General features: G+C 37.8%; 4 protein-coding genes and 1 long non-coding RNA gene across 5 annotated transcripts; 4 read left to right on the forward strand and 1 right to left on the reverse strand.

Moving 5' to 3' along the window:
* Positions 1–9,119: 9,119 nt before the first annotated feature.
* On the forward strand, positions 9,120–12,958 carry LOC115927231. The gene is made up of 3 exons (XR_004065510.1): positions 9,120–9,246; positions 9,796–9,986; positions 12,923–12,958. It is a non-coding gene; the product is annotated as an uncharacterized LOC115927231 (long non-coding RNA).
* Positions 12,956–23,322, forward strand: LOC115927230 (zinc transporter ZIP10-like). The gene is made up of 8 exons (XM_030992773.1): positions 12,956–13,088; positions 14,006–14,175; positions 15,063–15,209; positions 17,344–17,487; positions 18,462–18,534; positions 21,270–21,422; positions 21,922–22,109; positions 23,116–23,322. Coding segments are annotated over exons 1-8 (1,014 nt in total). The 5' UTR covers positions 12,956–13,087; the 3' UTR covers positions 23,254–23,322.
* Positions 23,323–31,250: 7,928 nt separating this feature from the next.
* On the forward strand, positions 31,251–68,901 carry LOC588639 (zinc transporter ZIP8). Its single transcript, XM_030992774.1, has 12 exons — positions 31,251–31,598; positions 52,138–52,428; positions 53,520–53,727; positions 54,400–54,590; positions 56,917–57,082; positions 57,998–58,167; positions 58,839–58,985; positions 63,792–63,935; positions 64,911–64,983; positions 66,398–66,550; positions 67,051–67,238; positions 68,146–68,901. The coding sequence occupies exons 1-12, from the start codon at positions 31,299–31,301 to the stop codon at positions 68,281–68,283; spliced, it is 2,169 nt and encodes a 722-aa protein (XP_030848634.1). The 5' UTR covers positions 31,251–31,298; the 3' UTR covers positions 68,284–68,901.
* A 5,408-nt stretch (positions 68,902–74,309) lies between these two features.
* On the reverse strand, positions 74,310–96,195 carry LOC588553 (zinc finger protein ZXDC). Its single transcript, XM_030992776.1, has 13 exons — positions 94,729–96,195; positions 93,790–93,854; positions 91,512–91,619; positions 90,377–90,466; positions 88,459–88,637; positions 87,420–87,615; positions 85,457–85,637; positions 84,337–84,525; positions 80,406–80,483; positions 79,702–79,832; positions 78,756–79,287; positions 78,151–78,311; positions 74,310–77,248 (listed from the first exon to the last, which is right to left on the reverse strand). Exons 1-13 carry the CDS (start codon positions 96,155–96,157, stop codon positions 77,027–77,029), a joined length of 3,561 nt encoding a protein of 1,186 aa, XP_030848636.1. The 5' UTR covers positions 96,158–96,195; the 3' UTR covers positions 74,310–77,026.
* Positions 96,196–132,342: 36,147 nt separating this feature from the next.
* Positions 132,343–141,480, forward strand: LOC580837 (alpha-(1,6)-fucosyltransferase-like). Its single transcript, XM_030992777.1, has 7 exons — positions 132,343–132,523; positions 133,133–133,247; positions 134,136–134,382; positions 136,216–136,471; positions 137,462–137,638; positions 139,726–139,876; positions 141,182–141,480. The coding sequence occupies exons 1-7, from the start codon at positions 132,363–132,365 to the stop codon at positions 141,347–141,349; spliced, it is 1,275 nt and encodes a 424-aa protein (XP_030848637.1). The 5' UTR covers positions 132,343–132,362; the 3' UTR covers positions 141,350–141,480.
* Positions 141,481–144,179: the final 2,699 nt, after the last annotated feature.

Raw genomic sequence — 144,179 nt, forward strand, 5'->3', positions numbered from 1 at the left:
TTAATGGATACCTCGTTACTAGGTCCCCAAAAGAGAAACATCTATAAATTAGAATATGTTCAGGAACCGGTCTATTTAGAAATTAATTACATCAAGAAAGTTATCTGCGGTAAGTATAGGCCAACTCATGCTCACAACACTTGATTTCATATTTTCTATGAACTGCTCTTGGCCAAATTCTTGGTGAAGGGAAAATGAATACAAAACTGTTTTTTATTTTAACTGATCATGTTTGTTTATTCTTAACAAATCGATACTTAATATGTAAACAACTATTTTGTTATCACAACCTTTAGTTTTTTGATTGAATAATCATTTGCCCCTTTATAATTACACCGCAGCTACAATGCAAACAACACTCTATCGCGATACACAGCATCATATCAGTCGAAACGTTTGTAGCTGAGCCGCCCTGATAAGGCGCTAAAGCAATTTAAAAAAAAATTGATGTCTAATAGGGCGTTGCAATAAAGTTGCGCTTGATTGTAAGCTGCAAAATTGGCATCTGATATTTGCAATCAATTGCAACTCAACTTTCTTGCAACGCCTCAATAGTGTCCTTAATTTCTTAGGATTTTTTCAGGATTAAACCTTTAACAATTAAATTCAGTTCAAAAGATCTAGCTTTACTCCCCCCCCCCCCTCTCTCTCTCTCTCTCTCTCTCTCCTACTAATGGGGCGTTGCAAGAAAACTGAGTGGCGACCAATTGCAAATTTGCAATAAATCGTAAGACTTACGCTTGATTTTGGGGATTTGCCATTGATTGCACCTTTCTTGCAACGCCCCATAAGTATATTAAAGGAAATTTTACCTTAAAGAATACGTGTAGGTATTCTGAAAAATGGGATGTATTCCTCTCTTTTACAATATTATTTATAAAAGTGTACAAGAAATAATATAGTGAAGTTATTCTTAGCACGATTTGATGCCTTTTACCATGACATGGGTGCAGCTAAATGTGACGTATGAGGTAAAGTGGTACATGTATTAGCACCAAGCACCAAGCTTTAAATGGAAAGACTTTTCAAATCGATATCGACAGCGACTTTCCAACCTTTTTCTTGTCGCGGCATCCTTTAGAGATATAAATGATTTCGCGTCATTCTAATCCCAAGTCATTATAGGAGTTTCATTAGGGACTTTTAGACTTACACGACGGAGAACGTGGACTGTACTTTTAAGGCAATGTGACGTTACTGCCAGTGCCTTAAAAGGACGTCACATTGCCTTAAAAGGGCAGTCACTTTCTCCGTCGTGCAAATCTATAAGTCCCTATTTTTAATCACGCTGGTACACGTCAAGTGCCTGTACACACGGACTCATATTGCCCTAAACTTTGAGATTGAGCGGAGCGAGCCAAAACAAACAATGACATTTCTTATATAGTAAACTGCTATTTTGTAAACATAATACACTAGATAAATATGATGTTATGTATACGGAAGACATTCTGGAACCTCACCGACCTCTAAATTGGGTACTCAGCACTTTATTTGCCCGAAAACATGCATTTTCTAAAGGCGGTGTCACACAGAGCCCCAAAATCTTTTTTTATCCTCTTAATTGTCGCCTGTCATCATTATCCCATTGAAAATCTCTAACGAAGCACGAAGATTTTTCAAGGGAATTTTTGAAGGAATTTTTCTGTGTGACACCGCCTTAAATAATGCCAAATAATGAAAAAAATAGGCACTTAATTGTCTTTAAAATGTTATTTCTTCATGACAATACTTAGCAGTCTGATATATTTTTTTTTCCACAAGATTGACGTTCATTTCAAAATGGATCCAAAAAAAAATTGAAATTGATGTATCGGTGGGCGTGGCAGACTTAGTCAATAAAAGGCTGTTTGCAGTTTGCTTTATTGACATGTATTATAGATATGTCTTGGGTCGTCTTCACGCTGCCTGCACACGGCACGTAGGCAATTTGCACACGGTACTACACGAAACAGTTGCATGTAACACACCAATAGGCGTACAGTACAGGAAAAGTTCTTCATTCAAAATGGCGTACCTACGTACCGTGTGCACCGGAATTCTCTTTTTCGCCATCCTGACAAACTTTCTTGCGATCACGGTCGCGAGATTGACCAGGGAATCGAGGGAAATACACGATCACGGCAATGATGACGACTACGTGGAAATTGGAAATTATCTTTTGGAGGTTGAGCTGGCAGGCATGAGAGAGGAATTCGATTTTTTGAACAACCCGGAACAGAATGTAACGTTTGATCAAGTTGTTAGTTTGGTCGAAATAGTTTTCGGACGAATCGATTGTGAGCAACGGGTCGATAACTGTTCTAAGGTAAAACAAAAACAATTTAGTTTTCATAGTCATTAGGTTTTTTACTCATTATTCACATTCTTAATTTTTATTTCAGTTTACGAAAACGGGGTTTCTCGTCAGTCAATCAACTGCTGTAAAAGAAAAATACAAAATATATATAACAGATAATCTTAAAGTTCAGCAAGACGAATCAAATATTTAACAATGAAATCAAGGCAAATCAATATTCTGGTGAGTTATATTCGAATGACTTTTACTAGAGAAGTGAAATGGGGAGAGATATTGACAGACAGATAGATAGAGGATAGGATATTCATTGAGATAAAAATGAATACGATTGAAGGAAAGGTAAATGTAAAAGAATGTAGTTAAATAAAAGAAAGAAAGATAGAGAGAACAAAACGAAGTAAAGAGATTGAGGGATAGAGAACAAATGAAAAAAGAAATAACAATATGAGGAAATAGAGAAATAGAGAACATTGACAAAAGAAAGAAACTAACTTATGAACACTAAAATGAAGGTAAAACACTACATGAACCTACACTGCAAAAACAAGGGTGTCGCTTTTAACACCATCCTGTTATCTATATCGGAAAACACCAGCTGGTGTTATTCAACACAATGGTTTGGAATTAAACAATTCAATTCCACTCTTGGTGTTGAAGAAATTCCGCCTTTGGTGTTAAAATCAAACACCATTATTTCAACTTGGTGTTAAGTTCAATTCTTGTTTTGGTTTTAACACCAGTGGTGTGTAGAATTTAATCCTGATTTTTTTTTTTTAATCAATACCAATGATTTAACACTCAATTCAAAGAATCCTGCGATGTCTGTTGGAGTTAGTGGTAACAATTTTCTAATTTTCTGGCTGCAGAACAAATGTTCACACTTAACAGTATGACTGCGCTGATGAAATAGGATATTCAGACCTTGACAAAAAAAAAAATCCATAACTACGATATCCCGAAGAGATTCTTGGCAGCTAGCTCGCGCATGCGCATGCACGATAGGACGTCATATCATATGACAACTGTCGTCCGATGATTTTGCTCGAATCCACTAACTTAAGCGCATGCGCAAGTTCAACAGCATAACACCAAGACTCGGAACATCAACCTGTAATTAAATATTTCGACACTCTGTTGGTGTTGAACGGACGTGAACGGACGTGAAATTAACACCAAGGGTGTTGTTTTTTTCTATTCCGCGCTGGTGTTAGAAATTTAACACCCTCGTTTTTGCAGTGTATGATACAATACGATGAATACTAACATAAAACAGGCTGTACATGTATTTATACAAGTGAAATCCCGATGGATCTAATTCTCAGGGACACCTTGATCTAGCTTTAAAATAAGGCCAAGAAAGAGTTACATAACATTGCCTGTCATTGATTTGAGTCTAAGATTAATTGTTTTATACTGTTGCACAAAAATTGTGTACTGAAATGACCGCTTATCACTACTATTGACCGAAAAGCCTTGGCTTCTTCTGGCGTCGCAATAGGACATTGACCTTCTTCCTATAAGTACAAATCGTTCACACAGCTAATGAGAAAAAATATTATTGACGCATTAAAGGCTACAGTAAAAAGAAGAGAGATAATTATTCCCATTAAAAGGGCAATCCATCTTTTTAGTTCATTTTGTATGAAAGTAAATCAATAAAAAGAAACAGAATGGCGAAATTTTGAAATAATTCGGACAAATAATGAGAACATTATTATCTTCTGAAATTAGAGATCACTATCTATGCGAATCTCGACTAGGCGAATTGGGCAGTGGGTCGAACAACCCTCCAATTTGTCGTGTACGAAAAATGTTATAAATGTCCGTTTATCTCCTAAAAGTTTTCTCCTCAGGGCCAGTACTCGAAATATGTTATTAAAGGTCTCCAACATAGAAATGGCCTTCCTGAGTGATACATTTTGAAAAAACCTACTTTTTAGTCATTTTCTTTTCTGTTGGAAATTATGTGAAAGTTGTCCGGCACTATACGTCGGAATCAAGTGAACTAATAAATTGCGAATTTGAGATTCGCGTAGTTGAGGTGCTCTTATATTTTCAAACACATTCGTAACTTTCTTGTAATAGGTTGGATTTATTTCAAACTTCCACCTTGTTGTTTCCTTTGAGTTTCTCCTTTTATACAACTTGATCTATTGCAAAGGTTGGATTTCTGTTTAAAGGTAGAGAATAGGCCTAAAAGTACTAGAGTGAGTCCCCAGACGAATTTTTTCCTACTTTTTATGTAATTTCATCATTTATTTCTACAAGATATCAGAGTGCTCGAGAACATTATTTGACCGAACTACATCGCAATAGTCAAGCTGAGAGAAAAAGCAAAAGAGAGAGCGACGGTTCGGGGGGGGGGGGGGGGGAAGAAATCGACGAGCTTGAATATTAAGACATTGTGACTCTCTTAAACTATCCTTCCTCTGCTTAATCTTCTTCTCCTACTTCTCCTTCTCCTCCTTCTCCTCCTACTTCTCCTTCTCCTCCATCTTATTCTTTTCCCTCTCCTTTGTCTATCTTCTGTTCATTATTTTTTTTCATTCTATACTTCTTACTTTCTTTATTTCTTTTTCTTCTTTTTTGCTTTCTTACTTTTCCTACATACCGAAGTCACCAACATTGAATTATAAAATTTCCTCTTTTCAAATAAAATGTGATGATATCAGTCTCTATAATATAATTAAAAATCGCTATACCAATACTTATCCTTCATAGTTACGTAGATATTTTTATTTTATTTTGTTTACAAGGACTATTGAGTTTTCTCTCCAGACAACATCTGTGTTCATTTGATTAAGGGAAACCCAACCTTTTTAATATGATTAATTGTATGAAAGCAGAAAATAAAGAGAAAGAGAATGAAAATCAAACGAAGAAAATCTCACTAGCTAACACACAATGCGATGAGAACACCCGCAATTGCGCGTTCTAGAATATAGACCCAGCAAGTCATAAAACCACGCCTTTATTTAGAGTGCGAGCATTCAAGCGTAGTGCATCATGGGATACAAACTAAATAAAGTTAATCCAATATCTACGGACATTTTTAGCGGTGCATGAACTAAGCCCATGCGCATGAAAGAGTTATTCAAACTACATGTTAAATCGCAATATTGTTCCCACGCACAGCACGCACACAAAACGTGGTGAAAACAAACAGATAATAAATCATGATACGGATGTATTGTATCACTATGAGGAAGTACATGCATCTAACTTTTTTTTTCAATTATTTTATGGCAAGTTCCCTTTGTGTATTGATTTTGAGATTGAAGATCAACAATTGAGAATGTGGCCCGCAACACATAGCCGGATTTAAAAGGGCACAGCCGCCATTGCACTTTTAAAACCTCTGAAAAATATGGCCCTCTTGTCATGGATGCTGATTTTTTGTGTATTTACGCCCCCCCCCCCCCCTTGATGCTCTTCCGCAAGGCTAGACCCCAAAATGCAGAAGCAAATAATAATATTAACTTTTTCCTTTCCATTTGTTAGGTTTTGTATTTTTCTTCTTCTGCTATATGCATTTCTTTTCGATTCACTTGTTTTTTTATTTTTTTTTTATTTCTGTTCCCAACAAAATATAACAAATTAATTACAATCATTTACTTTATTTGACTGGTTTACTATTATTACAAGTGTATACATACTGTTTAAAAAAAGGTTGTTCTCGTCCTAGGATTGCCCGACATGGCAAAAAGTAATGCATGTAATCTGGATTCCAAGTATTGTAGTTCATTCATTAATAACATATTAATGGAAACCTCGTTACTAGGTCCCAAAGAGAGAAACATCTATAAATTTGAATATGTTCAGAAACCGGTCTATTTAGAAATTAATTACATCAAGAAAGTTATCTGCGGTAAGTCTAGGCCAACTCATGCTCACAACACTTGATTTCATATTTTCTATGAACTGCTCTTGGTCAAACTGTTGGCGAAAGGGACATGAATACAAAACCCTTTTTTTAAAACTGATCATGTTTGTTTATTCTTAACAAATCGATACTTAATATGTAAACAACTATTTTGTTATCACAACCTTTTTTTTATTTTTTTTTATTGAATAATCATTTGCCCCTTCGTAATTATAACGCAGCTATAATGCAAATAACACTCTACCGCGATACACAGCATCATATCAGTCAAAACGTTTGTAGCTGAGCCGCCCTGATAAGGCGCTAAAGCAATTAAAAAAAAATGATGTCTAATTCGGCGTTGCAATAAAGTTGCGATTGATTGTAAATTGGCATCTGATATTTGCAATCAATTGCAACTCAACTTTCTTGCAACGCCTCAATAGTGTCCTTAATTTCCTAGGATTTTTTCAGGATTAAAGCTTTAACAATTAAATTAAGTTTAATAACTAGATCTAGCTTTGCTTGGGATCTGCTTGGGAAGATGGGTTGCGTGCTATTGGCTCGGGTGTGCGCTCGTGCGAGGGTCGTTGTGTGTTTACAGAGGATTTCTCATTCCCTTTCTGGCGGGAATACAACAATAGGACAAGTACAAAACCTTTAAGACTTATACGACGGAGAACGTGGACTGTATTTTTAAGGCAATGTGACGTCACTGCCAGTGCCTTAAAAGGACGTCACATTGCCTTTAAAGGTGAGTCTACGTTCTCCGTTGTGCAAATCTATAAGTCTCTATGTTTAATCACGCTGGTACACGTCAAGTGCCATGAACACACGAACGGACTCATATTGCCCCTAAACTTTGAGATTGAGCGAAGCGAGCCAAAACAAACAATGACATTTCTTGTATAGTTAACCGCTATTTTGTAAACATAATACACTAGATAAGTAATGATGTTATGTATGCGAAAGACATTCTGGAACCTCGTTGACTTCTAATTTGGGTATTTAGCACTTTATTGCCTGAAATCACATCGTTTCTAAATGAAATTGCGAAGGAGCGAGAAAAAAAAGGGACACTTAGTTGTCTTTAGAGTGTTATTTCTTTAATGGATTAAAAAAAGAATGATCTTTAGTTCATTTCTCTTACGAAAGACATTCTGGAACCTCGTTGACTTCTAATTTGGGTATTTAGCACTTTATTGCCTGAAATCACATCGTTTCTAAATGAAATTGCGAAGGAGCGAGAAAAAAAAGGGACACTTAGTTGTCTTTAGAGTGTTATTTCTTTAATGGATTAAAAAAAGAATGATCTTTAGTTCATTTCTCTTACGGTACACCTAAAGACGTCTTGTGGCACCCAAGAGGTGAAATAACGCTGATAATTTAAAGGCAATAAAACACGAGATTAATTGCCCTGAGTTAATTTTTAGAAGGTCTAAACTACATCCTCACTCTCTATCTCCTCCGTCTGTTCTAGTGCCAACATGACTTCACATCTGACGTCTTTTCCAGCCTCGATATCGACGTTGCCGACGGACTCGATGACGCCGCGTTTCTCCGTGCTAGTCCCTTATTCCTCTTCGGAGCGTACGAGATGGTGGCGGTATGCCAGGCCGGTCGTGGCGGCACAGATCTCACTGAAAGTGTGGTGATGGCGTCACTCAAGATGGCGGCACCTGATTCGTCTAACTTGACCTTGACTGAGAATGACCTGGAAGTAATCTTGGAATCGATCCATGACAGCTATGCCGAGTCAACGAACGCGAAGGTGAGGGACATTTAATGTTGGCATAGGTTCTTATAATACAAATATTGACTGGTGGACTTTGTGATATAACGTTATTTGGGGTGTTTAAAGGTGGTGTGTGTCTGTTTAACTATATGTGCGTATACATGAGGAATAGAAGGACCGAATGTAATTTGTTTTGTGAGTGTGTTTTGAGTTTGGTATTGTTTTTTTTATATATGTTTTTAAAAAGTTAAATCTCTATATTCAGGGCTAAAACTATGCTTTACTTTCGTTCGTTCGTGTCTCCTTAGATCAAGATTAAAAGATTATTAACATGTTCTGAACAAAGCATTGTTTTATGTTGTGTTACGTAAACATGTGTTTAAACGAGTATTTCAAATATTCTCCCTCTGTATACTGTATTGGGTGCAAAAGAAAATGTATACATTTAGTTTGACTTGTAATTTATTTAATTTCTGAATGATGTCATTTGTATTAACTTTGTTTTGGTTTGTAGTAATTCTATTTGGAGAATAAAAACATTTCGGATTAAAAAGGAAAAATACGGCTAGGAGTGAAAGACGCTAATTAATTACGTCATCAAAAATCTATTTTTAGCTGAGATATGACCATCTGAATGAATATATGTCCAATGGGAGCTCAGTGTTATATGCTCTGGCTTCTAACCATTAGGAGCCAGAGCATATAACACTGAGTTCCTATGGGGAGTATATTTATTCAGATGTTCATATCTCAGCCAATATTTAACATATTCAATTGGTTTTCGACATTTGGACATTATTTTTGATGTTCTTTCGGAAAATGAAGAAAAAAATTGAGAAATTCTAAAAATAGATTGTTATGACTTCACAGCTTCGGTACTCTATGTCCCATAGAAATCCTATTTGGATTAACTAATATGCCATTGCCATCTTTTTAGGTGACCCACAAAATATATTAAGATTGCGTTTGGTTGATATATCGAAAGTAGTTGCTATCTTGTTTTAAATATAACTTTAACGTAATAAATTCTTAAATAAGTAGGTGTTGAGATCGATCATGAGCATTCCATCCATGGACTATCAGATGGTGATTAGAAAAATCAAATTAATGCGAACTCTCTCGTTTTATCGTAAATTTAATAGTGCTTTAGCGTTGAATCTGTCTTCGACGAAACCGTGAATAACCACGAAGCAGGGGCTGACGATGACGAGCTCCAATATGCGGCGCAGGCCGTGGTCGCCGGTCTACTACAAGGGTACTGCATAGGAGAACCCATTCTGCCCTCGACCACGGACTTCACCGAGGCAATTTTCGACACGTTTGCGACGTTGGGCGTCATTACCGAGGAAGGTGAGCATAAGAGAATACGACGATCGTAGAGACTGCCTAGAAATCAACCCACTGGGATCTTCTAAACCCTATCATGTTTCCTATGTAAAATCATTCTGGGACGATGTAATTGTTTTGTTCGTACATTTCCAAATTCGATGCTCGATGTTATTGAATTTGCTTGTAATTATAAGGTCGATGTCTCGGACAAAGAACATTTTTACAGGACAACAGATGTTCTGCATTAATATTTCATGTTTCTTGGGCATTTGCATCTAATTTTAAATAAAAAGGGGGGGGGGGGTAGGTTAAATCAGTCAGGTAAATTTCCATTTGGGTGTTTGTGCAGTGGAGCAGCGAACTTTAAATGTAAAAGTAAGGAAAATCCATTGACGATCGAATTTGCAGAGAATAATTTTTAAAGACTTTTGTGAAATTCCTCGGTTGTTATGATAAAACATTATGATAACCCCTCCCCCCCCCCCCCCCCCCCGCCGCCTCTCCCCGGCTTTCCCTCTATATAGTCTAACTCAAACTCTCTTTAAACTCTCTCTTTACAACGCAACGCAGAGTTCGCGCACATGCTGATACACCTCGGAATCGGTGGGGACGATGGCCACGACCATGAACACGCCCGTAGGAGGAGGGACGTCATAGCAACACGCTCGAAGGGGCGGAGCATAGAGAAGCGAGCTACGGTATTGGCTGATGATCACGACCACGCCAATCATAGCCATTCACACGTTGCGAACGTTACAACGGTAAGATGGATTGAAATTAATGTGTTATGGAAATTGCTCACGATGCGTCAATAATTTGACACAGGACTGCGTCAACGAACTGCCCGGTTTTTTTTTGACGCACAACACGAGGGTGAAATGATAGTGAAGAGTGACATGTTCTACGTTATATGTTATTTCATATCAATCGTATGTAAGATATATTCCATGTTTTGATTCACTTATGGAAACATATATTTTAATTTAACACAAACAAACTTACACACTTGTCAAAAGATGAATTACGATAATGCTCGTTGTACTCAAAGCGTATTTCGATAGCCAAACTGCTTACGCTAATTATGCCTATGACGCAATCAGTACATGCGCCATTCTATAGCAATATGTTTTCACTGTTCATTTCCCAATCATTCCTTGAACAATCTTACTCTCTCATGATTCATCAAAGACCATGCCAAACACAAACACAGTCCTATGTGTTTAATAGCAAAACATATATTTAAATGTGTTATTGATCATTCATAAACAAAACGCTAACTGTGTATGGTCCGCTTAGGTACTTGAACAACATCACTGCCTATTTGACAGAAGAAACTTTCAAACAGAAACTCAAAACCAAACTCTTCCCTTAAGTCACGTCCGTATTGCTGCTGTGAGTCAGAGAGGTGATGATTAGGTGATAATTAGGTATTTCTTCATTAGCTCGAGATTGCCAAATAGCCCGCTGTTTCTGATAAGCAAATAAGCCCGAAGTTTTACAAATCGCGTTTTCATCAGCTCGACGCTCGAGATATTTTTCTCAGCGTTCGCGCAGGAGTGCTAGTCTTCTGGCTGGTAAAAACGAACTGGACAAATAGCGGGATATTTTGCAAACTAGCCCAAGATATCTCAGAATGATCATCTCGACCGATTATCCCACTAATTGCAACTGCAGGCTAAATGAAGATGCAAATTACCTTGATAACTTGCGATCGGGATAGTTAAAATAGCGGGTTATTTGGCAATCTCGAGCTGATGAAAACAGGCCTTTTATATTATCAACACGTCTCTGGCCCTCAACAGGGCATGTGATAAACATGTATGATGCCATTACTATTATCGTCGCTGATTTCACGAAGTGACGGTAGTGAAGAAAAAAAATGCATTCACTTTGCGTTACGATTTTCCTCACTTCGTGAAAACAAGGACGTTATTATGTCCTTATCTGTTATAATATTATGCACATCGTGCCCAATCTTTGAAAATAGATAACTATTATGTAAACTGATAAGTGATATATGTATATATGTTAATGTTCCAAATACATTTTGTTGATTTTCGTTTGGTATCCGCGCTCTGATCAGGATTATGTTAATAAATTGATAACAGAATAATGTACGTTGTATTTTGTTCATGACAATGTACTTAATTCATGAAACACGCAATTAAAATGGTAACCAACTGTTTATTAAATCTGACATTTAACATTAATATAATCAGAGAAGGCAGGGATTATATAAAAGCAACTTGATTGTGTTCAGTTCGGTTGTGAAATTCATCCTGAGGATTGAGTTTGAAACTCCGAAACATGTCCCATTAATTTAAATGCTATCTATGTTTTTCGATGTATTTATGTTGAGAGCTTTTCACCCTTTTGGTAAAGGCAAATATTGTGTCGACTGCAAGGGCTCTGTTTCTTAAAACTTGTCATGAATAACAAATGTTGAATTTCTATGACAAAGTTGCTCTCAGCGGATCAGAAGCCACGATTTCAGTAGCTTGTGATTTGAACTTGTTATTGGTAACAAGTTTTATGAAACAGGGCCTTGGTGCTTAAACCAATTGCGTCCATGGGACTAATTCGAGAGTGAAAAGGGGGGAATCAGGGTTGTATGCTCGTATATCATTTGTTGATCAGCTGGTGCTCTTTTCTCAAGAGTTGGACTGTCCGGTTTAAGGTGTCAATAGGTTAACATTCCATGTATCTCAGTGAAGAAAAAAAAAATCAAGTCTATAAATGTTGTTATAATCTCGCACCCGGTTATTTGAAATATGTATTTTTCTTTCCGATCAGGCCTATTCATTTTGTCGGCAAAAAAAAAAGCGGGATTAATGGTTCGCTAAATAATACAATAAGATTACTTAACAATGCTGTAAAAAAGCCTTTAAAAGACATTTGATATATAGGGTGAAACAGTCTTAGTGTGAATGAAATAAATAGTTTCTCATGACATGCCTTTAAAATGTCACTGAATAATCCAATTTTATATCTGACATATTATGTACATAGCCTATCAACGACAAAACGTTGAGGTATAATCAAATCCTCAGATAGGTTGTGACTTTTGCAATCAATCCCCCCTCCCTTTACATCACTATTTACACCCTAATGATTATAGTTTTTAAAAGTATGGTAAAGTTTAGTTATTCTTCATTTTTGTCTTTTTGTCTTTTGGTTTTGGTTTGGTTGTATTTTCATTTTTCATTTTTCATTCTTTGAGTCAACGAAAGTCTTTGAATTCGCCTTCAATATCAGCCAAAGTTCAATAAACTCTACGTACAAGTATGGCGAATAGACTACTATATACTCTAAATCCCATCGTACAACATAGGATCCGACTACGATCTGATTTTGGAAGACATTCTATTAGCATTTGACACGAACATTCAAACATATGAAAACTTAATGACCAAAGATCTCAACAGTCATTATGATGACGAAAAATGAAGATTTCAAGGGTTTTAAGCTGGATTTAAATACTTCGTTAGAAGAGGAATAGCTAAATTGGCTCAATATCGTAGTAGAATGCCCTGTATTCTTAATAATGTACCATGTAGGGACATGTTGAAAACAGCTATGTCAAGCTGAAAGCATGTATTTTAATCACTGTATTTAAATAAATAGATCAGATTGATAAAGGATTTCCCCCTGTTACTTTATACCACTCTCTCTCTCTCTCTCTCTCTCTTGTCTATAGACATGCTTTTCGAGCGAAGAACTACTTGACATATACGGTATTGACCATGAAGCTGGAATTACCGAAGAACAGTTCAACGAACTTTCTCCGTCACTGGTGCAACAAATCTTGAGTGGAGCATGCGAAATTACAACCACTGAGCCATCGGAAATCTCCAAAGCAAAAAGTGAGTAAAAATATTGTGATTTAGTGTAAATGTTTAGATAGATATCACCAGCCTTGTTTTTCATAATAAATGTAATTAACTTCTTTCACTTTCTTGTTTGTTATCACTAATGCCTCCCATTTTGGGGGTTCATTGACTCAGAGGTAGTAATAATATTTTGATTTTGTGTAACTGATTAGTGATTTTGTTGATATATCACCAGCTATTTTTTTCTTAATGAATGTAATAAACTTATTTCAGTTTTTTTCCTATTGTGACTCCCGCCTTCCGTTTTGGGGTGCGTCATTGAAAGATCCCTCTCTTGTGCACTTTCGCTGAGGAATTGTTTCTCCAAACAAATGTCCAAAAACTCGACATGGACTTTGTTTCATAAAGCTTGTTATAATTATCAAGATAAAAAACCGTTTATAAACTATTAAAATTGTGGCGTTTTAGTATAATTATATTTGGGTGAGAGCAAATTTGTATGAAGATAAAAACACGTTTTTATGAAATAGGGCCCTGATCTCCTCTGTATGAAGACATACAAATTTAAGTTAATTTATGAATGAATAATTGCATTGTATTTATCTATTTACGGTGAAAACTCACGTAATTGATAATCAAAACTCAAAATCAGACTACTTAAATATATTTGATGGAATCCGTCGTTTGATAAATAGATAGATTTTATCATTGATGGTCACTTTGCCATCAATGGTAACTTCAATAAAATACTTGATTTTGATTGGCTGTTGAGCAATGTTACCATGGAAGTTACCAATGATGGCAGATCGATATACCATTAATGATAATTTTATTCAGCAGGACCCTAATACATGTATTTGATAAACTTGATCTGTTGTTTGATAAATAAATATATTTTATTATTTTAATAATCGATTTTGTATTCTATTCTATTGTATCCTCTTAATCAGTGTGGGGATATGGCACTCTAGCAGTTTTCATCATCAGCCTGTTTGCGGTGCTCGGCGGGTTGTTCGTCCCGTGTATGTCAGAGGGTTTTTATGACAAGACCATACAAACAATGATAGCTTTAGCCGTGGCTACTCTGACTGGTGATGCTGTCTTACATCTTTTACCACAGGTAAGCAATGGGCAGTTTATCCCTAAAAGGGATTCATCACTCTTTCTTCTTTTTCTTTTTGTCTTCACTTGTGCCCTTTTGTATGCTGACTGGTGATGCTCTCTAATACATATGTTACCTTAAGGCCCGGTCCCACTGCACTCACGGATGCAAAGAGGATGTAAAACGTAAACAAAATCTTGCCATCCGTTGGAAAACGCTATGCACCCGTTGTGTACTCATTGCATACGTGTTTCATACGCTCTATCCAGCGAGCATCCGTCCACTGTGATTTCATCCGCGCAAAAAGTTTTGAGCTGCACAAAACTTTTAGAACGGATGAACTTCCGCCGTGTACAATGTAAATCCGCGAAAATACAAGCAACAAACGTTCTATGTCCGTTATCATCCGTTAAACGTCCGCTGTATCCTCTCTGCATCCTCGGGGCATCCTCGCAACTCACATCCGCTGTAGAGAAGAGATGTCGAGAAGGGAATCATACCATTCTTTTTTTCTTGAACCCTTTTGTATGCTGACTGGTAATGCTTTAAATGGAAGTGATTGTAAAAACACCAAGTTTTGTCATTATTTTAGCGTGTGTAAACAATTGTTGTCCTGAAATATGTTTCTTGAGATGTGACATATCAAAGCTAACATCTGAAAGTATTCATTAAAGGCCCTCATATAACCAGTCCATCTTTCGTTCTTGGAATACGAAGGGGGGGGGGTCAAATTTACATGGGGTAGGCATATGAATAATTTAGTTGTTAACCTATTGTAATTTGTCTCATTATATGCATTATATTATATTACTTCTATCACGCAGTGGAAATCGAATTTCCTGATATGGTCAATACATCATGTACTTATTCATACTTATAAACGTTTCTTTCTCAATCTCGTGCAGGCTGTGGGTCTCCACACCCACGACAGCAGCGATCACAGCGCTCATACGCCTACGAGCCCGGAGATGGCGTATATCTGGAAGTGTCTTGTCGTCGAGATGGCCATCTACGTCTTTTTCGTCTTCGAGCAGCTGACGAGTTTCACGAAGGTAGGCCACCATTTTAAATCATGTGAATTCCAGAAGGCGCGATAGATCAGTTGGTAGAGCAGTGTTCTCGTAATTCGGCGACCCGGGTTCGAAACCAAGGCGCTAGTGCCCTTCGGTAAGGCATTACTCCTCATTACCAGGTCTCTCAGTGAGGTCCTATGGTTGCCTACTAACAAGCATTTATGCTTTCCTAGCAGTCAGGTAAAATAACCACCACTACAAGAATCAATTGGAACAGTCTTTTAATAGCTATATTATTTATAATGAAAGCATAAAAAAACAATAGTTATAACTTGCTTTGTCGCAATGAAAGCAGATTAAAAATTTTAAAAAAACATAATGTGTCTTCTTCTTCGAACAGATAAAGAGTTTCATGAAAGTAGGCCGCCATTTTAAACTAAATTGATGTGTTCTAAACTGTATTTCGATAGTTCTAAATTGCTTGGTCGGAATAAGCAGATATACAAAAAAAAAAAAATGGGGAAATATATATGTGCGTTCTTCGTCTTGGAGCAAATTAAGAGCTTCATAAAGGTAGTAATATTACTAATAAGATCGATAACGCAGCTACTATATTCTATTGTGATATTTTCATTTTGTTTACTTGAACTTTTTGTGATATTTTGAATTCGGTTCATGAACTATACAAGAAATGTCAGACTCACATAAGAAGAAAATATTAATCAAACAGTTAACAAATATAGGCTTTCATGTTAAAAAAAACACGGACCCCTTCGTCCTCCTCTTCAACAAATCCGGAAAAGAAACTAGGAATCTATTTTAATAACTAATAAATCTACATTTGACGAACATTTATAACGCGAATTTGTTGACCAAAAAAAGAAAGGAAAACAAAAATATTATAAAGCATGACTGCTTTGTTCGATGGTATAATGAACGAAAACCGAAGACATTCAACCAGAAAATGAATATAAAACAGACTAATAACGAGTAAGAAACAGGCAACAAACAAATACAAACATAAAAAAGCAGAGAACACCATGAACATTGAATTCTAGATTTATGAAGAAAATTACATTACGTAACAGTTAATTTGCGACCATATTGCGGTAATGTGCTTCATAGAAGGTTGAAAATCGCTGAGGAAAACCGTTATCGACCTTTGACGAAAATTGATAATACTGCCTTTATTGGTTTTGATCAAATACTAGAATGGCTGTAAGCCCCATTTATCAAAGCAAAATAACAAACACATGAGTAAGCAAATACATGCAAGCATGAAAACAATCTGAAAGTCGACGTTTCACATCGAATTTTGTGCGAATGTATTGTCTTTGCGTTCATAACCCTGTTATGATCGTTTGTGATTATTTCATTTTTAATACGACTTCCCAGTAACTTTTTTAATAACATCCCCCGTCACACAGCAACATTTCCCTCTTTAATCTAGATCTACGGCCTTACTAATTATGAACGTGGAAAACAAAATATCGAATAATACAAAAATGTACGTAACTTTGTTACGTTTTCCTACCTTATGTGAATTCCTCCAATATAATCATGAATAAAATAAATCAATTTCACATAATCCATTTGTATATATAATCCAAGAGCTGTAATGAGAAATGGTTGGTACAATACTTAAGTTTACTATAATGATGTGTGTGAGAGCAACGTGCATTTAACTACACGTACTCAGTTTGTGTGTGTTTATATTTCCATAGTAGCGAAAGTTACGCTATGTAGCGCGCTGCTGTGCCTATGTAGGTTTTCTTATGTGACGCAACAATGCACTGTCTCCAGTGCGCGTAATGAAGGTTAACACGTATGGCGGGTGTTATGCTAAGGTTTTTAGGTAAGGGGGGGGGGGGGGCGTTGGCTTAACTCGGTAAATAAAATGGGAATAAACGAATCCAAATAATTAATTGAAGGGTGCCTCGTACCTTCTTCAAATCTCGTCATTCTCCCTTCCCCTTCTCTCTCTCCCTCTCTCTCCTCCCTCCTACCCACCCTCTCTATATCTCTCTCTCTCCCTCTCTCCCAATCTCTCTCCCTCTCCCTCTCTATTCTTTCGATACTAAAACATAATAATGTGATATTTCATCGTCATTATCTTCTATATTATCAAATGATTACATTTTTTTCTTCAAATAATTTGATTAACATTGGACAGTGTGGTCACTCCCATCTCAGCCATACACAATCCGCGGATGTGGAGATGGCAGCTAAGGGCCAACGAGGGCGTGCTTTGTCGGGACAAGGATCATTTGCTACTGGCAAAAATGGAGTATCTCACTCAGAATCGAAGATGGAACTAGTAAGGTTCACTTTACCTCTTCTCTTTGCTTCTTGAATATACACGTTTGCAAGTGCATTAGTGGATGTGCACTGCACGCAGGGTAAGTCACAGTAGGATAATGAACAAGACTTGCCGAGTTCATTGTTCGTCTCATTGTGACTTAACCAAGTGCAGTGCATACTACTAATGCACAAGCTAAAGACATGTACTATTTTTTTCATAATATGAGTATAAAGTCGAAAAGTTGATGGTTATTAAAGCCCATTGTCCTACTTGCAGCTATACTTGCTCCCTCTTTATAGAAAACTTCCCAAATCGGCGCCTGTTGTTCCCCCATGATCCTCTTGTTCTTATGTTAGTTGAGAGCTGAGTTTAATGAGAAAGCCACCTGTCAGTGACCTCGCTGCGGGGTCTAATCCCTTCTGGCCCAGTAGTATTGACGGTCTTTAAGATCGTTAGAAATTATTCTAAACTTGTCTCATTAACGGAGGACATCTATTATCCTCCAAAGTCGACCGTCTTCCGAATACTTCTGCAGTCACACCGAAAAAATACCCTGACTCCAGTCCGATTCTCAACCAAACTGACTGTCTATTTGCCATTCATTCTAATGACATGTGTACATCGGTATGTTGTCGGTCCCGAGAAGGGCCATGTTTCACAGAACTTGTCATCAGTGACAAATGACAGTTTTTGTTATAAGCTACTGAAATCCTTGCTTCTGATTGGTTATCAGCAGATTTGTCACTCAAATTTTGTCCTTTGTCATTGAAAAAAAGGCTTTGTAAAACGGTTCCTGGTTTGCCTGAATTACCTTATCACAATCATGCTTCGGTCATACCGCCAAATCGACGACAAACCGACCGATTTTCAGGGGGGTGATTGTCCAGTGGGTAATTGTCCTGATATGGTATTTAGCAGCTCCACATAGTAACGGTGCGGTTTTTCGTTAGATACCAAAGTTTATCGTATCATTTTCTTCTCATTCATAGACAGCTAATGAGGCAAAGGCATTTGAAACTGAAACACCTCTCCCGACCGAAGATACTGATTGCTGTGTAAGGGGTAAGTTTTGAATTGCGTCACGCAAAGCCTGAAGCCACTAATGGTGGTGGTGGTGGTGGTGGTTGTAGTAGTAGTAGTAGTAGTAGGAGTAGTAGGAGTAGTAGTGGTAGTAGTAGTAGTAGTAGTAGTAGTAATAGTAGTAGTAATAGCAGTACAGTATAATAATAATAATAATTATTATTATTAGTAGTAGTAGTGTTTAGTAGTAGTAGTAGTAGGAGTAGTATTAATACACCCACAACAAAAAGAGAGTCACCCTTACTCAAATTGATGAGTCACTGGTTTGTCCGTACAGTGAAACACTTGAAGGATCGTGTGAGTCACTATGACTCGAGTCATTTGTATCGAGTCATAGTGACTCACACGATCCTTCAAGTGTTTCGCTGTACGGACAAACCAGTGACTCATCAATTTGAGTAAGTGTGACTCACTTTTTGTTGTGGGTGCATCATGACATAGACCCCCCTACTCCCTAGGCCTATCACACACATACCATACCATGCCAGAGTCACTGTCCAAATTTGCAATGGAAAATATATCCTAAAATATCACATTTTAGCGATGTAATCGGTGGTCCCGCTACCCGAATCTGAAAAATCTACTTTGTACGCACTAAATTAAGCCTTAACTTGAGATTTATTTGTCACCCATACTGTCACGAAACAATCTTGAATTGATTCGTTTTACATCAAATAACAAGGATCTAGGAGTTTCGTTGTATAAAACAATGATGCAAGATCATGCATGTTTTCATTCGACACGGCTTCGTGCGATACAGTAGAATCTATACACTATGAACATGACTGACAATGAGAGCGGACAAAATATACAGTTCCTCAGGTAGACAAAGGAACATCCCTTCACAGCTATTATGTAAAAAGGTGAATATGCATGTGACACCTGTTCTACACATTTTTACATAATAGCAGTGAAGGGATGTTCCTTTGTCTACCTGAGGAACTGTATATTTTGTCCGCTCTCATTGTCAGTCATTTTCTTAGTGATAGTTAAGTTACACACAGCCTCATCAACTCGAGTGCGGATATCGTAAAATGAACGCATGCATCATTTGTATAATAAGCCCACGAATCCAGTCATAAAAAGCATCGTTTAAAACCATATGAATAATTATGCGTACCAATTTTTAACTAGCTGCAGTCAAAACTCTTCTGAATCCAAGATATAAGATGGCGACGTCGCGTCGTCGATCGGGAATTCAAATATGGCTCGAGAATGCGCATTTTGGATGACGTAACGAAAGCATGCGCGCGCATGCATACAGCCTCACTTTCAAGTTGACTCACTTTTTTCTTCTAAAATGCTCTTATGTCGATCTTGACTCATTTTTTACGACCATGTGAGTCAGTCGAAGCATTTTGCAAATGCGTCAGCTCATGATTGACACACTGGTGAAATATAAATGAGTCAATAGAGACTCATTGGTTGTTACTAATGAGTCAATTTACACCTGACTCACGAAAATTATGCTTAAATGTGTCAAATGACTCACTTTTTGTTGTGGGTGTAGTACAGTCTAGTAGTAGTAGTACTATCAGTAGTAGTAGTAGTCGTAGTCGTAGTCGTAGTCGTAGTAGTTGTAGTAGCAGACGTAGTAGTAGTAGTAGTACATATAGCTCCGTTTAGTCTCATTTCACAACGCCCCCTATCGTCAGAGTCAGCAGCCATACATGTTAGCCTATGGAATTGTATCCCCAAAAAATCGTTAAAAATTCATTTTTTGTTTAAACGAAAAGCACATCCACCCCGACTTACGTTATCACTAGCTCTTTCATTGGAACCCTCATGTCCCATTGACTTTGGAAGTTCACCCACCGTAATTTGATCAAAATAGGTTGCAAGCTCGTCATTGCCTATAATACACATGTGAAACAAGTCGAACTTTGGACTCAGTTTGCCAAGCGATTTTAAGATTATAAGTCAAGCACACGAAGGATAAGAAGCATGATTTATCATAGATCACTTCTGCTTGGTTCATTATGTCCATTTCATCCAACCCCCACCGTAATTTGTCCATTTAGTAAAAGCAAAAATTTTGCCGAGGTAAGCAAAAACATCAATATTCATGAACGGTCAGGCAATACAGCCTTTTAGTACGTAACGTATAGTGAATGGGAATGGGCGATGATCCGTCCAGGAGGTAGAGTTCAGTGGTTTGCGCTGGCAATGTTCCTGCGAGCGAAAATGAGACAATCGGAGCAATATGGTAGTAGTTGTAGTAGTAGTAGTAGTAGTAATAGTAGTAGAAGTAGTAGTTGTAGTAGTAGCAGCAGCAGCAGCAGTAGTAGTAGTAGTAGTAGTAGTAGTAGTAGAAGTTTATGAACATCATGAAGGGACTCTTTAATACTAAACAAAAACTCCCAGGTTATCATTTGATCATATTTTAGTTCGAATGTATAATAAGTATTTGTATTTCTCATCTCTCCATAATCTTGGCCAGAATTATATTCACACTATGAAACCTAAGATGCTATTTTAGTACTGATATTATTTGTATTTCGACTGTTCAATGACACTATTAGGTATTTTAAGTATCCTTTGTATAATAGAAGGGTACATTTGTTTTGTATCATTCATCTCTCCATACCTTTGGTTTCAATCGAATATTATTGAATTTTATTACTACGAGCCTACCATTATTTTTAGTCCTTGTCTATTTTTTTATTTTATTTCTTTGACTGTTTATGATTCTGTTTTCTTCTTCTTCTTCTTTCAAGGTTGCAATCCGGTAGCAATGATGATACTCCTGGGCGACTCGTTGCATAACTTCGGTGACGGTCTAGCGATAGGGGCAGCATTCTCCCTGAGCATCGCTGCCGGACTCTCAACTAGTATAGCTGTCCTCTGCCACGAGATCCCGCACGAACTAGGTAACGAACCTCGTCTACCACCGATGATAGTGATGATGGTGGTGATGATGGTGGTGATGGTTACGGTGATGATGAAGATTATAATGATGATAAATAGTGCTAAAAATGGTTTCGATGATGATGGTTGTGGTGACGATGAAAATGTTTGTGATGTGGTTGATGTTAGGGATGACGATAATAATAAAGACCTACCAATAACTGATCCTAAATACCATGCAAGTAAAATAGCTTTCGAAATTGATGTCCAGTTACATTTTTGCGTACAGTGAATTTAAAGCCCCACTGTACTACTTGTAGCTACTTGCTCCTCTATATAGAAAACAATGCCTAAGCGGTGCCCGATGGTCCCCCACGATCCTCTTTTTTCATATGTTGAGAGCTGATTTGATGAGAAGCCACCTGTCACCGACCACGCTGGGTGGTCTAATCCCTCCTGGCCAAACTAGACGGACGGGCTTTAAATTAATTGTTCGACGCTATTCTAATTTGTTCTCTCTAGGTGATCTGGCCGTACTCATGAAGCAGGGCATGCGACTCCGAACGGCACTCCTGTTGAATATGATTTGCGCTTGTTCGGCATTCATCGGCTTGTGGATCGGGATCCCGCTGGGACAGACCGAGACCGCTCGGGAATGGATCTTCGCTGCTGTTGCTGGCATGTTCTTCTACGTTGGACTCGTTGACATGGTAAGCGGCAGCTGCACGATCTTCCCCGAAGTTTTCCGATAAACTTACCGAATCGTTCCGAAGATATGTTTTTAATTTCCGCAAGTGTACCCGAGACTTTCTATAAACGATTTTATCCGAATTCGGATCTTCACGAATCTAGGCCAAGCTAGATACCTTAACAATATGTATATGAAATGTGTATGCCTTGTGGTAATCAATTTAGATAGCAATAGAGATAACAACTCAGGATCTAAATAAAACCTATAATTTATGTTTTCATTAATTTCCTTTCTCAGTAATAACGTCAGAAATTGTTCTCTCTTTACCCTGCAAAGTAGACATATAAGTATCATTTGATCAGAAATGTTTAGAAACATGAAGGGAATCTCATGTTAATGTATATCTTTTACATTCCATACTTCTAAACTTACAGAGGCCACTGTTTCGTAAAAAATTATCCCTGGTTCTAATGGGCCCAGTGATACGATTTTTAGATATTTTTGGGCAATTAGTTTTAATAGCTACGTACATAATGTTTGGCCTTCTACGTGTACATAATCAACATCTGTTTTGCAAAATGAACATATAGCATAACAAAATTCGTCCTTGTTTTCACGAAGTGACGGTAGAGGAAAATCGTAACGCAAAGTGAATGCAATTTTTTTTCACTACCGTCACTTCGTGAAAACAGCGACGAATTATAATTAAGTTCCCTAGCGTGAAGGCTCCTGTTGCCTCTTCAAAAAGGCTTTCATAATTTAAACGGAAGTATAATCCTCGCTAATGTTATTATGAAAGGAAGTACAGTTCCAATCTGTTATAACGAGGTCCTTGAGACCATGGAAATTACCTAAATTGTTATATCAGGTTAAAAACAAATATATATATATATAGAGAGAGAGATCGAGAGAGATTGGACCAGCATTAATCACCTTTTTATAACAGATACCTTGTTTCATCAGAGCGCCTTATATCGAGGTTCCACTGTATAAAAGAAGGTAATCATTTTCCTTATCCTTTTCAGCTTCCGATGTTACACCAATACGACGGGAAAAGCAACAAGGTCACCGTGGCTATTCTGCAGAATATTGGATTCTTGGCGGGAATTGGGATTATTCTGTTAATAGCGCTGTATGAGGACGCTATTACAGTATCTATATAGGGAAATGTGAGGGTGAAGAGATACAAATGGGACATATAACATAATGCAGAGGCGGCCCTCCCGGGGGGCAGGGGGGGCTAAGTGCCCCCCCCCCCCACCTTTTCAAGCACCCGTAAAGTGCCCCTTTTACTTTGACAAGTGCCCCTATTAAAGTGCCCTTCCCTTTTTTTAACTCTGAGAATTGCTCCTTTTACTTGGGCACGTACCTCTTTTCATTCGAGAAGTTCCCATTTTCCTTTGCAAGAAGTGTCCATTTTCTATCCTCATAATGCACATGTTCCTTCATTATAAGTGCCCCTTTTTATATCTGGTCATTGCCCCTTTTCAGGTGCGATAAGTGCCCCTTCTCACCTCTGATAATTTCCCTTTTAACAATGATACGTGCCCTTTTCCTTTCTAATAAGGGACCTATATTCCCTTTTCATAAATGCCCCTTTTCACCTCTTATAATTGCCCCTATCAAAATTTGATGGGCCCCCTTTCCAACGACAAATACCCATTTCCTATTCTCTTTACTGACTTTTTTCATCCCTGGTGAGAGCCTCTTTTTGAGGGTGTAAGAAGTTCCCCATTTTCACTAATTACTCTTAGTACTTTGGCACATGCTCCTTTTCATTCCTGATAAGTGTCCCCTTTTCCTCTCATCATTAAACGCGCCCTAGCTAATTTCAAGCGACTAAGAGCAATTTCCCCCAAAGATCGCTACGCTCGCACGCATCTACAGATGATATACTTGTCAAAGGTCATTTCAGTCTTCCGTCATGAGAATGTGCTTATAACCCCATTAGGATTGGGTTTTTTCCTCTTTAAAGTAGCTTGGCGAAGAAATTTCACATAATCATTAAAAATGGGCAAATTATACATGTCCGGATAGCGTACGTAGAACAATATGAAGACACACATTCTGCTCTAAAGTCTTGTAAATATAAATGAAACGCGGTAAGAAGCTTTTTCCAAGAACCTTAATTCTCAGAACTACAATTCCTGGCTTTAACATTTTGTTTGCGCAGTAGGCCGATTATGACGTCCCTGGTTGGGCACGATCGCAATTATCGGCCTCAATTAAGCTCGCCTCTCGCACAGCTCGCGTGCGGTATTTTGCATAGCTATACATTATCCAGACTTTGCATGCTTTATATCCTGACCAAAAAGTGGAATAACAATCTCTAGAAATCATGTAATTAAATGTAATATTAAGCAAATTTATGTAATATAATACGAGGGGTGAATCGTGTAATTTGATTTGTCCAAATACCCTACCGTTCTGTGTAATTTGCTGAGATGTTTTGTATTTGTTCGGTCATCATGCCTTGGCGTGATAGTGATTGCTGTTGATTATACGGAGACCATGATGAGTGAATCGCGGGCGTCCTTTTGTATTATTTTGTATGATGTCCTGCAGTCTGCAGTTCTATTTATGAATGGTGCATATTTGTAATTGATTTTCGCCAAATATAATCTCACATCTAATCATCTTTGTTTTATTATCCGTGAAATTTGCCAAAAAGCCCCACACATCCCGAAAAATTTGAAAATGTCTCGCCCAGTCATGACAGATCGATCGCCAGTTAAGCGGGGCCGGGGGAGCTGAGCTGCAGCTTGGAAACTCGGCCAGCTCGCGCTGATATGCTATCACTTGACCTGTACCAGCATCGACGCCGTCTTCTCCGAATTGTTCTCTTTCTTCCATCTCTCCTACATCCCCATCACCATCATCATCATCGATCACTATCACTACCAGTACCATTATTGTGGAGCTGTGCCCATCAACTTCGAATTCTAATTCGAGTAAAACCTCTTCTTCGAGGTCGGACATTTTGATCAGATATTTAGCGTTCGAGTGGCGTTTGTAAACGTATAATGCATGCAGGCGAGAGTTGTGTGAGAGCTTGAGGATCGCACTCTCGCTCATGTGTCCAACATACGTCACAAATCGTACGTCACAATAGCGGGCCGATCAAGGGCGGAATAATCGGGTAGTAATTTCACCACTTTTAAAAGCAGATAAGTCAAATCTGTAACAATTTTTGAAAACTAAATATGAACCATTCGAAAGATTGTAACATTAACTTTGCAATGATGCCAACATTATTAAGGTTAAAAGCCTTTTGAAACCTTCGCTCACCTTGTTTAAAAGATCTAATTTTTCGCACCGCGACCTCACTCATCATAACATTTTTCCTCGCTCGCTTCGCTCGCTCGCAAACAAGGTTTTAGACAATCAAAACCAACTGCAAATCATGATGCTTAAGCAATATCTTGTATGGTGTAAAAGTGAAACAAAATGAATCGTCACTGATAATTGTAATCACAATGAAGGGGAATATACCAATGTCTAAAAAATTGTATATTTTCGCTGTGAGATTTCCTTTTGTAGGTGCCCTTTTTTTTCCAGAAAGTTCCCTTTTTCTTGGTGCCCCCCCCCCACTTTGGAAACCGCTCGGCTGCCCCTGACATAATGTGCGTGTGTGTGTGGGAGAGAGAGAGAGAGAGAGAGAGAGAGAGAGGAGGAGGGGGGGGGGGCAGCAACACTACCCAACGAGACAATAATCTTCTTATTACCATATTCCAGTGTTAAGAACTCTTTGTAAACAGAAAACCTAAAGGATGTCGACATCGTGAGAGCCAGAATCTCGTCATCTGATCATCTGTTCGATGAGATCCGGGATCTTGCCCTCTTATATCTGAGTGGCACTTTTAAGCTTTCACAGTCTTGCGCATCTTTTAAAACATTTTTTTCTTCGAACATTGAATTAAGTCATGTGAAATTTTGTCTTTGCATGTCAGCCCCCAAATCGCTATTTGTTGTTGTTTGTGTAATTATTCAAAATGGTGTAAAGAATATACGTAGTGAAAACGAATGTTTCAATATGAAGAATATATAATTTATGGGTAAAAATGTGAATTGTACGACCTCGTTTGCATAAATTACCATAAATATGCAAATGAGTGAATTTTACAAAAATTGAAACTACCATAGTTTGTATTCTATTTTTTGGCGGCGATCGGCCTTTTCATGGCCTAGGTCTAAGGGGGGTGGGGGGGGGGGGCATTTCTCGAGGTTGTATGATATAATCAATTCATATTATAATTGCATCGAAAACGAAGCGGATATCTTACTGAACACATAAATGCTTGCAAATTGTATTCACATATGAAATTATATGGACGCTCTTGTGATATGCAATAAATTGTTCATTTTATAATTTTAGTATCAATTTTAGTCTCTTTTTAATTCACAACGAAGAAAGTCGAACGATAAATTTAGAGAACTTGAGAGAAAGGTAGAATAAATGCAACAAGAATGGTAGGTCTGAGAAAAGAGTAGTCCAGAATCTGGCCAGTTCTTTATATTCCCTGCCTACACAATCATTTGATTCAAACCGCCGACGATGGCGTTATCAACGAACTCATAATTATGCTCTCACCAGCCCAGCCTGAGAATTTTTGTTTCGCCGGGCGTCCTAATTTAATATCTTCGGCTGCTAGGGAAAGTGGCGTTTGTGTGGTGGAGATCAAAATTAAATAGGCCAGATTCTGGACTAAGGAAAATGGAGCAATAAGCAATGAGAGTGAAAGAGAAAATAAATGGGGGAGAGGGCGAAATTCGATTGAGAGGAAAGAGAGAGAGAGAGAGGGGGGGGGTAAAACTTTTTACATATTTTATGCAGACCTTTGGAATGAAGATTCTCTTGACGACTAAACAGCTCGCCAAACATTACCCCAGACATTTCGTGAATATAGGTGTATGCCTCACAAAAGTTTGGGTAACCTGACCATGTGATTCAAAGTACGCCTCATAAAGCTAGTGTCCTACTCCTTCCACTGAATTTCTGCTTAGTATTCTTTTTATTTTCAATTGACCCCATAACAATGCTCAAACTTGGCAAGCATTATTATGTCCAATAATCACACTGAAGAATATCACATTTACAAGAGGTATGAATAATTAAGTTGTTGACTGTATGTCTACTACCATAAGCATTGAAATCTCTCATCTCTAACAAGGCAATGCAGTTTAAAGAGAAAGTTGAGTTCTGGGAAGAGGTGAAAAATAATTTGTGAGCATTACTCATTCTTATTATGCAAGTGTGGAAGAACATCAGTTAAGACATATTCCCTGAAAAGCATGGCTCTTTAAATGCCGTCATATTCTAAATATGAATGTAACATTGTAAAAATCGGGGGGGGGGCGGTTTTTTACGCCACGTGTTCGTGTAGTCCCATATACATCTTTCTGTGCAAGTGTTTGTAACTTTACCAAGACTTGGCCACATTTCTTATCATTTTGATGATCCCAGAACCTTGCAAAACACACAAATTCTTATATGCTAGATGATCAACCTTTTCTGGTCGGTTCCACACCGTTTCTTTCACAATGCAATCGCATGACCAGAACTTAACTTCATCTTTAATACAAGACCGTTTGAAGATAAGCTTGAGTAGTGGTAATGATATGAAATAAATTCTCACATAATCCAACAAAACTTACACTGAATGTTCAAGATGATCAATTAATGACATGCGCCAAACGATTTTGGTAGAAAATGTATAGGGGCTGAGTAGAGAGCTTAGAAGGAAATGGAAACCCTGGTAGATAGGCTTAACACCATGTGCTTATGATGAGGAAATCCGTGTAAGTAGGCCCGGCACCAAGTGCTTATTTAAACACAGGTCTTTATGTGCAAATGAGAGTTGGGGGGGGGGGGGGGGGGGTTGTAAAGATGATATCCAGCAATATTTTGTGAGGTTTTTTTTTTTATCTTACTGGTTCAAACAATCAATCTACTTGGGCACAAACAATCCAGAATGAAACAAATAAAACCATGTTCTAGACCTCAATATAAATGTACATGTACATGTAGCTTTACAATTCAAATAACACAACAATGCCGAGAAAACTACATTTTCAAGGAAAATTTTATTGTACAGAATTAATCTCATATTACACATGTACATAACACAACAACATAATGAGGGTTGTTGCAAGAGCATAAGTAATTTAAAATTACAAGTGATGGTCAAGAATCTGTACTAAAAAATAATCTCTTTAACAAAAATAAATACTGTGTGTACGTAGTTTATCAAGGTGGCAAGAATGCAATGATTTACAACAAAACTGAGGAATTGATGAATAAATGTGATTTAAATTATCCGTCCTTTAGCACTGTTGCAAATGCAGTGATCTAGCAAGTCTTGCTGACCATTTACCTCACCAGGTGGGTGTTCAACAAATATCTTGAGTCAAACTTAACTCTAAGTTGGACTTGAACATTATGGAGAGTCATTGGTAGCATTAAAATTGAACATGTTAAAAAACATCAATTCAAGTATTTTAGACTTTTCATAAATTCCACATCAAGAACATGAAATTTCCTTGAAAATAGCAATTATGAATGATTTGAATCAACATTTTATGCCTTTAAAAAAAAACTGTTACAAAATATTTTTTAAGATGCTTACGGCTTTCCATAGTTCTTAAGTCCAACTTAGAGTTAAATTCGACTTAGGATCTTTGTGAAACAACCCCCCCCCCCCCCCCAGGGTGTAGAGAGGCAAACTCTGGGTGCCCCTCAAGATCTTGACTTAGTTTCATAAAACTACTTATCAATAACGAGATGCAATGATTGTTTAATGAGATACTGAAATCATTGCATTTGATTGGCTAAGAGATTGGTCATAGATCTGTGGCAGATGTTATTGATAACAAGTTTGATGAAACAGGACCCTGACCTACCTCTGATGAAATGTTGCTTCCCCTTTAGTGCACACATTTTCTAGACACATTGATTGACAGATTTCATCAAGCCAAGAAATTTCTTCTGTTTATTCCCTGTTTGTGCTTCCCTTCCCAAGAAAAAGTGAATAGTGTCCTGTTGTGAGTAAAAAAAAAGGGGCATTAATTAACAGTTCATTAGCTCTGCAAGATATATACATGACCCATCATCATCATCATCATCATCACCACCCCGATCACCATCATCTTTTTGATCATCATTATCATCACCAGCACCATCATCATCACCACCAACACCAACACCACCACCACCACCACCACCTCCTCCACTACCATCACCACCATCACCACCGATCACCATCATCATCATCACCACCAGCACCACCATCATCATCATCACCACCAGCACCACCATCATCATCATCACCACCAGCACCACCACCACCATCATCACCACCACCACCACCACCACCACCATCATCATCACAACCACCACCACCACCACCCGCCACCACCACCACCATCATCACCTCCACCACCACCACCACCACCACTACCATCACCACCACCACCACCATCATGAATATCTTACCAGTATACTAGCAGATGAAGTAGGGATAAGAGCCGACTGGAGGAGGGATGTAGTCATCAGAGCTGAAGGGATGGTAGGCAGTGAGATTGCGGGTATCGCAGATTCTGTGCTTCCAGTGGTAACTGCTGCAGCTACAAGAATAATGTAACGCCCAAATGGTCATTTAACAAAAACATCCAGATACTTGAAATCTTTTCAACTTGAAAAAAGCTAAGCATCGACAGGTTGCTATATGACACATTGTTTACAGGCAACGAAAACAAATTCTCTTGTTCCAATTCTAAATATCGCATCAGTCCTAATATCGATTAATTTGGGTACAAATATAAAAGTTGCATTTTTAAAGCAAAAAATTCATTGAATTTTTTGTTGTTGTTGTGTTTTGTTGTGGGTTATTTTAATACCCACCCCCCCCCCCACACACACACACACACACACACACGTACACACACATCGACTCTATTGCATATGATATGATTTCAGAAGAGTAGACCCTATGATCCATCACACAAGTGGACAATAAAATATGAATAAAAAATTAAATAAGTAAATAAATCCTCATCCTTCTCCTCATCCTTCATGTTTTTCTTCTTCCTTTTTTTTTCATCTCTTTCCCCTTCTTTTTCTTCTCCTGTTTTTTTTTCTCTTCTTGCGTTTCCTTCCTTATAAAAGAGCGGGGCGTCCATGTAAATTGACAACCTACAGTTTTTTTAACTCTCAGAAATTGTTCAGAAGGCCCGCTGTGGGTTGAAAGGCCGTCGGTTTTGTGGTCGACGATGTCGTGCAGGGCTATCGGCCATTTTTTTTTTAAATAACTACATTATTTGAAAAAAGCTTCTGTGTATTATTTAGCCAGGACTAGTTGAAATATGTGCAATAAAAAACAGAACTTTTAAAATTCCCTGTTCTCAATACAGTGCAGAAAATTGCAATTTTATGTCAACCCATGAATAAATCTTCTATGATAAATTTCTATATTTTACAGGTATGAACAGATGTATGAACGGCTTTCCATGTGCCTAGAATAAAATCGAAGATAGGTGAGCGAAGTTTTTATTCCAGTGGTCCGGTTACATGGAATAGGTTACCTCGTGAATAGCGCTGTAGTATGTCAGTTGAAGTATTTAAGAAACATCTCAAAACACATCTATTTATATTGTTATTAACTGCATTACATTTTCTATCAAATATTTGGTTGAGTTTTAAATCATTGACTTTTGTGTTTTGTAAATTGGATAAAGCGCTATAAAAGAAACAATTTATTATTATTATAATCTCATAGAGAAATGTTAAAGTCCATTTTTAAGCTACACATTTACATTAAGTTATGAGATTTTAAGATTTGAAGATCCGCAGCAGGTAAGGTCTACGAGTATTACATAAACGACCGGATAAATTGACAAATGTATGGCGCTTGTACAAGCTTACACATTTAGCAATATAATACCTTTAATTAACAGTCCAAAGGTCGAGATTGATGTATCGGTGGGCGTGGCTTGACGTTCGGAAAAATCAAGACAGTAGGATTGATGAAGACTTAGTCAATAAAAGACTGTTTGCAGTATGCTTTATTAACATGTATTATTGATATGTCTTGGGTCGTCTTCACGCTGCCTGCACACGGCACGTATAGGCATTTTGCACACAGTACTACACGTAACAGTTGCATGTAACACACCCATAGGCGCACAGTACAGGAAAAGTTCTTCATTCAAAATGGCGTACCTACGTACCGTGTGCACCAGATTTCTCTTGCTCGCCATCCTGACAAACTTTCTTGCGATCACGGTCGCGAGCTTGGCCAGGGACTCGAGGGAAATACACGAACACGAGGATGATGACGACTACGTGGAAATTGGAAATTATCTTTTGGAGGTTGAGCTGGCGGATAAGAGAGAGGAATTCGATTTTTTGAACAACCCGGAACAGAATGTTACGTTTGATCAAGTTGTTAGTTTGGTCGAAATAGTTTTCGGACGAATCGACTGTGAGCAACGGGTCGATAACTGTTCTAAGGTAAAACAAAAACGATTTAGTTTTCATAGTTATTAGGTTATTTACTCATTATTCACTTCTTTTTTTTTTTCTTCAGTTTTTATGAAAACGGGGGTTTCTCGTCAGTCAATTAACTGCTGTAAAAGAAAAATACAAAATATACATAACAGATAATCTTAAAGTTCAGCAAGACAAAACAAATATTTAACAATGAAATCAAGGCACATCAATATTCTGGTGAGTTATATTCGAATGAAACTTAAATGGGGAGAGATATTGACAGACAGATAGATAAAGGGTAGGATATTCATGGAGATAAAAATGAATACGATTGGAGGAGAGGTGAATGTAAAAGAATGTAGTTAAATCAAAGAAAGATAGAGAGAGAACAAAAAACGAAGCAAAGAGATTGAGGGCTAGAGAACAAATGAAAATAAATAACGATGTGAGAAATTAGAGAAGTAGAGAACATGGAACAAAGAAATAAAATAACTTATAAACAACAAAATGAAGGTAAAAAAACACATGAAACTACGATACAATACGATAAATACTTTTAAAAAACAGGCTGACAATATAAAACTTAACACAGACAAACATGGTAAGTGAAATCCCGATGAATCTTATTCTCAGGGACACCTTGATCTAAATCATCTAGTTTCGAAATAAGGCCCGGAAAGAGTAACATAACATTGCCTGACATTGATTTGGTCCGTGATTAGTTGTTCCATACTGTTTAAACAAATTGTGTACTGAAAAAGTCCGCTTATCACAGTGACTGATATTGACCGAAAAGCCTTGGCTTCTTCTGGCGTCGCAATAGGGCACTGGCCTTCTTCCTATCATTACTACAAATCGTTCTCAAAGCTAACGGAAAAAATATTATTGACGCATTTCATTTCATTTCATTTATTTTCATATTTCTCATAAACATACGTATATTTCAAATGAAGTACAATTTTTTTTTTCTTTTTTTTTTCAATTACACGTAATAATAACAAAAATAAGTGGTCAATATGAATTTGTGATTTAACTAAGAGAAATATGATGGGACCTACATGAAAGCAAGCTTGTAAGGCTGTAGACCCCAGTAAAGTAATTGTGGTAATAAATGGAGGACGGATATACATGTAAATAGTGACCAATCTAAATAATTCAAAAATAAAAAGGAAATAATAATTAACTTGCGGTGGTGCTGTTTATATTATCCCTTCCTTTCTTACAGTGTAGATAAAAGTACACGTACTTAAATTATCATACAATGGGTGCTCAGCTGGTAAACGAACATTACAGATAATAGTAAAATGAATACATTTGTATATTACATACATTTGAATAGAATAACGAAGCAAGCAAGCACACTGTGTCAGCCGTCGCACTCTCGGATATAGAAGTAAAGATGTTTTATTGTTGTTGTTGTTGTTGTGTGTTTTTTTAAATACGTATTTCCGAAAGCAGGACAACCAGACACAACGTGCTTGCACGCACAGGTCATATATTGACATCAAGATATGCTTTGAAAAGCAGTTCCTTCAGTTTACGTTTAAAAGTATATAAGGAAGGACTTTCAGTTAACCCTAACGGGAGGGCATTCCAGTAACTGGGTCCTGTAAACATAATCGTTTTTTGGGCAAAAACTGTTCGGGTACGTGGAAGGTGGTATGCGTCGCTCTGACGTGTGGGATAATCATGTAGGGATCTATTTTTCCCGAACATTTGTACAAATATTTCAGGTAGGTTATTAGTAGATAAATTGTACATGAATATACCAACATTGCAATAGAATAAGTCTGATAATTTTAGGATTCTGTTTTCATGGAACAGGTTGTTGGTGTGAAAAGGGTATCCTACATGATTAATATTTCTAATAGCGCGTTTTTGAATGCGAAAAAGCATATTTATTAGATTTCCACTAGCGTTACCCCAGGCGAGAATTCCATAGGTGAGGTATGGAGTCATTATAGCAGAATAAACTAATAATAAAATTTTATTTGGAAAAAAGTGTTTAAGTCTATTAAGTATACCAGTATTTTTTGAGAGGACCTTGCTCAATTTAGTAATGTGGGATTTCCAAGATAAATCACTATCAATATAAAGTCCTAGAAATTTAGTGCAGTCGACTTGTTCCAGTTCAGTATTGTTAAAATTGACACGATTAGGAAGTATTTTTAGTGTATTACTAAGTTTTGCCTATATTTAGTGATAACTAGTTTGCATAAATCCAGGACTGAACAGATACAAGTTCTTTATTAACAGTGTCAACTAGAGTACGAGGGTCACGATGTGTAAAGAATAAATTAGTATCATCCGCAAAACAAATGAATGAAAGTAGCTGGGAGGAATTTCTGAGATCATTAATATATAAAATAAACAAAAGCGGGCCAAGTAGGGAGCCTTGAGGGACACCACAGGTAACCAATTTAAAATGGGAATCATGACCGGACAAACTGACAAACTGTTTTCTATTTGTTAAATAGTCTATGAACCAGTCTAGAGGCACTCCGCGAACTCCATAGTGACGTAACTTGTAAATTAAAATATCGTGGTTAATCGTATCAAATGCTTTTGAAAAATCTAGAAAAACCCCAATAGTGTGAGAAACGTTGTCAATTGCGTGGGCTATTTTGTCTATAAAAGATAATAAAGCATGAATTGTACTGTGATTCTTTCGAAAACAAAACTGAGAGTCACATAAAACTTTGCTATGTGTAATAAAATTTAGTGTTCGGGTGTGTACCAACCTTTCGAGTATTTTAGAAATGGATGTTAAGAGTGAAATCGGACGATAATTCGTCCTTGTTTCACGAAGTGACGGTAGTGAGGAAAATCGTAACGCAAAGTGAATGCAATTTTTTTTCACTATCGTCACTTCGTGAAAACAGCGACGAATTATTGAGGGATTCTTTTTGACCTTTTTTAAAAAATAGGGACGACTCTGGCTATTTCCATATTTTGTGGGACTGTGCCCGTGGTTAAAGACAAATTCAAAATGAATATGAGAGGGGAAATTATTTCATCAATAATATTTTTAAGAAGGAAATTTGTGATTCCATCATATCCCGAACCCTTCTTCGTATTTAGATTGGTTATAATAGTTTTTATTTCAATCTCTAGAACTAGTGTGAAAAAAAGAGACTGAGGGTTAGGAGCTTTTAGAAAATTTTGAAACTCTAAATCTGACTTTGGGATAGTATTGGCCAGATTCGGTCCTATATTCACTAACAAGTCATTGAATACCTCAGCCATGGCTGAGGGATCATCGATTTTGCAATTGTTTTTAAGAATATACTTAGGGGGATCGGTATCGTTTTTAGTTTTCAAAGCCTCGTTAATCACCCTCCACGTACTCTTTATATCGTATTTGTACTTTTCAAACTGGCGTGAGAAATACAATTGTTTAGACGTAAACGTAAAGACGATGTGAGGACATTACGGTAACGAACGTATTGAGCCTTATTTCGAGCATTCGGATTTTTTCTGTGTTTATAGAAGAGTTTATTTTTTCTATTAATAGACTTAAGGAGACACTTCGTGATCCAAGGACTTTTAGGAATCTTTTTTATGGTTGGAAAAACTTGATTTCTGGAGAGGTATGGTTGAATTTAAGTTAGATGTTAATAAATAAATAAAGTTTTCATACGAAATGTTTACATCACTATGATTGTAAACAGGTGACCAATCAACAGATCTCAATCTCTCCCTAAGTCTATTGAGATTTGTTTCTGACATTACACGAATATTTGAAGTATGCGAACGATCAGAATTCTTTGTCATGAAAGAAGATATGAGAGCATAAATGGGAAAATGGTCAGTAACATCAGATTCAATTATACCAGAAGTGACTAGGGAAGATAGATTGTTTACAAAAATATTGTCTATAAGTGTAGAAGTAACATCGGATATACGGGTGGGTTTCCTAATGAGAGGAATATAAGATTTAGACAACATCAAATTGAGAAAATCACGGCAGTTGTGGTTATCTCGACATTTCAAAATATTGAGATTGAAGTCGCCCATAATAATGCATGTCTTGTTTTCAAAGTATTTCTCTGATAAAAGGGCGTGGAGTGATTCAATAAATTCAATAGGGTTTGAATTCGGCGGCCTATATACTTCTCCAACAATTAAATTACCCTTGTTTGGAACTTTAATTTCAATAAAGATATTTTCGATAGCTTCTGACATATGGCTAAATTCAACTAACACCTCACAGTTCAAGTTTTTGGTGACATAAAAACCAACTCCACCTCCCCTTTTATTTGTCCTGTTACTGGTTATAAGTCTGTAACCATGAATATCAAATAGTGAAGAATGTGACATTTCATTGAGCCAAGTTTCACAAACACCTATGACTCCGTGATTACATTTTAAATCGTTAATGAGTAACTGGAACTGATCAAAATTTTTGCTAAGACTCCTAATATTAAAATGTGAGGCAAAGAGTTGGTTAGAATTTGAATAGGGTGATGACGTAAGCTCTTTTTCTAGGAGGTAACCAGTAAACAAATGCTGAGGAAAAATCTCATTAGAATCGATTTCAAGCTGCAATTCAGGAGTTGTTGAATTTAGAAATGCTGCTATGTCTGAGTTGTCACCCTCTTCTCTATTCATAAGGTTAACATTTATTGTGGCATCTTGAGTGTTATTCATGTTAATTACATCATTCATCATATATAACAGAGACATTCCGGTGAAGTAAGTAGTTGTTAAGGAATTTGTTTAACTCTAGGCATTGAATGTAAAGAACACTGAATAAGAAAAAAAGACAGGCGAATACATGACAGAAGAATAAGCACAGAAGTAAATCTGGCTTCTCCGAATAAATGTCGTACATAAGACTACGCACATAAAAGTGACTAGTTCGTATAACAAAAATACCAGCTGAGCTATTGTTACTTATCAACCTCAACAATTTGAGAATTTGAAATTTGGTACATTTAAACACAATTTGTATACACCACTTCAGGTATGCGTATGACATGGCAAGAAAACACAAAGGAAATAACAAAACACCTTAATCAATGCTTTTGACCACGGCATACAAAAAAAGAGACTTAAAATAAAAGATACAATGTTCCTATACTTTGCGAACATGATGAGCAGAAATATATGCAAGCTCTTGATTTGATTTTGGCCGCCCCCCCCCCCACCCCCTCCCGTTCGCAGGCATGGATTTTACATGCGTTATGCGTCATACAGATGACTTTTATGGGTAAATCAAAGCAGTAAAATCAACAAGGATTTTTTCCCCTTTTTTCTTCAATTATTGACATTTATTCCCATTTTTTTAGAATACACAATACGTATGGTTGCGGTACATGTAGTACTACTTCAAAAGATAGAATAACTCAATATGCTTCGCTACATCAAGTTATACAGTATAATCAGTTCAGTGTTTATACTTTTACAGAGAATTCAAAACGAAATTTTAACCACAACTTGGGGTTCGAGATATCTAAGTTTGATATCGTTGAACATTGTAATAACATGAAATTTAGTAAATGTTTTACTGAGGGTAAGAACTGCTTGTTTGTTGATTCACATAAATAAGCATCCATTTAAGTTCAAAGGTTAGACATTGTCATTTGTATAAGGTTGTGGTAGTAACGGTAGAATAACTCAAATATGCTACTGCAAGTTGTAAAGTTGTTGAGATAATAATGCATGTGGCAGTTTAAACGTGAACAAAATTTTAAGCCACATCTTGGGCTTCGAGATATCTAATTTTGATACCAATTAACTTAGAATAATAATTTCTGCATTATACTATGGTACATATCACCAAACTGGTATGTTACACAAAATCCGCAAGTGTAAATTTCACCTCAAGTATTTCCTGTGCAATATACTACCTGCCAATCAATAATAATCTACCATCTAAATGTTTAGAGATATATTTACTGAAAGAAAAATTTGTTTGTTTGTTGATTTATTTAAAGGTTGTGGTAGTAACGGTAGAATAACTCAAATATGCTACTGCAAGTTGTAAAGTTGTTGAGATAATAATGCATGTGGCAAATAAACGTGAACAAAATTTTAAGCCACATCTTGGGCTTTGAGATATCTAAATTTGATACCAATTAACTTAGAATAATAATTTCTGCATTCTACTATGGTACATATCACCAAACTGGTATGTTACACAAAATTCTGCAAGTGTAAATTTCACCTCGAGATATCTAAGTTTGATATCGTTGAACATTGTAATAACATGAAATTTAGTAAATGTTTTACTGAGGGTAAGAACTGCTTGTTTGTTGATTCACATAAATAAGCATCCATTTAAGTTCAAAGGTTAGACATTGTCATTTGTATAAGGTTGTGGTAGTAACGGTAGAATAACTCAAATATGCTACTGCAAGTTGTAAAGTTGTTGAGATAATAATGCATGTGGCAGTTTAAACGTGAACAAAATTTTAAGCCACATCTTGGGCTTCGAGATATCTAAATTTGATACCAATTAACTTAGAATAATAATTTCTGCATTCTACTATGGTACATATCACCAAACTGGTATGTTACACAAAATTCTGCAAGTGTAAATTTCACCTCAAGTATTTCCTGTGCAATATATTACCTGCCAATCAATAATAATCTACCATCTAAATGTTTAGAGATATATTTACTGAAAGAAAAAATTGTTTGTTTGTTGATTTATTTTAAAAAAAAGCATCGATTTATCAAAAGGTTAGATATATGTTGTCATTTTTACAAGTATGTACAGTAGTGGTAGCGCCACTTTAAAGGTAGAATAACTCTAATGAGCTAGGCTACCGCAAGTTGCAACTAATTGTCAGTTAGGATTTAGAACAGTGCATGTGGCAGTTTAAGCGTAATCAAGACTTCAACATGAAATTATAAGCCGCATCTTGGGCTTTGAGATATCTAAGTTTGATATCATATAAATAACATAACTTGTTTTGGTATGAAATTGTTGTTTTTCATATTATTAAAGAAATTCAGTCGTTGCAAGGGTATTTATTTTGAGACCAATTTTTCCCGTAACTTTTGAAAGCTCAAACAGTTTTAGAGTCGTATTTTTTGAGATATCTAAGTTTGATATCATATAAATAACATAACTAGCTGTAGTAAATGGTGAGAGGTACATTTACTGAAAAAAGTAGGCCTAATACTTATGGAAATAAAAGGAACTTAAAGGCAAGAGATCAGTTTTACTTTTAGTAAATTAAAAGCTAGTTGTACATGTAGACGCTTACCAGAGAGCTTAAGAGGTCTAGCCATATCGATCCTTCTTGAACAACAAGTTCTAGTCTCTGTGGAGATTCCAATTTGCCCTTCCCTTTTCTTTCCAATGAAGTAACACTTTGGTTCCACTCACAGATATTTTTGTTGACACATTTTTCTCTTTTCGTAGGGTGTAGGCAATGTTGGCGAGAATACTTCTTCTGGCTTTGAGGGCGGGTGGAAGATCGGTACGGACTGTGATCCTTCGGGCTTGTCGGTCTGGCCCAGGCCCGGCTGCACCGGAATCCCGTGGCCGGCGTTGCTCATCAAATGCGGCAAGGACTTTATTTCTATCTTCCATATAGACAAACTTGGCGATGATGGCGCGTGGGGCCGGTGGTCCGCTGGCCTGATTCGGTGCTCTGTTGTCGCGACGGGGAAGGCGATGGGCATTCACTATGGCGATGTTTGCGGCGTTGTCGGCATGGATGCCAAGGTAGATGGACGTATCGCGGAGCGTATGCATGACGACTTCATTTTGAGGTTCCATCACTCCATAAAAGAGGAGATTTGTGCGACGACCATAAATTTCCATAAGCGTCAGCTTGTCTTGGAGCTTAGAGATTTCGTCGGCCATCTTTGTCGGGAAGCTTTTTCTGCTCTATTTCGACTAACTTGTCAGAATTCATTGTTACAGAATTCTCTAAATCTGTGAGTTTGGTTGTGATAACTGAAAACTCTCGCGTAAGTGAATCGAGCTTAGCATTTAGGATAGCTGAAGAGCTGGTAATACTCTGGTGAATGTCCGATAAAGTGAGTTCCGGGGGTTCTTCTTCGCTAGTGTCTGCCACGTGTTGGCCGGCATCGGAGAGAGCGGGTTGGGCGTGATGGGCGGCAGTGGTCCGATCCTTGGTTTGCCTTGTCGTGTGGTTTGCCATGCTGCCTACTCGGTCGTTAGACAACGAACAAATCAACGTAATGACGCCAAAAAACAACTGCAGAATCCGTGTTTATTATAGGTAATACCACTGAGTAACGTCACTGCAGATGAAATTAGACGAAAATATGGATATAAAAGTCAGAAAACCGGGAAAAAGGGTAGGGCGGTGGCCAAAAAGCAAGAGAGTTACAGCAACACGTCCGTCTCCATTGAGGTTCGCGATATCGGGGATAAAGGCTTCAGTAAAAAAAAGAAGAGGAGATATTCCCAATAAACAGGCAATCCATATTTTGTGTTCAGTTTGTATGAAAGTAAATAAATAAGAGATACAGAATGGCGAAATGTTGAGGATCGTTCTTGGATACAATGTTTCTAATTAATTTATGTTTGTTTCCTCAAAGCTTTCTCCTTAGGGCCATTACTCGAAATATGTTATATATATAAGTAAAGGTTCTCTAAAGGAAATGGCCATCATTAGTAATTCATTTTGAAAAAACTGACATTTTATTCTTCTTCTTTTTTCTGTCGGGAGTAATGTGAAAGTTGTCCAGCACTATACGTCAGAATCAAGTGAACCAATAAATTGGAAATTTGAGATTCCCGTAGATATATTTGTCAAACACATTCATAAATTTCTTCTAATAGGTCCGATTTATATCAAACTTCCACCTTGTTGTTTCCCTTGAATTACAAGATCTCAGAGTGCTCGAGAACATTATTTGACCGAACTGCATCGCAATAGTCAATCTGAGAGAAAGAAAAAAAGAAAGATGGTTGGAAGGAGGAGAAATACAGAAGTCGACCTGCTTGAATGTTTTGACATTGTGGCTCTCCTCAACTGTCCTTCCTCTGCTTAATTCTTTTCTCTCTACTTCGGTTTCTTTTTTAACTTCTTCTTTTGTAACTTCTTCTTTTTGTTTTCTTCTTCTTCTCCTTCTTCATCTTCTTCTTCATCTTCCTCTACCTATCCACACCGCGACCTCTTCGAGTGTTGCTCAACTTGCTCGCTCTTATATTCTAACTTGATAATGATAATACTAATGATAACTATAACAGTAACAATAATAATAATAATAATAATAATAATAATATATTCATTGGATAGAGGGAAAGATGAAAGAAAATGTAAATTTAGAAAAGTGAGATAAGCTCATCCTATTTACCGAAGCCATCATTTAACATTGAATTTAAAAAGTCCACCTTTTTCAATATAATGTGATAATATATCACCGTCTCTGTTATACAATTCAAAATCTCACACACATCCGACGAAGAAAATCTCAATAGAGTATAAGATGATAACACCTGCAATTGCGCGTTCTGGAATATAGACCCAGCAAGTCATAAAACCACGCCTTTATTTAGAGTGCGAGCATTCCAGCGTAGTGCATCATGGGATATAAAATAAATAAAGTTAATCCAATATCTACGGACATTTTTAGTGGTGCGTGAACTAAGCCCATGCGCATGACAGAACTATGTAAAGTAAGCCCACGCACAGCACGCACAGAAAACGTGGTGAAAACAAACAGATAATAAATCATGATACGGATGTATTGTATCACTATGAGGAAGTACATGCATCTAACTTTTTTTCAATTATTTTATGGCAAGTCCCCTTTTTGTATTGATTTTGAGATTGAAGATCAACAATTGAGAATGTGGCCCGCAACACATAGCCGGATTTAAAAGGGCACAACCGCCATTGCCCTTTTAAAACCTTTGGAAAATATGGCCCTCTTGTCATGGTTGCTGGGTTTTTCATCTTCCTCTACCTATCCACACCGCGACCTCTTCGAGTGTTGCTCAACTTGCTCGCTCTTATATCCTAACTTAATAATGATAATACTAATCAGGCGCGTACGCAGGCGGGGTGTTTTTTTTTTTGGGGGGGGGTTAACTCCCCCCCCCCCTTTGGTATTTTTATGTGTATAAACCCCCCTAAAACCACCTCCCCCCCATTGGGGGTTTTTTTTTGCGATTTTTTTTTTTAGACCAAAAAAAAAAAATGTGTCCCCTTACCCCCCCCCCCCCCTCCCCCCCCCCCCCCCCACTCCCGCTTATTCAGCGGCTGGCTGAGTCGATGCGAAATTTTCGGCCCGATTTTAAAATGTTTAAACCCCCTGAACGCGACTGATTCTAATGATAACTATAACAGCAACAATAATATTAATAATAATATATTCATTGGATAGAGGGAAAGATGAAAGAAAATGTAAATTTAGAAAAGTGAGATAAGCTCATCCTATTTACCGAAGCCATCATTTAACATTGAATTTAAAAAGTCCACCTTTTTCAATATAATGTGATAATATATCACCGTCTCTGTTATACATTTCAAAATCTCACACACATCCGACGAAGAAAATCTCAATAAAGTATAAGATGATAACACGTGCAATTGCGCGTTCTGGAATATAGACCCAGCAAGTCATAAGACCACGCCTTTATTTAGAGTGCGAGCATTCAAGCGTAGTGCATCATGGGATACAAAATAAATAAAGTTAATCCAATATCTACGGACATTTTTAGTGGTGCATGAACTAAGCCCATGCGCATGAAAGAATTATTCAAACTACATGTTAAATCGCAATATTGTTCCCACGCACAGCACGCACACAAAACGTGGTGAAAACAAACAGATAATAAATCATGATACGGATGTATTGTATCACTATGAAGAAGTACATGCATCTAACTTTTTTTTTCAATAATTTTCTCGCAAGTTCCCTTTGTGTATTGATTTTGAGATTGAAGATCAACAATTGAGAATGTGGCCCGCCACACATAGTCGGATTTAAAAGGGCACAACCGCCATTGCCCTTTTAAAACCCCTAGCAAATATGCCCCTTTTTTCATAGTGGCTGAGTTTTTGTGTATTTACGCCCCCCCCCCCCCGATGCTCTTCCGCAAGGCTAGACCCCAAAATGCAGAAGCAAATAATAATATTAAATTTTTCCTTTCCATTTGTTAGGTTTTGTATTTTTCTTCTACTGCTATATGCATTTCTTTTCGATTCACTTATTATTTTTTTTTCTATTTTATTTCTGTTTCCAACAAAATATTACAAATCAATTATAATCATTTACTTTATTTGACTGGTTTACTATTATTACAATTGTATACATACTGTTTAAAAAAAGGTTGTTCTCGTCCTAGGATTGCCCGACATGGCAACAAGTAGTGCATGTAAACTGGATTCCAAGTATTCTAGTTCATTCATCAATAACATATTTAATGGATACCTCGTTACTAGGTCCCCAAAAGAGAAACATCTATGAATTATATTATGTTCAGAAACCGGTCTATTTAGAAATTAAATACATCAAGAAACTGTTACTGTTAGTATAGGCCAACTCATGCTCACAACACTTGATTTCATATTTTCTATGAACTGCTCTTGGCCAAATTCTTGGTGAAAGGAAAATGAATACAAAACTTTTTTTTTTTAAACTGATCATGTTTGTTTATTCTTAACAAATCGATACTTAATATGTAAACAACTATTTTGTTATCACAACCTTTAGTTTTTTTATTGAATAATAATTTGCCCCTTTATATACCGCAGCTACTATGCAAATAACACTCTACCGCGATACACAGCATCATATCAGTCGAAACGTTTGTAGCTGAGCCGCCTTGATAAGGCGCTTATTAAAGCAATACAAAAAATTGATGTCTAAAAGGGCGTTGCAATAAAGTTGCGATTGATTGTAAGTTGCAAAATTGGCATCTGATATTTGCAATCAATTGCAACTCAACTTTCTTGCAACGCCTCAATAGTGTCCTTAATTTCCTAGGATTTTTTTCAGGATTAAACCTTTAACAATTAAATTCAGTTCAAAAGATCTAGCTTTACTCCCCCCCCCCCCCCTCTCTTTCTCTCTCTCTCTCTTACTAACGGGGCGTTGCAAGAAAACTGAGTGGCGACCAATTGCAAATTTGCAATAAATCGTAAGACTTACGCTTGATTTTGGGGATTTGCCATTGATTGCACCTTTCTTGCAACGCCCCATAAGTATATTAAAGGAAACTTTACCCTAGAGAATACGTGTAGGTATTCTGAAAAATGGGATGTATTCCTCTCCTTTGATGTACAATATTCTTTATAAAAGTGTGCAAGAGATAATATAGTGAAGTTATTCTTAGCACGATTTGATGCCTTTTACAACGGCATGGGTGCAGCTAAATGTGACGTATAAGGTAAAGTGGTACATGTATCATGCACCAAGCACCAAGCTTTAAATGAAAAGACTTTTCAAATCGATATCGACAGCGACTTTCCAACCCTTTTCTTGTCGCGGCATCCTTTAGAGATATAAATGATTTCGCGTCACCCTAATCCCAAGTCATTAGAGGAGTTTCATTAGGGACTTTTAGACTTACACGACGGAGAACGTGGACTGTACTTTTAAGGCAATGTGACGTTACTGCCAGTGCCTTAAAAGGACGTCACATTGCCTTAAAAGGGCAGTCACTTTCTCCGTCGTGCAAATCTATAAGTCCCTATTTTTAATCACGCTGGTACACGTCAAGTGCCTGTACACACGGACTCATATTGCCCTAAACTTTGAGATTGAGCGGAGCGAGCCAAAACAAACAATGACATTTCTTATATAGTAAACTGCTATTTTGTAAACATAATACACTAGATAAATATGATGTTATGTATACGGAAGACATTCTGGAACCTCATCGACCTCTAAATTGGGTACTCAGCACTTTATTTGCCCGAAAACATGCATTTTCTAAAGGCGGTGTCACACAGAGCCCCAAAATCTTTTTTTATCCTCTTAAATGTCGCCTGTCATCATTATCCCATTGAAAATCTCTAACGAAGCACGAAGATTTTTCAAGGGAATTTTTAAGGGATTTTTCTGTGTGACACCAAATAATGCCAAATAATGAAAAAAATAGGCACTTAATTGTCTTTAAAATGTTATTTCTTCATGACAATACTTAGCAGTCTGATATATTTTTTTTTCACAAGATTGACGTTCATTTCAAAATGGATCAAAAAAAAATTGAAATTAATGTATCGGTGGGCGTGGCTTGACGTTCGGAAAAATCAACACAGTATGATTGATACAGACTTAGTCAATAAAAGACTGTTTGCAGTATGCTTTATTGACATGTATTATAGATATGTCTTGGGTCGTCTTCACGCTGCCTGCACACGGCACCTATAGGCAATTTGCACACAGTACCACACGAAACAGTTGCATGTAACACACCCATAGGCGTACAGTACAGGAAAAGTTCTTCATTCAAAATGGCGTACCTACGTGCCGTGTGCACCGGAATTCTCTTTTTCGCCATCCTGACAAACTTTCTTGCGATCTCGGTCGCGAGCTTGACCAGGGAATCGAGGGAAATACACGATCACGACAATGATGACGACTACGTGGAAATTGGAAATTATCTTTTGGAGGTTGAGCTGGCAGGCATTAGAGAGGAATTCGATTTTTTGAACAACCCGGAACAAAATGTAACGTTTGATCAAGTAGTTAGTTTGGTCGAAATAGTTTTCGGACGAATCGATTGTGAGCAACGGGTAGATAACTGTTCTAAGGTAAAACAAAAACAATTTAGTTTTCATAGTCATTAGGTTTTTTACTCATTATTCACGTTCTCAATTTTTATTTCAGTTTACGAAAACGGGGTTTCTCGTCAGTCAATCAACTGCTGTAAAAGAAAAATACAAAATATACATAACAGATAATCTTAAAGTTCAGCAAGACGAAACAAATATTTAACAATTAAATCAATGCACATCAATATTCTGGTGAGTTATATTCGAATGAAAGTGAAATGGGGAGAGATATAGACAGACAGATAGTTAGAGGGTGGGATATTCATGGAGATAAAAATGAATAGGATTGAAGGAAAGGTGAATGTAAAAGAATGTAGTTAAATCAAAGAAAGACAGATAGAGAGAACAAATCGAAGTAAAGAGATTGAAGGATAGAGAACAAATGAAAGAAAGAAATATCGATATGAGGAAATAGAGAAATAGAGAACATTGACAAAAGAAAGAAACTAACTTATGGACACTAAAATGAAGGTAAAACACTACATGAACCTATACTGCAAAAACAAGGGTGTCAATTTTAACAAAATCCCGGTATCTATATCGGAAAACACCAGCTGGTGTTATTTAACACAATGGTTTGGAATTAAACAATTCAATTCCACTCTTGGTGTTGAAGAAATTCCGCCTTTGTTGTTAAAATCTTACACCATTATTTCAACTTGGTATTAAAGTTCAATTCTAGTTTTGGTTTTAACACCAGTGGTGTGTAGAATTTAATCCTGATTTTTTTTTTTAAATCAATACCAATGATTTAACACTCAATTCAAAGAATCCTGCGATGTCTGTTGGAGTTAGTGGTAACAATTTTCTAATTTTCTGGCTGCAGAACAAATGTTCACACTTAACAGTATGATTGCGCTGATGAAATAGGATATTCAGACCTTGACAAAAAATTCCATAACCACGATATCCCGAAGAGATTCTTGACAGCTAGCTCGCGCATGCGCATGCACGATAGGACGTCATATCATATGACAACTGTCGTCCGATGATTTTGCTCGAATCCACTAACTTAAGCGCATGCGCAAGTTAAACAGCATAACACCAAGACTCGGAACATCAACCTGTAATTAAATATTTCGACACTCTGTTGGTGTTGAACGGACGTGAACGGACGTGAAATTAACACCAAGGGTGTTGTTTTTTTCTATTCCGCGCTGGTGTTAGAAATTTAACACCCTCGTTTTTGCAGTGTATGATACAATACGATGAATACTAACATAAAACAGGCTGTACATGTATGTATACAAGTGAAATCCCGATGGATCTAATTCTCAGGGACACCTTGATCTAGTTTTAAAATAAGGCCAAGAAAGAGTTACATAACATTGCCTGTCATTGATTTGAGTCTAAGATTAATTGTTTTATACTGTTGCACAAAAAGTGTGTACTGAAATGACCGCTTATCACTGGTATTGACCTAAAAGCCTTGGCTTCTTCTGGCGTCGCAATAGAACATTTACCTCCTTCCTATAATTACAAATCGTTCACACAGCTAATGAGACAAATATTATTGACGCATTTAAAGGCTTCAGTAAAAAAGAAAAGAGATAATTATTCCCATTAAAAGGGCAATCCATCTTTTTAGTTCATTTTGTATGAAAGTAAATAAATAAAAGAAACATAATGGCGAAATTTTGAAATAATTCGGACAAATAATGAGAACATTATTATCTTCTGAAATTAGAGATCACTATCTATATGCGAATCTCGACTAGGCGAATTGGTCAGTTGGGTCGAACAACTCTCCTATTTGTCGTGTACGAAAAATGTTATAAATGTTCGTTTATCTCCTAAAAGTTTTCTCCTCAGGGCCAGTACTCGAAATATGTTATTAAAGGTCTCCAACATAGAAATGGCCATCCTGAGTGATACATTTTGAAAAAACCTACTTTTTAGTCATTTTCTTTTCTGTTGGAAAATATGTGAAAGTTGTCCGGCACTATACGTCGGAATCAAGTGAACTAATAAATTGCGAATTTGAGATTCGCGTAGATGAGGTGCTCTCATATTTTCAAACACATTCGTAACTTTCTTGTAATAGGTTGGATTTATTTCAAACTTCCACCTTGTTGTTTCCTTTGAGTTTCTCCTTTTATACAACTTGATCTATTGCAAAGGTTGGATTTCTGTTTAAAGGTAGAGAATAGGCCTAAAAGTACTAGAGTGAGTCCCCAGACGAATTTTTCCCTACTTTTTATGTAATTTCATCATTTATTTCTACAAGATATCAGAGTGCTCGAGAACATTATTTGACCGAACTACATCGCAATAGTCAAGCTGAGAGAAACAGCAAAAGAGAGAGAGAGAGAGAGAGAGAGAGACGGTTCGGGGGGGGGGAGAAATTGACGAGCTTGAATATTAAGACATTGTGACTCTCTTAAACTATCCTTCCTCTGCTTAATCTTCTTCTCCTACTTCTCCTTCTCCTCCTTCTCCTCCTACTTCTCCTTCTCCTCCATCTTATTCTTTTCCCTCTCCTTTGTCTATCTTCTGTTCATTATTTTTTTTCATTCTATACTTCTTACTTTCTTTTTTTCTTTTTCTTCTTTTTTGTTTTCTTACTTTTCCTACATACCGAAGTCATCAACATTGAATTATAAAATTTCCTCTTTTCAAATAAAATTTGATGATATCAGTCTCTATAATATAATTAAAAATCGCTATACCAATACTTACCCTTCATACGTAGATCTTTGATTTTATTTTGTATACAAGGACTATTGAGTTTTCTCTCCAGACAACATCTGTGTTCATTTGATTAAGGGAAACCCAACCTTTTTAATATGTTTAATTGTATGAAAGCAGAAAATAAAGAGAAAAAGAACGAAAATCAAACGAAGAAAATCTCACTAGCTAACACACAATGCGATGAGAACACCCGCAATTGCGCGTTCTAGAATATAGACCCAGCAAGTCATAAAACCACGCCTTTATTTAGAGTGCGAGCATTCAAGCGTAGTGCATCATGGGATACAAACTAAATAAAGTTAATCCAATATCTACGGACATTTTTAGCAATGCATGAACTAAGCCCATGCGCATGAAAGAATTATTCAAACTACATGTTAAATCGCAATATTGTTCCCACGCACAGCACGCACACAAAACGTGGTGAAAACAAACAGATAATAAATCATGATACGGATGTATTGTATCACTATGAGGAAGTACATGCATCTAACTTTTTTTCAATTATTTTATGGCAAGTTCCCTTTTTGTATTGATTTTGAGATTGAAGATCAACAATTGAGAATGTGGCCCGCAACACATAGCCGGATTTAAAAGGGCACAACCGCCATTGCCCTTTTAAAACCTCTGGAAAATATGTCCCTCTTGTCATGGTTGCTGAGTTTTTGTGTATTTACGCCCCCCCCCCCCCCCCCCCCTCGATGCTCTTCCGCAAGGCTAGACCCCAAAAGGCAGAAGCAAATAATAATATTAACTTTTTCCTTTCCATTTGTTAGGTTTTGTATTTTTCTTCTACTGCTATATGCATTTCTTTTCGATTCACTTATTTTTTTTTTCTATTTTATTTCTGTTCCCAACAAAATATTACAAATCAATTACAATCATTTACTTTATTTGACTGGTTTGCTATTATTACAAGTGTATACATACTGTTTAAAAAAAGGTTGTTCTCGTCCTAGGATTGCCCGACATGGCAAAAAGTAATGCATGTAATCTGGATTCCAAGTATTGTAGTTCATTCATTAATAACATATTAATGAAAACCTCGTTACTAGTTCCCAAAGAGAGAACCATCTATAAATTTGAATATGTTCAGAAACCGGTCTATTTAGAAATTAATTACATCAAGAAAGTTCTCTGCGGTAAGTCTAGGCCAACTCATGCTCACAACACTTGATTTCATATTTTCTATGAACTGCTATTGGTCAAACTGTTGGCGAAAGGGACATGAATACAAAACCCTTTTTTTTTAAACTGATCATGTTTTTTGATTGAATAATCATTTGCCCCTTCGTAATTATGCCGCAGCTATAATGCAAATAACACTCTACCGCGATACACAGCATCATATCAGTCAAAACGTTTGTAGCTGAGCCGCCCTGATAAGGCGCTAAAGCAATTCAAAAAAATTGATGTCTAATTGGGCGTTGCAATAAAGTTGCGATTGATTGTAAGTTGCAAAATTGGCATCTGATATTTGCAATCAATTGCAACTCAACTTTCTTGCAACGCTTCAATAGTGTCCTTAATTTCCTAGGATTTTTTCAGGATTAAAGCTTTAACAATTAAATTAAGTTTAATAACTAGATCTAGCTTTTACCACCCCCTCCCCCTCCCCCCCCCCCCCCCCCCCCCCCTCTCTCTCTCTCTTACTAATGGGGCGTTGCAAGAAAACTGAGTGGCGATCAATTGCAAATTTGCAATAAATCGTAAGACTTACGCTTGATTTGGGGGATTTGCAATTGATTGCACCTTTCTTGCAACGCCCCATAAGTATATTAAAGGAAACCTTACCCTAAAGAATACGTGTATTCTGAAAAATGGGATGTACTCCTGTTCTTTGATGTATAATATTCTTTATGAAAGTCTACAAAAGATAATAAAGTAAAGTTATTCTTAGCACGATTTGATGCCTTTTAGCATGACATGTGCGCAGCCATTTCCTTGAAAATGTGGCGTATGAGGTAAAGTTGTACATGTATCATGCACGAAGCTTTATTTAAAATGGAAAGACTTTTCAAATCAATAAGCAAACTTTTACTTTTCAATGAGCACAAATCATAGCTGGAAAGATAGAAATTATATTTGGTGAAAAATGTATAACAGGGGAACAATCGTAACTAATTTATTCAAAGTACTTAAACATAGCAGTTGACAAATCTCTTTAACCCCAGGAGAGCGCCAATTACTTATGCAATTTGCGTTATGGAAATTTTAGGACTAAAAGGATAAGGCCTATACAAAAGATGTTGTATTGCCCTTTAGGTGCCAAAACATGGGTCGGTCGGTCGGAAATCTTTTTTTTTTCTTTGACTACCTCTTTGGGCTGATATTTCTCAGTTTTGAATGCTTTAATAGAATTTTTTTTCTCTCTAAAATACGCTTTTAAAAAAAATTGCTAAAAAAGCCGACCGTAGATTTCAAAAAATTGGGTCGGTAACAAAGGGCAAAACAACAACTTTTTTGCATAGGCCTAATAGCAGGTGAATGTTCATTTTCATCACCACCGGACTCGAAGGACTCGAAACCCTGAACCACCATAAGGTCCGGTGACATAACCGCCGCTAGACAGGACACCTGTACGCTGACATCGTAATAAAACAAGAATCCTTTAAATATTTTGTGTGTGTCTCTTTAGGCGAGGCGTCAAAAATATCGATACCAGCAGGCTGCCGCCTCACGTATTGGCGCATCGAGGCTGCAATTACGCCCGAAGCCTGGCTGGGGCAATTATTTTTCACTTATTAGCCCAGCCGGCTTGCGCCAGGCTGGGATCTGAGGCTTGATTTCCATTCGAAAGGCGGCAGCCGGCGCATGCTTTTGTTCGGAGACCATTATGATGACATCATGAGTTAATTGAGGGTCCTACCGCCAGCGGTAGCCGGCTGAGCTAATTAAAAAAATGCAGCCAGGACGCACAAGTGCAGTTAGCTGCCGCTGGCTGGTATATTTATTTTTGACGCCTCGCCTTAAACATACGCGAAGAGAAATACCGACCATTGCTGTCATTGATGTATATTACTGTCAAATTTTCATTGCGGTTTTGTTTTTGGTCTATATATTACAAAGTATTGATGTATTTGTGTTGCATTTCATAATACCGATTCACTCGTGCAAATCATTGTATGAATACATGCGGTGAAGAGCGTGCTTGGGAAGATGGGTTGCGTGCTATTGGCTCGGGTGTGCGCTCGTGCGAGGGTCGTTGTGTGTTTACAGAGGATTTCTCATTCCCTTTCTGGCGGGAAGACAACAATAGGACAAGTACAAAACCTGTCATTCCTTTCAATTTGTTTCGTAAATATATTGCTTTTTGGGGGGTTTAACCAACTTTAGGTAGTTTCAATAACCTAGTGCATCATTTTGAAATGTGCTGATGTCACAATGACGTGCTCCAAACAAGAATTATTTAGGACAGCGACTTTCCAACCCTTTTCCTGTCGCGGCATCCTTTAGAGATATAAATGATTTCGCGTCACCCTAACCCCAAGTCATTATAGGAGTTTCATTAGGGACTTTTAGACTTACACGACGAAGAACGTGGACTGTACTTTTAAGGCAATGTGACGTCACTGCCAGTGCCTTAAAAGGACGTCACATTGCCTTTAAAGGTGAGTCTACGTTCTCCGTTGTGCAAATCTATAAGTCTCTATGTTTAATCACGCTGGTACACGTCAAGTGCCATGAACACACGAACGGACTCATATTGCCCCTAAACTTTGAGATTGAGCGGAGCGAGCCAAAACAAACAATGACATTTCATGTATAGTTAACTGCTATTTTGTAAACATAATACACTAGATAAGTAATGATGTTATGTATGCGAAAGACATTCTGGAACTTCGTTGACTTCTAATTTGGGTATTTAGCACTTTATTGCCTGAAATCACATCGTTTCTAAATGAAATTGCGAAGGAGCGAGAAAAAAAGGGACACTTAGTTGTCTTTAGAGTGTTATTTCTGTAATGGATTAAGAAAAAAGATCTTTAGTTCATTTCTCTTACGGTACACCTAAAGACGTCTTGTGGCACCCAAGAGGTGAAATAACGCTGATAATTTAAAGGCAATAAAACACGAGATTAATTGCCCTGAGTTAATCTTTAGAAGGTCTAAACTACATCCTCGCTCTCTATCTCCTCCGTCTGTTCTAGTGCCAACATGACTTCACATCTGACGTCTTTTCCAGCCTCGATATCGACGTTGCCGACGGACTCGATGACGCCGCGTTTCTCCGTGCTAGTCCCTTATTCCTCTTCGGAGCCTACGAGATGGTGGCGGTATGCCAGGCCGGTCGTGGCGGCACAGATCTCACTGAAAGTGTGGTGATGGCGTCACTCAAGATGGCGGCACCTGATTCGTCTAACTTGACCTTGACTGAGAATGACCTGGAAGTAATCTTGGAATCGATCCATGACAGCTATGCCGAGTCAACGAACGCGAAGGTGAGGGACATTTAATGTTGGCATAGGTTCTTATAATACAGATATTGACTGGTGGACTTTGTGATATAACGTTATTTGGGGTGTTTAAAGGTGGTGTGTGTCTGTTTAACTATATGTGCGTATACATGAGGAATAGAAGGACCGAATGTAATTTGTTTTGTGAGTGTGTTTTGTGTTTGGTATTGTTTTTAAAAAGTTAAATCTCTATATTCAGGGCTAGAACTATGCTTTACTTTCGTTCGTTCGTGTCTCCTTAGATCAAGATTAAAAGATTATTAACATGTTTTGAACAAAGCATTGTTTTATGTTGTTGTTACGTAAACATGTGTTTAAACGAGTATTTCAAATATTCTCCTTCTGTATACTGTATTGGGTGCAAAAGAAAATGTATACATTTAGTTTGACTTGTAATTTATTTAATTTCTGAATGATGTCATTTGTATCAACTTTGTTTTGGTTTGTAGTAATTCTATTTGGAGAATTAAAACATTTCGGATTAAAAAGGAAAAATAAGGCTAGGAGTGAAAGACGCTAATTAATTACGTCATCAAAAATCTATTTTCAGCTGAGATATGACCATCTGAATGAATATATGTCCAATGGGAGCTCAGTGTTGTATGCTCTGGCTTCTAACCATTAGGAGCCAGAGCATATAACACCGAGTTCCTATGGGGAGTATATTTATTCAGATGGTCATATCTCAGCCAATATTTAACATATCTAATTGGTTTTCGACATTTGGACATTATTTTTGATGTTCTTTCGGAAAATGAAGAAAAAATTGAGAAATTCTAAAAATAGATTTTTATGACTTCACAGCTTCGGTACTCTATGTCCCATAGAAATCATATTTGGATTACCTAATACGCCATTGCCATCTTTTTAGGTGACCCACAAAATATATTAAGATTGCGTTTGGTTGATATATCGAAAGTAGTTGCTATCTTGTTTTAAATATAACTTTAACGTAATAAATTCTTAAATAAGTAGGTGTTGAGATCGATCATGAGCATTCCATCCATGGACTATCAGATGATGATTAGAAAAATCAAATAAATGCGAACTCTCTCGTTTTATCGTAAATTTAATAGTGCTTTAGCGTTGAATCTGTCTTCGACGAAACCGTGAATGACCACGAAGCAGGGGCTGACGATGACGAGCTCCAGTATGCGGCGCAGGCCGTGGTCGCCGGTCTACTACAAGGGTACTGCATAGGAGAACCCATTCTGCCCTCGACCACGGACTTCACCGAGGCAATTTTCGACACGTTTGCGACGTTGGGCGTCATTACCGAGGGAGGTGAGCATAAGAGAATACGACGATCGTAGAGACTGCCTAGAAATCAACCCACTGGGATCTTCTAAACCCTATCATGTTTCCTATGTAAAAGCATTCTGGGACGATGTAATTGTTTTGTTCGTACATTTCCAAATTCGATGCTCGACTCTTGAATTTGCTTGTAATTATAAGGTCGATGTCTCGGACAAAGAACATTTTTAGAGGACAACAGATGTTCTCCATTAACTGACGCAACAGTGACAACTTGAGACAATTCAGATACGTTGTATTTAGGTTCAAATCTTTACTTTCAAATGACATACCCCTGGATAAAATCCGTGATAATGAAGTTTTCTATGATTAATATTTCATGTTTCTTGGGCATTTGCATCTAATTTAAAAAAAAAAAAAAAAAAAAAGGGGGGGGGGGGGGGTAGGTTAAATCAGTGAGGTAAATGTCTATTTGGGTGTTTGTGCAGTGGAGCAGCGAACTTCAAATGTAAAAGTAAGTAAAATCCATTGACGATCGAATTTGCAGAGAATAATTTTTACAGACTTTTGTGAAATTCCTCGGTTGTTATGATAAAACATTATGATAACCCCTCCCCCCCCCCCCGCCACCTGTCCCTGGCTCTCCCTCTATATAGTCTAACTCAAACTCTCTTTAAACTCTCTCTTTACAACGCAACGCAGAGTTCGCGCACATGCTGATACACCTCGGAATCGGTGGGGACGATGGCCACGACCATGAACACGCCCGTAGGAGGAGGGACGTCATAGCAACACGCTCGAAGGGGCGGAGCATAGAGAAGCGAGCTACGGTATTGGCTGATGATCACGACCACGCCAATCATAGCCATTCACACGTTGCGAACGTTACAACGGTAAGATGGATTGAAATTAATGTGTTATGCAAATTGCTCACGATGCGTCAATAATTTGACACAGGACTGCGTCAACGAACTGCGCGGTTTTTTGACGCACAACACAAGGGTGGAATGATAGTGAAGAGTGACATGTTCTACGTTATACAGTAAATGTTATTTCATATCAATCTTATGTAAGATATATTCCATGTTTTGATTCACTTATGGAAACATATATTTTAATTTAACACAAACAAACTTACACACTTGTCAACAGATGAATTACATGTACGATAATGCTCGTTGTACTCAAAGCGTATTTCGATAGCCAAACTGCTTACGCTAATTATGCCTATGACGTAATCAGTATATGCGCCATTCTATAGCAATATGTTTTCACTGTTCATTTCCCAATCATTCCTTGAACAATCTTACTCTCTCATGATTCATCAAAGACCATACCAAACACAAACACAGTCCTATGTGTTTAATAGCAAAACATATATTTAAATGTTTTATTGATCATTCATAAACAAATCGCTAACTGTGTATAGTCCGCTTAGGTACTTGAACAACATCGCTGCCTATTTGACAGAAGAAACTTTCAAACAGAAACTCAAAACCAAACTCTTCCCTTAAGTCACGTCCGTATTGCTGCTGTGAGTCAGAGAGGTGATGATTAGGTGATAATTAGGTATTTCTTCATTAGCTCGAGATTGCCAAATAGCCTGCTGTTTCTGATAAGCAAATAAGCCCGAAGTTTTACAAATCGCGTTTTCATCAGCTCGACGCTCGAGCTCGAGAAATTAGCTCGAGATATTTTGCTCAGCGTTCGCGCAGACCAATTTTTCATCACTCTGACATTTAACATTCTTAAAATCAGAGAAGGCAGGGAGTATATAAAGGCCTTTAAATGGGGTTTAGTTCGATTGTGAAACTCTGCCTGAGGATTAAGTTTGAAACTCCGAAACATGTCCCATTCATTTAAATGCTATCTATGCTTTTCGATGTATTTATTTTGAGAGCTTGTCACCCTTTTGGTAAAGGCAAATATGTCGATTGCAAGGGCTCTGTTTCTTAAAACTTGTCATGAACAACAAATGCTAAATTTCTATGACAAAGTTGATCTCAGCGGATCAAAAGCCACGATTGCAGTAGCTTGTGATTGTAACTTGTTATTGGTAACAAGTTATATGAAACAGGGCTCTGGTGCATAAACCAATTGCATCCATGGGACTAATTCGAGAGTGAAAAAGAAGGAATCGAGTTGTATGATCGTACATCATTTGTTGATCAGCTGGTGATCTTTTCTCAACAGTTGGACTGTCCGGTTCAAGGAGTCAATAGGTTACATTCCTTGTATCTCAGTGTAAAATGAACCAAGTCTATAAATGTTTTCATGATCTCGCACCCGGTTATTTGAAATAGGTATTTTTCTTTCCAATTAGGCCTATTCATTTTGTCGGCAAAAGGTGCCGGATTAATGGTTCGCTAGATAATACAATAAGATTACTTAACAATGCTGTAAAAAAGCCTTTAAAAGACATTGGATATATAGGGTGAAACAGTCTTAGTGTGAATGAAATAAATAGTTTCTCATGACATGCCTTTAAAATGTCACTGAATAATCCAATGTTATATCTGACATATTATGTACATAGCCTATCAACGACAAAACGTTGAGGTATAATCAAATCCTCAGATAGGTTGTGACTTTTGCAATCAATCCCCCTCCCTTCACATCACTATTTTCACCCTAATGATTATAGATTTTAAAAGTATGGTAAAGTTTAGTTATTCTTCATTTTTGTCTTTTTGTCTTTTGGTTTTGGTTTGGTTGTATTTTCATTTTTCATTTTTCATTCTTTGAGTCAACGAAAGTCTTTGAATTCGCCTTCATTATCAGCCAAAGTTCAATAAACTCTACGTACAAGTATGGCGAATAGACTACTATATACTCTAAATCCCATCGTACAACATAGGATCCGACTACGATCTGATTTTGGAAGACATTCCATTAGCATTTGACACGAACATTCAAACATATGAAAACTTAATGACCAAAGATCTCAACAGTCATTATGATGACGAAAAATTAAGATTTCAAGGGTTTTAAGCTGGATTTAAATACTTCGTTAGAAGAGGAATAGCTAAATTGGCTCAATATCTTAGTAGAATGCCCTGTATTCTTAATAATGTACCATGTATGGACATGTTGAAAACAGCTATGTCAAGCTGAAAGCATGTATTTTAATCACTGTATTTAAATAAATAGATCAGATTAATAAAGGATTTCCCCCTGTTACTTTATACCACTCTCTCTCTCTCTCTCTCTTGTCTATAGACATGCTTTTCGAGCGAAGAACTACTTGACATATACGGTTTTGACCATGAAGCTGGAATTACCGAAGAACAGTTCAACGAACTTTCTCCGTCACTGGTGCAACAAATCTTGAGTGGAGCATGCGAAATTACAACCACTGAGCCATCGGATATCTCCAAAGCAAAAAGTGAGTAAAAATATTGTGATTTAGTGTAAATATTTAGATAGATATCACCAGCCTTGTTTTTCATAATAAATGTAATTAACTTCTTTCACTTTCTTGTTTGTTATCACTAATGCCTCCGATTTTTGGGGTTCATAGACTCAGAGGTAGTAATAATATTTTGATTTTGTGTAACTGATTAGTGATTTTGTTGATATATCACCAGCTATTTTTTTCTTAATGAATGTAATAAACTTATTTCAGTTTCTTTCTTATTGTGACTCCCGCCTTCCGTTTTGGGGTGCGTCATTGAAAGATCCCTCTCTTTGCACTTTCGCTCAGGAATTGTTTCTCCAAACAAATGTCCAAAAACTCGACATGGACTTTGTTTCATAAAGCTTGTTATAATTATCAAGATAAAAAAACCGTTCATAAACTATTAAAATTGTGGCGTTTTAGTATAATTATATTTGGGTGAGAGCAAATTTGTATGAAGATAAAAACACGTTTTTATGAAATAGGGCACTGATCTCCTCTGTATGAAGACATACAAATTTAAGTTTATTTATGAATGAATAATTGCATTGTATTTATCTATTTACGGTGAAAACTCACGTAATTGATAATCAAAACTCAAAATCAGACTACTTGAATATATTTGATGGAATCCGTCGTTTGATAAATAGATAGAACTTATCATTGATGGTCACTTTGCCATCAATGGTAACTTCAATAAAATACTTGATTTTGATTGGCTGTTGGGCAATGTTACCGTGGAAGTTACCAATGATGGCAGATCGATATACCATTAATGATAATTTTATTCAGCAGGACCCTAATACATGTATTTGATAAAGTTGATCTGTTGTTTGATAAATAAATATTTTATTATTTTAATAATCGATTTTGTATGCTATTCTATTGTATCCTCTTAATCAGTGTGGGGATACGGCACTCTAGCAGTTTTCATCATCAGCCTGTTTGCGGTGCTCGGCGGGTTGTTCGTCCCGTGTATGTCAGAGGGTTTTTATGACAAGACCATACAAACAATGATAGCTTTAGCCGTGGCTACTCTGACTGGTGATGCTGTCTTACATCTTTTACCACAGGTAAGCAATGGGCAGTTTATCCCTAAAAGGGACTTCACCACTCTTTCTTGTTGTACTTCAGCCCTTTTCTATGTTTACTGGGAATGCTGTCTTACCACCATCTTTGAACCAGAGGAAAGCAATGAATATTGAAATCTCGAAAGGGGATTCTACCATTCTTTGTTTTCTTGAGACTATTTAATACTGACTGGTGATGCTATATTACACCTCTTACCATAGGTATTCGATGTTCATTGATATGTCGAGAAGGGAATCATACCATTCTTTTTTCTTTTTTGAGCCCTTTTGTATGCTGACTGGTAATGCTTTAAATTGAAGTGATTGTAAAAACACCAAGTTTTGTCATTATTTTAGCGTGTAAACAATTGATTTGTCCTGATATATGTTTCTTGAGATGTGACATATCAAAGCTAACATCTGAAAGTATTCATTAAAGGCCCTCATATAACCAGTCCATCTTTCGTTCTTGGAATACGAAAGGGGGGGGGGGGGTCAAATTTACATGGGGTAGGCATATGAATAATTTAGTTGTTAACTTATTGTAATTTGTCTCATTATATGCATTATATTATATTACCTCTATCGCGCAGTGGAAATCGAATTTCCTGATATGGTCAATACATCATGTTCTTATTCATACTTATAAACGTTTCTTTCTCAATCTCGTGCAGGCTGTGGGTCTCCACACCCACGACAGCAGCGATCACAGCGCTCATACGCCTACGAGCCCGGAGATGGCGTATATCTGGAAGTGTCTCGTTGTCGAGATGGCCATCTACGTCTTTTTCGTCTTCGAGCAGCTGACGAGTTTCACGAAGGTAGGCCACAATTTTAAATCATGTGAATTCCAGAAGGCGCGATAGATCAGTTGGTAGAGCAGTGTTCTCGTAATTCGGCGACCCCGGTTCGAAACCAAGGTGCTAGTGCCCTTCGGTAAGGCATTAATCCTCATTACCAGGTCTCTCGGTGAGTTCCTATATGGTTGCTTACTAACAATTTATGCTTTCTTAGCAGTCAGGTAAAATAACCACCACTACAATAATCAATTGAACAGTCTTTCAATAGCTATATTATTTATAATGAAAGCATAAGGGCGGTGGGATTTTGCTTCTCTATAGATCCACGGCTCGCTGTACCTTGAACAACAACAATGATTTTGCATCTTTTGAATTACTGGATGTCACACTCAATCTGACACCTTCATCTGCTGTAAGGTTGTACTGTATTTATCGACCACCCCCGTCTGCCAATAATAATCTCTCCAACGGCACATTCTTGGATGAATTTCCAACTCTCCTTGAAGGTGCTGTTATAGATGATCATTTTCCTCTATTATTGGGTGATTTCAACATACATGTTGATGATCCCAATGATAATTTTGCAAAATCTGTTATGACATGTGTTGATTCGTTAGGGTTCAAGCAACATGTTCGTGAACCAACCCATCGCGCAGGTCACACTCTAGATTTGATTTTCACAAGGAATTCGGATGATGTCTGCAACGTGAACTCGCTATCTTCCATGCCTTCCGACCATTGTGCACTTGTCACCACTGTCAATATCGCAAGGCCGAAGAATCCCAAGAAAGAGGTTTCCTTCAGGAAATATCGCAGCATTGACAAGGACTCTCTACGCAACTCTATTGACACAATGTTCCATTCACTTCCTGATCTATCTTGTCCTTCTGCTTCCGCGGAGCATTACAACTCATCTTTGCGGACGTTGATTGATGAGCACGCTCCAATCCAGGTCAAGACTGTATCAATCAGACCTGATGCGCCATGCTTTACCGATGATATCCAGGAAGCCAAGAGGCGAAGGCGTCGTGCGGAACGTCGTTCGATCAAGTCTGGACTTTTTGTTGATAGAGAGCTGTACCGCCGTGAATGCGAGTCATATTATGAGTGCATCTTCAATGCGAAGTCAGCGTATCTCAAAGATCTCATCAAGAATGCTGACACTAAAGAACTGTTTCGTCTTGTGAAGACACTCTCAACGCCCACTCAATCTTCACCTCTTCCAGATCATTCTTCTGATAGTGAACTCGCCAACAGATTTGCTACATTCTTCAGGGAAAAAGTCGCCAAAGTTGTATCCTCTTTCCCTAATGTAGTACCAGCACCAGCTTCAAGATCTTTTGCTCCAGGCCCTTGTCATGAACTCTCTGATTTCTGCCTTGTATCCCTCTCACAAGTCAGGAAGCTCATCACTTCACTTCCTTCTAAACACTGTAAGCTAGATCCGATTCCTACCTGGCTTCTAAAGGAAGTCCTCGATGAACTCCTTCCTCACATAACCAAACTGTTCAATCTCTCGTTATCATCCGGAATAGTTCCAGAGTCTTTTAAGACTTCTCTGCTTCTTCCCCTCCTAAAGAAGCCGAGTCTCGACACGAATGGACTTAAGAACTACAGGCCCATCGCAAACCTGCCATTCCTTGGGAAGGTTTTGGAACGTATTGTGTCACTACAGCTGAAAGCCCACATTGACAGTCTCGGTTTGTTTCCAATCCACCAATCTGCCTATCGGAATCATCATTCTACTGAGACTGCAACTGTCAAGGTCCTAAATGACCTACTTCTAGCTGTAGATAAGGGTAATGAAGCTGTCCTCATCTTGCTTGATTACACTGCCGCATTTGACACTATCAACCACGACCTGTTACTCCATCGCTTAGAGAACGACTTCTCCATCACCGGCACCGTACTTCAATGGATTCGCTCCTATCTCATGCACCGAACTCAGAAGGTGATCATCAATGACACCAACTCGGAATCATTTCCCCTCATCTGCGGCGTTCCTCAGGGTTCCGTGGTCGGCCCCTTCCTGTTTATTCTTTACACCAGCCCTCTCTCAAATGTTATTAACCTTCATCAGAATATTCAACACACTATGTATGCAGACGACACCAAGATTTATGTAACTCTTCACCCAAACAGCAGGACAGTAGCCGCGAACAAACTCACCAGTTGCCTCAATGAAATCAAAACCTGGTCTTTTCAAAACTGTCTCTGCCTTAATGATTCAAAATCTGAAATGATTCATATTACTTCTAAATTTCGGAACTCAGACCCCTTTCCTGATCTTGTTATGAGTGATGGCTCTCTCAGTTGTTGTGCTTCTGTGCGTGACCTTGGTTTAAATATTAAATATTGACAGCAATCTTACTTTCAAACAACACATTAGTAATATTTGTAAATCTGCTTCCTTTGGTATATATAAGATCAGTAGAATCAGGAGGCTACTTGACCGACCCACAACTTCAAAATTAGTCCATGCTTTTGTCTCGACCCATATCGATTACTGTAATTCTTCTCTTTCTGGCCTCCCTCAGTCACATCTAGTCCCACTTCAAAGGGTACAGAATAGCGCTGCTCGGCTTGTGACTCTCTCGCGTAAATCAGAGCACATAACTCCAATATTGAACTCACTACATTGGCTTAAAATTCACCACCGCATATCCTTCAAAATTCTTCTCCTGTGCTACAAAGCTATCAATGGCTTAGCCCCCTCTTACCTTTCCGATCTCATATCCTTACGTTCCCGTACGTCGTCACGAACACTTCGTTCATCTTCCACATTACTGTTAACACCTGGACCCCGCACTAACACCCGGTATGGTGACCGCGCCTTTTCAGTTATTGCCCCCGCTCTCTGGAACAAACTGCCCGCCTTTATTCACTGCGCCCCCTCTGTATCTCAATTCAAATCTCTACTCAAAACCTATCTTTTCAAATTGTAAATTGCAGTTGTGCGTCGGTCAATGGAGGTGCGCACCATATTTGTCTTTATTTAGTTGATTGCCACTGTTTTTCTTACCTTATCTAAGTTACTTTTGTATTTTTGCTTTTTCTTCTAATTTAATTGTACGGGTTATAGTCTTCTCTTAATCAGAACATTGTGCGCTTAGAAACATCAGTATTAAGCGCCTAATAAATGTTATGTATTATTATTATTATTATAACAAAAACAATAGTTATAACTTGCTTTTTCGCAGTGAAAGCAAATTAAAGATAAAAAACCTAATGTGTCTTCTTCTCCGAACAGATAACGAGTTTCATGAAAGTAGGCCGCCATTTTAAACTAAAATGATGCGTTCTGAACTGTCTTTCGATTGTTTTAAATTGCTTGGTCGGAATAAGCAGATACAAAAACAACAAAAAATCAGAGAAATACATATGTGCGTTCTTCGTCTAGGAGCAAATTAAGAGCTTCATAAAGGTAGTAATATTACTAATAAGATCGATAACGCAGCTACTATATTCTATTGTGATATTTTCATTATGTTTACCTGAACTTTTTGTGATATTTTGAATACGGTTTATGAACTATACAAGAAATGTCAGACTCACATACAAGAAGAAAATATTAATCAAACAGTTAACAAATATAGGCTTTCATGTTAAAAAACACGGACCCCTTCGTCCTCCTCTTCAACAAATCCGGAAAAGAAACTAGGAATCTATTTAATAACTAATAAATCTACATTTGACGAACATTTATAACGCGAATTTGTTGACCAAAAAAAGAAAGGAAAACAAAAATATTATAACGCATGACTGCTTTGTTCGATGGTATAATGAACGAAAACCGAAGACATTCAACCAGAAAATGAATATAAAACAAACTAATAACGAGTAAGAAACAGGCAACAAACAAATACAAACATAAAAAAGCAGAGAACACCATGAACATTGAATTCTAGATTTGTGACGAAAATTATATTACGTAACAGTTAATTTGCGACCATATCGCGGTAATGTGCTTTATAGAAGGTTGAAAATCGCTGAGGAAAACCGTTATCGACCTTTGGTAGTTCTACATACATTTTGACGAAAATTGATAATACTGCCTTTATTGGTTTTGATCAAATACAAGAATGGTTGTAAGCCCCATTTATCAAAGCAAAATAACAAACGCATGAGTAAGCAAATACATGCAAGCATGAAAACAATCTGACAGTCGATGTTTCTAACATCGAATTGTGTGCGAATGTATTTTCTTTGCGTTCAAACCCCCGTTGTGATCGTTTGTCATTATTTCCTTTTTATTACGAATTCCCAGTTAAACGTCTTTAATAACATCCCCCCGTCACCAACGTTACTATAATGATGTGTGTGAGAACAACGTGCATTTAATTACACGTTCTCAGTTTGTGTGTGTTTATATTTCCATAGTAGCGAAAGTTACGCTATGTAGCGCGCTGTTGTGCCTATGTAGGTTTTCTAATATGACACAACAGTGCACTGTCTCCAGTGCGCGTAATGAAGGTTAACACGTATGGCGGGTCTTATGCTAAGGCTTTTAGGTAAGGAGGGGGGGGGGCGTTGGCTTTACTCGGTAAATAAAATGGGAATAAACGAATCAAAATAATTAATTGAAGGGTGCCTCGTACCTTCTTCAAATCTCGTCATCCTCCCTTCCCCTTCTCTCTCTCCCTCTCTCTCCTCCCTCCTACCCACCCTCTATAAATCTCTCTCTCCCTCTCTCCCAATCTCTCTCCCTGTCCCTCTCCCTCTCTATTCTTTCGATACTAAAACATAATAATGTGATATTTCATCGTCATTGTCTATTATCAAATGATTACATTTTTTTCTTTAAATGATTTTATTCACTTTTGACAGTGTGGTCACTCCCATCACAGCCATACACAATCGGCGGATGTAGAGATGACAGCTAACGGGCAACGAGGGCGTGCTATGTCGGGACAAGGATCATTTGCTACTGGCAAAAATGGAGTATCTCACTCAGAATCGAAGATGGAACTAGTAAGCTTCACTTTACCTCTTCTCTTTGCTTCTTGAATATATATACATGTTTGCGAGTGCATTAGTGGATGTGCACTCCACGCAGGGTAAGTCACAGTAGGATAATGAACGAGACTTGCCGAGTTCATTGTTCGTCTCATTGTGACTTAACCAAGTGCAGTGCATATTACTAATGCACAAGCTAAAGACATGTACTATTTTTTTCATAATATGAGTATAAAGTCGAAAAGTTGATGGTTATTAAAGCCCATTGTCCTACTTGTAGCTATACTTGCTCCCTCTTTATAGAAAACTTCCCAAATCGGTGCCTGTTGTTCCCCCGTGATCCTCTTGTTCTTATGTTAGTTGAGAGCTGAGTTAATGAGAAAGCCACCTGTCAGTGACCTCGCTGTGGGGTCTAATCCCTTCTGGCCCAGTAGTATTGACGGTCTTTAAGATCGTTAGAAATTATTCTCAACTTGTCTCATTAACGGAGGACATCTATTATCCTCCAAAATAGACCGTCTTCCGAATACTTCTGCAGTCACACCGAAAAAATACCCTGACTCCAGTCCGATTCTCAACCAAACTGACTGTCTATTTGCCATTCATTCTAATGACATGTGTACATCGGTATGTTGTCGGTCCCGAGAAGGGCCATGTTTCACAGAACTTGTCATCAGTGACAAATGACAGTTTTTGTTATAAGCTACTGAAATCCTTGCTTCTGATTGGTTATCAGCAGATTTGTCACTCAAATTTTGTCCTTTGTCATTGAAAAAAGGCTTTGTAAAACGGTTCCTGGTTTGCCTGAATTACCTTATCACAATCATGCTTCGGTCATACCGCCAAATCGACGACAAACCGACCGATTTTTCGGGGGTGATTGTCCAGTGGGTAATTGTCCTGATACGGTATTTAGCAGCTCCACATAGTAACGGTGCGGTTTTTCGTAAGATACCAAAGTTTATCGTATCATTTTCTTCTCATTCATAGACAGCTAATGAGGCAAAGGCATTTGAAACTGAAACACCTCTCCCGACCGAAGATACTGATTGCTGTGTAAGGGGTAAGTTTTGAATTTCGTCACGCAAAGCCTGAAGCCACTAATGATGGTGGTGGTGGTGGTTGTAGTAGTAGTAGTAGTAGTAGTAGTAGTAGGAGTAGTAGTGGTAGTAGTAGTAGTAGTAGTAGTAGTACAGTATAATAATAATAATAATAATTATTATTATTATTAGTAGTAGTAGTAGTGTTTAGTAGTAGTAGTAGTAGTAGTATTAATAGTACAGTCTAGTAGTAGTAGTACTATCAGTAGTAGTAGTAGTAGTAGTCGTAGTCGTAGTAGTAGTAGTTGTAGTAGCAGACGTAGTAGTAGTAGTAGTAGTAGTAGTAGTACATATAGCTCCGTTTAGACTCATTTCACAACGCCCCCTATCGTCAGAGTCAGCAGCCATACATGTTAGCCTATGGAATTGTACCCCCCAAAAAATCGTTAAAAATTCATTTTTTGTTTAAACGAAAAGCACATCCACCCCGACTTACGTTATCACTAGCTCTTTCATTGGAACCCTCATGTCCCATTGACTTTTGGAAGTTCACCCACCGTAATTTGATCAAAATAGGTTGCAAGCTCGTCATTGCCTATAATACACATGTGAAACAAGTCGAACTTTGGACTCAGTTTGCCAAGCGATTTTAAGATTATAAGTCAAGCACACGAAGGATAAGAAGCATGAATTATCATAGATCACTTCTGCTTGATTCATTATGTCCATTTCATCCAACCCCCACCGTAATTTGTCCATTTAGTAAAAGCAAAAATTTTGCCGAGGTAAGCAAACACATAAATATTCATGAACGGTTAGGCAATACAGCCTTTTAGTACGTAACGTATAGTGAACAGGATTGGGCGATGATCCGTCCAGGAGGTAGAGTTCAGTGGTTTGTGCTGGCAATGTTCCTGCGAGCGAAAATGAGACAATCGGAGCAATAAGGTAGTAGTTGTAGTAGTAGTAGTAATAGTAGTAGAAGTAGTAGTTGTAGTAGTAGCAGCAGCAGCAGTAGTAGTAGTAGTAGTAGTAGTAGTTTATGAGAATCATGAAAGACTCTTTAATACTAAACAAAAACTCCCAGGTTATCATTTGATCATATTTTAGTTCGAATGTAAAATAAGTATTTATATTGCTCATCTCTCCATAATCTGGGCCAGAATTATATTCACACTATGAAGCCTAAGATGCTATTTTAGTACTGATATTATTTGTATTTCGACTGTTCAATGACACTATTAGGTATTTTAAGTATCCTTTTTTTAATAGATGGGTACATTTATTTTGTATCATTCATCTCTCCATACCTTTGGTTTCAATCGAATATTATTGAATTTCATTACTAATAGCCTACCATTATTTTTAGTCCTTGTCTATTTTTTTTTTAAATTTCTTTGACTGTTTATGATTCTGTTTTCTTCTTCTTCTTTCAAGGTTGCAATCCGGTAGCGATGATGATACTCCTGGGCGACTCGTTGCATAACTTCGGTGACGGTCTAGCGATAGGGGCAGCATTCTCCCTGAGCATCGCTGCCGGACTCTCAACTAGTATAGCTGTCCTCTGCCACGAGATCCCGCACGAACTAGGTAACGAACCTCGTCTACCACCGATGATAGTGATGATGGTGGTGATGATGGTGGTGATGGTTACGGTGATGATGAAGATTATAATGATGATAAATAGTGCTAAAAATGGTTTCGATGATGATGGTTGTGGTGACGATGAAAATGATTGTGATGTGGTTGATGTTAGGGATGACGATAATAATAAAGACCTACCAATAACTGATCCTAAATACCATGCAAGTAAAATAGCTTTCGAAATTGATGTCCAGTTACATTTTTGCGTACAGTGAATTTAAAGCCCCACTGTACTACTTGTAGCTACTTGCTCCCTCTATATAGAAAACAATGCCTAAGCGGTGCCCGATGGTCCCCCACGATCCTCTTTTTTCATATGTTGAGAGCTGATTTGATGAGAAGCCACCTGTCACCGACCACGCTGGGTGGTCTAATCCCTCCTGGCCAAACTAGACGGACGGGCTTTAAATTAATTGTTAGACGCTATTCTAATTTGTTCTCTCTAGGTGATCTGGCCGTACTCATGAAGCAGGGCATGCGACTCCGAACGGCACTCCTGTTGAATATGATTTGCGCTTGTTCGGCATTCATCGGCTTGTGGATCGGGATCCCGCTGGGACAGACCGAGACCGCTCGGGAATGGATCTTCGCTGCTGTTGCTGGCATGTTCTTCTACGTTGGACTCGTTGACATGGTAAGCGGCAGCTGCACGATCTTCCCCGAAGTTTTCCGATAAACTTACCGAATCGTTCCGAAGATATGTTTTTAATTTCCGCAAATGTACCCGAGACTTTCTATAAACGATTTTATCCGAATTCGGATCTTCACGAATCTAGGCCAAGCTAGATACCTTAACAATATGTATATGAAATGTGTATGCCTTGTGGTAATCAATTTAGATAGCAATAGAGATAACAACTCAGGATCTAAAAAAAACCTATAATTTATGTTTTCATTTATTTCCTTTCTAATTAATAACGTCAGAAATTGTTCTCTCTTTACCCTGCAAAGTAGACATATAAGTATCATTTGATCAGAAATGTTTAGAAACATGAAGGGAATCTCATGTTAATGTATATCCTTTACATTCCATACTTCTAAATTTACAGAGGCCACTGTTTCGTAAAAAATTATCCCTGGTTCTAATGGGCCCAGTGATACGATTTTTAGATATTTTTGGGCAATTAGTTTTAATAGCTACGTACATAATGTTTGGCCTTCTACGTGTACATAATCAACATCTGTTTTGCAAAATGAACATATAGCATAACAAAATTATAATTAAGTTCCCTAGCGTGAAGGCTCCTGTTGCCTCTTCAAAAAGGCTTTCATAATTTAAACGGAAGTATAATCCTCGCTAATGTTATTATGAAAGGAAGTACAGTTCCAATCTGTTATAACGAGGTCCTTGAGACCATGGAAATTACCTAAATTGTTATATCAGGTTAAAAACAAATATATATATATATATAGAGAGAGAGAGAGAGAGATGGGACCAGCATTAATCACCTTGTTATAACAGATACCTTGTTTCATCAGAGCGCCTTATATCGAGGTTCCACTGTATAAAAGAAGGTAATCATTTTCCTTATCCTTTTCAGCTTCCGATGTTACACCAATACGACGGGAAAAGCAACAAGGTCACCGTGGCTATTCTGCAGAATATTGGATTCTTGGCGGGAATTGGGATTATTCTGTTAATAGCGCTGTATGAGGACGCTATTACAGTATCTATATAGGGAAATGTGAGGGTGAAGAGATACAAATGGGACATATAACATAATGCAGAGGCGGCCCTCCCGGGGGGCAGGGGGGCACAGTGCCCCCCCCCCCCACTTTTTCAAGCACCCGTAAAGTGCCCCTTTTTACATAGAAATAGTGCCCCTTTTACTTTGACAAGTGCCCCTATTAAAGTGCCCTTCCCTTTTTTTAACTCTGAGAATGGCTCCTTTTACTTGGGCACGTACCTCTTTTCATTCGAGAAGTTCTTATTTTCCTTTGCAAGAAGTGTCCATTTTCCATCTTCATAAGTGCCCGTTTTAATCTCTAGTAAGTGCCGCTCGTTAGGTACGAGAAGTGCCTCTTTTCACTATTAATAAGTGCCCCCTTCACCTCTGATAATTATTGTCCTATTTAATTCTGAGAGGTGCCTCTTTTTACTTTGACAAGTGCCCCTTTCCCTTTGTAAGGAGTGCCCCTACCCTTTTATTAACTAACCCCATTTTAACTCGGATAAGCGCACCTTATATTTCCACATGTGCCCTTTTTCCTTTCTAATAAGTACCCCTTTTTCTAATGATAAGTGACCCATTAAAAAGAGCCCCTTCCCTTCTCATAAGTGCTCCTTCTCTGGTAAATGACCTTTTGCAGGTACGAGAAATTACTCCTTTTCACTTCAGATAAGTGCCACGTTCACCTCCGATAAATCCCCTATTAAAATCTGATCGGTGCCCAACTTCTTTCAACTAATGCACATGTTCCTTCATTATAAGTGCCCCTTTTTATATCTGGTCATTGCCCCTTTTCAGGTGCGATAAGTGCCCCTTCTCACCTCTGATAATTTCCCTTTTAACAATGATACGTGCCCTTTTCCTTTCTAATAAGGGACCTATATTCCCTTTTCATAAATGCCCCTTTTCACCTCTTATAATTGCCCCTATCAAAATTTGATGGGCCCCCTTTTCAACGACAAATACCCATTTCCTATTCTCTTTACTGACTTTTTTCATCCCTGGTGAGTGCCTTTTTTTGAGGGTGTAAGAAGTTCCCCATTTTCACTAATTACTCTTAGTACTTTGGCACATGCTCCTTTTCATTCCTGATAAGTGTCCCCTTTTCCTCTCATCATTAAACGCGCCTTAGCTAATTTCAAGCGACTAAGAGCAATTTCCCCCAAAGATCGCTCGCTACGCTCGCACGCATCTATAGATGATATACTTATCAAAGATCATTTCAGCCTTCCGTCATGAGAATGTGCTTATAACCCCATTAGGATTGGGTTTTTTCCTCTTTAAAGTAGCTTGGCGAAGAAATTTCACATAATCATTAAAAATGGGCAAATTATACATGTCCGGATAGCGTAGACCAATATGAAGACACACATTCTGCTCTAAAGTCTTGTAAATATAAATGAAACGCGGTAAAAAGCTTTTTCCAAGAACCTTAATTCTCAGAACTACAATTCCTGGCTTTAACATTTTGTTTGCGCAGTAGGCCGATTATGACGTCCCTGCATGGTTGGGCACGATCGCAATTCTCGGCCTCAAGCTCGCCTCTCGCACAGCTCGCGTGCGGTATTTTGCATAGCTATACATTATCCAGACTTTGCATGCTTTATATCCTGACCAGAAAGTGGAATAACAATCTCTAGAAATCATGTAATTAAATGTAATATTAAGCAAATTTATGTAATATAATAGTATACGAGGGGTGAATCGTGTAATTTGATTTGTCCAAATACCCTACCGTCCTGTGTAATTTGCTGGGATGTTTTGTATTTGTTCGGTCATCATGCCTTGGCGTGATAGTGATTGTTGTTGATTATACGGAGACCATGATGAGTGAATCGCGGGCGTCCTTGTGTATTATTTTGTATGATGTCCTGCAGGCTGCAGTTCTATTTATGAATGGTGCATATTTGTAATTGATTTTCGCCAAATATAATCTCACATCTAATCATCTTTGTTTTATTATCCGTGAAATTTGCCAAAAAGCCCCACACATCCCGAAAAATTTGAAAATGTCTCGCCCAGTCATGACAGATCGATCGCCAGTTAAGCGGGGCCGGGGGAGCTGAGCGGCAGCTGGCAACTCGGCCAGCTCGCGCTGATATGCTATCACTTGACCTGTACCAGCATCGACGCCGTCTTCTCCGAATTGTTCTCTTTCTTCCATCTCTCCTACATCCCCATCACCATCATCATCATCATCACTATCACTACCAGTACCATTATTGTGGAGCTGTGCCCATCAACTTCGAATTCTAATTCGAGTAAAACCTCTTCTTCGAGGTCGGACATTTTGATCAGATATTTAGCGTTCGAGTGGCGTTTGTAAACGTATAATGCATGCAGGCGAGAGTTGTGTGAGAGCTTGAGGATCGCACTCTCGCTCATGTGCCCAACATACGTCACAAATCGTACATCACAATAGCGGGCCGATCAAGGGCGGAATAATCGGGTAGTAATTTCACCACTTTTAAAAGCAGATAAGTCAAAGCTGTAACAATTTTTGAAACCTAAATATGAACCATTCGAAAGATTGTAACATTAACTTTGCAATGATGCCAACATTATTAAGGTTAAAAGCCTTTTGAAACCTTCGCTCAGCTTGTTTAAAAGATCTAATTTTTCGCACCGCAACCTCACTCATCATAACATTTTTCCTCGCTCGCTTCGCTCGCTCGCAAACATGGTTTTAGACAATCAAAACCAACTGAAAATCATGATGCTTAAGCAATATCTTGTATGGTGTAAAAGTGAAACAAAATGAACCATCCCTGATAATTGTAATCACAATGTAGGGGTATATACCAATGTCTAAAAAATTGTATATTTTCACTGTGAGATTTCCCTTTGTAGGTGCCCTTTTTTCCAGAAAGTGCCCTTTTTTCTTGGTGCCCCCTCCCACTTTGGAAATCGCTCGGCTGCCCCTGACATAATGTGCGTGTGTGTGTGGGAGAGAGACAGAGAGAGACAGAGGGGAGGAGGGGGAGGGGCAGCAACACTACCCAACGAGACAACAATCTTCTTATTACCATATTCCAGTGTTATGAACTCTTTGTAAACAGAAAACCTAAAGGATGTCGACATCGTGAGAGCCAGAATCTCGTCATCTGATCATCTGTTCGATGAGATCCGGGATCTTGCCCTCTTATATCTGAGTGGCACTTTTAAGCCTTCACAGTCTTGCACATCTTTTAAAACATTTTTTTGTCGAACATTGAATTAAGTCATGTGACATTTTGTCTTTGCATGTCAGCCCCCAAATCGCTATTTGTTGTTGTTTGTGTAATTATTCAAAATGGTGTAAAGAATATATGAAGTGAAAACGAATGTTTCAATATGAAGAATATACAATTTATGGGTAAAAATGTGAATTGTACGACCTCGTTTGCATAAATTACCATAAATATGCAAATTAGTGAATTTTCCAAAAATTGAAATTACCAGTTTGTATTCTATTTTTGGCGGCGATCGGCCTTTTCATGGCCGAGGTCTAAGGAGGGTGGGGGGGGGGGGGGGCATTGCTAGAGGTTGCATGATATAATCAATATATATTATAATTGCATCGAGAACGAAGCGGATATCTTACTGAACACATAAATGCTGCAAATTCTATTCACATATGAAATTATATGGACGCTCTTGTGATATGCAATAAATTGTTCATTTCATAATATTAGTATCAATTATAGCCTCTTTTTACTTCACGACGAAGAAAGTCGAACGATAAATTTAGAGAACATGAGAGAAAGGTAGAATAAATGCAACAAGAATGGTAGGTCTGAGAAAAGAGTAGTCCAGAATCTGGCCAGTTCTTTATATTCCCTGCCTACACAATCATTTGATTCAAACCGCCGAAGATGGCGTTATCAACGAACCCATAATTATGCTCTAACCAGCCCAGCCTGAGAATTTTTGTTTCGCCGGGCGTCCTAATTTAATATCTTCGGCTGCTAAGGGGAAGTAGCGTTTGTGTGGTGGGGATCAACATTAAATCCCGGCCCCCCCCCCCCCCCCCCCCCCCCCCCCCCCCCCACTCAGAGGTCGGAATGACCGCATGCGTGTTGCCAAAATGTCCGGTAAAGGGGTATTTTTCGTGCGACAAAGTCCGGCCCGAGAATTGTAAAAAAAGGGGTGTATTTGACTTTCCACCCTGAGATTTCTTTAAAAAGGGGGTGTTTTTCTTTTTTTCTCTCATCTCTTTGGACTCCTGAGAAATTATTCCGAATTTAGGGGGGTACATTGAGCATTTTTCCTGATTTAGGGGGGTCTCCAAGGCAGGAAAAGCCCGCGAAAAGCCCGCGAAAGGGGGGTTTGGAAATGTTGGCAGTCCTCAGATAGGGGGTGCTTTCAAAAAGAGGGTACGAGCATATGCGTACCCTAAATAACACTGAGTGGGGGGGGGGGGCCGGGCATTAAATAGGCCAGATTCTGGACTAAGGAAAATGGAGCAATAAGCAATGAGAGGGATAAGAGAAAATAAATGGGGGAGAGACAGAAAGAGAGTGGGAGATGGCGAAATTCGATGGAGAGGGAAAGAGAGAGAGAGAGAGAGAGGGAGAGAGAGAGAGAGAGGGGGGGGGGGCGTAATAGAACTTTTTACATATTTTATGCAGACCTTTGGAATGAAGATTCTCTTGACGACTAAACAGCTCGCCAAACATTACCCCGACATTTCGTGAATAAAGGTGTATGCCTCACAAAAATTTGGGTAACCTGACCATGTGATTTAAAGTACGCCTCATAAAGCTAGTGTCCTACTTCTTCCACTGAATTTCTGCTTAGTACTCTTTTTATTTTCAATTGACCCCATAACAATGCTCAAAATTGGCAAGCATTATTATCAGAGCTACCAAGTGTCACGCATTAGGCGTGACGTCACGCATTTGGAGGGTCTGAAAACGGCTCTCACGCACGGCGCGCGCGCTAGATTAAAAAAAAAACGCCATACCTATACGTGTGTTATACCCTCGCACGCGCGCTCGCGCGCCGAAAAATGAAAATGTCACGCATTGCCGATCTTTTACCTTGGCGTCTCTGTGTTATGTCCAATAATCACACTGAAAAATATCACATTTACAAGAGGTATGAATAATTAAGTTGTTGACTGTATGTCCACTACCATAAGCATTGAAATCTCTCATCTCTAACAAGGCAATGCAGTTTAAGGAGAAAGTTGAGTTCTGGGAAGAGGTGAAAAATAATTTGTGAGCATTACTCATTCTTATTATGCAAGTGTGGAAGAACATCAGTTAAGACACATTCCCTGAAAAGCATGGCTCTTCAAATGCCGTCATATTCTAAATATGAATGTAACATCGTAAAAATCGGGGGGGGGGGCGGCTTTTTACGCCACGTGTTCGTGTAGTCCCATATACATCTTTCTGTGCAAGTGTTTGTAACTTTACCAAGACTTGGCCACATTTCTTATCATTTTGATGATTCCAGAACCTTGCAAAACACACAAAGTCTTATATGCTAGATGATCAACCTTTTCTGGTCGGTTCCACACCGTTTCTTTCACAATGCAATCACATGACCAGAACTCAACTTCATCTTTTATACAAGACCGTTTGAAGATAAGCTTGAGTAGTTGTAATGATATAAAATAAATTCTCACATAATCCAACAAAACTTACACCGAATGTTCAAGATAATCAATTAATGACATGCACCAAACGATTTTGGTAGGAAATGTATAGGGGCCGAGTAGAGAGCTTAGAAGGAAATGGAAACCCTGGTAGATAGGCTTAACACCATGTGCTTATGATGAGGAAATCTGTGTAAGTAGGCTCGGCACCAAGTGCTTATTTAAACACAGGTCCTTATGTGCAAATGAGAGTTGTGGGGGGGGGGGGGGGTTGTAAAGATGATATCCAGCAATATTTTGTGAGGTTTTTTTTTTTTATCTTACTGGTTCAAACAATCAATCTACTTGGGCACAAACAATCCAGAATGAAAAAAATAAAGCCATGTTCTAGACCTCAAGATTAATGTACATGTAGCTTACAATTCAAATAACACAACAATGCCAAGAAAAATACATTTTCAAGGAAAATTTTATTGTACAGAATTAATCTCATATTACACTTGTACATAACACAACAAGACTACGAGGGTTGTCGCATGAGCATAAGTAATTTAGAATTACAAGTGATGGTCAAGAATTCATACTAAAAATAATCTCTTTCAACAAAAATAAATACTGTGTGTACGTAGTTCATCAAAGTGGCAAGAATGCAATGATTTACAACAAAACTGAGGAATTAATGAATAAATGTGATTTAAATTATATGTCCTTTAGCACGGTTGCAATTGCAGTGATCTAGCATTTCAAGGAATTACATCTTGTCATTCTGACTATCCTTCCGACTATCCTTCTGACTATCCTTCCGACTATCCTTCCGACTATCCTTCCGACTATCCTTCCGACTATCCTTTCGACTATCCTTCTGACTATCTACCGCACCCTTGGTGTAGAGAGGCAAACCAGAGATGCTCTTAAAGATCTTCATTCTTGACACTGTTTCATAAAACTGGTTATCAATAACAAGATGCAATGATTGTTTAATGAGATACTGAAATTAATTGCACTGATTGGCTGTAAGCATATATGTCACAGATCTGTGGCAGATGTTATCGATAACAAGTTTTTTACAAAACAGGACCAATCTTTCCCTCTTACACAAATTTTCTTGAGACACCACCAATGAGAGCAATTTCTTCTGTTTATTATTGTAATTCTACTCCTATATAGGATGAAGTGAATACCGGTAGTGTTCTGTAGCGAGACAAAAGGTCAATAATTAACTGACATCATTGAACAAAAAGTTACTACCCATCTAGAAAGAAAACTGCACAAAAGGAGCAGGTCAAGTGTATTAAAGATGACTGGGGCCCGGCGATCAATACCATCAGACCAATTGTGGGTAGGATGCATACATGTGATGACAGCAATCTAACAAATCTTAAACTTTTAATCTTGAAAGCCATTTGCAATGCTAATAATAACTTCAGAAATTATACTGATCGTATACCTCACCTTCTGAATATTCATTTTCTTTTTCTCTGTTCTTCTCCATTATGGCAAATGGGGACATATTTTGTCATGCGCTATAAGTGTGCTATTATTACTATCTGTACAGATTGAGAACAGATCTTCTGAAATTATACAATTGCAGCTTAAAAGAATTAGTGTATGGATCACTAGCACTCTCGATATGAATACTTATAATAAATACTACACCTTGTTTGCACAAAACTTACCATTGGTGGTACCTTTGCCATCAGTGGTAACTACCATGGAAACCTTGATTTTGATTGGCTGGTGAGCCCTGTTACCATGGTAGTTGACATGATGGCAAAGTTACCATCAATGGCAACTTTTATGCAACTGGGCCAAGGTCTCCCTTCACTACACTTGGGTGGAGAGTAACAAATGCATATCAAAGGGCATTAATTTCTTGCCAAATGGCATTAACATCGCAGAGGAACTCGAACCGTGAACCATGAAATTCACAGTTTAGCCACGTTTTCACTAGACCGCAACATCTCTGAACTGCATGCTCAGGTATATGGAGTAAGATTTAAAAGAATTGCACTTCTTACTTCAAGAGCCTGTTACCATATCTATGGAGCTTTTGCATCACTGGATGCAGGAGTTTGTATGGAGTCGTGATCATTACCAGTCTCGCTCAGCATAATTGAGAGATTACAAAGACTATTAGACAATTTCATTCCCTATTTGACCCTGCACCCAAAAAAAACATCAAATAGTCGCCAGAAAAGAATTTTAAAGTTTGTGGACGATTCTGAAAGAGGAGATTCTCGGCCTTAAAAGGTATATTTCTCGTCACAATTGGATGTCCCTGACCCAATTTAAAAAAGGAGAAGAAAGTTACTTTAGAGAAAAAGGTGTTTAAAGTCTTAGTCTATATTAGCACTCCCAAGGTGCCAAAAGAAGGAGTACAACTCTATAGAAATTGCTATGAAGGGATAATCAGATTGTCCTAAATACTTGGCATGGTAATTAAGCAAACCCTGTTATTGAATCTTCTACGAATCGTTGTAATAGCTTTACTCTGTTTTAAAGTTACTGGAGATCGAAATGAGACCATTAGCAATGGTTGTATATATGAATAAAAACTACTACAACTAAAATATCGGAAAAACATACATGTAGGTCTACAAAATACTGCCAAAATACCAAGTGCGCTGAAATTGTTTCGTGCTTCCAAATTTTGAAATTACATATAAAAAAGTGTACTTTTTCAGGAAATGCTGACCAAATGCACCATTACTGAGCTCTGAGATGTGACATTTACCAGTTTCAACAAGATAACAGATTTCACTCTAAATCTTTTAAAGCGATGATGCTTTCCCTGAAGCCAGAGACCATATATCCGGGAATAACACCATAGCTCATCACAAAATCCTTTTCCGAGATGTGACATTTACCAGTCTTAACAATATATCAAAATAACATGTCATTTTAAATCTCGTAAATGGATGGTGCTTTCCCTGAAGCCCGAGACCATATCTCTGGGAATTACACCATAGTTCATCACAAGATCTTTGTCTAAGATTTGACATTTACCAGTCTCAACAAGATAAAACATTTCATTCTAAATCTTGTAAGTTGATGGTGCTCTCCCTGAAGCCCGAGACCATATCTCTGGGAATGACACCATAGCTCATCACAAAATCCTTGTCTGAGAAGTGACATTTACCAGTCTCAACAAGATAACAAAATAAGATCTCATTCTAAATCTTGTAAGTTGATGGTGCTTTCCCTGAAGCCTGAGACCATATCTCCGGGAATGACACCATCGCCTGTCATGAAGTCTGAATCCGAGTTGTGGTCGCTACCAGTCTCCACCAGCATGGCCGATACCGAGAGGGCCGTGTCGAGAGGTGATTGGTCGGCAGAGTCATGTGATGAGAGCGGGAATCCCATGTCAGGCATGTCTGGTGGGTCATCCTTTGATTTAAAAAAAACAGACAAGGATGAAATCAACCCTGTAACAAACTCACTTACAGTCAACAGTTAAATTATTTATGCCTTAAAGGAATAGTTTAACAATGTTAAATTTGAGATGCACGGCCCTACGTGTTATCAGTGTCTGTGATATGGTGTTATATTGAAGCCTTAACAAAATTGCGCTTCAAAATGATCAAGAAGTGCCTACGAAAATAGTAAAAACCTTTGAGTGACAGGTTTTACCATACTCGTTTTCCCAAATAGACTGTAGTGTTATGAAAACCGTTTGGCAAACGCAAAATTTGATTTCGATTTTCAATCATAAATATCTTGATAATCAGACAGGCTTGTAAAATTCATGGGGTTCCTGACTGACCTAAAGGTTTATAATTATCATTGCAGCATGTGCTAAATCAATGAATTTTTTTAAGAATCTAAGACAAAGTTACCGGATCCCTTTAAAAGTGACTCGGTAACATGGTCTTACATTCTTTCCCGGCTGCTATCGACTCAAGCATTCATGCTCATGATAGTTGGTCTCTGCAGTTATCTTGAGTCTTTAATTTAATCTCATACTTTCAAGGTTTTATTTAAATCTATGTATTTTTTTTGTATTTCAGTTGTCACATTTCATGTAAATCAGTTATATTATATAAATTTAAAGCCCATCTGTAATAGTTTTGCTAGGAGGGATTAGACCCCCAGGAAGGTCACTGGCAGATGGCTATCTCATCAACATAAGAAAAAGAGGATCATGGGGGACCAATGGTCACCGATTAGGTATTGTTTTCTCTATAGAGGGAGCAAGTAGCTACAAGTAGTACAGTGGGCCTTTAATATTGCTTGCATATTTGACTTTTTAATAAATGCAGAAACATCTGCCTAAAAAGAAAGAATCTTACCTGTAGGAGTTGTGTTTGGATGTATCTCGTGCCTGTGGTAGGGTCCCTCAGCGTGAGCGACGCACTCGTCATCATGTTGAGAGGGATAAAGGAAGCTTGGAGAGAACCATCACTTGATTGGCTGGAATCGCTCTGAGAAAGCAACTCTACGTCCATATCATCTGCAACAAACGATTATCACAAGAATTTAATTTGTTTTTCATATCATTACCAGAATCTTGGACATGTATACAAGATGGCTTTCATATGCATAATTTTTCTAAACTAACAAATTATTACAAATGTTGTGAACTCTAGTAGAACATAGATGGGAATGGATAGGAATATGAATAACTTAAAGGATTTGACATATTAAAATCTTACCCATTGTACAAGATAAACAGTAGAAGCAAATTAATATATGTAGTAAAACATTTATCAATAATTCTTCTATTTTTATAGGGGGGGGGTGGAAGCTCCATGGTACTTAAATAATAATGTCAGTTTTGTGAGTCCCAACACTCTGTACATTCAGGTCAGACCATTATAACTGTCAAAATCCTTCTTCTTCGTTCTTGAACAAACAGTCAGGGGAAACACAGTCCAATTCGCATCACAATAGTTACCTGTCTTCTTCAAGCGCTCCAGAGCATCGAGAGGCAGCGGATGTGTGGCAGTTACCGCCCGATAGTCGGTCCTTGCCGAGCCACTCCTGTTCTCCAGGTACACCTTGGGCGTGGTCGAGGGCGTGACCGTGGTGGTGGTGGTAGGGGGAGCAGATACTGGTAGCGACTCCTTCACCGACGATGACGATGATACCAGTGAAGATGAGGGGAGGATGATGGAGGGTGCGGAGGGGTTGGAGGATGAATTCGGTGGGAGGATGGAGAGGACGGGCGTGGCCAAGGAAGGGGGTATGGATAGTCCCCCGGAGCTGGCAGTGAGCACGGAGAAAGACGAGAGGAGGGATGCGCTGGAGACGGGTGCAGCTGTAACCGGTGGGATGGCATCCGTCTCAGAGTCTTTGGTGGTGGTGGTGGTAGTGGTGGTGGTTAGGTTGATGGATGTAGAGCTCTTTGGGATGTAGAATTGGTTGGTGAGGAGACCGGACGCTAAGATGGAGGCTGCTTCGTCTCGGCTGCTTGTCAGAGTACTCAACTGAAATCAAAGAGGGATTTCAACAAAATAGTAAAATAACACTACATATGTTCATCATCATCATCAGCACAAACACCATTACCACCACCATTATCATCCTAACCATCATCATATTCACAACAGTAATCACCACCACCATCATCATCATCATCATCATCATCATCATCATCACCACCACCACCACCACCACCACCACCACCACCACCACCGTCATCATCATCATCATCATCATCACCACCACCACCACCACCACCACCACCACCACCATTACCACCACCACCACCATCATCATCATCATCATCAACACCACCACCACCACCACCACCACCACCACCACCACCACCACCACCATCATCACCATCATCACCATGGTCATCACTACCGCGATCATCATCATCATCATGAACAACTTACCGGTATACTTGCAGATGAAGTAGGGATGAGAGCCGACTGGAGGAGAGATGTAGTCATCAGAGCTGAGGGGATGGTAGGCAGTGAGATTGCGGGTATCGCAGACTCTGTGCTTTCAGCGGTGACTGCTGCAGCTACAAGAATAATGTAACGCCCAAATGGTCATTTAGTAAATTATCCAGATGCTTTTACAACTCTATTCAGCTTGAGAAAGCTTTTGCTTGTTGTACATTGACAGGTTGGTTTTTGACACATTGTTTACATGCAAAAAACAACAACAATATTCTAGTTCCAATTCTAAAGATCGCATCAGAGCTTATATCAAGAAATGTATTTTCAAGCAAAAACTTCATGCAAAATGATTATGGTTGTGTTTTGTTGTGTTTTTATGTAATACCCACCCCCCCCCCCCCCCACACACACACACACACATATCGACTCTTTGACTTCAGAAGAGTGAACCCTATACAAAACAACACTTGTGATGATAAGGGTGGTCCATCCCACATGTGTTAATGAATATATGAATAAATACATATATGAATAAATTAACATATGAATAACTTACTATTATAAATGAATAAATACATATATAAATAAATATTAAGAAATTTAAGACAGATTCTTCTGAAATGCTATTCCATTACAGAAACCCAACTGACTGGCACATTAGGACGAGTATCATTAATTTAAAATTCTTTCTATACCTGATGTGTGGCTTGGTCCAGTAGACGCATGGAGTTGATCGTTACCCAGCCCTATCAGCTCAAAATCACCCGCTCCTCCTGCAAGAATAAGACAAGTATCGTTTCACTAAAAAATTCACCTCACATTAACCGGGCATGGTGGCTAAGTGGTTAGAGCGCCTGCGTCATGGGTTCGAACCCCGGCCGAGTCATACCAAAGACTTATAACACTGGGACCTCCTGCCTTCTAGCTAGACGCTCAGCATATTAGATTGGGGAAGGGTAGTAATAACACAGGGCTCGAATTACCCACCGGCAATCGGCAATTTGCCGCCATGCCCCTCTCACTGGCCGGAATGCCCTTTTCAAAATCAAACCTCTTACGGCCACAATATTTAAATCCACAAAAGTTTTGCCGACATTATAGTCATCATATGTCAACCCCGACTTGTAATGTTCAAAAAGACTTTGTTGCCCCAACTGAGATCTAAAAACAATAATTATTGGCAAGACTTTGTTGCCCCTAAGGAGCTATAAAAATGATAATTATCGGCAAGACTTTGTTGCCTCTATGGAGATCTAAAAACAATAATTATCGGCAAGGTTTTGTTGCCCCTACAGAGATCTAAAAACAATAATTATCGGCAAGGTTTTGTTGCCCCTACGGAGCTCTAAAAACAATAATTATCGCCAAGGTTTTGTTCCCCCTATGGAGATCTAAAAACAATAATTATCGGAAAGGTTTTGTTACCCGTACGGAGCTTTAAAAACAATAATTATCGGCAAAGTTTTGTTGCCCCTACGGAGCTCTAAAAACAATAATTATCGGCAAGGTTTTGTTGCCCCTACAGAGATCTAAAAACAATAACTATCGGCAAGGTTTTGTTGCCCCTACGGAGATCTGAAAATAATAATTACCGGCAAGGTTTTGTTGCCCCTACGGAGATCTGAAAATAATAATTACCGGCAAGGTTTTGTTGCCCCTATACGGAGATCTAAAAACAATAATTATCGGCAAGGTTTTGTTGCCCCTACGGAGATCTGAAAATAATAATTACCGGCAAGGTTTTGTTGCCCCTACGGAGATCTGAAAATAATAATTACCGGCAAGGTTTTGTTGCCCCTATACGGAGATCTAAAAACAATAATTATCGACAAGGTTTTATTGCCCCTATTATTTTATACGGAGCTCTAAAAACAATAATTATTGGCAAGGTTTTGTTCCCTCTATGGAGATCTAAAAACAATAATTATCGGCAAGGTATTGTTGCCCCTACGGAGATCTGAAAATAATAATTACCGGCAAGGTTTTGTTGCCCCTACGGAGATCTGAAAATAATAATTACCGGCAAGGTTTTGTTGCCCCTATACGGAGATCTAAAAACAATAATTATCGACAAGGTTTTATTGCCCCTATGGAGCTCTAAAAATGATAATAATCGGCAAGGTTTTGTTGCCCCTACGGAGCTTTAAAAATGATAATAATCGGCAAGGTTTTGTTGCCCCTACGAAGCTCTAAAAATAATAATTACCGACAAGGTTTTGTTGCCCCTACAGAGATCTAAAAACAATAATTATCGGCAAGGTTTTGTTGCCCCTACGGAGCTCTAAAAACAATAATTATGGGCAAGGTTTTGTTGGCCCTACGGAGCTCTAAAAACGATAATTACGGGCAAGGTTTTGTTGGCCCTACGGAGCTCTAAAAACAATAATAATCGGCAAGGTTTTTGTCGCCCGTACGGAGCTCTAAAAACATTAATGATCGGCAAGGTCTTGTTGCCCCTACGAAGATCTAAAAACAATAATTATCGGCAGGGTTTTGTTGCCCGTACGGAGCTTTAAAAACAATAATTATCGGCAAGACTTTGTTGCCCCTACGGAGATCTAAAAACAATAATTATCGGCAAGACTTTGTTGCCCCTATACGGAGATCTAAAACAATAATAATCGGCAAGACTTCGTTGCCCCTACAGAGATCTAAAAACAATAATTATCGGCGAGACTTCATTGCCACTATGGAACTGCTAAATTAATAACTATTGGCGGGACTTCATTGCCGATACGGAACTATGAAAGCATATCTTCATCGAAATGATTGATACGTTTGGCACAAAAACCGTAATGACTCGGGCTTAGTTTTTCAATACATCTCCATCCTTTTTAATTGGACCAATCAATATCGGGAAGTTTTGTTTACCCATCGTTGGTTCAACATCTTCACTTCGCGTTGTCACCTTTTTTGGTGCGTTTTCAGAGTTTTTAATCAGTGAAAAACTTGAATTTTTCTCGGGAGGAGGGAGGAGGGAGGAGGGTCGGGAATTAAATCAGAAAACAATTAAGAGTTGAGATAATGGTACATCAAATCGTCTTCTTTCCCATACGTTTTAATTAAAACGTCATAGCTTCCGCGCTTTGCCCGGGAGGGGTGATTGATTTCAGAAAAGGATTAATAGTCGAGAACGGTACAACGAATCGTCTTCTGTCTCTAATAATTTATTAAAAACGTCTAACCTTCTGCTTCCCGTGGAATTCAGAAAAGGATAAAGAGTCGAGAACGGTACAACGAATCGTCTTCTTTCTCTAATAATTCAATGAAACGTCAAAGGGGGGAACTCCCCACTCCCTCCACCCACCCCACGGGCGGATTCAGCCGGCGGCAGGGGAGGGGACCAAAGAGGGGACCAAAGAGGGGGCCCAGTGAGAGAAAATATCTAGCGGTGGGTGAAACAGCCTGCCTGTTAATAAGAGGGGGGGGGGGGGGGGGGGGGGGGGGGGAGGGGGGTAGTGAGCAGTATTTTTTTTTTTTGCTCCCGAAAATTTTAAAATCGCGGCGGCCAATAATTCGCTCAGTTAGGGGGAGGGGGGGGGGGTAGTGAGCATTTTTTTTTTTGGGGGGGGTGCAAATCCCCCCCCCCCTCCACTAAAACGGCGTGAGGTGATTTTACGCTCACTTTCCACTTTGGCCTTAGTGCCCTTTAGTATACGATAGATTTGTGCCCCTTTCAGTGGATTTGTGCCCTCTCAAAAAAGTGGCCTTGACCCAAATTTGACGTAATTCGAGGCCTGATAACATATTATGTTAGGCAGGGCCTGCTAGAAGAGTAGTTTCATAACTGAAGTGGCTACCCTGGGTACATAAAACGTTATTGTTATTATTATTATTATTACCGAAGGAATTGCACCATCAGCTCATTAGAAAATTTGTCCAGCTAAGTCCCGACAACCAATGCAACTGACCTACTGGTTGTATTTTAGAATTGTTGACTATACAAAAACAGTGAGCAGCCATGCCTTCAGACTTCCATCGAGACACATTATTACAAGTTACTGGGAGGAAGATAAAGTAGCCTGAAAAGGTAAATTGCCATTTGGTCTACAACCAGTTAGTCTAAGACCCAACACATCTTTTCCCCTTTGGTCTAAACCCAGCTCGTTTTATATCCACACTGTCTAATAATCATTTGCTTTACTTATCTAAAGATCATTGAGGCTAACAGCCATATCAATTTGATCTAATCTCCAATACGTCCACTCATATTTGGTCCACTTCTCATCTAGTCAAATTTCCAGTTTGTCTAATGCACATTTCGTCTACTATCCTCCATAAGGTCTCATTGTCATTTGTTGATTACGAGTGAATGATTTTTAGACCATGTCGACAGTAGACCATATGGGAATGGGCCAACCTGTTGTTGACCAAACGGCAATAAGCCACTCTAAAATACCCAAGCAGGGAAAAAAATTATAAAAAAACTTTGGGGGCTACTTCTCAAGCATTCTTGCATGAAAATAACACTCTTTCATTTGTTTTGCAATGCATTTGCATTGAACTCTATGCAAATTTTAGAGGTTTTTTTTTCACTTTCAGGGGCTCTTTTTGGGCATTTCTGGTGCTAAATCGCCACGAGCCCCCATTTTTTTCTTCTTCACTGAAGTGATTCATTACATGTACCTGTGAATGGAAGAGGGATCCCGTGTCCCTTGACGATATGGCTCTTCAAGCCGAGCTTGCTGGCGAAGCTCATGTCACAGCCATCCAATGGACAGCTGAAGAGGAGCTTCTCTCTCATGGGCTTGGCCTGCTGGTGTCTCTTCTGATGCATATACAAGGAGCTACGGGCAGCAAATCGTGCGTTGCATCCTGGAAAGGAATTAAATAGATCGATGAGTGTGCTTATACAATAATAATAAGGTCACTGACTAGTAATTATCTCATCAAATCAGCTCTCAATTAAAGATAAAGGTGAGTTCTGGTAATGCGATTGCATTGTGAAAGAAAATGTGTGGAATGGATCAGAAAAGTTGATCATATAGCATGTAAGTATTGGTGTGTACTGCAACGTTCTGGAGTCATCAAAATCATCATAAATTTGGCACAGTCTTGGTAAAGTAACAATCACTGTACACAGAAAGATGTATATTGGACAACACAAATGGTGTTGGGGCTAGTACTACCTTGATTTCCTTATCTTTCTATGCTCATTACTCAGCCAGTATACATTTTCTTCCAAAATTGTTTGGCACATTACATCTATTTGTAATCTTCAACATTCAGTGTAAGTTTTGTTAGATTCTGTGAGAATTCATTTTCTTTTTTTTACCAGAACTCAAGTTTATCTTTAACATAAGCAGGGATGCCAGTTAGAGAGGGCCTGAAAATCACCTACAATGAGCTATTTTGTACACAAAAAAGCCTAATCTATGGTCTGAAAATAACTTGGCAGGGCCTGAATTCAGACAATTGCCTGAAAACTGGCGTCCCCGACATAAGAAAATGGGCATTATGGGGGATCGATGGGTATTTAGGCATTGTTTACTATATAGAGGGCGCAGGTAGCTATAATTAGTGCAGTGGGGCTTTAAATTTACAGTGATCCTACCTTTCTCCTTGCAAGCGAAAGGCTTCTGTCCACTCTGGAAGACCTCATGAGACTTGAGATGCTCCAGTCGGGTGAAGAGCTTGTTGCAGCCTTTAAAGTTGCACCTGTTCTCCACAGAACGTTACTTCCCCACCCTGTTCCCTACCATCTTGCCCCAACCAATCTCCTAATTTAAACTTGCTGTTATCCTACCTTCTTCCTTGCAAGCGAAAGGCTTCTGTCCACTGTGAAAGACCTCATGAGACTTGAGATGTTCTAGTCGGGTGAAGAGTTTGTTGCAGCTCTCAAACTTGCACCGATATTTCCTCTCACCAGTATGCCGGACGATGTGACGGGTCAGCTTCTGGATGCAGGTGAATGCCCAGTCACAACCCTGCAGCAATTTGTAAAATCATAAAAATAATCAAAATTAATATAATAAGAAACAATTCACTGCTAACACTTAACCTTAGCCCTGTATCACTCACAACATAAAACCCAGAACAACTATTGCCAAAGGAAATGCCCGGTTGCCACTACGTCACGTTCTGCTTAACATACCTCAAACGTGCACTTGAACGGTCTCTCCCCTGTATGTGACCGCATTATAATCGTTCAAGCGCAAGCTGAAATGTCATCTCCTATGCAATTACGCTATACTGGTAGAAGAAACATGATGTTCTTTTAATAATATTGTCGATGTTCAAACAGAATGTTCCTTTTAGTTTGCTGTTGTTGCCCACTTGCCCTGTGCCTGGTGACGGGCCGTCGCCTTCACCTGCTGGGATGTCACTGTGCTTCGGTGGCCGGGGAGCGAGGTGCATGCTTTGTTTGTTGTTAATTTCTGTCCGACCTAGCAGCGGTGGGTTATGCACTTCGCGCTCCTGCTGTTGAGTTTCAGTGCGTTACGGCAGGTGGATATGGCAGCTTGTCATCAGGCTAACGTATTTAGCTTTACAAAAATGTGTATCGAAAAATATAAAATGTTCTATTCATATTTGTTCCATCATACCAAGATGCTGGCGTCATTGACAACCAGTCTGTTCGCCAGCGCAGCTACACTTAAATTTTTTTTACAACATCGTACTTTACCGGCACACAGCCAGGGACACTCCCAGTCAATAATTGATGCCGACATCTTGGTATGCTCCTATGAGAATTGCCATTGCGTACGGGTAGTGAAAATGTAATACAAATATTGCTAAGTATATGAATATATTGTTGATTTTTTCTTCATAATCAGTTTCACTTTAATTCAATTACGTTTTTTAATATACACAAGACTATATTATTGTTATAACTTCCGTAGCCTATGACCTACAAGCATTGCTTTCTCTTAAGGCTCCATCATATTTCTTCCTTTATACAACTTAGTCTTTTGTATCATTTTTTTTGTTTGTATAAACGCATCCTAAAATTAGTTCAAAATGTAACGTGCCAAATGCAATGATGTATTATACAACATGTGAAATATGAAAATAAACTGAAACTGAAACTGATGTGTAGCTTGAGCCTGCATGCTATGTCATAGACCTTAGTTAACCCATTGCTTACTGGAACCTGGTGGTCCCTGTGTTAAGCCTATGGGACCTATATAATTCAGTAGTCAACGGGTTAAACCCAAATGCACCCCTTGCCCTGCATCACTTACAACATAAAACCCAGAACAACTATTGCCAAAGGAAATGCCCGGTTACTACTATGTCACCATCTGCTTAACGTACCTCAAGCATGCACTTAAAAGGCCTTTCCCCTTGGAATAATACACATGATGATGCAAATTTTGCGCGTAGTCCCATGTACATCTTTCTGTGTACAATGCTTGTAACTTTACCAAGACTGGGCCAAATTTCTTATCATTTTGATGATTCTAGAACCTTGCCGTACACACCAATATTTATATGCTAGATGATCAACCTTTTCTGATCAATTCCACAACGTTTCTTTCACGCTGTAATCGCATGACCAGATCTGGACTATACCTTCAAACGTGCACTTGAATGGTCTTTCCCCTGTATGGGAACGCATGTGGAACTTGAGCCTGCATGCTATGTCATAGACCTTTGTTAAACCCAAATGCTACCCTTCCCCTGCATCACTGGCAATATAAACCCCAGAACAACTGTTGCCAAAGAAAATGCCCGATAACCACTATGTCACTATCTGCTTAACGTACCTCAAACGTGCACTTGAACGGTCTTTCCCCGGTATGCGAACGCATGTGTAGCTTGAGCCTGCATGCCTTGTCATAGACCTTAGTGCATCCCTCGAATGGGCAGGGGTAGTCCGTGGCATCTTTAACATGCACTCTCTGGTGTGAACCCAACGCACTGGAGGTGGTGAAGGTCTTAGTACAGCCTGGATACTCACATCTACACAAGAACAAATTTAATAACAATAATTAAAAAAAAATGATATATGGACAAAAACTATTAACTCTTATCATGCCACAGGGCAATCTCCCCTTCTAAATATATAATCATGAAAGAATATAATCATCTTTCATTACAGAATGAACTGCAGCATAAGATCTCAGAATCTAAGAAATTCAAACCATCTTTGTGACCGGACTAAGCCAAGGGTTTGATATGCAAAATCTATACTGTTGTCCCACACATAGATATCGGTGTGCATGATAAGACAAAATGAATCCCGACTTTGATCATCACTGTCTAGGACACGGTTTACGAACCAAAATCAATCAGGATTAATGGGAGTGGGTAACCACAAAAAATAGTATCAAATTCCCTATGAGAGCCCACTTACATGTGTCTTTAAAGGCCGTCAATACTACTGGGCCAGAAGGGACAAGACCACCCAGCCAGGTCACTGACAGGTGGCTATCTCATCAACTCAGCTCTCAACTAACATAACAAAAAGAGGATCATGGGGGACCAACAGGCACCAGTTGGGGAAGTTTTCAATATAGAGGGAGCAAAAGTAGCTACGAGTAGGACCGTGGGGCTTTAATTTGAAATTATCAGAGTAATGCAAATAATGACTTCAGTCCCAGAAAATGAACACTCACTTGAGTCTCTGCTCTTCAAAGTGTTTGCGCTTGTGAATCTTGAGGAGGGGTGCCGAGTTGAAGACCTTCCCGCGACCCTTGAAGTTACAGATCTCCCCATGAGAGCCCACTTATAAGTATATGTGTCTTTATTTTTAAATCATCAGAGTAATACAAACTACTTCAGTCCCAGAAAATGAACACTCACTTGAGTCTCTGTTCTTCAAAGTGTTTGCGCTTGTGTATCTTGAGGAGTGGTGCCGAGTTGAAGACCTTTCCGCAGCCCTTGAAGTTACAGATCTCCACCGTCTGCCTAAAGTGAGAGTTCAGGTGCATCTTCAGGTTGTAGATGGTGGAGAATTGCTTCCCGCAGTTCTCCATGCCACACTGAAACAGAGAGGTCACAGGTCAAATGTTAAAGGTTAGTCGGGGAAACTTGAATGGGTACACCTACATGTACATGTACATGTAGGTGTAGTCCGGATAGGGACAGGGGTATTCTTTTGCTTACCGCAGTTCTCCATGCCACACTGAAACAGAGAGGTCACGGGTCAAAGGTTACAGGTTAGTCGGGGAAACTTGAATGGGTACACCTACATGTTGTAGTCGGGATAGGGACAGGGGTATGCTTTCTTGGAGAGATGTGATATGATTGCAGGGCCCTCAGGGAGAACAGTATGAATACTGATGACGCTACCCTGGGTAAACAAGACATTATTATTATTATTATTATGGGTAATTCCTGAAAAGAACGGATAACAGGTGTACATTGTGCATGTCTGCACAAGGCAAACTCCTACATGTAGTCCACTCAACAAATACCCCATCGTTTCTCAGAGATTCTCCAAAGAGTCTTCTGGAGTGTAAATGTCAGATAAGGACTTTAACATATGAGGAAAAGACAGTACATTGCATAACGCCTGTTGGTCATAAAACTGAGGGGTAATCCAGATGATTGATAATGCCTGTTATTGGTTTTAAAAACACCCAAACTGTGTCAAATTCCCCCATGAGACTCCACTTTCACATCCATAGGCCTGTCTTCATCAGCTTGAGTTTGCCAAATAACCAGCTATTTTCAGACTCAGGATATTATCCCGAAGCTCGAAATTGTGTCTTCCCTAGACCAATACGTTCATCACAAACTAGCTCAGCCGGGCGCAAATTTGCCCGATATTTCCCAAATAGCGGGATATTTTGGAAACAAGACCAAGATTTCTTGAGATATTATCTCAAACCAAATATTAGGGTGTCTGGACGATTTTTCAATCTTTAATTTGGGATAATTTTTCACCATTTTTTAAAAATATGTGAATAAACAGTGTAATAATAAAAATATATTTCAAATTTCAAGACTCATCAATGTTTCTATCAAAAGATACAGCCCTTTCAAAACTCTGCAATATTCATATCATTTTGATCGGACTCGACGAAAAAGACGTAAACGCAGAGTGATGTTGTTTTGCTAAGTTTAGCCAAACAGCTGGCAGATGCTCCATCGCGCAATATGCATGTGTACATGTATGCATCGCGTACGCATGTTGCTAGCTCAAGCTGAATGCGCAAAACCTGACCACGTTGTTTCCGCGATATCGCCATTAACTTATAACGTGTACTCACTTCCGGGTTGGGAGCGCGATTCACTAGCCATACCATATAACGTGCATTGACTTCCGGGTTTGCTTCGTGTGCAGTCCGAATGCATATTTATGTGCGCGATGTAACCATGGTTAGGACTGAGCGGAGCTCACGCCTCCCTAATTAGCTGATTCCAAATATGTGGGAAGGGTACTTTCAAACTGTTGGGCCGAATGATCCCTTGGGGCTAGCAAAAAAAAAAGCATCTGGATATTATCCTTCTGTCTAGCCCTACTTAAGCCGCAGGGGCTCGGCTCAGGAAAGTGAGTCCTCTCGGAGCTAGGATGCAAGCAACATTTCAATCGCTGATTTGACCAAGATATTTTTAGAATTTTTGGGGTGAGCCTCCTTGGGAAATATGGAGAAAAGCCTGCTCTTTCATATGACACCTCATTTATTGAGTTTCACCTTCAGGATCACCTCTTCTTCTCTCCTTTTCTACTCTCCTCTTCTTCTCTGAAAGCTTGTGATGAATATCTTTGACTTACCACGAATGGTTTAGCGCCGCTGTGACCAGAGAGATGTCTTCTGAGCTTGTAGGGTGAGGGGAAGCTCCAATCACAATCCTCATGAGGGCACTGTCAAAAAAAGGCAAATGAGATGATGTCAGTGATCTCAAGTCTTTGGCTTTAAAGGGATCCGGTAACTTTGTCTAGGTTCTTCAAAGATTATCAACACTAGTGTGGCTAGGAGGGATTAGACCACACAGCGAGGTCACTGACAGGTGGCTATCTCATCAACTCAGCTCTCAAATAACATAAGAAATAGAGGATCATGGGGGACCAACAGGCACCGATTGGGGAAGTTTTCTATATATAGAGGGAGCAAGTACATGTAGCTACAAGTAGGACAGTGGGGCTTATACAAATCCTTGATAATTATAAACCTTAAGGTCAGTCAGGAACCCCAATGACTTGTACAAGCCGATCGCCTGTCTGATTATCAAGATATTTATGATTGGAAATCTAAATCAAATTTTGCGTTTGCCAAACGGTTTTGATATTACACTACAGTCTATTGGGGAAAACGAGTATGGTAAAACTGGTCACTCAAAGGTTTTTTGAAATGCTTACCACATAATCAATAATAACGGCAATTTGTACATACTATCTGAATAAAGACAGGAAAATATCCCCCCCCCCCCCTCAAAAAAAGAAAATTGTAAAAGAGGCAAATGAGATGTCAGTGAATTCAAATACTAAGCTGTATTAGAATGTCACTGAACAATTTAATTGTTACCACATAGATCAATAAATGACAGTTACTTTTACATACTATCTGAATACAGATACACATTAATCAATAAATGACAGCTATTGTGTACTATTCGGGTATAGAGAAAAATGTGTCCCCCCCCCCCCCCCCAACAAAAGAAAAAAAAAAAAAACAAGAGTAAAAAAAACTAAGAAAGAAAAATATATGTTGTAGAATCCAGTCTAGAAAGGTCACCTGTGTACAGTGAAAAGGAAAAAAACAAAACATCCTCATTCATACATGTACATAAATATTGAACAAAAATGACATTTCAGTCATTATATGTGTTGTTTGTGTTTCCCTTGGGCGTTCGCTGTAGACAGGTTTGACTGTATCAAGGTTGGATTTCCGTACAATCAAAACTGTTACCTTGTGAGGTCTGTTATCGTTGTGGCCCAGTTTATGAATCCTGTACTTTGACTTGCCAATGATGGTTGCTCCGCAGCTCGGGTAGTCACATGTTATCATCTCCTGCGCCTGAAAATATAATCACAAGGACATTAATATACTAATACTCTTTTTTACACTTAATAATGCTTAACCCTGTACTTTGCTTAGCCCCGCACTATCCTTAACCCCGGATTAAGTTTCTTGGCTTTTCACACACGCTTTTTTAGTCCTGTACTAAGCGCCTATCCTGGAATAAGAAAATCCATGCTGTTCTCACTGCGATTTTAGCCCAGTACTAGCTGAATAGCGTGAATATTCATTAATTCGCTCCATTGCTAGTACCGGACTATTTTTTGTTTCCGTCCTCATTCATTTGCTTGGCACCGCAATTGTGGAGTGGCACCGCAATTGTGGAGTAGCACCACAATTGCGGGGTTAGCCCTGCTATTTTGCAGGGCCAGCTAACCCAGTACTATAGGTGGGGCTAGCCCACTTTGGTAAATACATGTCTGAACAGAAAGTGGAGTAAGCTTAACCCCGGACTATTGGTGAGGCCAAGACCCCTCTTTAACCCCACCTATAGTCCGGGGATAAGCAAAATTTTGCCAGTGTGAAAACAGTATAAAATGTCGAATTGTAGTCCTATCATTCTGACAGAGTCTAAAATACATATTCAGCAGATGAATAAACATGAGATTCAAATCACCCATCAGAAAATTTCAATTTGTTTTGGTTAATTTTCAAAACCATTTATTTTACTTTTTATTTCTTACATTTTCGATCAGCACTTTGATGACCCAAAAACGTGCTTACAAACGCAAATTATCAAAATGGCCGCACGCACAGAGGAGATGCAGTGAATGGTGTAGGGGCCTGGCTCAATTGCATACAGATTGTCAAAAGTTTCCAAAAGGGGAGACAAAGTACATGCTGGCAGAATGTGTTGCTCTTTTTATCTGTGTATCTTGTACTAGTGGTAGTGTTTGTTAGGGCTTTGAATCAAAAGCCTAAGGTTATGGATAGTTTTGTTTTTTTATTAATATTTAGGAGTACACACTGTAGATCAGTTACAAGCTACTATGCAGATACATTGTATGATGCACTCTTTCTTTGATATTATACGTATTGATCTGCTACCTTATCCGTACATTGTGTTGTGTTAAAGGTACTACATGTACATGTACATGTATGTCCCTTTTGTAGCCAACCTCAAATGCTGTAGAACTTTGCAGGAATTATGAATATGTCATGTATGTCCTATCTGTGAAATTTAAACGTTGGCAGTGTCCTCATATTCAAATTATGCAAGGAAACCTGTTAAATTGATTGGGTGGTATTCTCTTAAGTTAAGCCGGGACTAAGTCCAGACTAAACAAGAATTTTAGTTCGCACTTCTATGGAATGCTAGGTTTCATCTTCCTCCTTCAATATTCATGACAAAGATAATCTACCAAGGACTTTGTTGAAATTTAGTTTATACTCATATTATCTTTTTCTTCCTATTTCAGTGCAAAATTAATTTTTTGGACACTTTTCATTGAAGGATTAAAATAATCTGTTCAGGGTAAATTAGTTCACAACAGGCACTCCATAAAAGTGTGAACTAACTAAGCACGCGCTAACTTAGTACGCGCTACCGGAATACCACCCATAGACTTCACTGTCAGACACTATTGAGTGACTGACTGGCTCTTTTTTCTTCTTTGGTAATAACATACATGAAAAGAGTTGTCAAGCGTACATGAGCATTTGTCTACATCAATAACCCACTTCTTGTGATGGCCAAGATTAAACTGATTGAATCTTTGCGCAGCATAAAACGTATGACCATTCGGTACAATTGTCTGAAAATCAAGACTATTACTTTTGGGCTCTGTAGCCCTAAAGTCGATTTGATAACTAATAGTCGTTATTTTCCCACTTAAAGACATTTTCAAGCCCCACCTTTTTTAGGGAAGTTCTAAATTAGTATTATATTTTAAATGCCGTTGGAATTTAACTTTTTCATTTTTTTGGCCTGCAAATGGGACATAGTACCTTTCAGGGTTTCTTTTGAATAAAAACAACAAAACAACAACAATTTTTAAAAATGTGAAATGATGTGGCTTTGTCTCAAAGGGATAAACATTTAACAATTTACTATTCTTTAGAACAGGTTACTTGAGAAAAAAGGGTACCTGTACTTCACAATCACCCACTAAATGCAATGTCAACAGGTGTTTGTTTTTTTCTCTGGTATCTAATAAACTTTTCTCACCTCTTTCTTTCTCAGTGGTGTTTTCTTGGTCCAAGATTGTTCAGCAGTCGTCTCGTTTTCAGCACCTACAAAAATCAGTAGCAAGACAAAATGAAATGAAAAATACATAAGATATAAATGTGAAAGGGAACTAGGGAAGGTATTAAGTTGGTTGAAATAGAAGCAGACATTTGAGAGAAACACGTCAGTGAAAATTTGAGCAAAAAACAGATTTTGTTGTGTTTTTTCCCCCTCTTTTTTTCTAAATAGTAAATACCCTAGCATAAAATAAATGGGCGGCGGCCAACAACACTTCAATTTTGTTATTAAAGCTTATCTGCCATAGTTTACAGGAGGGATTAGATCGCCCTGCAAGGTCACTGGACAGGTGGTCATCTCATCGACTCTGATCTCAGTTAACATAAGAAAAAGAGGATCATGGGGGACCAATGGTCACCGATTAGGCATTGTTTGTTATATAGAGGGCGCAAGTAGCTACAAGTACTAGTGCAGTGGGCCTTTAAGCCGATCACATTTACTGCAAAGGGAAAACCTCTGTTCAAACTGAAAATGTGACCAGCAGGTCCCTGAATGATAAAAAATTTAGCCCTTTTGACTGTCAACTTTTAAAATTCATCATCTACGATTCAACGTTTGGTTTTGTAACATTCACTGATTATTATGATCCACACACAAAATGAATTGACACAACCAACTCATGACCTCAAAGAGGCCTTATTTTGGCTGGCTCAATCTGGTGTTAGATCTAGAATCTAGATCTAGTCAGTTTTTTTTTTTCTCCATTCCTTCCTTTCTCTTTTTAAAGCTACACATGTAAATTTCATACAGAGGACACAGGCTCTGAAATGGGAATGTGTTTCCCAAATTCGCTGTGCGCATCTACTTTTTTTAGAGCCCTAGATCTATAATTGACAATGACGCGCTGCAAGAAGTATTTACCGTGATGACCACCATCGATCTTATCGTCTTTTGGAGACTCTGCATTCCGTCTTTCTTGGAGCATCAAAGCAGAAGTGATCATGTCTCCTGTAATCGCACCCAAATCCTCCTTGGCCAGGACGCCTGGGATGGACGTCATATTGCCCTCACCGAGGAGCGCGTCTCGGATCGCGATGTCCACTTCCGCACGGGCCGGTCCCGACTCATCCGCACCGTCTTTCGCTTCGTCGACTGGCATGAAGTTGAGCGATACCTCATCGTTAGTGGCCGTGCTGGAAGATTCGTCATTGATGTTCATGACCGGGATGTACATGACAGATTCGGGATCGACCGTCACTCGAAAGCGTTGGGTCATCCCCGTGGTTTTGTCGCGACTTGTAATGATGTACATGAGGGGGTTGGGAGGTTGTGGCACAGTAGCCTGTGTGGTGGTGCTTGCCTCACCGTCAGCAGCAGCAGCATCGTGACTTTGCTCACTCCCTCCGGCTCCAGCGATAGCTTTGTTAACTTGTGCAATATTCAAGAGCAAACTGTCTCCAGTGGGGTCGGTGAACTCTGCGTCCACTGCCATGACTGGTTGATGTTCCATGGATATTTCTTCCGCTGAGACTCGTTTTGAGTTTGAATCAACAACCTGCAATGTTTCAGAATTAGCTGAACCTGAAAGTGAAGATGTTTCATTTGCGTGAACTTGATGAAGACCTTTCTTTGATTTTGCTGTTCTAATTTCTTGACTCAAATTACTAAGCACTTCACTCACCGATATATTCGATAGTTTCTGATGTTTCATGCTTAAATCAAGAGCTGAGGTGGGTATTCTGGTGCAAAGATTAGGCGGAGTTAAACTGGCCAATAATGCTTTTGCGGCCTCATTGCCGCTGGACCCTTTAACTACCGGATCGGTCACCGATCGCGATGCCGACGGTTCTGGGTGTATTTCATCGCGGGCACCGCTGCCTCCCGCGTCCGTAGGAGAAGATGAACTCTGCGATTGCATGGTTCCGACCCCAGGTCCGTCCGAATAATCCACATTGTCTTGGATGAAATCAATGTTCACGCAATCGGAGCTTCCCAATTCCAAAAGAGCAGCTCCTTGGCCGCCCAAAAGTCGAGATATTGTTTCGTTATCAGCGGCTGTGTCGGGGATCGACAAGACTGGAGGGTCGGGGGCATTTCCCAGTTGCACAGGTACCAAATTGGGTATTGAACTGCTTGCAATACATGTCGCGCCATCTTGGATTTTGACGACAGATCCACTGGAGTTGGTAGAAATCACTGAGATTCTTGGTCGTTCCTTAGTCTTCTTTCCTTTTCTGCCTCGATTTTTTCCCCCAGACTTTTCTGGTTGTGTAGGTGATTCCCCTGTTCCCGCAAAACCCAAAACATCGGCATCAAACCCCTGTTTGGAATCAGCAGAAATCCCGTTCATGATGTACCTCCGGGTTTCTGCGATGGAAGTTAAGGCAGGGCGGAGAGATCACGTGACGTCCCTCTTTTGTACATTTGCCCCCCCCCCCCCCCCCCCCCCCCCCCTTCTGCGCATGATCTTAGGCCACTCAATTTTAGGGCTTTTCTTGATTCTGTCCGCTTGTAAAGTTTAGTTTTTCTCCTTCAATTATTATTTGCCCCTCCCTATACACCATTGCGTGCGTACATGTACGTGGGCTCATAGCAGGGGGGGGGGGGGGGGGGGGGGGGGGAGGTATTTAGTCTATAGCCTCAAGATGATATCACAGCTGTTCGACTAAGTTGGTAATCACGTCACTCTTGTAGGAGATCAGACGTTAAAATAGATTTTGTCATCAATCACGCATTAGAAAATCTAGCCCCTAAACCTGAAACACTTCTGCTTTCGGAGAAATTGAAAAATGAACCGGTGCTCCCGGTAACTTTCAAATATTTCAAATGGCGCCCAAATGTTGTTGTTGTTGTGGTTTGGTTTATTGGCGATTAGTCAGTAATTTGACTATTGTCACCAAAGTACTTTACGGCACGTGTTACTCTCTCATTTTTGTATTTTTTTTTTTAAATATATTTATTTTGTTTTATATTTATCTATGTTTAAAGATAGTATCGAATAATAATATCGTAAGCAAAACATTCTGGGGCTTTGTTAGTATTTCTTAACAGTACGTGCAGATTATTTGTTATATCACATACACACCATACATTAATATGTATAGATAGTACCTACACAAGCCTCTATATTCAATAATCTTATCATACCATTTATCATTGTTGTTACTTGTTCTTATTTTATTTTCTTATTACATTATGTTATTATATTTGTAATGTACTGAGTGTAATTTAGCATATTTATGATATTGTATTATGTTTTACTGTTCTTATTTTATTTTCTTATTACATTATCTTATTATATTTTTAATGTACTGAGTGTAATTTAGCATATTTATAATGTTGTATTATGTTTTACTGTTCATCAAGGGAGGTATTACTTCCTGATAGGGAACCGTTTCGTTCTGAGAACAAACCGTACAACAGCTTTTTGTATACTGGACTCACTCTTTTTTAAGTATTCCATAATTTTTTTCCGGTTGGGATTCGTTTATTTCTGTTAAAAACATAGCCCTTTCTATAATGTAGTTAGGGCAATGTACTAAAAAGTGTTTTACAGTCTCTATTTCACTGGGGCATCTATTACAGAAACCAGTAGCACGAATTCCCAATCTGAGGAGATCCTGGTTAAGTCCAAGGACTCCAAAGCGGAGTCGATGAATAATAATTGTTGAATGTTGTCTCTCTAATGAACATATATATGGTTTATTAACATCTTTTTGATATGTTTTCAAATACGAGTTGGTTTTGTTCCACCTTTCTTGCCAAAGGAGTTTGGAATTTGTAATAATTAAGCCTTTCATTTCTGACATATTTAGATTATTATTGACTTCTATTTTCTTTACTAATGCGGCCTTTGCGTGGAAATCCGCCATCTCGTTCCCTTTTATTCCACAATGTTCAGGTATCCACTCTACGTATATATCAACTCCTTCATTCTTTAAGTGAGTAGTCATGGTGAAAATTTCCAGAATAAAAGATTCGTCCTTCTGTGGTAGCTGCGGTAGCTGCGACCATACAAATCTCAGAATATGCAGTTTTGATATTTACACTGTCGCTCATACAGTTGGAATTTTTTTTAAACCCCAATTTATGGAATTATTTTGACAACGATTTATTCCTAATAGACCCACCGCGGCGCTATAATGTCCTTTGGCAGGAGATTAATCTACATTTGCCACACTCGACCCAGGTGATGTAAATAGTTACCTGGCAGGAATGTATTTTTATTCCTTAAAATGCGAGAGCGCCGTACGGTAATGGCAGCCATGCTTAAGCTGTATAATTGCGGATGTGTCCAATGAGACTAATCGTATAGCTATGCCCCCCCCCCCTCACCCGCAATAAGAGAGAGATAGAGAGAGAGAGAGAGAGAGAGAGAAAGAGAAAAAGAGAAAACGAGAGAGAGAGAGAGAGAGAGAGAGAGAAAGAGAAGGGGAAAGAAAGAAGTGGAAAAAGAAAAGAAAAGGGGGAATAAAAAAAGAGATCGGGGGGGGGGGGCGAAAGGGCCTTGCCTCCTACAGACTGTTACCTCCGCCATCCCCCCAATAAAAAAAGGAAAGAAGGAAGGAAATGAAAAGAAAAAAGGAAAAGAGGAGATAAAGGAGAAAGATGGAAAGAACGGTGACCTGCCAATGTCAAAATATGCTTCTCTGACCGTGATTAAATGCCCTAAAACCCCTGAGCTTTCCCAGATTCCACGTAGGGCCCTAAGGTTGGCCACTGAATGCTCATCTGACCGTTATAAAATACCTAAAACACCTGAGCTTATGGGTCTCCGCCCACTGGACCCACATCAAATAGTGTCATGCCAGTGTCACAAATGAGGTATCAAAAATATGCTTATCTGACCCTGATTAAATGCCTAAAACCTCTTAGCTTCTGGGTGGTTCTGCCCTTTGGACCTCACGCCAATTAATGTCCTGCCAGTGTCACAAATATTATTAGGTATCAAAATATGTTCATCTGACCGTAATTAAATGCCTAAAACCCCTGAGCTTCCGGGGGCTCCTGCCCCTTGAATTCCACCAGGGGCCCTAAGGCAGGCCCCTAAATGCTTATCTGACCGTTATAGAATGCCTCAAATCCCCGAGTTTTAGGGGTCTCGATCAGCCCTACGCTAATTAGTGACCTGCCAGTGTCACGAATAAGGTGTACAAAATATGCTCATCTGACCCTTATTAAATGCCCATACCCCCTGAGCTTCCGGGAGCTCCACCCTAGACCCCACACCATTTTGCGCTACGCTCTACCTGATCGTAAATACTTTAGCCTCCCCCACCAACGTTTAAAAACGTTCAGCGGGGCCTGCATGTAAGAGTTGGGTGATGCTGATTTTTTTATTTGGTCTGCCCCCCCCAAAAAAAAACACACACACACACACACACACACACGCACCGTGTTTTGCTCATTACGTACCTATATTTGGCTCGCATCATTTCAAATCCCCCCACCCCCGTAAGAAATCCTGGATCCGCACCAGCTATAGCTAGAGACGCCTTCATTTGGTTGCGTCACTACCAATCCCTTCTCAAGAAAAGCTGTGTAGCTAGATCAATTAAATTTTGACCCCAGTCTGAAAGGATAAAGTCCCATAGAGCCATAGTCGCGCTTCCATGTAGACAACAACGAAATTAACGTATAGGCCTATAACCATGGCCAAAATAAACTGTTAGTGTGGTATTCTTGAAAGCAGACTAACTTTAATCCACGGTTTAATCCACCGACGAAGTATGGAATGCTAAGTATCCATATGAATATATTTTTTAATAATTTGTAAATCCCTAATTTACAATAAACTATAGCATAGTTATATTGTTCTTTATTGATTATGTTATTACATTTTATTCTAATTTATTAACAAATTAAATTATTCAAAAACGTCTTCAGTTGCAATATTTCAGTTCTTATCAATGACCCTATCAAAGTATGAAGGGTGCCTCTTTTCCGTAGACAAAATTTGCCCATTTTCATCCCTGGTGCGTGCCTCTTTTTAGGTGTAAGAAGTGCCCCATTTTCACCTCTGATAATTAGCCTTTGTACTTTGACACGTGCTCCTTTTCGTTTCTAATAAGTGTCTTAACCCTTTTGATGAGTGTCACTTTTTCCTCTCATCATTAAAATTTAACGTGTCCCTAATTTCAAGCGACTAAGAGCAATTTCCCCCAAAGCTCGCTCGCTACGCTTGGTCGTAGTTATAGATGTTATAATTATGTAACTTATCAAAGGTCTTTTCAGTCTCCTGTTATGAGAATGGCTTATAACCCCATCAGGATTGGGTTTACCCTCTTTATAAGATGTAGTTTTTCGAACTGCGTCCTCACAAATCTTTAAAAAATGTCCTCGCTCGCAAATGAATTTCAAGACCATCACACCCAACTGCAAAGTATAATGCTTGAGCAATATCTTATATTTATAAAGAGAAACAAATATTGAAATCATCTCTGATAATGTAACCACAAAATAGGGGTATACCAATGTCTAACAAATTGTATATTTTCGCTTTGAGATTTCCCTTTGAAGGTGCCCTTTTTAACTTCCAGAAAGTGCCCTTTTTTATTGGTGCCCCCCTCCCACTCTGGAAGTCGCTCCGCCGCCTCTGCTCATGAACTGAATTACAATTCAGCACTGATTAATATCTCGAGTTGTCACTGACATCGGTCGAGGCCTGTGCACTTTAAAAGAAGCCTATTTGATGTATTATTTGCGCGTATTTGTGTGTGTGTCTTTTGAACAAACATGTTCGGTAATATACTGATTTAAAGAAGAAAATCTCAAATGTTATAAATAAGTAATTTATTACTATACATGTTAATTAGTATATATAGTTAAATATGTAAGTAAAGGGATTATATTTACTTATGATCTATACAAGGCATTTTGCTGCAAAAGAAAAAGCCATATTCTGCACGCTACTCTGAATACGAATCCGAAGCGGGCAACATTTTGTAATATTAGATAGCTTAGACAGATACCGAGATGTGATTGGTCCAGAGCTCGTCACGTGATATCAATTGTGAGGATCCAAATTATTATATTTTCCTGGCCGGTCACTTTTCGGTGTTATATTAACCAGCTGGTGAAATGAATATATTTTTAATCAATGCATGTCGCCCTCTTGAGGACTGTATGTCACCAATTACACACATTACACCATTACCGAGGGTCATTTAATTTTTCAATATTTTTTTTTTCATGAATTTTTTTTTCCATTGAAATTATTTTTTCCACATTTTCTTTTTTTCCCCAAAAAATGCTTTTTTGGGTATTTTTTTTTTTTTCCCGAAAAAATCCTTTTTTAGGTAAGAAATTTTTTTTTTTCGATTTTTTTTTTTTTTCCCCAATTTTTTTTTATAATTTTTTTTTTTGTAAGGTTTTTTTTTCTTTCTTGAACTATCTCGACAGATTATTTTTCCGTAATTTCCGAAAAAAAAGGGGAATTTTTTTTTTCGGGCAAACAATTTTTGGACCCCCCCCCCCACAAAAAAGGGCTATCTAATATAACAGTTATTGACTGGCAGGGGTATATAACATTCTTTGGACCCAAAGGGAGTTATATTTCCCCTCGTGACCATATTTTCCCTCAGCGCTGCGCGCTTCGGGAAAATATAACCACTTGGGAAATATAACTCCCTTCAGCGGTCCAAATAATGTTATATTACACCCCCTGCCAGTCAATAACTGTATAATATTCCACTCTTTCTTGTCAGTGCGCTTTTATTAATGTGCATACGCGCAGTATTTTTTAGACGGTAAAGTGTATACGTGCGGTAAAAATTTACGTCAAAATTAAATGATACATTTTCATCTCTGGAAAGAAGTACGGGAATTCATGCATACATGGTGAGTGAAAATCGTGCTTGATACCAAAGTTGTAATACGTTTTATAAACAAAATGCCTTGTATAGCTAATAGTAATTATATTGACAGGGCTTCTTTCGGGGTACATCAGAAATATCCGACTATATTGTCCTCGTCTTCGACTCGAGCCAATATGATATTAGCTTGGTCAATATGTATGATGTACTCCTCAAGCCCAGTCATTTTAATGTAAATAATATACTTTCAGTTTGAATTCAGTTTATTAAAAACATAATGAAATCGGGTGGTACGGTAAAGATTGCTAACAAACATGACACACTATTATTCTTGAAGTCGAATCGTATTGCCCGCAATTCCCGAGTTATTTCTGATCGAATGATTTGAGCTTGCTACAAAATGGTGCTCAGCAGCTATTAAAGGTACTATGTCCCATTTGCAGGCCAAAAAATGAAAAGATTAAATTCCAACGGCATTTGAAAGATATTACTTATTTAGAACTTCCCTAAAAAAATGGGGGCTTGAAAATGTCTCTAAGTGGGAAAATAACGACTATAATTAGTTGTTGATCGACTTAAGAGCTATAGAGCCAATAAGTAATAGTCTGATTTTCAGACCATTGTACCGTGGTCGTACGTTTTATGCTGAGCAAAGATTCAATCAGTTTAATAACTTGGCCATTACAAGAAGTGGGTTATTGATGTAGACATATTTTTCTGACAATGGATCATAAATAAGCAAATGGATATAACAATTGATAATTTTAAAAAACGAAATAATAAACTGCCATAAATTATAAATTTACTCAAACATTATACAATAATTATTATTTGAGGAAGAAGGACTTTCATTGTAAGCAGATTCCTAGATAATACGACAACCCCAGACAAAACTCTTGAAAAGGATTAACACATTCATTAAGCAGAACGGATAGGTATAAATTGAAAATACAAATTTTGGTGATAGTGATATTGACAATGCAGATGAGGATGATGATGAGGATAATGATGGGGATGATTATGAAGATGATTATGATGATGGTAATGATGACGATGACGATGACGATCATGATAATGATTCGAATGAAACAAGAGGTGACATTCTGGTAAAGACTGAATAGTTGACACAGAAATTTTACCTTGAATATTCTGATAATAACATCGTTTTAACTTTCGCCTTAAATTGGTAAAGGGAGCAATATGATTTAATAGTTTCTGGGAGAGAGTTCCATAGGTCTGGACCATGGTGTCTCATGGATATATGGGCAATAAGTAATTTAGGGTTGACCAGATGAAGATTTGAGGAATTACGGGTCGGTAAAGGGTAAATGGCTTCATTCATTGTGTTTTGAAATGAAAGATGGTCACTTATTACTCACTGTTATCCATTTTATTTATACTTTAAATAATAATTCTTATTGAGTGTGAGTTTATTGGTTTTACATTTCACATGCAGATTCAATACTGATAACAAAATAGACATAAAAGACATATTGTATCATAATTATAAAAAAATATTATAGTATTTGACAAATTAATCGGACTACAAAGTTATATATCATCCAATGTGTTTGAAAACTATTATTATGTTAAAGGAAACCCAGACAAGAAAAGGATACACCTATGAAATGTGCAGAAACCTATAGAAAGTATAACTTGTTAAGAACAGGTCCCTGGGAGATGTGGAAAAATGACCGGGAAAGAAAATATTTACTTTAGAGAGACGTACACAATCAGATGCAAGAGGGCAGTCATTTGACAAATAATTGTATACGAGGGGAAAAAAGGGGGGAAAAAAGAAGTACACTTAAACGAAGAAGAGTAACGGGACAATACATATCATAGTATCCACCTATTTTCCACCACCTGAACGTTTATAAAACCGAACATGAGAAGTCATGAATAATTTATTCCTTCCTTGATAAAATTCTCTTATCACAAAAACTGAAGCACGCCTAGAATTGCAATTAATTGTAAAATAGTACACGTTAAGAAAAAAGAACATTATACACGTACATAAAATGTCTAATCATTCAATAATTATTATTGCATGCATTCAAAAAAGTGCAACCTGAGTTTATTTTTATATGGATGAACAGGAGAAGGGTGAAGTAAATCAGGATGAAGATTGTTACAAACAGATGTACCAGGCGTTTTTGAGCAAATATAGTTCGTAAACGGAGGATGTGAAAATCATTTATTTTCCTGGTAGGATTTTAAAAACAAATTATAGCCATGACTTACAAGTTGCCTTTTTTGTGTTGTCTTATAGTTATACACGGTGTCACACTGGATGGTCACTCAATACTTGACGAAAGTGATGAAACCAATATCTTAAAATCTACCAAAACAGTGTACCAAAACGTTGTGTTAATAGCGATAATGAATAACAAGACAGGAACATGTACTAACTTTAAACCCAACTGTTATTATCAAGATACTACGTACACAGGGGTGGGGGGGGGGGGGGGTTGGGGGTTGACCACCCCCCCCCCCCCATTTGGTATTTTTATGTGTGTAAACACCCCCATAACCCCCCTTTGGTTTTTTTTATTTTTTATTATTATTTATTAAAAAAAATATTCCCATGGCTGACCTACAAAAGCTGACCTTACCCCCCCCCCCAAACGGAGCAAAATGTCAAATTTTCAAATTTCGAGACCAAAAAAAAAAAGTGTCCTCTTACCTCCCCCCCCCCCCCCCCTTCTGCTTATTCAGCGGCTGGCTGAGTCGTTGTGAAGTTTTCGGCCCGATTTATAAATGTTAAACCCCCAGATAAAAAAATTAAACCATCAGATACAAATGACGACATGACGTTGTGGTTTCTATCTATCAAGAATAACAAATCATATTGTCACCAATCATTTCATGAAAAGAGGTAAGATTAACTAATATGTTCCAATTTGAAGGGCAACTTTCTATATATATATATATATATATACATTTATTATCCTTCTTGACGGCCTCCAGACTGCCGTCAAGAAGTGTTCTCTATACACAGTTAAAATTTTTGTGAACAAGTTGTTTAAAAGTTTAAACAACTCTTGATTAACGGGTGACCTGATCTAAGAGTTGTTTAAGATCGACATTTTGAACAACTTGTTTAAAACCACAATTTAAACAACCGGTGTTGTTTAAAGACGGTTGTTTAAAACGGAGCTGTTGTTCAGTGGGGGTTGTTTACACCAACTGGGTTGTTTAAAGAAAGTTGTTTAAAAAGGAGCTGTTGTTCAGTGGGGGTTGTTTACACCGACTGGGTTGTTTAAAGAAAGTTGTTTAAAAAGGATCTGTTGTTCAGTGGGGGTTGTTTACACCAACTGGGTTGTTTAAAGAAAGTTGTTTAAAAAGGAGCTGTTGTTCAGTGGGGGTTGTTTACACCAACTGGGTTGTTTAAAGAAAGTTGTTTAAAAAGGAGCTGTTGTTCAGTGGGGGTTGTTTACACCAACTGGGTTGTTTAAAGAAAGTTGTTTAAAAAGGAGCTGTTGTTCAGTGGGGGTTGTTTACAACAAAAGGGTTGTATAATGGGGTATAATTTGGGTTTGATACTCTGAATAAGTGCACCACTACTTCTGGGTCTCTATATAGGTATATGGAGACTCACAATATGGTAGGGTAATTCTGCAATTCATGAATTAGCGCCAAAACAGTGCCCATTTTGCATGAGCGCGCATGCACGCACGTATAAACTGCATATAATATAGGAATGCATGCAATCTCTATGGCAAGGAATTTAGCACACGTTATAACCGAGTGCGCGATCAGTGCCGAACTGCATGACGCGACGATTTTAAGTCTACCTATATTCTGACATTTGCGTACAGATACTGAAAATTTTAACTGTGAACTTACGCTATAAGTTAAAAACGTCAAATTGGTTAATAGAAAAGTGATTTCAATTAAGCCATTGAATCCCCAGTCACTTAGAAGCGCGTCGGTAGCTTGGTCGGCCGTGATGTGTGTTGTGTTGTGGGTTGGAAAGTAATAACTATTAAGCTAAATAAATGTAAGTATGGAGACAAACAAAATGGAGCCTGCAGAAACACGTGTGGTTGCTTTGGTAGTTTAATCCAGACGCAATTTCCATGTGCTTTTACATATGTATCAATCTGTGTAGTCAACAGAAGACCCTTGCATACTACACTTGCATTGTGTGTATGCATCTAATATGAATAACAATGAGCTGTGCCTAAACAGCTGCACTGCATTTCTAAGTGGCATGTTAATTTCAATTGCATGTTAGTTTCAAGGAACCTGTTTCTAAACATAACAATGTGAAATAAAGCTTTTAGCCAACGCGCACTTTACTGGCACGAGACACATGACGTCATATGTAAACAACACTGTCTAAAAGCTCTCGTATAGTAAATATAGCAGCCATTAAATTTTAAACAGCAAATGTTTAACAAAATTACTTTCGTTTCGAGCAACATTGTTTACAATTTGTTCAACTGTTGTTTAAGATAGTGTACAACTGTAAGTGAACATCACTTTTTTAAACAGCGTTTTTACTGTGTAAATACACCTCCATAATGGATCAGATGAAAATGACGAAAGGCAACATTGACTTAATACGAAGTTACGTCCAATGAAAAATCAAAGACAACCTCCAGAAATTTTCCTCATGCTCTGGAAATATTGTCCATGAAAAATAGGAAGGTGGCGATTGTTGATCACGTACTTTTTCTTTCTTAAGATCTTTCATACAATTATAATTCACTAACTCATATTCATATGCATTTATACATTAAAGGTATAGACAAGTTCTGTCAGGCGATTGCATTGTGAAAGAAACGTTGCGGAATCGATCAGAAAATGTTGATCATCTAGCATATAAGTATTGGTGTGTACTTCAAGGTTCTGGAATCATCTAAATGATAAGAAATTTGGCCCAGTCTGGGTAAAGTTACAAGCATTGTACACAGAAAGATGTATATGGGACTACGCGATATCTATCTTCGCCGGATAGATATGACAATTTACCAAATATATCAATTACTAGGCGGTTTCCCGGCAAAATTTGTATCATCAGTTATAGTCAAAACATATTCTTTCACATGATTGGTAATAAGAGCTTCAATTTCATTGTTTGAGAGGGGAGCGTTTCCAAAACTGGTCTATACATTAAGGCAAAAATTACATCCATTTACAGGTAACCTAAACAACATGCATTCATTCAATTATTAATAAACTTATTCATTATGTCTATTCATTCGTAAAATCTTTATTTCTTTTATTCATTAATTTTCACTCTTACAGACATTAGTACATCATATATTAATTTGCATATTCATAGACATACATGCTTTTATTGGTATGGTATTACAGACAAATTCTCGCAGAACAGTTATTGTGGCAAGACAACATATCGTTAAAACCTGTTAATATTTTAGACCACCAGATACTTTCCCCTGTTAATAGACGATAGAAAAATGTATCATAAATATGAGCACGTTGAAGGTTACAGGTTGCCTCTGCTAATCGCTATAAAATACAATAATCTCCGATGAAAATAGGAAATAAATCTGAATGGACTAGTTGCGATCATTAATACACATATACATGTATATCTTTTGGATATTAAATAGTACGCAGAGCTATGTCTAAATAATCAACATTACTCTTATGTACACATGTATCAGTATTATTATTTGCATTGTATGATTGTTCATAATATAATGTACTAGTAATACTGGTGTATTGGCGTTTGGTTGACATGGTTACAATGCCAAGTGAACACAGTGTGATCCATGACTTTAAACAATGGCATTAGTTGTTAACAATCGAGAAGAAGAAAAAAAACGAATGTAAGAATTTCTATTCCAAAATTTGTTGTAATAACGAAGATGTAAGAAATTAGAAGATCATACAATGAATAAACTAGGTGGACCTTTCACTTTTGAAGAAATGACTGAATGTTTAAGAAAAATGAAGTATGGAAAGGCTCCTGTTTCGGACGGTTTCACAACGGAATTCTATTCTGGAAAGCGTTGGCTCATTTTATGTTAGAGTAATCAATTATTCCTATAACTTCTTTCTAAGAATTTTTCTAATTCTAAAAAATGGGGATTATTTCTTTAAGAAAGGTTAACCTAGGCAATATTTACACAATTGAAGACCTATAACTCTTCTTAATACATCCTATAATATTGCATATTCGGCTATTGCTCATGGAATTAAAAAAGATACTACACCTAATTATCCATGAAGATCAAAAAAGATTCATAGAAAATAAATATATTGGAGAAGACATTCGTATAATTTTTGACACTCTTTCCGAAACTAAAGAAAATAATAATATAACAACACATCAGAAATATTCAATTTGGGGCCTTCTATTCTTCAATGTATTCAAACAGTTTACATTAATGGTTATTTATTTGAATTTTTTCTAAAAGTAGAGGTTGTAGACAAGAGGATCCATTATCACCGTATTTATTTGTAATGTGTGCTGAAATTTTGGCCAATATGCTTCGTCAAAATAAATATATTAAAGGTATATATATTGCAGGAACAGTTTTACGGTATGTTAATGATACATCCTTTTTTAGATGATTCAAACGAGTCTCTGAACAGCTTATTTTCCGTGATTGAAAGTTTTTATTTTTGTCAGGGTTAAAAATGAATTAAAGTACAACTAAAATAGTTTGGACTGGATCAAAAAAATACACCCCTTAGAGAATAAAAAACAGAAAGAAATTGGTATGGGTTGACGATGCTTGCTTCACATCTTTAGGAATAATTTTTATTTCAAATTTAGATCGTATGGTGTCTTCAAATTATATGCTAGCTTTGAATAAAGTGAAACGACTAATCCAATTAGTTTGGTCAGATAGGAACTTAACTCCATTAGGTAAAGTAACTCTTGTCAAGACATTTTTCTTTCACAATTTAACAATTGTATTCTATCTTTGCCAAACCCGTCACCTTGGTTCATTAAAGAGCTGGAGAAGCTCTTATTCAGTTTTTTTTTTGTGGAGAAGAAAACCAGGAGGGCGTTTCATGAAACAATTAGTCGGTGGCTTTCACCGACTAATATCATGTTCACCGACAATTCTTTTGTCACCGACTATTTTCCAGGCCTGTGATTTGTCAAATTTAGTCAGCGCTGACTAAATTGTCGGTGAACATGATATTAGTCGGTTAAAACCACCGACTAATTGTTTCATGAAACGCCCCCCGATCGTGACATAGGTAGTCAGATATGTTACTTACATATAGATGGAGGCGTGAAGATGGTAAATTCAGAATGTTTCCTTTTTTTCGCTAAAAATGATTTGGATATGAAGAGTCTATAACGAATTCATTGACAGTATGTGTTTGAACTTTTTTCTGAGCCCTGATCCCATTATCAGATTGTATTTTTTTTTTAATTTTACGGTTACGTATAGTTATTTAGGAAAGTGTATTGACTTGATAGCGAATCCTTTTCAGAAAGATGTAGTTTCTTCGAGGTGGTACTTTTTTGGATGCTTCAACAAAGAAGATTTTTGCTCTGAACTCCTTTTCCACAATGAAGCCATTGTAAGAAAATGAAGAAAAAAAACTTTTAATTTTAGACACTGGAACCAAAGGGGTGACAAATTAGTCAAGTTTTAAGCAGACAACAAATTATTGAAACTTACAATATTTTTATTGACTACCTACTAATTTCATTATACAAGGGGAGATTGGTGAACCTATCAATGCGTTTATGTAGCTACCCAACCCACTTAGCCCATATATGTTTCGTATTTTGATGAAGCAAAGAAAAGGAGATAAACATATTTACGTTCCAACGATAAAAGGAAAGGTATCAAATAATGTAAAAGATGAATGATATCCATTTATTTTTTGTATGGAATTCAGTTTTTAAATGTAAACTAGTCTTGCATATAACTGTCGTTAAATTACAAATAAAAATTAATTGCCATTTTACTTAATCTGACACACGTTTATGTATTCGTTAAGTCTTGCTGAAAAAAAGTAGGGGTGCACATGCTTTTTAATTCGTGTTTTTTTTTAACATTTTGCCAAAAAAAATTGAAATTATCTTTAATTGTCTATACCATCTGAAAAATGTATTCACCGGCAAATATGCCATCTATCACATCCACACAAATATAAATTTAAGGAAAGTCACATTATTTCACATAACATGCCCTTCTGTAGTTCAAAATAAATGTGTCACCTTCATAATCAGTTATTATCCAATTAAGACAGCAACAAGACATATCCAATCAACATTCACTCACACACCGGTTCAACTTGTCTACAAACTTCGTTATTGATGCTAATTAAAAAGACAAAATATAATCAAGAGTTTGATATAACGCAAACAGAGAGAGAGAGAGAGAAGGAAAAGAAGGAAAGGGAAAAAGGAAAGAAAGGGAAAGAAAGAAGAAAATAAAAAGGGTCTTGCGTCGCAGGCTGTTGCCTCCCCGCCCCCCCCCCCCCATAAAAAAAATAAGAGAGAAGGAAGGAAAGGGAAAGAAAAAAGGAAAAGAGCAGATAAAGGGAAAGAAAAAAGAGGAAGAAGGATAGAAAAGAAAAGAAGGGGATATAATTTGCAATTTTCCCGTCAACAAGTTGTGGGTCGGGGGGAGGGCAAATGGCCCTTGCCTCCCCCCGCCCCCGCTAAATAAAAAGGGAAAGAAAAAGGAAAGAGGAGAGCGAAAAGGGAACAAAAAAGATGAAGAAGAAAAGGCATGGGCCATTCCCCCTCCCCCCCCCTCCCGATCCCGATCTTGTTGGCGGGAAAATTGCAACTGATATACCCCTTCTTTTCTTTTCTTTTCTGAACTGAACTGAACTGAATTTAGACAAGGATTAAGAGTCGAGAATGGTACAACGAATCGTCTTCTTTCTCTAATGATTTAATGAAACGTAAAAGCTTTCGCGCTTTGCGCGGGTGGGGGGAAACTGAAATTAGACGAGGATTAACAGCCATAACGGTACAACGAATCGTCTTCTTTCACTAATGATTTAATGAAACGTGAAAGCTTCCGCGATTCGCGGAGGAGGGAGGGGGAAAACTCGCCCCTCCCTGCACCCACCCACCCCTAATTACGTCACTGCTGGTCACCATTACGTACCAATATTTGGCTTGCATAATTTCAAATTTGGGCCTCCTCCCCTAAGAAATCCTGGATCCGCGCCTACGTGTCGTCATTGGGTCAACCCTTATAGCAAAAAGCCAGATCCCATCATCCGCCCCTGAATCCCTACTCTTTGAGGGGGTAGGAGAAAGCAATTTTACGTCATATTACTCCAGGAAGTGCCTGAAAATGCACCAAATGTGGTTCTAAAATTGCAAATGCTTCCTACTCAAGGAGGGGGTTCTGACCCCCTCCCAGACCCACCCCCGCTTGGTCGCTCCGCTCCCTCACCGCTGACGCCTCGCTCCATTGTTTTTTGTTTTTTATTTTTATATTTCACCCCAGGCGACCCCCCCCCCCCCCCCCCCCCCCCCCCCCCTCGGTAAGAAAATTCTGGATCCGCCACTGAGTACAGGAACCGACGATGTAATCTGATTACAAACAATTCGTCGCTGTTTTCACGAAGTGACGGTAGTGAAAAAAATTGCATTCACTTTGCGTTACGATTTTCCTCACTACCGTCACTTCGTGAAAACAAGGACGAATTATTTAGATGCTGCTTGTAAGTTTTCTTTTATAGTTTCGTAATTTCGTGATTGCTTTATGATGTGTAGTATACCAACACGTACACTTCTGAAAACAATACTCTGGACTAGATAGGCTGTAAGCAGTTGGTATATAAAAACAATGTTTAGGGAGTTGTGTAAATTGTAAATTGTGGCGATATCATGTACACTTATGAACCGAAAGGCGTCAGACCACTTTAAAAGAACATGTTTGTTTCAATTCAGTAGTTCTGTTTACGATATAGGTACAAAGAAAAGAATAACAGATCGAAATACTAGAAATATCAAAGCCCATGACACTGCACGATTACCGAAAGCGTTATTTTTATACTAAGGAGGGAATAAAATATACCAAAGGCAGGGTATTTTACAAACATCTTTATTTTCTCATTTCCTTCCTCATCTTCATCATCTATTTTTGCGAATGTCATACATAGTGAAGAAGGTATGGGAATATTTCGAATAGAAATTGTACGAAAGATGTCATATGTGTTAAAATTATCTATTGAAAATTCTCTGTTTGGAAACACACCCAATAAATTCTATAAAGCTCTAAATTCGCTTATCATTTGGTTTAAATGGGTTATTAATATAAACAAATTGGCTGGAATTCGCCTTATACCACACAAAGTTTTAAACGAGGTAAAGGTTTATTTTGGTTTGTAAAAAAACTATCTTTTGTAAAATTATGAAGCAAGATTCATTTAAAAGATGTTGGTCAGGCTTCTATGGTCTTTTTGATTAATGCTGATAGTATGTTTAATCAATGGTATTTTATGAGGTGGCGGTCGGCATTCATTGGCTGCACTCTTGATCTTGATGGATGTGCCTGAAAATGCGCCTAATGTGGTTCTATAATTGCAAATGCTTCCGAAAATAATATTGAGAAACAAAGTAATTATTTATCATGGTCAGATGCGCCGAAAGCATCTGTTGATGTCTATATGGGGGGGGGGGGGGGGGGGGGTGGTGGTGGTGGTGGGGGCAGAGATTCCAGGGGGCTCACTTTTCAGTGGCGTATTGAGCAAAAACGTTAGGGGGGGCAGAACAAATCTGCATCATCACCACTCTAGTTATTACAATCATACAGGACCCGCGGAACGTTTTTCAAAGTGGATTATTAACGATTAGGCAGAACATACGTAACGAGGGAAGAGTAATTTGGAGTGGGGTCCAGGGGCAAAGCCCCATAAACCTCAGGGATTTTAGGCATTAAATGACGGTCAGATAATCATATTTAGATGCCTTATTTGTGACACAGGCAGGTCACTAACTGGCGTGGGGTCAAGGGAGTTGAACCCCTGCAAACTCAAGGGTTTTAGGCATTTAATTACGGTCAGATGACCATATTTTGATTCATTATTTGTGACATTGGCAGGTCGCTAAATGGCGGGGGTCCAGGGGGCTGAGCCCTATGAAGCTCAGGGGATTTAGGCAGTTAATTACGGTCAGATGAACATTCAGGGGCCCGCCCTTCATGCCCTTGGTGGGGTACAGGGGACGCAGCCCTTGTAAGCTCGCGGGCTTTATGCATTCAATTACGGTCAGATGAGCATATTGTGACATTGGCAGGTCACTCATTCAATCTTTGTCTCTTTTTTTCTTTTTTTCTTTAACATTTGTTGCCTGACTGTAAGTATCGGAATTTGTATTTTTCCAACAAACGCATACAAAAGTATAGTTTACAACAAAAAAATGAGAATAAATCCCGAAAAAATAATTTCATTTCAGCAGCATTCGTAAATCACTGCATCAAATTAGAAATAAACCACATTTAAATTTTATTGGGGAGCAGTTGCTCCCTAAGCCACCCCTCTCCAATCAGTACGCCAGTGTTCAGGGGCTCATGTCTTCTCAACCCCATAATATAAACACACGCTTTCCGATCCTCTCGCAATATTTCCACGATATTTGTATATAGCTTTTATAAAATCCTCCATTGATAAAAGATAAGGGCATGCGGAATGTTTGGGAAATTTATTTCCTGTTTACTTTCCTTTATCAATTGTAATGTGATTCACTTTTTTTTTCTTTTTTTTTTAATTTCTTTTTTGTTAAAAATAATATTTTAAATGGTTTGTATATTATACAAACCATTTGTACTCCTTTACTGCTGATTTTTTTTTTATGGGGGGGGGGGGGGGAGGCGAAAATGCATTTGCCCACCCTCCCCCCCCCCCTCCCCAACACTTTTTTTAGGGGGGCGGCGATCACCCCCTGCCCCCTCCCCCTACCTCCGGCGCCCCTGAATGTAATGGTACTTTTTCGCCATTGCTGCTCTTCAATACGACTATGGCAGGCAGTAGCAAATCATATACTGTACGTACAATGTGTACGCAGCGAAAACGTTATCCTTGAAAAATGTTACAGTTTATTCCAGTCTATTGATTCTATTGTTCGGTGATCTAGCCGAGAGCAGGGGCGTCGCCAAAGGGGGGGGGGGGGTGGGGGGTGCGACACCCCCACCTGTCAGGATATTGTCGGTAAAATTACGCTGCCGTCGGGAAAAAGAGAAAAGGGGGAGGGAAAAAAAGAGAGGGAGAAAAAGAGAGGGAAAAAAAGAGAGGGGAAGGGAAAGAAAAGAAAAAAAGAAAAGGAAAAGAAAAGAAAGAAAGGAAAAGAAAGGAAAGAAAGGAAAAGAAAAAACGAAAGGAAAGAAAAGAGAAGAAAGAAAGAGAAAAACGAAAAGGGGGGGAGAGGAAAGAAAGGAAAAGAAAGAAAAGAAAGAAAAGGAAAAAAAGAAGAAAAAAGAGTGAAAGGGAAACAAAAGAAACGGGGGATGAAAGAGAGGAGAGAGAGGGAAGGTAAGAGTCTGAGAGAGGAGGAGTGGGAGTAAAAGAGAAAAGGGGGTTGTTGGGTGGAGTCGTCTCGTCGAGGGAGCAAGAAAGACACGGGTAAATATGTTGCTGTGTCGGGTCATATGCTCGGACACAAGTTCTTCAAAGGAGCTTCTTTCCAGATGCCACCAGGCTCTGGAACTCACTACCGCAGGCCGCCGTCACCTGTACCTCTCTGCTAAGCTTTAAGAGAGAGGTACTCAAGATCCAGCTCCGTTAAGCTACGGATGTCTTTTTAACTGCACATAGCTCATTGTAGACCTTTTATTGAGACACCACATGTATATATACACCTGCACAGCACCTACAATCAGTACGAGAATACACCCGACGGTGGCCTGTACTTATAGCGAAGAAGAAGAAGAATGCATAAGTTTGAAGTCGGTGAGATGTATATTGTCGGTCGGCCGACAAGTTTTTTTCCCTACGAACTGCGACTTCTTATCCGCTGTGACGACTTCGAGAGTGACTACAACTACAATACTTGTATGTTCTCGAAGTTTCACTTTCCTATAATATCAGCTAAAGAAATCAGAGGTTTAACATTTTCGGGGAAACTAAATTCAAACAAGGTTTAAGAGTCAACAACGGTACGACGAAACATTTTCCTTTCTTTATATTGTGATGAAACGCCAAAAATTCCGCGCTTCGCGCAGAAGGGGAAAACTTCATTTAGACGAGTCGAGAACTGTACAACGAATCGTCTTCTTTCTCTAATAATTTAAGGAAACGTCAAAGCTCCCGCGCTTCGCGCGAAAGTGGGAAACTGAATTCAGACAAATAGGGCTTACTAAAATTCGAAAACGTTACAACGAATCGTGTTCTTTCTCTAATAATTTGAGGAAACGTCAAAGCTTTCGCGCTTCGCGCGAGAGGGGGAAACTGAATTCAGATGAATAGGGCTTAATAATAATAAGATTCGAAAACGGTATGATGAATCGTCTTCCTTTCTCTATATTGTGATGAAACGCCAAAAATTTCGCGCTTCGCGCGGAAGGGAAAAACTTCATTTAGACGAGTCGAGAACAGTACGACGAATCGTCTTCTTTCTCTAATAATTTAAGGAAACGTCAAAGCTTCCGCGCTTCGCACGAGAGGGGGAAACTGAATTCAGACAAAATTAATAGGGCTTATTTAGAGTCGAAAACGGTACAACGAATCGTGTTCTTTCTCTAATAAGTTAAGGAAACGTCAAAGCTTCCGCGCTTCGCGCGAGAGGGGGAAACTGAATTCAGACAAAATTAATAGGGCTTATTTCAAGTCGAAAACGGTTCAACGAATCGTGTTCTTTCTCTAATGATATGAGGAAACGACAAAGCTTTCGCGCTTCGCGCGAGATGGGGAGACTGAATTCAGATGAATAGGGCTTATTAAGAGTCGAAAACGGTACGACGAATCATCTTCTTTCTTTAATAATTTAATGAAACGTCAAAACTTGCGCGCTTTGCGCGGGAGGGGGAAGCTTCATTCAGATTAGGATTAAGAGTCGAGAACAGTACACCGAATCGTCTGCTTTTTCTCATAATTTAATGAAACGTCAAAGCTTTCGCGCTTCGCGCGGGAGAAGGGGGAGGGGGAAAAGCTTCATTCAGCCTAGGATTACCAGTCGAAAACGGTACAATAAATCGTCTTCTTTTCTTAATAATTTGAGGAAACGTCAAAGCTTCGGCGCTTCGCGCGAGAGGGGGAAACTGAATTCACACAAAATTAATAGGGCTTATTTAGAGTAAAAAACGGTACAACGAATCGTGTTCTTTCTCTAATAATTTAAGGAAACGTCAAAGCTTCCGCGCTTCGCGCGAGAGGGGGGAAACTGAATTCAGACAAAATTAATAGGGCTTATTTCAAGTCGAAAACGGTTCAACGAATCGTGTTCTTTCTCTAATGATATGAGGAAACGACAAAGCTTTCGCGCTTCGCACGAGATGGGGAAACTGAATTAAGATGAATAGGGCTTATTAAGAGTCGAAAACGGTACGACGAATCGTCTTCTTTCTCTAATAATTTAATGAAACGTCAAAACTTGCGCGCTTTGCGCGGGAGGGGGAAGCTTCATTCAGATTAGGATTAAGAGTCGAGAACAGTACACCGAATCGTCTGTGCGCGGGGGGGGGGAATACTGAATTCAGAAAAAGATAAACAGTCGAGAATGGTACAGCAAATCGTCTTCTTTTTTGATAATAATTTAATGAAACGTCAAAGCTTTCGCGCTTCGCGCGGGAGAAGGGGGGGGGGAACTTCATTCAGCCTAGGATTACCAGTCGAAAACGGTACAATTAATCGTCTTCTTTTCCTAATAATTTAAGGAAACGTCTAAGATTCCGCGCTTCGCGCGGGAGGCTCATCACCCACACCCCCTTTAAGTGATTCTCTTGCTCACTACCGCCCCTCCCTAAAATAAGATCCTAGCTCCGCGCCTGCATTAAAATATATACCTATGATGCTGACTAAATTTAAGAAATAATTCGTATATCAATGTCGTCGAGGAAAATGACCATTTTGCGCATATGCAAGTACTATAGATAGTCCATAGGAAAAACAATTTAGCCTTCGGCCCCAGGTTTATAGGGTTGACTTTGTAGATATTGGAAATTTAATTTTGTCGGTAATTGGTGGCTACTTTTGTCGGTAATCGTTGGCCTCTACACCCCCCCCCCCCCCCCCCCACTGAAAAAGGTCTAGCGACGCCCTTGGCCGAGAGTGATGGAAGTGAATCTCATCACGAATAATTATTAATCGTTTCTACAATGCTATTTCCAAGGTTCTACCTCATGTAATGTCTGCACGCTAACTAAAATCCTAGTAACAGGCCTGCAGCTGGTAGGCTATTCACATTCATGTAGCTTTGTTTGGTTTTGAAAGTGCAAAGGTCTGCGCCTATCGAGTGACATACTAGATTTGTATCTCGCCTTATTTATTTCGCATTGTACGTACACTGATTATATTGCTATTGAAATTGTAATACATTCGGCAGTCTCACATTACTACAGCGCAAACGTAGCTCGCTCGACGTCTATACCAAACTAGAAAAACAGCTGTCAATGACGTCATGTTGTATGCGGCGGCAAATATATTTTGTGAAACTATCGAGTAAGGAACTATTTCTACTCGCAAACTAGTTAATTTTTTGACTAAAATGTAGCCCTTGTGATCTAGGAATGCATTCATATTTTATTTGCCCAGAGTTACATATGAAATTATATTATGTTTTTAAATTATGGAGAGTTATTTGTGTATTTTGTTTTGTGTACCGCTTGAATAAGTAATTAAGTAACATGGGATAGGCTACGCTGTAACAACAAACAAAGCCAAATATACGCCACACTCATCATTTCTACATGGCAACAAACGCTTTTTACAACTATTATTGATAATGTATGATTAAACATTTATTTATTTATTATTATTCATTTATTTCGTTTTATTTAAACAGGGTGGCCCCGTCAGTAATCACAGTACTGTTTTCCAGGGGGCCCTGTACACAAATGCAACATATACATGTATGAAGAAACAAACTACTTGAACAATATAAACATCACGGAAACATCAATACATAGTAACATATAATAGAAACAAGAGTAAAGAATAATAGTGAATAATGAAACAAAGCCGTAGTAAGAATGATAAATTTCAATGAGTATTTTCAAATCGATAACAATATACTCTGAATATTACAATGATCTGTTTAGATTTTAACAAAATATTTAGTAAAATACGTGTAACAAACTATGTAATACAATTAAATAATTGTTTGAGACTAGTGGAGTTTGATGTGGTCTGCAATTGCAGCCGTCTGTGATTAATCAAAAAGTACTATGCCTGTCATGAATATTCATACATTTTGCTTCGCTTAGCAGAATGTTAGTTAATTTTTAATGGGAAAAGAGACTATGGGATGGCCGGTAAAATTATGCATTTTCGTGAGGTGTCAAATGCAACTACGTTTCTCTTGGCTTAATAATATTCAACATAATATACAGAAGCAAATTTGACATGTTGCCGATATAAAAGAGCAGAAATTAAACTTTCTAGAAATGTTATTTTCTCTTTGAAATTCTGATACCGCCCGTCAAATGACTTTTTGGCTTCCCCCCTTTAAATTGTTTTTAATCGCTCATGCGTGAAATATACATCATATGAGTTACACCGAATGAAAGAGGATGATCTAAGCTATATCACTATATGTGATGTATTAATTATAATTGTGATTAAGTTATGATAAAACATCGATAATTATCGGTTTCGTATATTCCTGGGACGCACTGTATAACATCTGCTGATACATGTAGTTTTTTTTCTTTAACAGCATATGAGCTTTCATTATTAAGTAGTTTCGATAATACATACATTTATGATAGAGCACTTTTAATACCATTTGAACACTTTATCCTGTGTCATTATGATGCCATGCTGTAGTTTATTGTCGGCAGAATTTGACAAGCTTGGATGTACCATGCAAACATTTTATTTTCTGGGGGGTAATTTTCCGGGGGTTATATGGTCCTCGTGGGAGAGGGGGGGGGGGGGGTTCCGGTAGGTAATTGTTCATGGGAGGGGGTAATCTTCCAGGGGGTAATTGTCCTGATAGTAGTTTTCTTAAATCTAAGTTCATGTATTGACATTGATATATTGTTTATGAAATTATGATCAATCAATCTTAAAACAATCACCTTATTTTGCTTTTGTTTTTGCTCTGTTACATAGAATGCTCAGTTCTATCAAGTAATGATTTTTTTAATTGGAGTCGTAGGAACCATTGATTAAAAGAATTGCAATATACCTGTTTATATTTGATGGATTATCATGGAGTATATGTACATCATCAGAGTTAAAAGAAAAGTTGGACGGACCAAAATTATGTGTCAAAATATTTAATTCATTCTTCAATGTACTATCACCTATTGAACGAAATCCCCAAATGGAATTGGTGAAATGCATGACCGGGGGGGGGGGGGGGGGGGGAGGGGTAAGAGGACACTTTTTTTTTTTTTGGTCTGAAAATTTGACATTTTGCTCCGTTGGGGGGGGGGGGGGGTAAGGTCAGCTTTTTTAGGTCAGCCATGGGAATATTTTTTTATTTTTTATATTTAAATAAAAAAAAATAAAAAAATGCAAAATGGGGGGGGGGGGTTAGGGGGGTGGAGGGGGGGGGGGTTTACACACAGAAAAATACCAAAGGGGGGTTTAACCCCCCCCCCCCCCTTTGTACGCGCCTGATGCTAACACATTATGCTGTGGGTTTTCGTCAATAGGGGGCGTTGTCAAGGGCACAATATGCAGTGATTTGAAGCTAGACAATAGGGCCGGACTTTTAGATTTGCGTGGACTGATACGTGTGACGTCCATTCAATGCAGTGCATTAAAAGGACGTCGATCGTAGCATCGTGCGAATCTAAAAATCCCTAATATATAACCCGTCGCCATCGTGCTTGCGTCTGAAACACTAATGAGCATTATATATTGTCGAATTGTTCTTTTTCCAACAAGGTTTTCATTACCGACATGGTCTCTACGTTGACAACGTGCTTCCGGAATTCATATTACGACAGAATAGCAGTTGACTTGGTGTACATCGGGTGAGATATATTTTTGTATCGCTTTGAGTATGTACATTTCCTGGAACAGATAAAGAAACGAATGTGTGTGGTTAGACTATGTAGTATGTGACGTAGTTTTAATTTTGTGAGAGGAAGTGTTAGAGACACACAGGAGGAGAAAGATGGTAAATATATATGAAGCGAAATGAAGCAGTGGAATTTATTTTCTATATGTACTGATGCTTTCAGAGGTTCTGATAAATTCGTTTTTACAGTTGAATGATTGTATCCACTGGGTTGATTCCATATTTTGGTGATTTAGTCGAGAGGGATATAGAAGTTAACTTGCTCACGAATAGCGACGTTTTATTATTATTATTCTTATTTGATCAAAGTCTATACAATGTTTTTTTAAAATATTTTGATAACAATCGCGCCCTTGCAGTGGTGCACCTGGGGCCCGTTTCATAAAACTTGTTATCTATAACAACTGCTAAATTTCTATGACGAATTTGCTCTCAGCCAATCAGATGCCATGATTTCAGTAGCTTATAACAGTAGCTTGTAACTTGTTATTGATATCAAGTTTTATGAAACAGGGCACTGATATAATGTCTGTGCAACCCCTGCTGCTGTCATTCACATCGATACAATGATTTTTGAAAGTGCAGCGTTGTCTATCACTTACACTTAACATATTTGCATTGTATTTTAATTTATGCAGCTCTTGTGGACAAGTAGACTCAACTTTTCGCTTTATGTTATATTGCAAGGATATTAAAGTATTCAAGTATTAAATTTATTTCATATCACTTTAAAAACACATCAAAAGATATACAAACAAATCATTATAAATTAAAACAATATAAATATATACAAAAAAAACCCATTCATTTACATTGTACTGATGAAAGAAGGATGAAGGGTGGAGGATGTGAGGGATCAACAAAGGCCATTGGCCTGTCAAGGTTGATCCCCTATATTTCCACCCTTGAAAAGAAATACATTATAAAAAAATATAAAAAATAAAAACAATCAAACAAACAGATAATATAACATAGCATAATCACATAAAAACACAACATAATTATTTACATAAATCACGTAAAAGGCAATTAGATCAAATAAAACTACTCACAATTAAGAAGATAACATTTATATTTTTTCCTGAATGTAAAAACAGTGGATATTTCTTTTAATACGTTTGGCAACTCATTCCAAAGCTGTGGGCCTTTAAAACTTACTGTAGTTCTTGAAAATGTAAAAAATATAAAAAGGTACATACATTTTATTGGAATTTCTTGTTTTATATTTATTGATGTTGCAATTATATTCGAAATAGTCATGAAAGTTATTGGGCAATAGTTGTTTAGAATAAGAAAACGGTAATTGCTCGTATTGCACGTTTCTGTAGTAAAAAAAAATTTTGTGATAAATAAAATGAGCAACCGCCCCATACAAATATAATACATAAAATGTGATAAAATCATACAGTTATACAAACTTGTTAAAATCTTCAGTGGTAAAATGTGTTTTAAAATATTAAAGACTCCAATGGATTTAGATATTTTTAAAGCAATGTAATTAACATGTTCCTTCCAGTTCAAGTCTTCGTCAATGATTACTCCAAGAAATTTAGTACTGGTTTCTCTCTTTATACTTAGATCATTAAGTTTAATATTTATTACATTATCTTGTATTCTACAATTCCTACTCTTAAATATCATATAACATGTTTTATCGCGATTAATGTAGAGTTTATTGGCTGTAAACCAAGTTTGTATGCTTTTCATTTCTGAATTCAATAGATTATTTAATGCAACTGGATCTTTACCTGATAAAAATAAACTTGTGTTATCTGCAAATAAAATTACTGATAAAATATTGCTAACATATTGCAGATCATTAATATAAAGTAAAAATAAAAGGGGGCCGAAATTAGATCCCTGAGGTACACCTACTGAAATACTTTTATATTCTGAATTCAAATTATCAACGCTTACATACTGCTTCCTATTGCACAAATAACTTTCAAACCACTGTATTGCATTTCCCCTTATTCCATAATATTTCAGTTGTTTAAGTAAAATTGAATGGTCAATACAGTCAAACGCCTTTGACAGGTCTAAAAAGAGAGATATCACTATGTGTTTCTTTTCAAAGGCTTTGGCAATTTTATCTGTTAATTCAATCAATGCATGGGTAGTACTATATCCCTTTCTAAAGCCAAATTGTTTATTGTGCAAAATATTGTGTTTTTCAATAAAAGATATTAATTTATCATAAACAATTTTTTCTAAAATTTTACTAAAAATAGATAAAATAGAGATTGGTCTATAATTATTCAACATATTTTTACTGCCGTTCTTATAAATTGGTATAACTTTAGCTATTTTTAATGCATTAGGAAATATGCCTTTTTCAAGAGAAGAATTAAATATATTGCACAAAGGAGACATAGTTGCATTAATAGAAGATTTAACAATTTTAGCACTAATTTCATCGTAACCAGGACATTTACTTACATCAAAACTCGATATAATATCAATTATAGTAGATTCTGTAATTGGGCTAAAAAATAAAGACTCACAAACAGATCCCTGTAAAAAGCTATTAAATGATGTAGTTACTGCACTATCCAATTTATCATGAATTTTCTGTCCAACTGTACTAAAGTAATCATTGAATAAATTTACAATATGAGATTTATCCTTTATAGATCTACCTTCATATTCGATTTCATTAACATCATGCTTACTTTTTCTTTTGTTCAAAACTTCATTTATAACATTCCATGTTTTCTTTGCATTGTTCATTACATCCTTAAACTTATTATCATAATATTTACGTTTTGTATCACGTATCAAGTTATTAAATCTATTTCTAAAATTTACATAAGTCATTTTGCGATATGTCGTAGGATTTTTAAGATATTTTTTGTATAAAATATATTTATGTTTTACTCATTTTCTTAATTTCTATTGTAATTCAAGGTTTAATATTTGCATGTTTCTTTCTTTTCATCTCTACCTTTTGGAAACATTCGTTATACAATTTCACATATATTTCAAGAAAACTTTCATACTTCTGATTAACATCATCAAGACGATCTAAAAATTCCCACTTCACAGACTGTAACTTTGAACAAAATGTATTGATGTGAACATCACTGAAGTCACGTTTTGAGTAAATTATTTGAGGATCATCTGTATCAGGTTGAGATAAAATCATGATAAAAGGAGTAAGATGATCACTGACATCTGTTAAAATTATTCCACTCAGCTTAACCTTTTCTGGATTATAACAGAAGAAATTATCCAAAGTAGTCGCAGAATGTGAGGTTATTCGGGTTGGCTTGATTATTTGTGGTAAATAAGAAAGTGAAATAAAGTTATCAATGAATTCATTAATATATGAAATAACATCAAGTTTCAATAGATCAACATTAAAATCACCCATAATGATGCTCTCCTTGTTCTCATTCATAATAACATTCAGCGGTGCTTGTGTATCATTTATAAAAGATTGTACTCCTTGGTGTGGTGGTCTATACATAACAAGAACTATATAATTCGGTACTTTATTATATACCTCAATGGAAATACTCTCAACAGCATTAGTAAACACATCTAAACACATCACTGTAGAACAAGTATCGACATTTTTAGTAGATTCATAAAATTCATCAGGAGTATAAACTTTGTTATCCGGAAGAAGTTCTTCAGTAAATTTAGTTGCTAAAGATTTATACTCTCTTGAGCTTCGATTGCAAAAAGAGCAATTATCACAAGTTGTATAATTCTGCTTATTACATAAAATACAAGTACACAACATAGTACGTTAAACTATATCCTAACAAAAACAAAAACGGAAAAGTCTGCAATATAATAGAATGTATCGGTAGTACAAGCGGATATTATGACTAATACATGGTATTCGCATTATTTCTCATCAGCTGAATATGGTTTCACTACATTGAGTGATATAGTATACTGATATGAGCATAAATGTATATTAACTCATAAAAGATATGACTTTGTTTTGGAAAATATTATGTAGCTTGATATTGAACCTTTTCCAAAAATAAATACAAATAGACCAAAAGATATTGGTTGTAGGTAAGGACATTGAAAACAAGAAATATTCTCTCCTGAACATTATTTTAAATTATGCACAATATACAATTTATGTTACGTTAAGAAGATTGTTAAAGGTTCTGTTTATTACCCACATACTTTTTTTTTTAAATTCAAGTCGTTGCTAAGATATTTTTAAAGATATTAATATGTTAGCAAAGAAAACAATACAAAGCTAGAAGAATTGTTGAATATACTTTCATTTTTAGCCGATGTTATGTTTCACTCATTCATTAAGTTATTAATGTAAATATGTATTGAATTTATGAAAATAAAAACCTCGCTTAAGGATAAGAGAAAAGAAAATATTTGCATTGTTTGCACACTTGACTGAATGTTGCTAGTGAAATTGTAAATATAGATTTTTGAGTATGGGAACCTATTATACGTACACAAGAGGAAGTGCTAGAGGCAAAGTTAGGCAAAATTCTGACAAATCATTCTGACAAATCGAACAATGAGTATGAGGACCAGAATAAGAGTATTGAATTGTTACATCTACCCAGTACTTATGTATGGACGTGAAACATGGACTTTAGCCTCTGATACTCTGATACTGACAACGTTAGTAATGAAATAGTTGTAACACGAGCTGGAGTGCAACGGAAAATGATACGTGAGATGTTGATTAGGCACTTAAAGTTCATGGGTCACATTACACGTAAAGAAGGAAATTGTGGGAAGAAAGAATAGAGGAAGAAGGAGGATACTTTGGATGGACAGTCTGCAGAAATTGTTGGAAGAGAGAGGGGTGAAAGAACTGGGAGTAGTACTATAATACAGAAGGCTGGGATATGAGCCGAGGGTTGTGGAACAGCATGATCGCCAAAGTCAAACGTCATGGCACTTAGAGGAGGAGGCTAGAGGCAAACAGAAGGTGATAACACTTTCTGATGTTAAAAAGCGAAATGAAGCAGAAGCTTTGTTATCCTATATATACTGATGCTTTAAACCAACGTATGTGGTAAATTTACTTAACCCGTTGGCTACTGAATTATCTAATTCCCATAGGCTTCACACGGAGACTACCAGGTTCCAGTATGCAATGGGTTAAATGGACTTAGTACCATTGTTCAGATGAGAGAAAACGGTGCTCAGTTAGTGACTTCGATGCTAAATGTACAATTACAGATAATCTGAACGTTTGAGTGAACAGACCAATGTTAAATATACAATTTGGGAAAAATTGATCTGATCGATTTCTTAATTCTCCCAACTATATTATTACAATTGAATTACATTTTAGGTGAATGTAAATCGTCGCAACGCAGTGAATCGGTTTTATATACCATTCCAGACATTGATTGTTGACAGATTTTTAAAAGCCTGTCTTATGTCTTATATTCCTGGAAAAACGGTTGGGAAAATTCGAAAATGGTTGGAAGAATTTACTGTGCGAGGGTGTCGCACAGTGACTCCTTCAAAGAAAACCTTAAAGGGAATTGGTAACATTGTTCAGATGAGAGATAGTGGTGCTAAGGTAGTGACCATTATTAATGATACCTAAGTCATTACCTATACCTCCCAATAGCATAAATGTTGATGGTGCTAATGTGTCAGACAATGCAAATATTGCTGAAGCTTTTAATGACTTTTTCATTTCTAATGCTACTAAGATTACAAAGGACCTGCGAAGGAATAAGTCTCAACTGAGAGTAGACGAGGACAATAATATTGGTCCAACTCATTCGCAATTTAATTTGAATTTGATTACTGAGGATTTTGTATTGAAACAGATTGATAATCTGAGTATAGATAAAGCAACTGGTGAAGATCACATCAGCTGTAAACTTTTAAAGATGACGAAGCATGTTATCGCAGAGTCTCTTTGTGATATCATTAACAAATCCCTGTCTACAGGAGTTGTTCCACGTGGATGGAAAAAGGCTCGGGTAGTACCAATATTCAAATCTGGAGATATTTCTTCTTTGAATAATTACCGCCCCATTTCAATATTATCTATCGTGAGTAAAATTATAGAAAGGGCCGTCCACCAACAACTCACTGAATTATTGGACGTGAATCAATTATTACACCCTAATCAGTCTGGATTTAGACCTAAACATTTAACAGCTACTGCCCTTGCAAAACTTGTAAATCATTGGTCGTTGAATATTGATAACAAAGAATTTTCTGGAGTTGCCTTCATAGATCTTCGTAAGGCTTTTGATACTGTTGACCATGAGCTACTTCTACATAAACTAGCTTGTATAGGTTGTAGTAGTAGGACTATTTATTGGTTCAAATCATATTTAGGGGATCGACAACAAGTGACCCAATTCAAAGGAGCCAAGTCGCATCCATCAACCATCAAATTAGGTGTGCCACAAGGTTAAATTCTTGGTCCCCTTTTATTTTCAATATATGTTAATAGTCTACCTGAATGTACTCCTGAAGGTATCATAGATATGTATGCTGACGATACGACACTTACCGTCAGTGCAAATGATACAACTGTTGTGGAAGAAAAATTAACTGTTGCGTTAAACAGAGTCATGGCATGGATTAAGGAAAATCGTCTTGTTCTTAACACTGAAAAAACTTGTGTCATGTTAATAGGCTCTCCTGCTAATCTCAAGAAAATTGAATCTTTCACCATTTCATTAAACGGCAATTTGATCAAAAGAGTTCAATTCACCAAATGCTTAGGAATTTTGATAGATGAAGAATTGAAATGGTCTAAACAAATCGAAAACGTAAGTAAACTTACCCAGAAAAACATTAGCATGATAAAGAGAGCAAAGAGTTTTTTGCCTCAAAAATCCTTAAAGTTACTTTATAACAGTCTAGTGTTGCCACGATTAGATTACTGCTCTGTTGTATGGTCGAACCGATTTCATTCTCATACAACTAAGCTGCAAAAAATTCAAAAGAGGGCCGCAAGAATAATATTGAACAAGACATATGACACACCGTCGGCTGATTTGTTCACAAGTCTTAAATGGATGACACTAGACAAGCGGTTTGAGTTAAGTCGCGTTATGATTATATATAAATGCGTTCATAACTTAGCACCTTCTTACCTTCAGGTAGGCTTAATCAATCCTAATGATGTACATGAGCATCATACAAGGCAAATAGACAGTGGATGTTTACGTGTGCCTAGATTTCACACTGATTGTTATAAGTGTAGCCCAATTGTTTTTTCCATATTTGAATGGAATAAGCTAGATAATTCATTGAGAACGGCTTCCTCTGTCAATTCATTTAAGAGATTGTTTAAACAAAGTTGTAATTTGTGAATGGCTCAGCCGTACATACACTACGTGCATGTTCTGTAATATTTACATGACTTATTCACATAATTGCGACTTAACTAATATTTTCCTATTGACATTACTGTTTACTAGGTTAATGATTATGTTTATTTTGCAAAACGAGTATAATTTTTGTAACTGTTCTGTATAAATGTTATAAACGATGTAAATATGTTCATTTAGGGCCCCATGGAAGACCACTACTTGTTGGTGAATGGGCTACCCTGTGAAAAGATTATAAACAAATAAATAAATAAATACAATTCGGGAAAAACTGATCTGATCGATTCCTTAATTCTCCCAACTATATTATTACAATTTAATTACATTTTAGGTGAATGAAAATCGTCACAAAGCAATAAATTGGCTCTACATGTACATACTATTCCAGACATTTAAGTGTTAACAGATTTTTTAAAGCCAGGCTGTTTTATGTCCCTTTTTTTCTGTAGAAAAACGGTTGGGAAAATTCTAATATGGTTGGGAGAATTTATTGTTAATCACTGTTAGAGGGTGTTGCACAGTGACGCCTTCAAAGAAAATCATACATATCTTCGTGGTTTGAGATTTTTTTCCCAGGATTGTTTGCATGTCAGAGGGTTAGCACAGTAACAAAAATATTATAAGTAATATTTCATACAAAAATTAAGCAATTTTTTCATCAACCTTCAACAATGTTACCGAGTCACTCTAGATACATTTGTGTTTTAAGAATTTGTTTAGGATTTTGTGCATGTTAGAGGGTTAGTACAGTAGAAGGAATGTGATAAGTTAGATTTCATACAACAATTACGCAGTTTTTTCATCAACCTTCAACAATGTTACCAACGGCTTTCGATAAGATAAGAAAACCGACGACATAGCAGTTCTCATTCCATGCATGTTCAGAGTTATTGCTGAAGAAAAAATATGTAAGCTATAGACTTATCATTTAAAGGCAGTCTTAGTGGGTTATAAAGCGTGTTAGAGGGTTATATAGCAACCGAGTGTATACGTTGTGATTTTAGAATTAGAAAACTTCTGAAACTTTTTAAATTTTTGAAGTTGTAATCAGTGTAACACTAATTGACAACATTGTGCGAGCTCCTCTCCAACTTCCTCTATACAGAAAATATCATGAACTTCGTTTTCTTAGTTATTGCAGATGGAATAAATTTGTTTCATACAGGAGTTGTATAAAATCATATATTTGCAATAATTATATTTAGGGCCAATGTATGATTTCAAACTTCTTTAAGTGAAAATATATGTATTTGTTAGTACCTCACTAGCTACATCACAGAGTTGTTTCTTTAATTTATATTAGTCGCACCTTCCAAAATGCATAACTTTTTTTTTCAATCGATTTTTGCTCAATTTTCTACTGACCTGTTTATTTCCTTTTTTCTACTTCTATTAACACTATTCAAATATCAGGATGGAATTCTCCTTTATTAAGCATAGGAAATTGATTTTCATGTGGTCGGACGTTCTCTTCTAGGTTTGGCCTCCATAGATTTAATAATATAGCAACTAATTAACGTGATGATGATTGATCTAGTTCGGCCCTCAGAGAATCCAAGTTCCTTCCTATTTCCTGTTATTAGCAATGGCTGGTATGAGCATCAATACAAAGTAATCTTCTGGCAAAAACAAGTGCTAGAAAGAATGTGGAAAACATTATAAAAATTACTAATGCTTCGACATTAATGTTATGGTCGAAAATGGGAACTCATGGTTGACAAAGTTTCTATTCTAATTTTCTGTCTTTTTCAAGTAAATATATTCAATGTATTCATTCCTACCGCTTGACGAGTGGATATGTCACCGGACTGTGGATCACAAGGTCCGCGGTTCAAGTCCCACCGCGGCACTAATGTCGTTTGGCAAGACATTGATCTACATTTGCCACTCTCCACCCAGGTGTTAAATGGGTACCCGGTAGGATGCGAAAGCTAATGTGCTTAGATTAGCAAGTGTGCGCTTGTAAAAATGACGCCTGGCTGGAATGCTCCCCAGGGAGTGGAGAACGTGCATACATTGTGTGAGGGTAAGCCTGAATCGGATGACCGGGGTAACAATATATATATATATATATATATATATATATATATCTGTAAAGCGCTTTGAGAGGGCATTCGGTCTTGAAAAGCGTTATATATGAACTAGCTATTATTATTATTATTATTATTATTATTATTATTACCGAATAACTTTAAGGGCTTGGTTATAAAACGAGATATAATATTAATATTAACAAGCCATGATTGTAACCCATTTCCGTGTGAAGATTGGTTTAATCAAAACTGAAACTGCATTTGTAAGCACCCATTCATAATTACATGATAGTGGTACAAAGGCCAGTGTTGGTACAAAATAAGAGTCATTTTCAGTTGAGTACATTGTTTAAATCATGGGGCCCATATTTCGTCTAAACTTACTAAGCCTATGCGGCAAGTAAATTGCTCGCTAGTTGTTAACTAGGCACTAATAGGTATTCATTAATTGTTAATAAGCTTTAACTTGCAACTAGTCCATATGCATACCGCGAGGGTGGTAACTAAATTGTCCCTATTTCAACTAAATCTACCTTTAGTTGTAATGCTACATCAACATGATATTATACAAACTGATTGAATTTAGTTTGCAAATAAATTTCTTCCTAAAATTTAGAGATATTAATGAGTATATTTAAAGCTTATCTGCCGTAGTTTACAGGAGGGATTAAACTGCCCTGCAAGGTTACTGGACAGATGGTTTCTCATCAACTCAGCTCTCAGTTAACATAAGAAAAAGAGGATCATGGGGGACCAATGGTCACCGAATAGGCATTGTTTGTTATATAGAGGGCGCAAGTAGCTGCAAGTAGTGCAGTGGGCCTTTAAATCTCTAGATGGCAACTAGTCATTTCATCACCGAATGTCAGAAGCTCAGCAGTGGTCAGAACTTGATAGAATTGGTAGAGATTTGTAGCGGAAAGGGAAGAGAGAGCGTGAAATGTAGGGGGGGGGGGGGGTAGTGAGCACATTTTTTTTTTTTTTTATCCTCAAAAAATTTCAATTTGCACCCCCCCCCCCCTTGAGGGCCAGGGGGGGGGGGGGCCCAACCCCCCAAAAAGGTAAAAATCACGTGATTTTACATGATTTTTTTTTTTCAAGGGGGGGGGGGGCCGGCCCCCCCCCTGGATCCGTCACTGTTGCGCCGTACATACGTGTATACTATTCAACATTCAAATGTGTATCAAATAGGTCTATTATTTCAAATTCGCGAATCAAATTGTACGATTGGGGAGGTGTATGTCAGATAATATATATTAAATCAAATAATACAAAATCATCAATTTTGACATTCTTTCAATTGTTCAACCTAAAATGACTTTATTAGTTAAAATTGAAGAAGAAAAAAAAACCATAAAACGTGGCTTCCGCACCTGTCTCTCACCATGCCTTTTTTGCAAGAATTTCAGCAACGATGCCATGAATTACCTAACAAATGCCATGAAATATCTTTCTTTAGTATTTTCCGTTTTTATGATTGACTGTCTACTTTAATACAGAGTGCACCTCATAGTGTCACTAGCAAGGTTGGTGGTTATATTAGTAGGGGCACGTTCCCGCCAGTGTATTTATCGGAACATGCCATCTGCGTAAGAGCCGTATTCTGTTGGTGTCAATAGACAGCTATAGCGCCGTCCACCAGCGCGTTCTCATTTTGAGCGCCCTCTGGAGTACGGGGAACATGCCAATTTAAATGATTTAGAGCTAAAGGTGGCTGAACGTATGATGTTGCGGCAAAGCTCATGTCAAGGCTCTGCTGGGGAGTGTTTCACAAAGACTAAGATCGACTTTAAAGATGAAGTTGAGTTCTGGTCATGCGATTGCATTGTGAGAGAAACGGTGTGGAACCGACCAGAAAAGGTTGATCATCTAGCATATAAGAATTTGTGTGTATTGCAAGGTTCTGGAATCATCAACATGATAAGAAATGTGGCCAAGTCTTGGTAAAGTTATAAACACTTGCACAGAAAGATGTATATGGGACTACACGAACACGTGGCGTAAAAAGCCGGCCCCCGATTTTTACGATGTTACATGCATATTTAGAATATGAAGGCATTTGAAGAGCCAAGCTTTACAGGGAACATGTCTTAACTGATGTTCTTCCACACTTGCATAATAAGAATGAGTAATGCTCACAAATTATTTTTCACCTCTTCCCAGAACTCAACCTTCTCTTTAAGTTGGGCTTGATTATGGCAGGCTATTCATGCCACTGGTTGCTCTCACTATTGCTCTCACTGTTGGTCTCTTGGATTATGATCTTTAGTCATAATTTTTTCCTTCAATAATGAATTATCACAAAAATGTAAATTTTGTAGATTTATTACTGTTTGTTTCCGTCCCTTGAGTGACCAATGCCAGTAAATTATGAGAGCCAACAGTGGTATGAATGGCCCGCCATAGTTAAGTTCAACTTAAATTCGATCTTAGTCTTTGTGAAACACCCCCCAGCAGAGCCTTGACATGACAATGGTAGGAAAGTGAGATGCTCGAATGTTATTACTAATGAAAGGGAGGGGAGAAAAGTGGCAGGAATGTAAAGTCTGACATTTTGCTATTCCCTTTGTTAAACCAACCTCTCTGTCATCACTATGATTTAATTTAATAAATCAAAGTGGAATGGGTCTTGCTATAAGGGCAATGTGCCCTCCAGGGGGGTGTTTCACAAAGATCCAAAGTCAAACTTAACTCTAAGCTGGACTTAAAAATTATGGAGAGCCATTTGTAGCCTTAAAATAAAATATATTTAAAAGGGAAAATTCAAGTATTTTAGACTTTTTATAAATTCCACATCAAGAACATGAAATCTACCAAGATAATAGAAAATATGAATGATTTGAATCAACATTTTATGCCTTATAAAATAACGTTTACAAAACACTTTCAATGATGCTAACGGCTTTCCATAATTGTTAAGTCCAACTTAGAGATAAGTTCAACTTAGATTTTTTGTGAAACACCCCCCCAGGTCCTAGCTACACTCATCCAGAGTACCTCTTCCAACTGGAGAGGAGAAAATTTACCAAGGTATAACATATCTCCACCACCCAATCCCCCTTCCCGGAACATAAAAGTGGAGAAAATAGGTGAAAAATGAGAGGGAGGAGGATGAGGATAACGAGGGGAAAACGTTCTTCTGTTTTCAAGAGAGGTGCAATGTCCACTACCTGTTTCATTATTTTTGTGATAAAAACTAATTTAACACCATCTATGTAACTATCTTTATCTATAATTGGTTGTCTAGCGAAGGAGAGCCGTGATCATGGATACTTTGTTCAAGTTGTTGGTGACGATTATGCTAGCCTTGATAATCAGCCTGTTCGTCATATTTGACAAAGAAACATCTCCTCGGTTTAACCAGGACATAAAGTCTTCAAAGCAGGACTCACCTCGAACGGAGATCAACAGTGTCGGGCGACTGTACATGAACCTGACGAAACATGACGAAGAACAAAAGTAAACGATTTTCATCTTATTTCGCCAATCATTTCTTTCTATCTAGCTTGTTATTGATATATAAATATTGGCAGATCAAGGAAGGAAGCACTAGTCACTCTTCCCTCAAAACTGAATCTCCATGCTGCCGTGAAAAGACAAAGATCTTCTAGAAAAAACTGACGAAAAAGAGAGAAGGGAGGAAAAGAGACAGAAACGGAGAGAGAGAGAGTTTTCTCTAATAGACTGTCTATATATTAAAACTCTACTTAGACATCAGTGTAAAGAACCGCAGTCTCTTTCTTGTCACAAAGTCTAGTATAAGTATTTCGTTATCTTGGATCACACTTTACAGTAAAGTAACGTGTGCTTTGTCCACACACCATTCCTGCAATTTATGACACTCCTCGTAGTTACTCGCCTCGCCTACCATCCCAGTACAGCTTTCTGAGTGAGCTGCCAAGAGATTACGCAACCAAGTACCAAGTACTACATATTTCGAGCTTTATTTATTTTGTGTTGACTAAACCTCGAAGAACGAATCTTTTTTAATTTATTATTTATTTGTCTTTCTGATAAAGGAATAGTATGTTTTCATCACCTGTTTATATCTTTTGAATTTCTACCCAGGCACATCGTGTCGGGTAATAACACTTTAAGGCAAGTGGATGGACATTCATCATGGAAACAAGACGAGTTGAGGAAGCTGTCCTATGTTATACAGCAGAGACTCTATTTCCTTCAGGTAAAGTAACGGGCAGAGATGTAGCGAGGTATTTTTTTTCTCAAGATTGCCATGATATGTATATTTCATGTTATAGAAGATGTCATCAGGAAAATGGTCGGTCAATGCAAAACATGAACGCAAAAAAAGCAATTTAAAAATATTTGCGTCCCTATTTCAAATGTGTGAACAGTACAATGTGTATTATGTATTTATTTATTTATGCATACATATTTATACAGGTACACCAGATCAGAAATAAATTTGTTTTACATATTGGACCTGGTATTAAAAGCATAGTATAAAAAGAAGTAACAATGAGAATTGAGTATTCAGAATTCAAGTATAACAAAGTAAAATACAAAATAAATACAAAGTAATACAAAATATGGTAACATAGCAATACAGGTCCATAACAAAAATGATTATAAATATGAATATGTGTGAACAGTACAATGTGTATTAACCACCCATATCTCTACAAATCGTCCAGTCTCGATCAGCACGTACATCAAAGCAGCTTGGTCTTCACATGGGTGATCATTCTCTATTCCCTCTCTCAAGACGGCTTACAGAAAGAATGTACATCATTGAAACTGCTTTACAATAATAATAATAATAATAATAATAATAATAATAATAATAATAATAATAATAATGATAATAAAATAATATGGTTATTTATATAGCGCCGGTATCCGCCAGGTTCTGACGCTCATGGCGCTTTACACATACCCTGGTCGTAGCCGAGCTGCCAAAGTAACTAGCGCTCAAGCATATCAGGTACCCATTTACACCTGGGTGGAGAGTGGCAAATGTAGATTAACGTCTTGCCAAAGGACATTAGTGCTAAGGCGGGACTATCCACTTATCCACTAGTCCACAACACCTTTTTCGTTCTTTTTCCAGAACCCTCCAGACTGCACCAAGGCCAAGAAGATCTTATGCACCTTTAAAAAGACAAGCGGATTCGGTAGCAAGGTACACCATGTGTCGTTCTGCATGTTGATGGCGTACGGCAGTGGGAGGACCCTCGTTCTTGAGTCCGGCGAGGGATGGCACTATTCTAAGGAGGGATGGGAAAAGTTCTTCCGCCCTCTCAGTGACACTTGCCTTGATGGGACAGGAGAGACTACATCTTACAATAAGTGGCCAAGTAGGTTTCCCGGAATGGGACAGTTCATTCGTCCTGATAATAATGATGATAGTAATATACTACTACTAATAATAATGATGATAATAATAATAATAATAATAATAATAATAATAATAGTAACATTCATGATGATGATAACAAATTAATAATGATAATTATAATAAAAGTAATGATGAGGATGATAATGATTTTGTAAATGGATATGGTTGTTGCGCCTTAGGGCAGCTAGGCTAAAGCCAGGGTAATATTATCACTTTGTATAGGCTTTGAGCATCCTCTGTGATGGAAATATCCGCAATGAAATTGTAGATATTATACAAATAGTGAATTGTCATGAGTGCAATGGTACAACATTTTGCACGAGGTGAAAGATAAGAGACGCAATATTCAACGAGATGCAGCCGAGTTGAATGGAGCGTCTCATCTTTCACCGAATGCAAAATATTGTTCCATTGCACGAATAAAGGCCATTCACTATTTGTTTTATACAACACCTCGGACGTTAATGGGCTTAAAAAAGATTTTCTGGGCCTAAATCTTTTTGTTTGTTTTTAATTTATGAAATGGCCGATAGTGAGCGCGCACTATTAAGCAGGCAGCAAAGCATGCGCATACATGCGCCGCGCGTACAAAGATTTATGTTTAGTGTGACGCGGAGTGCAAGTTCGTTTGATCCTTTCGCACCATTGCACTCTGACGTCACTTAGCTCATCGTTAGTGAAGTCAGAGTGCAATACACCAGTTTACAGTTGTATCAGTGCGCATGAGCAGACAGAGGTCAGAGGTTATTGGCCCCAAAATTGGGGCCAATAACCTCTGACCTCTGGTATTTATGCGTAAAATAAGATTGCGCCCATGCAAATGATGATATGCGCGCACAACGCAGCGCGCAGGCAGTGATATCATCATAATTTGCATGGGCGCAATCTTAATTTACGCATAAATACATGACCTCTAGGTCATTGGCTTTGTTTAAAATGGCGCACACAACTGTAAACTGGTGTATGGTGTGAAAGGATCAAACGGAATTGCGCGGCTGGAGAATGATGCCGCTCAATGGTACTTTTAGCGCATGTCATGTGATCAAGAATTGACCAATGAGGTTGCAAGAATCTTAGTAGGCGTTGTATAATATTATTTGTTTGCATCGTTAGAGGGGTTTATGTTTATCGGGGATAATTGTCCTTGGAGGGGGGGGGGGAGGGGTTCTGTGGGTGATTGTCCAGGGGGTAATTGTCCTGATACTGAGAATTATACAATATCTAGTACAGATTGGTACGATATATCAAATGAATAATAATGATTATAATAATAATAGTGAACATTTATAATGTGCCACGTCTGTCACAAATGACACTCCTGGTGCAGTTGTGTGAAAATTGTATAAATGGGGGTATACGACCATCACTTGATTCAATAAAGAAAGTGAAATACTCATAAGTAAAAGTTTAACATACTTCAGGACATTACGTATAGGATATCTAATACAAAGCACATTACAGCAATACAAGTTATATAAGGGTAGTACAATGTAATACATAATTAAACAAACTAATATGTTGAGAACAGAAACGTTTTTAACAGAGACTTGAACTGTGAGTAGGAGCTATCATTTCGGAGGTGAGGAGGGGGTGTGTTCCACAGTTCAGGGCAATAACTTGAAAGTGATCGTCTCCCCCAGGAGTGCCGTGAACGTGGGATGCAAAGAAGTTGGGTGTGAGCAGAGCGGAGTAGTCGTGGTGGTTAATGGAGGTGTACTAGGTCTCGTATGTATGAGGGTGCAGTGCAGTGAAGAGCCTTTATGCATTTATATTGTTTTTCATCTGCATGCAGCTCCTGATGGGAATAAGAGCATCCAAGTGGTGGAGCTCCCGATTGTAGGAACATTTGTTAAAACGAACAAAAAGCCAGTCTTCCTGCCCTGGGCAATTCCAGAAGACATCTCGAAGAGACTGAGGAGGGTCCATAGTAAACCCCACGTCTGGTGGATAGGACAGATCATGACCTACATTCTGAAACCTCAGCCTCAAGCCCAAGAATTCATTGACAAGAAGATTAATGCCTTGGAATTCACACGTCCGATCGTTGGGTGAGACGAATGCATTTGTGTTGATATCATTTCATTTTACACGTGGGAGAGGAGGAGTTTTGACAAGAGGGCTATTGCCTTAGGATTCGTATATCCAATGAATTGGATGAAATGAGTGACAAGCCCGTAACTAGGGGTTGGGGTGGTGGGGCGTGATAACATCCTAGCGACTATATAAGTCCGTTTGACCAAGGTCAAGGGTTTGACCATCGCTATAGAGGTGCACCGACCCATCGCTCGGACGATCCTAAAAAACTCTACCCACCGGAGTATAATAGTTATACCCCGTAAGTATCTCCGCCAAGCGCCTGTTATCTACCACTGATGGGAAGTCGGGAGCACAATTTATAATAATAATAATATGAACAATTTAAATAACTTTTGTGACATCAAAGCTTCAAAGCGCTGTACACAAATGAAGATCACTTCAAAGAAAATCTATATTAATAATGGAATTAACATTACTTAAATTATCAAGAAAATGCAATATTTCTAACATAAATGAACAAATAATAAATTATAATTCGTAATTGTACACTGAAGTTAATATTGTGTAAGCGGTGGGCATGCATGCATTGTTGTGTATCTCTTTTTGTTTCTTCTTTATTTGAACACATAAATTATGTGTTGGACAATACTAAACTACCTTTTGACATCGGTTAATTGATATCACACAATTACACATGTCGCCAAGTAGTATACAGCAATTTCAGTGAACGATTGATTAACATGTGTTATGACATGAAATGTATTTTTAAATAGCTTAACCAGTCAGAATTAAACGTGCTGAGGGGCGGATCTTTTGGGATCTTATTGACTGTTGACTTTATGGCTCACTAAATAATAATAATAATTACATTTATAGGGCGCTTTTTACAGACGTTTCTAAGCGCACAGGTGGTACTGTCTAACTTATAATTATTCAACATGTTCAATACCTTAAAAGCAACAAAATAAAATAAAATATGATATTCTCCTCCAAAATAAAAGCATTCATGTCAGGCGGACAGACAAGCTCATTAGGGAAGCCAAATTTCATGGAATCGAGGAGTACATGGACCAAGTTGAAAAATACTACCAGAAATTGGAGAAGAGAAAAAAGGTGTCCGTCAGGAGAGTCTTCTTAGCAACAGACACGGTCGGTCTGCTCGACGAAGCCCAGAAAAAGTGAGTTTAGGACAGCCATCATTACTTAAAGCAATAACTGCACACTGAAAAGGTTGAGCAATATCTTTTCCACTTCGCCCAACGTTGAGCCAATATTCAACCCAACCATCTATTTGGTAATATTTTGCCCAGTGGTATTGGTAAACGTAAATACCCTACTTTACACTTGTATAATTTTCCAACAGCTGGTCAAGATTTTCCCAACAAGTTGGCTACCATAGTCGAGCAGTTAAAAGGTCATATCTTCGCCTAAATTGTTTGTCAAATAGTGCCCAACAAAATAATTACCAAAGTAAATTTACTCATATTTCACAGTGTACTTAAAGCACTACCGCAAGAACTGAGCTCATATATGTTCCTAAACTTCTTAATTTGGACTACATGCCAAAACGGGATCCTTTCAGTCTCCAACCCAATATTATGAAATTAAGTTGATCAAGAAAAATGTATAGTTATAATTAATTAAAATACTTATTTGTATTAACAATGAAGAAAACAATTAACGTCGATTTCAAAAATGAATATTACAAATTGTTCATCATGCTTATTCATTCTAACCCTATAGCTTGCAGGAAATGCATGAGACGTATATCATGACGTAGGATTGATATACATTTTTAAACACTAGGTCGCTAATCTTTTTATTCATTTCAACCTGACACAAGGTTATTAAGTCTTGTAAGAGTTAAATTACCTTAGTGTAAATCTCATTATTTAAAAGCCAGTTTCAGTCGGAAATATTAAGTAATTATTGTAGCTCCAAATTATAATTTCCAATGCAATTTAATTGTCTTTTTTTTTTGGACAGCTATTCTAGTTAAATGTACGTGACTGACATAACGATTTTCAAGTCTACATGGAATTAAAACTTACGTGAAAACCGGGTTAATTGTTTATCATATTCGATTTCTACTATGTAATTGAAACTGACGATAATATTCTGAATTTATATCGCGCCTTAAAATGAGGGCTTTAGAGAGATATTTTCACCCCAGTCATCGGATTGAGGCTGGATTGCACACGATATATGCGCTTAGGCCTGTGTTCAAATTTTCCCCTCTCCTAGGAAAATTTTAGTCAGGCACATTTATAGAAATGTTAACAATTCTGAAAAAATGTACTTTGGCATCCTATCTGGTACACGTTTAACACCTACGAGGAAAGAAGCAATGTAGAACAAAAAAAGTAAGTTGCTTCAATAAAGGCATACGCTTTTGCCCAATGAAGTTGAAATAAATTATCTGTTACCTCCTGTATTGAAATGATTGTAATTTATCCTTGATTATAGATGATGTTTCTTGTACGAACCTTATTGATCAATCTAAACATTGATAGAGATTGATCAATACAATTCTACGAAGATATGAAATTACATTATATCAAATATATCACATTGTCACAAGCATTGTATGGAGTTCCGTGCCCGGGCTCGATCCAACGACCTTAACATCCCGACTGTCTTAACCACTCTACTACGACAAACCTACGAAGTAACTTGACGATGATGATGATTCACAGCATTTGTATGGTGCCATATACCTGTTTAAAAACAACATTCAAAGGCGCGAGCTCCTCCAATAAAGTAAGCATTTAAATGTCTGAAAGAAGATGTGAGACTTGAGTGAAGCTATGAAGTGGTCTAGGCTGTCCATTCCACGAATAAATGATGGGAGGGAGTTCCACACGCAAGGAGCAACAGAGGAAAATGCCCGGTCTCTATCATCAATAGTGATCTGTCAGTTTATGACAGGTTCAGTGACCCAATCAAAATGTTATGTGTTTTAAGTGTCTCTCGAAGTTTCTCGGTCTTGAGCCATCCGTTTCAGTGTTTCATACCCTGTTGCTCCACATTCTGTGATTACATCGTCTAGAAAGCCTTTACGAGGTCTTCCCCTCTTCTTCTTTCCATGAATACGACCTTCTATGACTCTGAGCATCAAGCCCTCATCATGCCGCATTATGTGTCCGAGCCATTTCTTCTGTCTCTCTCTAATCGTTTGAATCAGCACCCGCTTTTCTTGAGCTCGATGGGTCTCTCTAACACTTGTAATATGACTTTCTTTTTTATGTATTTTATTCTTTGACAGATATCCTGGTTATGTATTTATTAGTGACACTAATATATCATTGTCAGCCAATGTATCATTGAGATTGTCAGAGGAATCTTTGATGGGTATCATCGTAGACCTTCATCTTCTGGCTCGTTCGGATTTTCTTGTTTGCACGTGTTCCTCAAATGTATGTATTTCTCAATTTTCGGTGATTTTCTCTTCTATGTTATTTATCATTGTTATTTTTTTTGGTATCCATTCTTTCAATAACTCATTTATCTACCTACTTAAAAAAGCATGCCCAACATTTTATTTATTTCTTCTTCTTCCAATTATTATTGTAATCATTATTAATATCATTACTAGTATTTGTTTGGGGGGGGGGGAGGGTTTGGTCAATTTAAAGTGTTGTACATAAATAATTGAATGATTCGGGTCGTGATTTGGGATATTAAAGACGGAGAGCAGATTGATATTAAACCCTTGGGGGTCACCCCCCCCCCCTCAGGTGCGGATCTGTGTTTTGTTTTTTTTTGCCAAGGGGGGGGGGGGGGTTGACCCTAGATCCGCCCGTTCCCCTTATCAAATTTGAACAAATTGTACTTCCTTCAGGTGAAAAGGTTGGCATATGGGCTACAATTTGAAATTTTACCCTTTTTTTAAAATATCGTCTGACAATTAGGGGGCGTTTCACAAAACTTGTTATCAGTGAAAAATGAAATTTCATGTTAAAAGCTACTGAAATCCTTGCTTCCGATTGGTTAACAGCAGATTTGTCACTGCTTTTTGTCATTTGTCAGGCTTTATGAAACGGGTAACAGATTAGTGCTTGATGATATACAACCGAACTGTTTCTAGTGAACCTTTTTTTTTTTAAATTTAGTTCAAAAGGACCGTTCTAATGCTGTGATGACTAACATAAATTATCTTGATAAAAAAAAATCATCAGTTGGGGATAATGATAACATGTAGTTTTTAAGCTTCTCCCACCCTTAAATTTGTTATGCAAGCTTTCATCCACTCCTGTGGACTTTCTCAAGCTAAGTGATCCGTCTGAGTCACACGTTTATTTCGTTGCACTGCCTGGTGTCTTGCAATCACTGGACTAAAGATCGGTGACAATAGGTACCCAGAGTCCTTGTTTAGTGATGGCTTAATCATCTTAGTCCATATGGACTCTTTCACCTTTCTTGACCAGAAGTTACTTTCAAAGTCTATTATGACGGCATCTTGTTTACTTTTTCGACCAGTTCTCAATTAACGACGATGTAAAACGAGGCACATAGAATATCATACACAATTCCATGTGCACAAATCACACACGGCTGATTGCGACCCTTCTAAAACTCAAAAGCAAATTTAAGTTTCTTTTCTTTACCAGAAATTTCCAAGTTCTAACATGGAAATGCCCTGTGCAAAAAACTAACTGAATAAATGTTGATCATAATAGAAATTACAAAGTTCATATTTTGTTTTCTTTTCATTAACGAAGATATGTCGACTGGCTTACGAGATGATGCAGCGTTCCAATGTAGATGTCTCCAAAAAACTCCACTGCCTCGACAGACGATACTACTGGCACGGAGAAAATATCAAACACAAAACAGCAAAGATGCCTGTGTATGAAGGGGCTGAGAACGTTCACCTGTATGGTGTGTGACCGGACCCAAGCTCTTTCTGATTTTCATCATTTGTTTGGCTTGATAATGATTTTTTTTAAAAACGTTTTAGCCCTCCATAGGCTTTTTTTATTGAGTCAAACAAAAGATTGTACAATTCAATGAAAAGAAATTTTTTTTAACTCAAATAAAACAGAATACTTTTACATTTCTCTATTTGTTGTTTTTCATATAAACAAATGTTGAAGTGACTGCCATTAAGTTTTTAAAAAATTGTTATACACACCCAGAAATAGAACGAATATATCTTTCGTCTTCATAATATTGAATAATTTTCTTCTTCAAAGAACTGAAATTTGGAATTTTATTTCGTACGAATAGTTAATGCTTAATCAAAGTTACCATGCAATTTAAATCATCCTTTTTTTGTCTTCAAAACCAAAAATTACATTTTCTTAATTAAACTCTATCTGTAATCGAGAAAATTCAGTCATCCATTTAACCGTTTCATTCCAGATTGATTTACTGATTTCACAATTATAAAAAAAAAAGTAAAATATCATCCAGCTCTTTAAGCAAAAACGAACATTTGTCATTACTTACTAGGTTCATCTCATACAGTTGCTTGTTCAAATTAATATAGAATCCTATTTACTATCTCATACTGAACATATCTTAAACCGATATCTGGAGTAAAACGAGAAAAAAAGGTCATCCTATGATATTTTTGGATTCTTGGACATTCAGGGGTATAATCTAAAGGTCGTTCCCATTTCAGACATATAGAGGGTACTTAATTTTCTTCCAAGAGAAGTTTTAAAAATATATTTTATGTCATGTACTAGTATTTTGGTATGTGACGGCATTTGAGGATCTACTACTTTTTTCACATTTTGCAATATGCTTTCGACATCGACACTTAATAGCTTGATTTACAGAATAATAAGACAAATAATTTAATTTCAAGTAGAAATTTTGTTCACATTGCTCACGAGTCAGAAGTATTCCCCTATCATCAATCAAGTCATTTATACATCTGATGCCGTTTTTATACAAAATTTTTAAAAATGCAAACTTATGTCCAATTTGAATTGAGCTATTTCTCCACAACGGATAAGTTAACCAATCACCTCCCTCTGCACGACTCAAAATAGACAGAGCGTGAAATACATGTCTCCAAAAAGCATTAGCGACTTCATGATACAATGCTGAAACAACAGTCATCAATAAACCCTACTACAAATGGTTTTGATAAACATGATTGCATTAAATGATTAACATCATTATATTTTCGTAAATTCATTCTTCGAAACCACGTTAACTTTAGTGACCAGTTTAAAAACACAATATCTGGCATTTTCAGCTCCCCCCCTCCTCTTCTTCATATAGGCCAACAGCTTGGTTTCTACTGATTTTATCTGGCTTATTCTTCCATATAAAGTTAAAGAACTTAACTTTATAGGTTTTCATTAACTTAGCTGAAGGATCTTCGATTGACATTAAAAAGCTGATTAAACTGTAACTCTTTCAAGAATTGTAATGTTCCTCGTGATCCAAGAAATCATCTGGCCTTTTACTTTGTCAACATTGCTGTCAAAGTTATAATCTGTTTTTTTTTCTCCTCTAATTACAAACCGACAAGAATAACAGATTCCACAGCAACCTTGATAAATAATATATTTACAAATAGTATTTGTAATATTTATCTTGGTATATTGACCTACGAAATATCTGATCATTTACCTTTATTTGCAGTCTTTGATTTAAAAGGTATTCATGAAGAACAACCAGTGGTATACAAACATCAAATTAATGATATGAATATCAACTGTTTTCTTAGAGATCTCTCTACAAACCGATGTACTTGTTTGCTTTTTGTTTATCATGAGGAACCAAACCTGATGTATGAAAAATGTATGGAGTTTTTTTAAAGATCCATAGTACTTGTTTTTCACTTTAAAAAAAAAAAAATTTATAAGAAAATCATGTAGATTGTTTTTATATAGATATGATATGTAATGGTCTTGACAGCCTTAATGATAATGTGTATATTCTATCTGGTGTCTGTATCAAATGATATTAATGTCATGAATCTTAAGACATGTAATCTTTATGATGTATCTTTCTCAGAGATGTAATTTCGGTATTTAAACTCAGAGTTTGCATTTATAGGAGCAGTGAACGAGATGCTGCTTTCCCAATAACCTGCCTAATGATAAATTTTTTTTTTTTTACATGTTATTCTTATTAAATACTCTTTCATATCAATGCATGTTCTTTCTGCTTAGCAATACTATTTGTAATGATCTGTAACTCCTTCTCACTTCACGCCAAGCCCTCTCCCGTCCTCTCTCTTTCTCTCTCTCTCTCTATTTCTCTCTCTTTTGCTCTCTCTATATATCTTGCTCTCTTCTCTTTCTCTCTCTCTCTCTCTCTCTCAACCAATCACTCTTCACCTTCTACCTATCATTCTTCTCCTCTCTTTGATGTGCTTCTGCATCTCCACGAACCACCCTAGTATGTCTTCCTTTTTTTTTTGGCTCGTACTTAATTGTCAGGGTTCACACGGTATTAAACTTCGTTTATCTTGGAGCCCTGGCCAGTTCTGTCAGAAATAAGTTCATATTTATTAAAACATGTTTGAAAGTATACTGATTTTATGTAGTATTGATAACTCAATAAAATAATAAATGAAAATGAAAGTGTTCTTTACAAGTGATGTGTTTTTAAAATGCAATCTCTTCTTTATTTTGTACATTACTGGTATGGTACATATAATTGTAATGATCAAAGGAGCGTTTCAAATTATACAAAATATTTACAAAATATTCATTCAATGTTTCACAAATGGTTTAATTACAGTGAATCTTA

The sequence above is a fragment of the Strongylocentrotus purpuratus genome, unplaced genomic scaffold, assembly GCF_000002235.5.
Source record: "Strongylocentrotus purpuratus isolate Spur 01 unplaced genomic scaffold, Spur_5.0 spur5_scaffold_20, whole genome shotgun sequence".
Lineage (NCBI taxonomy): Eukaryota > Metazoa > Echinodermata > Echinoidea > Camarodonta > Strongylocentrotidae > Strongylocentrotus > Strongylocentrotus purpuratus.

Coding starts and splice junctions, on each gene's coding strand:
- LOC588553 (XM_030992776.1), bottom strand. CDS start 96,157: ATGAACGGGATTTCTGCTGATTCCAAACAGGGGTTTGATGCCGATGTT. Junction 85,638..87,419: donor CGTTCAAGTGCACGTTTGAG/GTACGTTAAGCA, acceptor AAATTGCTGCAG/GGTTGTGACTGGGCATTCAC. Junction 79,833..80,405: donor TGGACCAAGCCACACATCAG/GTATAGAAAGAA, acceptor TTATTCTTGTAG/CTGCAGCAGTCACCGCTGAA.
- LOC580837 (XM_030992777.1), top strand. CDS start 132,363: ATGCTAGCCTTGATAATCAGCCTGTTCGTCATATTTGACAAAGAAACA. Junction 132,524..133,132: donor AAACATGACGAAGAACAAAA/GTAAACGATTTT, acceptor ATTTCTACCCAG/GCACATCGTGTCGGGTAATA. Junction 134,383..136,215: donor ATCTTACAATAAGTGGCCAA/GTAGGTTTCCCG, acceptor ATCTGCATGCAG/CTCCTGATGGGAATAAGAGC.
- LOC115927230 (XM_030992773.1), top strand. Junction 14,176..15,062: donor TCTTACATCTTTTACCACAG/GTAAGCAATGGG, acceptor AATCTCGTGCAG/GCTGTGGGTCTCCACACCCA. Junction 17,488..18,461: donor CAGAATCGAAGATGGAACTA/GTAAGGTTCACT, acceptor TCTCATTCATAG/ACAGCTAATGAGGCAAAGGC.
- LOC588639 (XM_030992774.1), top strand. CDS start 31,299: ATGGCGTACCTACGTACCGTGTGCACCAGATTTCTCTTGCTCGCCATC. Junction 31,599..52,137: donor GGGTCGATAACTGTTCTAAG/GTAAAACAAAAA, acceptor CGTCTGTTCTAG/TGCCAACATGACTTCACATC. Junction 53,728..54,399: donor GGGCGTCATTACCGAGGGAG/GTGAGCATAAGA, acceptor AACGCAACGCAG/AGTTCGCGCACATGCTGATA.